The following is a 144,179-nucleotide window of genomic DNA, read 5'->3' as shown; positions in this document are numbered from 1 at the left end:
CATGGGGGGATGGTGTCCCTTCATGGGGGGATGGTGTCGTATCTCCTAGAAACACAAAGACACGGATACAATCCTTGAACAAAAGCTATTTGATAAAGGCACACAGAAAGTAGTTGGGAAACATTGAAGGTAGTAGTTACAGTGGACTGGGTAAGCAGTCTTCCCCAGTCCTCCACAACAAACATCCTCAATGTCAGCTGCTACATAACCCCAATGTCAAAATATATATATTACAGCCCTTATATTTCCCAGGACACATTGAACACACAAACACATGTAGAATACTTACTTCCCATTTGAGGAGAGCCCAGGTCCTCATCAGTGTCTGACCAATTGGCCTCTTCTTGGGCAACAGTGTCTTCCTGGCCTGGATCCAGGCGACTTGGCCCTGCCTGAGGCTCCTCTCTTGCTGAAGTTACATCAACCACAAAAGAAAACAAAACAAACAATCATTCCTCCAAGTTCGACCTAATACACAACACAACAGCACATCCACATTACTTACAGTGGGCCTGAGAAGTCTGAGGCTCCAGATCCTCATCACTGGTTTCTAAAAAAATAAACAAAAAAATAAACAACAAAAATAATACATTATATATTATTTATGGACACAAATAGGCAGTAACCTCTCATCATGCTAGCACCATACTCAATGCCCCTACAATTCAGAACATAGAAGTGCACTTACACCAATGAGATGCATTGAGCATGTTTTAAAACAGGAGGGCACCATGCAAATTAAGCGGTCGCCTAAGGCCTCGCACCTACAGGGGCCTTGCGGCCAGTGGCGGAGCACCAACATTTCGAAGGGCGCAGTCAGGGAAATCGCCCAAGTAAAAGATTGCTTTCAATCCTCGGATCTAAAATTTGCAGCAGTGTGCTGCAGTCCCTTCACTGCATCTGCCAGGTGTCTGTTGTCCGCTGACACTTACTCCTCCTTCTCTGACTGGGGATTGGCCGTCTGATCATGTTATCCTAAGATGTTGAGGAATCGGTAGGTGTGTACCTGCACCAGTAGGAAGTTACTGCCTGGTCAACTCACTCTGCTATCATCGGTTGTTGCTCTGGGAGGAGAGCTCCGCCCTGGATCCAGAACATACAGGTAACCAGGCCCAGACTTGATATTTTGCAGGCTGCTCATAGATTTGTGGTGTCTACTATGCAAAGTGGTGAGTAGCCCCAGGGAAGTTGGAAGAGTCCGAAAATGGTTGGTGGAGGAGGAGGAGAAGAAGGCCCTGGGTGGCTGGGGGACAAGGAGAGGGCCCCTGGGTGTTTTCTAGAGGAGGAAAGACCCCCAATGAAGCCAGAGTCAGTTGCCAGGGAAGAGAGTGGAGCTGAGCAAGTCCTGCATATCTGACATGAAAGCCAAACATGGTGGAGATGGAGCCCTCTGCCCTACACAATGACAGCACCCGAGGTGGAAGGTGAGGGGTAGCGGGTCTTTGACATTATACAGCATATGGACTCTGTCCATTATTGTTAGTTTGGTTTGGAGTTGTCCTTTAGATGTTTAACTCTGTTGTTTTTGCCCCGAGCTGTGAGGGACTGAGGTATGACAGCCCACTATGCTGGGACTTATAGTGCCCTAGAATGTGGAGGACTGAGGAATCCTTAGTCCCTAACAGAGGGCACTACAAGTCTTAGCATAGCAGGCAGTAGTTCCTTAGTCCCCTACAGAGAGCAGTACAAGTCCAAGCAGGTAGCCTTCTGCGTTGGGACTTGTTGTGCCCTTGACTGTGGTGGACTGAGGAAGGGAAGTGTAAGGGGGTCTCTGTAAGCTCAGATGTATGGGGGAGCTTTGGTGACCACAGAGTTCCCTTTTACACCAGAGTCCCCAGCTTTCCCCCTCAAATAATGGTTCCCAGAACTCTCCTTACATCAGAGTCTTCACACTTCCCTCTTACAGTGTAGTAAGTCTGGAGACTCCGATTTAAAGGGGGCTCTGTGAAATGTGATTAGAGATTAGACATTTCTACAATGTACATTTTTCTACTTACGATCCACAATTTGTAGCAGCTCAAATGGCTCGCTGCCTCTGAAGGCATAGTTCAATGTGGCAGTCCTCCTCCTCCCCTTCTTCACCAAAAGTACAAGAGGGTGTCGCCCGTCCGCTTTTGCTAGAAGCAGAAGAGAAAAAATAAACATAAAAAAAAATCATGTACATAGTAGTATTAAAGGTTGTGAAGAGACACTTGATGGAGGTAGGAAAGGTAGGAGCGAGAGGGAGGGGGGGGGGGTTGTTGGTATTTGTGTTGTTGCATACCTAAACACATGTTCACCTACCCACAAAATTGCAATCTGGTCACATGTCATGTATATTTTTACTTACCGGAGATTTGCTCCACAGCCTTTTTCAGGAGCCTGGGTGAGCGCCTTTTGGCATCACTCCAGGCCCGCTGAAGATCCACCACTAGAGGCAGGAAGTTAAATCTCCGCAGCAGCCTCATCCGGAGACGACACATCATCTTGTACTTTTGGTGAAGATGCATGTTCACCTGATCATACCCCCAGAGGAGGAGGAGCTGTGGAAAGAGCAATGTATGTTTGAGTCCAAGTATGTCCAAAAAAGGACAGTCTTACAAAAACATGCTAGGTCGTCTTTGAGATTTTGTAGAACAAAGAATCCCATTTCTGGTGATACATAGACATCGATGTCCAAATCTACCTCCATGACATAGGTTGCCCCAACTGGTGATTTCCTCTACATGATCTAGACATTTTGACAATTGTCCTTTCATTACACACCCAGGGCCGCCATCAGGGGGGGACAGCCAATACACATGTAGGGGGCCTGAGTGCCTGTAGGGGCCCCGGACCCACCATCCATGAAGTGTGCAGGAGACAGTAGCGAGTTGACACATAAGGCAGGAGAAGCACCGAAGGATAAATGCATAGTAAGCACACTAAACTAGCTGGAAGGCCTGGGACTCAGGAGATGTTAGGAGGTAGGGACTTAAGAGCCTTTCAGCTACTCATTGGCTGAGGAGGTAACAGGAGGCAGGCTGATCCACTTCCTGCTGCCTCCTTAGCCAATGGGTACACAGGGTGCACTGTCCATCACTGCACAGCCTTGTGCTTCCTCTGCTGATGGGATAGAATTCCTCTGCCAAAATAACATGCAGCAGAGATGGAGATAAGAGAGATGTAAATTAAATATTTCCTAATGAAGCTGCTATATTTAGCTAGAATACATGTACAATTCATAGCCCTTGGCATGTTAATTACAGTCACTGTATTTACAACCTTATTGCTGTCCATTTAGCAGGGTGCAAGTAACTTTACACACATGTAGCATAAGTATCAACTTTTGTCACCATGTTAAAAGGACAGCAGTATGGGTAGCATTACAGTGACTGTTATTAGTCCAGGCTCACTAAACTAGCCAATGCTTGGAAAAGCAAGCCATGCAGATTGCTTTTCAGGTCCCTTTTAACATGAGCTGTCTGATTGGGTGTGTCTGTTCATTATGCTGTGCTGAATTACCCTGGATTCGCTATTCCTGCAAGAGGAGCACATGGGATGTGGGAGATGTGAATTTAATGTGTCAGAATTATCCACACAATCACACATAATCCTTTTTAAAGTTCCCCAGCAGAATTTGATGGCATAGTGGTGGACAGCAGTGCCATCAGTTTCCAGTTATATCTGTAAATTAACAAAGCAATGGGATCTGGGGGCGTATTTAACTTGCAATGGACACCCCCATTGAAACACATATAGCAGTGTGAGATGCGTGTGTTGGGAATGTGATCCATTAAGACAAGTGATTATACACTCATGTGTTTCGTTTAGAGGTGATTTGTTCAATGCAATCCTTTGAAGACATGACCAGTCCATATTTTTGGGAGCACTGATTCCATCTCAGGTGAACAAATTAGCTGCTGTGTGCAGATCCAGCTTATGATGGCGAGTCTCCGACAAGACAAAAGGTGCAGAGCTTGCAGTGTGTATGGATGTATTTAAGGCAATAATTTTTGGCATTATGTATTTAGGGAATATAATGTTTCTAATCTTGCATATATGAAAAGGGGCAATACATTTGTCTTTATCTAGACAGATTCCAAAGCGTCATAGCAATCTGTCACAGATAATTGTGTTTAATTTTGTGTAAAAGTATAAACTAATCAAATCTATCTATATACAGGCATACCCCACTTTAAGTACACAATGGGACCAGGGCATGTATGTAAACCGAAAATGTACTTAAAGTGAAGCAATCCCTTTTTTCTTTTCTCAATGCATGAAAATACACCAGCTCCATAGTAAATTTTGGCCACATTGACATGGCCTTGCTCCCAAACCATGTGGGAGCATGTTAAGGGGATCCAGGACTATGACATGATAGATTACCTAGGCAAGCTGGCCAGCCACAAAATGGATATGGTGTAGTCCTGGGTACCCTCTCGTTGCTCCCTAATTTTGTTATCCCTGTCACTTATGGTTTGTGAGCAGTGTCATGGCAAGCTGAACAAGCTGTGTCCTTACTCACGATTGTATATAAAGTGAGTGTACTTAAAGCAGGGTATGCCTATCTATATCTATATAGAAAGTTCAGCGATATGAACCTGTTCCCTATTATATACACTAATATATGGTATATAATATATTCTATATATGTATAAAATATATAGATTTTATATAATGTATACATATTGTATATAATGTATATATATTGTATATAATATATACATAGTATATATATTGTCTCTAATATATATTTTTTTGTGTGTGTGTGTATATATATTCACACATATATATACACACACACACACACACACATATATATATATATATACATACATACATACACACATAATATACAATATATATATATAAAATATATATACATTATATACATAGATTATATATATATATATATATATATATATATATATATATATATGTGTAGGGAACAGGTTCACATCTAGGAAGTTTCTATAACAGGAAGCTTCTAGATCACATCTAATAGGCAGAAAGTGCATGCGCAGATCAGCAGACCAAAAGTTAATTGCACACCCGCTAGATAAGCGACCCACCCAGCCCCCCAGCCACCATCCCCCATCTCGCACATTCACCCCCCCCTCCTTACCTTACACACAAATGCCACAATTTCGGCAGTAAAGAGTGCAGGAGCCATGATGCACAAACTTGCGAGAGGGCCTGGACAATTTCCAGAAACGTGTGCACTCACCAATAGTTTTGTTTCCGGTTGCATGTATAAATGTGAGAACGCGGTTTTGTATATTAGCGAATTCGCAAACAATAGTCACCTTACACAACCATTAAGCATATTTAACTTAAAACAAGAAATACAAATACATACATTTGTGGACACCAGAAAACTTTATTTAGACACATGAAGACATTTGAAAAAAAGATTTGAAACATGCTGTTTATTACACAAATACACAGCTCAAACATTTCACATAACATATTTTTGGCACAGTCTCCACAGTATCCCATTGAAGCCACAGATTTGGATTTTTAAAACAAAAACAACCTTTGTACAACATTTAGACCATATACATTGACAAAGAGCCCATAATCAACAGATGCATGTGCAGATTGACAGAACAATACACAATTATGTTAACAGCAATAAATACTTACAGAGAGTCAACACACAACACAGCCAAATCGCACCTCCATAAATAACAAAGGCCCCCAAATGTTAACCATAAAGCATGTGACACACAATATATTGGACCTCTTCCTAGGTCAAATCTTTCCTGCTGTCTGAGTGAGCTATATATAATCAAAGCAAACACACACCCAGAATGGTAACTCCCAGGCAAAAATTTAACTGTGTGTGTCCTGTGTGTTTTGGAGCATGCTCAGTTGCCAAAAAAAGGGAAATAGAAATGAGGAGGAGGAGAGAGACCTAAACAGCCCAAATACATGTATGTATGTATGTAGGTGTGTATATATGTGAATTGATAAAATTCTCTCTTCAAGTTTGCTAGTCATTATTTAGAATGTTTAGATACAGGAATACATACATATATATACAATTACATGAGAGAGCGAGAGAGAGAGAAATATATATTTAGGGAAACAATTGAAACACACCTTTTGGGATTTGGGAAGTGAGATTGTGAAGATTGAACAGATATGTAAGCCAACAATCTGACTCATCACTCATGAACATCCCTAATCTTGGCGTGGCAATTATATCAGGCGTTCTTATGGGCGTTTTTGCTGGCGTTTTCCCAGGCGTTTTGACATGCATTTTTTGGGCAGGCATTTTTATATGAAATCACCTAAAAAAGCCCCAAAAACAGACCACGAACACCTACATGTGAACGTAGCCCGTTTGGGGGCGTTTGAGGGGGATTTGTACAGCTCAAGGATCAACTCCCAAAACAGCCAAAAAATTCAATCCTATTCAGTTCAATGGCCCCTGTTCCCATGTGAGCATTTTGACGGCATGAGGAAAACACCCAAGCTCACTGAGAAATAGCACAATCATTAGGGAGTCTGCCTTTCTGCTGTAGGTTTGTAAGTTCAAATCCAGAAGGAGCCCTCTGTATGGGCAACACTTGGAGATCTCCAAATGTTCACATCATTCATTTTGTTCATGTTTGAAAAAGGCATGTGTATCAGCAAACTTTTAATCTAAAGACATGAACAAAATACAAAAGATGCCACATAAAGTCAATATGTAGCAATATTGTGAGCTAAAGCTATATTTGTTTGTTGGGCATACTTTGCTAATTAGCCAAGTATGGGGATATATATATATACCTTCAGTTAAATGTGTAGTCAAATGGTAACACTTGGCCATACCCATATGGAAGAAAAGGTAGAATTTGCAATATATTTAGAAAAATATTCTTTTGAATCACATAAAATATTGGCAAAATTGTGACATTTCTTTGATATGTGTGAAATGCTAATAATCTTTCTTTGAAATATGTTTTCCATCTATTTTTGTTCTATCTGACGACCAATTCCCCAATGTAATATTTTGTGGGTTTTTTCAGATAATGTGGAGGTTCTATATAAACACTGTAGATTTGACTGTTATGATTTCTGAGTTAGCAGGAAAGGTGTATGGAATGTGATGGTGTTTACTAAGGGATCCCTTGTTGGAAGTGTGCATGTTTTTCCAATTCCGCCGTTTTTTTCCATTTTCTATGCGCGAGACAGCGGATTTTCAATCGGTATTCAAAAAAAATATTGCCCAAAATCGCGCTGGCGGAATTTTTTGAGCCTATTTGGCGTTGCGCATGCGCACATTCGCGCGTTTGCAGCTCGGGGCTGGAGGAGCTTTTTAACCTTTCTACACTTTAGCAGATATCTCTCTTTCTAAGTCAGTTTTTGACATTTTTTAAAAGCTAGTCATCTCCAAATTGTTTTCCACACCTTCCACAGTGATTTGGGATTTTTGGGGGTACAGGGGAAAATTTGGCAAAACTTTAGTCGAGCTTTTAGCTGGCGTGTTTTTAAGTCGCGCTCTGACCTTGTTGCATCTTAATGAATCTCACACTAGGCGTTATTGTCCGCCCGCCATTCTCTGAATACCAATTCTGACGTACGAATTCGCCGGTTCGCAAAAAACCCGCCAAAACGCCAATTTGCTGTACTATGAATCAGGCCCCAAGTGTGCTTATAGAAAGTTAGGAGAGTTTGTGTAATAGGTGCAGATGTTATGGACCATTTTCTTTTTTTATGCATAAAGAACTAAGTGGTATATGGATTCAACTTTAAGTTACTTCACTTTCAAGGATTGTTAATTGCTGTGGTTTCAGACCCTATTCAGGTAATGTATATCTTGAGAGAGTCTATAATATGACAGTAAGTTGGCATGATAGACAACATACTAAGATTTAGATTTTTCTCCAAGGCTTAGGTCAGAAGGTTATCTTTGAGAAAATAGTTGAATTAAACTAAATTTCCCAAAGTTTTATACAGGCGAACAATGCCCCTTCTTATGATGACGAGATGGGGTAATTAGTAAGATGAGGCCCCATCTGACGTGATTTCAAGTGGAAAACAATTCCCAAAGGATAAAAGTTTTATGATAGTTGAGAAAGGGGGGAGAATTAAAAAGATCAGGGAGGGAGCAGGACACTCTGAGGAGGTTCTGACACACTGATGGGAGACATCTGAAGCTGGCGGCAGGCTATTCAAACGTGACATCTTAGGCAACAGACATTGAAGTTTTTGGTAAAGTATACATTTCTATTTTTCAATTCACTTGCCATATACATCTGACTGAACCATTAGATTACCTTTAAGATATGAACTTAGATCATTCTAACTGCAGTATGACCGGTCTATTTTCTAATCTTGGGAGATTATACACATATGTATAAATCTTCTTGAGGCTGATTTCAGCCCATAGTAAATGGTGCAGTTGTGATGTATTCTTAACCACTTTACATCTGCACGCGGTAATACTACTGCGGCAGAGTGGCACGATCCCGTCTGGTCACGTAGATCTACATCATGCGCGATCTCGGCTCCCAGAGCGCGCTCCCGCGCGCGCCACGGGTTCCGATTCCGATGGCATTCGGTAGGGAACCGATCAATCACCAGATACTGACCAATGATTTTTGGACAGTGTCTGGCGATCGGTCCCAACCAATGGCAATCTGTCCCCTGTCTGTGTAATGTAAACACAGGCAGGGGAAGTGATGTCACTGTCCCTCCGGGAGTCCTTTCGGTTCCAGGAGAAGACAGAGAGACATCAAAAACGTGAGTTCCACCAAGCAGCACACTGACACACCTCACATAGGCACATTTAACCCCTTGATCACCTCTGATCACCCCCTGATCACCCCCAAACCCCTCACAGTGAACACTATATACAGTGGTATACAGATATTTTACTGATCACTGTATAAGTGTCACTTGTGAGCGTAGTTTGCGCCTGCGTTAGGCCAAAATTGGGTTAGGGCACCCGCCACCTATCCCCTAATAAACTTTTAACCCCTTGATCAGCCCCAGTTAACCCCTTTACACCCTATTACTCTGTGCACTAAATACAGTATATAGGTAAATACTGATCACTGTATTTAGTGTCACTAGTGACCCTAATTTGCGCTTGCGCTAAGCCCAGATAGGGTTAGGGCACCCGCTACCTATCCCCTAATAAACTTTTAATCCCTTGATCTTCCCCAGTTAACCCCATTCACTCCCTATAACACAGTGCACTAATATATACAGTATATCAGATAACTACTGATCACTGTATTTAGTGTCACTTGTGACCCTAATTTGCGCTTGCGCTAGGCCCAAATAGGTTTAGGCCACCCGCCATCTATCCCCTATAAAGGTTTAACCCCTTCATCCCCCCCAGTTAACCCCTTCACTGCCCTGTCACAGTGTTCACTATATACAGTGATTACCGATCACTGTATTAGCGTCATGGGTGACACAACTTAGGCTAGCTAGTTAGCGTCAGGGTCCCACTACACCACCGTTACTTAGCGTCAGTTAGAGTCAAGCACACTAACACACACACACACCTCCATTACCAGTATAGTGTTTGAACAGATCAATATCTGATCTGATCAGAACTATACTGGCGTCCCCATAATTTAGTGTTCCCCAAACTCAGTGTTTGCACAATCAGCACTGATTCCTGCTAGCACCTGCGTTTAGCCCCCTTGCCCAGACCACCTTACCCAGGCAAGTGCAGTAATCAATAGATTACTGACACTTCCAAAAAACACAAATCACACAAAACCGCTGCATTAGCAGAGTCAGGCCTGATCTCTGCTAGCACTAGCAGTTTTTTTTTTGTAGCGACCAAATAGTCCTCGACAACCAGGTGCTTTTATTACCTAGTAGTCGCACTACTGTACCGGTAAATTTAGTTACTAAAATGACAAAACGTTGGTACAGTGGTGAAGAGGTCTACAATATACTGACCACGGCACGTGATAGCGATGGGGAAGCCTCACTGTCAGAATCAGGGTCAGTATATGAACCAGATGACAGCAGCGGCTCCCTGACAGATAGCTCCGACAGAGGGGTCCCTGCTAAGGTCAGGCGTACCCGACCCCATTCTGGAGTTGCTGACTTGCAAGAACTGGGAGTTTCTTATATGCAGCAGAGTGCCAGTACTAGTGCCGCTCACACTTCTCGTGATCTGGCAAGCACGAGCGGCCTAGTACACCCTGGACCTTCAATCAGCACTGCAGTATCACCTGGAGACGTGGCAATTCACCTAAGTGCAGTTGAAGCTGGTGCGGTGGCTAGCACGAGTAGTGGCCCGCAGCCACCGTGTATCCGAAGACAGGCCCGTAGAGCCCATAGTGTCCTCCCTGAAGCGCTGGCATATCCTAATTGGCAGCCTACAGATTCCACAGCGCCAGTACTTCCCCCATTCACCGCCCAACCCGGAATCCAAGTGGAAACAGCTGGTTTTAATCCCATAAACTTTTTTGAGCTGTTTTTCACTGAAGATCTTTTCAGATCTATTGTGGGCCAATCAAATTTGTACGCTCAACAATTCATCGCCGCCAACCCAAATTCACCCCTTGCCAGACCATTCGCCTGGAATCCTATTACGATTCAGGAGTTTAAAACCTTTCTGGGCCTTTCCTTCAACACGGGCATTACAAAAAAGAATGAATTGCGGTTATATTTGTCCACTGACCCAATTCATCAAACGTACGTGTTCTCTGCTGCTATGTCCAGGGCTCGATACGAACAAATATTTCGGTTCATGCATTTCAACGACAATGAACTCTGTCGTCCTCGGGGAGACCCTGCATATGATCGGCTCCACAAAATTCGCCCCCTCGTAGACCACTTCAATCAGCGGTTCGCAGCCTTGTTTACCCCCCAACAAAATGTCTGCGTTGACGAGTCCCTGATTAAGTTTACTGGCCGCCTTGCTATCAAACAGTACCTCCCCAGCAAGCGTGCCAGATACGGGGTCAAGTTGTATAAGCTGTGTGACAGGGCCACAGGCCTGGAATCCTATTATGATTCAGGAGTTTAAAACCTTTCTGGGCCTTTCCTTCAACACGGGCATTACAAAAAAGAATGAATTGCGGTTATATTGGTCCACTGACCCAATTCATCAAATGTACGTGTTCTCTGCTGCTATGTCCAGGGCTCGATATGAACAAGTATTTTTCAGTTCATGCATTTCAACGACAATGAACTCTGTCGTCCTCGGGGAGACCCTGCATATGATCGGCTCCACAAAATTCGCCCCCTCGTAGACCACTTCAATCAGCAGTTCGCAGCCTTGTTTACCCCCCAACAAAATGTCTGCGTTGACGAGTCCCTGATTAAGTTTACTGGCCGTCTTGCTATCAAACAGTACCTCCCCAGCAAGCGTGCCAGATACGGGGTCAAGCTGTATAAGCTGTGTGACAGGGCCACAGGCTATACAGTTAATTTCCGTGTCTACGAGGGAAAAGATAGCACTGTGGAGCCCCCGATTGCCCAGACTACATAGGGAGCAGCGGCAAGATAGTTTGGGACTTGGTGTCACCCTTATTCGGAAAGGGGTACCACTTGTACGTGGACAACTTCTATACAAGCGTGCCACTTTTTAGACACCTCTTTCAATTGCAAATTGGCGCTTGTGGCACCGTGCGATCTAATCGCCGGGGCTTCCCCTGACGGCTAGTGAATGTCCCACTGAGCTCGGGGGAGAGATCCTGCTTGAGGTGCGAGGAATTGCTTGCAGTGAAGTGGAGGGACAAATGAAACGTTTACGTGCTGTCCTCCATTCACCCAGGCACGGCAGTCCAAATTACTACGGTCTCCGGTGTTGTTGTTGAGAAGCCCCTCTGTGTCCACGAATATAACTGTAAAATGGGAGGGGTGGACTTCAACGACCAGATGATGGGACCGTACTTAATTGCCCGTAAGGCCAGACGCTGGTACAAAAAAGTGTCTGTATACCTATTTCAATTGGCTGTTTACAATGCTTTTGTCTTATACAAAGCGTCTGCCGGAACATTATCCTTCTTTCAATTCCAAGAAGAGATAATCAGAGCCCTTCTGTATCCAGCTGGTGCTCCTGTCCCAATTCCCCAACCAGATGCAGTGAGCCAGCTGCATGAGAGGCATTTTCCGCAATTCCTCCCGAGTACCCCTACCAAACGATACCCCCAAAAAAGATGCTGTGTCTGCAGCAAGCGCGGATTTAGGCGTGACACCCGGAATTATTGTCCCGACTGTCCTGACCGACCTGGTCTTTGCCACGGTGACTGTTTCCGTCGCTACCACACACTAGTGGATTATTAGCGTAGGGTACAGCACGGCACAGTTTAGGGCACATTTACACAGGGTCTCAAAAGATGTTCGATGGCTATCGTCATTTTGAGAGACCTGAACCTGGAACTCGACGTTTGAAGAAAAAAAAAAAATACATAAAAAAGCCCAAAATAGTTGTGGTCATTTTTTATGTTCTTCTACACTTCCTAATGTACTTTTGCTGTATGTTTTTCATTCTTTTGTGACCTGTTTCTCTTGCAGGTACTCGTCGGCTGCCATGGCATTGATTTTATATATTCTGACACAAACAGTGTTTGCGCTCAGCATATATGGATACCCTTGCTGGCAGCAGCTGTGGTGATTTTCTGATTTTAGCACTGCAGTTAAAATCCTATTTTGGTATACGTGGATAGTGTCGTGTATACCCATCATTAAATTCAGTGGGTGGTTGTTTGGGCGGTTAATGATGAGTAATACTACGCATTATTCTTGTGCTGATTTCTGATAGGTTCTCTTTTTTTCCATTCAGACCACAGGCTGCATGAAAAAAAAAAAAAAACGATATGCCAAACAAGGACCAGCAATGTACTGGTGCGTTGCTGGACTTTGAGTGGTTATACCAGGATGATGCCTGCAGATTTAGGCATCATCTTGGTATTGTTTTTTTACAGCCAGCGGTCGGCTTACATGTAAAAGCAATCCTATCAGATAATTGGCCGCTAGACCGCTTTTACATGCAGTGGGAGGGGACTCCCCCCCTCCTGCTGCCTTCCGCCGCCTCCAACGGTTTTTCTCAGGCTCTCCTGTCCCACCGGTTAACCCGAGAGTGCAGCAGGTGGTTCAATTATCTAACCATAGAGCTGATTGGAGATGAGAATGACTCCAATCATCTCTATGGGCTAAGATATCGGAAGCTACGAGAAATTCATGACTTCTGTTTCGCCAGAAATAAACAGCGCCATTGGGAAATTGGGAAAGCATTTTATCACACCAATTTTGGTGTGGTCAGATGCGTTAAGGTCAGAGGAGAGATCTAGAGTCAAAAAGACCCCAATTTCTTTTAAAAAGAGTACCTGTCACTACAGATTGCTATCATAGGGGAAATTTAAATTCACTGTGATAACAATAAAAATTATTAAAAAAAAAAAAAAAATGAAAGAAAAGGTGACAAAATAACATAAAAAAGCGAATTAAAAAAAAAAAATCAAGCCCCCCTGTCCACCCGTGCTTGCGCGCAAATGCGCACACAAGCGTTGGTCTAGTGACATATGTAAACCGCAATTGCACCATGCATGTGAGGTATCGCCACAAACGCCAGGTTGAGGGCAGTAATTCTTGCAGTAGACCTCCTCTGTAAGTCCAAAGTGGTAACCTGTAAAGACTTTTAAAGGCTTTTAAAACCGTACGTAGTTTGTTGCCGCTGCACCGGTGTGCGCAATTTTGAAAGCATGTCATGTTTGGTGTCTATGTACTCGGCATAAGATTATATTTTAAATTTTACCAAATAATTAGGAATTATATAGTGTATTTCTGCATTAAATATAAAAAAGTGTTTTTTTACGCAAAAATTGCGTTTGGAAAATGTGTGCGCAAATACGGTGTGACAAAAAAACTTGCAACATCCACCATTTTGTTCTGTAGGGCCTCTGCTTTAAAAAAATATTTAATGTTTGGGGGTTCAAAGTAATTTTCTTGTAAAAAAAAATATTTTTTCATGTAAACAAAAAGTCACAGAAAAGGCTTGGTTTTCCAGTGGTTAGAAGAGTGGGTGATGTGTTGCTAAGATTGAGCATAAAATGCCAGGACTGTTCAAACACCCCTCAAATGACCCATTTTTGGAAAGTAGACACCCAAAGCTATTTGCTGAGATACATATTGAGTCCATGGAGTATTTTACATTTTGCCCTAAGTTTCAGGAAAATGACAATTTGTTTTTTTATTGTTTTTTTTTACACAAAGTTGTCACTAAATAATACATTGCTCACGCATGCCATGGGTATATGTGAAATGACACCCCAAAATACATTCTGCTGCTTCTCCTGAGTACAGGGATACCCCATGCGTGAGACTTTTTGGCAGTCTAGCTGCATACAGGACCCCGAAAACCAATCCCCATCTTCAAGTTTTCTAATGGCGTAAATTGCTTATTTTACCTCTGCACTACCTGTCACAGTTTCAGAGGCCCTGACATTTCAAGATAGGACAAAAACCCCCCCAAACGACCCCATTTTGCAAAGTAGACACTCCAAGCTATTAGCTGAGAGGCATGATGAGTCCATGGAATAGTTTATATTTTGCCACAAGTTTCGGGAAAATTATAATTTTTTTTTTGTTTTTTTACACAAAGTTGTCAGTAAATGATATAATGCTCACAAATGTCATGGGTATATGTGAAATGACACCCCAAAATACATTCTGCTGCTTCTCCTGAGTGCAGGGATATCACATGTGTGAGACTTTTTGGCAGTCTAGCTGCGTACAGGACCCGGAAAACCAATCCGCACCTTCCGGCTTTCTAAGGGCGTAAATTGTTGATCTCACTCCTTACTACCTATCACACTTTTGAAGGCCATGAAATGCCAAGATGGCACAAAACCCCCCTAAATGACCCCATTTTGCAAAGTAGACACTCCAATCTATTTGCTGAGAGGCATGGTGAGTATTTTGCATCTCTCATTTTTTTGGGAAAATGAATAAAAAACAGGAAAATGCATTTTTTTCCCCTCTTTTTTCAATTTTCAAAACTTTGTGACAAAAAGTGAGATCTGCAAAACACTAAACATGCCTCTCTGCAAATAGCTTAGGGTGTCTACTTTCCGAAAATGGGTCATTTGGGGGGGGGGGGTTATGCTGTCTTGGCATTTCATGGCCTCCGAAACTGTGATAGGTAGTCAGGAGTAAAATCAACAATTTACGCCCTTGGAAAGCCTGAAAGTGGTGATTGGTTTTCGGGGTCCTGTACTCAGCTAGACTGCAATAAAGTCTCACACATGGGGTATCCCTGTACTCAGGAGAAGCAGCAGAATGTATTTTGGGGTGTCATTTCACATATACCCATGGCATGTGTGAGAAATATATCATTTAGTGACAACTTTGTGTAAAAAAACAACAAAAAAAAAAATAAAAATATATTTCCAGGAACTTGTGGTAAAATATTCCATGGACTCACCATGCCTCTCAGGAAATAGCTGGGGGTGTCTACTTCACAAAATGGGGTCATTTGGGGGGTTGTGCTATCTTGAAATATCAGGGCCTCCGAAACTGTGATGGGTAGTGAGGAGTAAAATCAAAGATTTACGCCATTAGAAAACCTAAAGATGGTGATTGATTTTCGGGGTCCCGTACACAGCTAGTCTCACACATGGGGTATCCCCATACTTAGGAGAAGCGGTAGAATGTATTTTGGGGTGTCATTCCACATATACCCATGTCATGTGTGAGAAATTTATCTTTTAGTGACAACTTTGTGTTAAAAAAAAAAAAAAATTGTAATTTTCCCAAAACTTGTGGCAAAATTTAAAATATTCCATGGACTCACCATGCCTCTCAGCAAACAGCTTGGGGTGTCTACTTTCCAAAAAGGGGTCATTTGGGGGGGGAGGTTTATGGTATCTTGACATTTCAGGGCCTCCTAAACCGTTATAGGTAGTGAGAAAATGCAATGAAAATGTACGCCCTTTGAAATTCTGATGGTGGTGATTGGTTTTCGAGGTTCCGTACACAGCTAGGCTCCCAAAAAGTCTCCCATATGTGGTATCCCTGTACTCAGGAGAAGCAGCAGAATATATTTTGGGGTGTAATTACACATATACCCATGGCATGTGTGAGCAATATACCATTTCAATGACAACTTTGTGTAAAAAAAAAAAAAAAAAAAATTTTTTTAGTCCTTTTTCAAACACCTGTGACAAAAAAATGAAATATTCAATGAGCTCAACATGCCTCTTAGGACATTCCTTAGGATGTCTACTTTCCAAAAAGTGGTAATTTGGGGGGGTTTTGTACTGCCCTGCCATTTTAGCACTTCATGAAATGAGGTAGGCAGTCAGAAATGAAAGCTTCCATCATAGACCGTATACTGGAGCTCAAGGACCATAGAATTGCCCATATTTACAAACCGCTTCAGCTTCAACTTGGCAACCCCAGGTCCAAGACCGATAAATCCTCGTGGGATAAAGACCTTTCATTCGAAGGATCAAAGCCATATATCCTGCAGGGCTTTAGAACTGTATGCTCTTATACTACTAACGAATTCTGGAGGGAGCAGCAACTCAGGATAATCCACAGAGCTTACTTTCCCTTCTCAACAATTACATCTGCCACCCCCCTCCGCTGTTGCCCCTGGTGTCATTTGCATAGACCTACTCTCTTCCACAGACTCTGGTCCTGTCCCATGATCGTCCGGTTTTGGACTTCAGTGGCGCACTTCATCTCTAGAATGACCGGTTATTTACCTCCCATGGACCCCTTCTCCTTCATATTTGGTCTGATAGATGACTCTCCAGTTCCTTCCTCTAAATGACTTCTCAAACCTCATTTACCGCTTGTTAAACGTCATAAGCCTTGGTTATCCACATGCTTGATGACTGCCAGGAGGGCCATCCTACGATCCTGGATACACTCAACCCCACCAACCCTTACGGCTGTTAAATTGGAATTAGAAGCTCTCTTCAAGCGGGAAAACCTGGATGTGTCTGTATTTAACGCTTCCCCCCATCGATTCCATGCTAAATGGGACCTTTACATTAAGTCTTGTGCTCCCCGGGGGATGCCTCTGAAGCCTTCTACATTACTACGCACATATCCTAGCGGGAACCCCCTGAACACATCCGCATTTGTGGACTGATACCCTTGATTAAGCATACTGTTACCTCTTGGATGCCTCATTGACCAATAGAGATACCTTACTGTGTTATTCAACCTGTTCTTTATCTGTTGCTCTAGCTCTTCCTCTCTCTACCTCCTCACTATGCCTATCTATGCCATCTGACCCTTCTAGATGGGAGGGGGGTCAATGGCACTTATGATATGACTAACCACTTCCCCCTGTGACGCTGGTCCCCCTTACTACATCTCTCTTTTTTTTTCTTTTCATCTTTCCCCAGTCTTACTCTCCTCTCATACCCCTCCCCATCCTCACCCTTCCCGGCCTCCCCTCCCCTATTCCCTTATTCCTTTTCAATCTCCCTTGTATCCCCTGCCTTCCTATACCAACCCCCCCCCCCCCCCTAGATTTCTAGGGCTTAACCCCTACAGTGTCTACTTTTATTTCTAACCTTCAGTTATAGGTTTCCGATAGACCTGTTGGGTCCTGTACCTGCTTTCTTGCATTGTTAAAGTTGTTTTGTTTTCATATGCTTATTGTACACTTTGAAAACCCAATAAAATATTGATTTAAAAAAAAAAAAAAAGAAATTAAAGCTGCGTAAATTTCAGTATTTACACCATATTTTGTATACGCTCTAACTTTTGCGCAAACCAATAAAAATACGCTCATTGAGATTTTTTTTTGTCAAAGACATGTAGCTAAATACATTTTGGCCAAAAATATGACATAAATTGAGTATATTGCATATTTTTGAAAAGACAAAGTTAAAAATGTCATTTTTTCTCAAAAATGTCGCTCTTTTTTTATTAATATCGCAAAAAATAAAAAGCGCAGAGGTGATCAAATACCACCAAAAGAAAGCTCTGTTTGTGGGAAAAAAAGGACGTAAATTTAGTTTGGGTACCACATTGCATGACCGCAGAATTGTCAGTTAAAGTCGCACAGTGCCGAAGCACAAAAAGTGGCCTGGACGTAAGACAGCAAAATCCTCTGGTGGTGAAGTGGTTAAACATATCCCTTAAGCTCCTCTCACTGCTAAGCACTTGATCACACCCACAATTTATGGCGATGTAGCATGCTGCAGGTCTTTTCACTCCTCCAGTATCCCTCATTCTGAAGTTCAAAAGTTGAGAGGTATGAGTGTCTGTCTAAACAATGTATGTCAAAGTAAAATATGAAGGAAAAAAGTTTTTTTATTTTTTAAATGCACGCCTAACAGGTTGGATACTGTTGTTGTTCTATTCGGCTATTGAATAAAAAAAAAACATTTGAATGAAAAACTGAAAAATATTTTTTTTTTCCCTAAATACTGAAAAATAATTATTTTCCCCTTACATTGGTGCTTTTTGAAGAGCACGTTAGAAAAGCAGTGTCTGTCTAAAGACTGTATGTCAAAGTAAAATATGAAGGAAAAATGTTTTTTTCTTTTTTAAATGCAGATTAAGCAGACACATATTCACTGAGCTTGCATTAAATGTGCAGCACCGCACGCCGCCCACCTAACAGACTGATAAAAGTTTTTTTTTTCTCCTTTCTCTTCCTCACTGGGCTCAGGTCAGGGCATAAAGATCATGCACTGCACCCCCGCACAATACAATCAATGTAGATCGCTGTCTGATTAAAGAAGATTCTTCCTATTCTTTCCCTCAAAGCAATCTCCAGCCTGACCCTACAATAATCTCCTATCTCTCCCTCAGCAGAAGTATCAGGAACCTCTCCCTAGTATAGTTATAGCAGAGTGATGCGCAGCGCTATGTGACTTCAGCTTATATAGAGGCTGGGTCACATGCTTCACTGGCCAATCACAGCTACGGCATTAGTAGGCTTAGTAGTACGCTTGCTGATTGGCTGCCTTGCACCTGTTGAAACCGCGCCATTAAAGCCGCGCCAAAACATCAAATAACATTACCGAACAACAGATAGTACCCGAACATACAGTGAAATGTTCGGGTCCGTGTCCAGGTATCGAATACCCAAAAGTCCGGTACGAACACAAACAATACAGTCCGGGTTCGCTCAACCCTATCAAAGAGTTACAGTATCATGAGGTTAACAAACACATCCAGAATCTTCTAAATGTAGCCCAGGCATCTGGCTTACAGTGACCCTTGGTTGTGAAAACTTTAAGTACAATTACGAGCCACTGGCATTTTTATAATTCATGAAAGATATTACTAAAGCCTTTAATCTACTGAAAATTCCCTAGAAATATAAAAATATCAAATTTCACAGTTTTTATTTTCAGCAGCACGCCTGAACTAATTTTAAATAATATAAAGACCTCATAAGTGCCTCCATCAGGTCTTTGTTCCTCAGGCTGTAGATCAGAGGATTCAGCAATGGGCTAATGAGGGCAGATATGACTGTAAACAGTTTGTTTAAACTGAACATATCGCTGGAAGTTGGAACCAAGTAAATAAAAATTAAGGAGCCATAAAAGATGAAGACCACGGTGAGGTGTGAGGTGCAGGTGGAGAAGGCTTTCATCTTTCCAGTTTTGCTACGAATTCTGAGAATGGTTCTAAAAATATAGACATAGGGAAGAAAGGTCAAAAGAAAAGCTCCTAATCCAACACTGGCACCTGCTAAGAATACGGCCACCATGTTCATGAAGGGGTCACTACATGTAATTTGATATAAGTGTGGGAGGTTGCAAAAGAAGTTGTGTATGGACGTTTCTCCACAGAAGGACAACCTGAGCAAAAATAAAGTATGAACCAAAGAGAGAGAACATCCTGCAACCCAGACCAGAGAGGCCATATGAGTACAGACCCTCCAAGACATAATTTGTGTGTAATGTAGAGCGTGGCAGATGGCAAGGTATCGGTCATAGGACATAGCCGAGAGCAAGAAAAGTTCTGAGCAAACAAAAGAGAGATAGAAAAAGACTTGGGCTATACAGGCAGGAATGGATATCAATTGTCTGTTTGTGACCAAGTCATAAAGCATCCTTGGTGCGGTCACTGATGAATAGGACATGTCCAGAAAGGCCAAGTTAGCAAGAAAAAAATACATTGGGTTGTGCAGATGGTAGTCAGTGAGGACCAAGAAAAAGATAAGAAGGTTTGAGATAACAGTCATCAGATAGATCAGAAGGAAGAGCACAAAAAGTCCATTCATGGTCAGTGGATGGTCTGATAGACCCACAAGAGTAAAGGAGGAAATCTCTGTCACGTTTCTCATATCAATCTAATTCAATCATCATTCTGAGGAATTATTAAAAGAAGAGCATGTGCGGGTGCCTAAATATTATTCACAGGTTTGCATGTAGGCCAGCTTATGATTTATTCTTATATAAGATGTTGGCAGTCCTGTAGGACAATCTGCTGCCTTGTAAAAACACGAAGTCTCATTAAAAATCTCCATAGAATAAATGTGTAACACCTTTGTGACTTGGGCGCCTTTTTGCTATAATTTGATACAGATAATAAAATCTGAACTGTAAATAAAATCCAAAGAAATTGTTTTAATCTGTTTGTCAACTATAGTATTTATTGGCTACGGGACAGAGTGATCTAAAATATTTAACATGAACAATGATTTTTCCTTTAGCTTCCATCATTTTGTAGTTGGATCTTGTAATGGTTGCCAACTGAAAACTTAATTGGATCACACAGTTTCTAATCAGTAAGGGAAGTTACAACTAGGGATTGACCGATTATCAGTAGAGTTGAGCGGACACCTGGATGTCCGTGTTCGGCGGGTTCGGCCGAACTTGAAAAAAAAGTCCGGGTCCGTGTCCCGGACTTTTTCCGAACTTTACCCGGACACCGAACCCCATTGAAGTCAATGGGGACCCGAACTTTCAGGCACTAAAATGGCTCTAAAACACCAATGGAAAGGGCTAGAGTGCTGCAAATGGCAGCAAAATGTAGTTAAGAGCATGGCAAGTGCTCTTAAAAAAATTCCCCTTTAAATTAATTTTTTAATAGCAGATTAGAACAGCAATCTGTAGTGAAATATAGCTGAACGCTGCACACAACAGACTGATAAAAATAGATTTTTTTCTCCCTCCTCCTCCTCAGTGGGCTCAAGTGAGGGCAAAAAGATTGTTCACTGCACCACCCCCCACACAGCAAAATCGATGTAGACTGTCCCTGCCTAATCTCCAGCCTGGCCCTAATATGCTCAATAAGATCGTTCACTGCACCACCCCCCACACAGCAAAATCGATGTAGACTGACCCTGCCTAATCTCCAGCCTGGCCCTAAAATGCTCTAATAACTTTCCCTGCCTGCACTCTGACCTGTCCCTGCATTCTTTTCGGACACAATTTTTCACAGAATCACTGTCTGTCCCTAATCAGCAGCCAGCACGTATGATGTGTGCTCTGTCCCTAAACTACAACAGAATGACGCGGCGCGCTGGGGCTCTCGAACTTATAAAGACATGGTCACATGCTTCAGATGGCCAATCACAGCTACTAATACATTAGTAGGCATGGCTGTGATGGCGCACACCAGTTAAACGCTTGTTAATTGGCTGTTGAAAGCCCGCCATTAAAAGCGTGCCATTACATACAAAACAGGAAATAAAATAACCGAACACGGATTTTAAACCCGAACATACAGTAAAGTTTTTGGGTCCGTGTTCGGGTAACAAAAATCCAATTATTCGGTACGAACACGAATAATACAGTCCGTGTTCGCTCAACACAAATTATCAGCAAAGCCGATATATCGCGGGCCGATCTGCATTTTCCCCGATATATCGGAATCAGCCACCAAGGTGACCGATATTGCCGATATTTCGGGAAAGTGCTTATACAGGAGTGATGCCTGCAGCTAGAGGCATCACCCCGGTACCAGCGTCCATAGCCGATGGTCGGCTGTCTTGTAATGACCATCGATGCGGGTGAGAAGCCGCTCGGCTGTCATTACAAGGAGCGGGAGGGGATGTCCTTCCCCCTCCCGCCACCTTCTGCGGCTCGCGCGGGTCTCCCAGCCTGCACAGCCGCCGAAGACCCGATCAAAGCCGCTCTGATTGGCTCTCCATGCAAAAACCCAGAAGTGATGTCATGCTATCACTTCTGGGTACAGCCCCAGATTTTAAAAAAATGACAGCATTCAAAACAGCCAAACTTGGCGTTTTAAATGCTTTTAAGTTGTTAAACTTTCAGTGCAAAATAGAAATACATTTTTATTATTACGGGTCAAGAATTGTGAACTTTGAGGCCTCCATTGACCTTGCTACATATTGAGTCAAAACTCTTTCAGTTTGAAACACACATTGCGTCCATTGTTTGAGATGGTTTTGTTTGCCTGAACTTTGAGATAAGAAGCTGTGTCATCTGCTCCCGAAAGGAAATTGTGTTGGTTAAACTTTGAATAAGAGAAACCAGAAAGATCGCAAAACTTTATGTTCAGGCCATGACTCACACAATGGGCGAAACTAAATTTCAGGATAACACCTGTGTTCAACCATACACAATGCAAGTAAACTATTGTTTCCACCCTGAGAAGACAAACAAAACTGTCTGGACAAAGACGAGAATCTGTCATTTATTTACCTAAACACAAACAGGGGGATAAAGTTGTTGAAATCTACACGGAGTCACATAAACATTGTCACTTAGATTGATGAGAACTGCAAATCTCAAAATGAATTTCAGAAAATCATAAATTGATATCTCTGCCCCGTCATATACAAAAGGTGTTATGGAACTATGATGTTATGACAACCTCCTACTGAGAAGTACATTATATTCTATCATATAGTAGTGTCAAATGGTCAGAAATTTCGCCCATATTTTATCATCCAGTCCAAATCATAAATGTACTGTTGTTAACATAGTAATCCCTTAAATGGATAATACTCTAATTGGAAACAAACCATGTATAGAAAAAGTTACATATACAAGCTGTAGTGTATCAATATATATAACTGTATATGTATCTATACAATTCTTACTGCTACTAATTGAAGTCTTGGGTTAAAAAGTAAAATCCAATATATATATTACATAAGATATATTAAATATTAGAATAGTGTTACCAAGATTAATCTTTATTCAGATACCTGGTGGATTAAATGGACGTCATAGATGAGAGCATGATTACATTTTATTTTTTTTTTTTATAATAGTCTTAAATGGAGAAATTTTTAATTAATTTTAATATACTGGTTAACCAAGAGGTGTCACCCTATGACATCACCAGTTAATGAATAAGATGTTCCAACCAATAGGAATAATGTTCCTCCCACTGGGTTTGGCTTATGATAATTTTTACTGCCCTTTTGTTCAACACAAAATAAAAAGAAACCAGAGATGTAATAGAGGACAACACAACACACATCATATCTTGTCCAATATACATCACACTTACAACATACACACTACTAACAGCCATGCACAGACTCATCTACACAGACGACTCCATTTCAATCTGCCATGTATCTGAACCTTTGAGGGACGCCAAAAGAAGCTCCTCCCTAATTGGCCACCATCTTGGAAATGCAGCCATCTTAAGGAACCTGGTAACTACTATTCTAAGCTAAGCGGCCATTTTAAATATGGTAATTATGCCTTGCTGTTATTTGATTATTATTCTATATTGTTTATGTACTTCCTTAAATGTTTTACATTGCATAATTAACAGTAACGAAAGTACAATCCCAGCCGTATAAACCATATGTAGATTTTTCTCTAAAGAGATGATTTGTTTTTATAACATTTTTACTAATATCAGATTAAGCGCATTATTTGCGATTTTATGTCTTCCGTTTTGCATGGCTTATTCTCACTTCATCTGCAGTGGAATGACTTTCGGCCATGTGATTCGCAGACAATTGTGGTCTGATTATATAGAATATTAAAATATGGTTTTTACTACATCTGGGAAAAACGTAATCTTGCTTTATTTTACTTTCATCGTTTAGCTAAATATCACATTGCATTTATCGTTTTAAGTTTGTATCTTATGTAAGGTTATCTCTTTGTGTCACTCAAGTATGATCATTTATGGTGAAATATGTCTTGCGAATAAATATTCTTATATATATATTCCCTACTGTAGACTGTTTCACTAAGATTGGTATATGCTTTTAAAAAGAAATTAACTGATAAAAAAAAAAGAACTCGGGAAAATTGCGTGGTATACTATGAGTGTCTGAACAAAATTGATTGGGTTTTGTTTTTAGTTATTAAATTATTTGCCGTAATCGGCTGGAGGCACTGCGTCATAATTTCATTGATAGTTCAGACACCGCCTTTTAGTAATAAATTAAAAATAGTCAAATTTTATACCAAAACGCACAACAAAGTGCAGAGGAGGGGTAAAAATATCGGTATCGGCGACATAAAACCAATATGGGTCGATCACTAGTTACAACCTTTAAGTTTGGTTGGGTAGAAATTGTTCAGGGTCACCACAGTTTGGAAGCGGTGCCCGAATAGGCAAAAAAGCAGAAACAAAAGGCATGGAAAGCTGTCATCCTAAAAACATGCAACACAAAAACAAACAGGGCACTGAGTTCAGATTTTCTAAGGGTTGCTGAAATTGCCACTGAGCACACTGGCTCCAGTTCACCACCACTCCACGAAACAGGGGCATCCTTCTGGAACAAGGAATGGACCCAAAGTTGAGAGTCCTTATACATAGTACAATCCAACGATAGTGCCAAACTCTCTTGGATGTTTGTTTGGTGCTCTTTTTGGATTATATGCATCCTAAAAACATTAACCTTTATTTACAAAGGGATACAAATTGGCCGGTGGCTGCACCGACAAGCCATAAAAACGGAGACACGTGCCAAAGCCAGCAAACTTGCTAAAATAGTATTGCAGCATTTAGGTTTTGGTGGGTATACATTTATCAGTAGTTCCACAGTTTGATGGCAGCAAAAAGAAGCCAAAATGAAAAGACAGAAGTCACAGTTTCTTCCTAAAAAAAAACTATATTTTCATCCTTTTTTAAATTTCCTGGGCGATTTCTGGTAAGAAAGGAAAGAAGGAAAAGTAGGATATGCCCGAACATGAGTATAAAGGTACTCAGCAGCACCATTACTTTTCACACTGGATTAGGCAGCAGACAATAATAAAAAGAAAGGATTTTGCTGGGTTTTTTTTTTTTTTGTAAAATGGAGCAGAAGTGTAACAAATTTAAATTTAGTTTCCGGAGAACTGCACTCTCAGGATGAGGACAACGGGAGGTAGAGGTGGCGGAGCCACCAAATGAGGTGGCCCTACAAGGTTCACTGGCATCCCCCTTGTTGCACCTATCCAAGCCTTCCAAAAAGTTCATGCAATTTTTTCAATAATTGGCTTTTTTTATCAAAAATGACAATTTTTAAGAACTTTTTTTGTGTGATTAATAGTCCCTGGGGCATGACCCAGAACCCTAGGCACTTTTTAGGGGTATTTATTGGGTTTTAGGGCTTTAAAATTGTGTTTTTTGATTACCGAAGTTCGGGTCCATTGATTTCAATGGGGTTCTGAAATCCGGGCCGAACTTTCGGGTAGTTCGGATGTTCTGGCCGAACCGAACTTTTCAAAAGTTCGATCATCCCTATTCTTCACCTGAAAAGGAATTGGATAGTTAGGATTATTATTTTTTTTTACTTACCTTGTAATTGTAGAAAGAAATACTCACCTTTCTTCCTCTTCCTTCCTCTGTGGCCGCGGCCCGCGCCGTCACTTCCGGTTTGCAATGATTCCTGGGAGCTGAACGTCATCGCTCCCAGGAATCAATGCGACCGGCCCCGCTCGTCACTTCCGGTGCGACGCCACATTCCCTGCTAAACAGCTTCTGGGCATGCCCAGAAGCTGTGTAGGAATGTTCGCGCCACACCGGAAGTGACGAGAGGGGCCGGTGCAGGCGCATTCTGGGAGAAGAAGACACGGAAGAGGACGCAGAAGAGGATCACGCTGGCTTCAGCTGCCCACAACAGAGATGGCAATGCTGTAGAAGAAATTTTATAAGTGAGTATTTCTTCTTGCAGGTAAGTGCGAACCGGGACAGATCAGAGGCTAGCCATTGTGGAATGTACTAGCCCTGACTGTCCCATATGAACATACGGGGTATGTTCATTGAAAAAATGTTTTTGTGCCTGGAACTCCACTTTAATTAAGCAGGGAGATCCTTGCACTGGAAGTCCTCAGGTGCAGCTTCCTCTCCAGCAAGGAGAATAGTGAGCAGCACAATATTGCCATCACCAAATCTCACCCCAAATCTGGTGAGACTAGCAGTCAGAGGCATCAGTGCCTTAAATGATCTCACACCACAGATATACAACTATACCCTTTCAGTAAGGATGATTTCTGCAGATAGAAATAGCATTTTGAGATTGATTTTGGAATGGAGAGTAGATAAACAGGGGGCCTAATGGTATGGCTATGGAGCACGTTCACACTTAGTTACACCCAGGAACTCTACAGTAGTGGCCAAAAGTTTTGAGAATGAAATATTCATTTTCACCAAGTCTGCTGCCTCAGTTTTTATGATGGTAATTTGCGTATACTCCATAATGTTATGAAGAGTGATCAGATGAATTGCAGTCAATTGCAAAGTCCCTCTTTGCCATGCAAATGAACCCAATCCCATAAAAAAAATTTCCACTGCATTTGTGAATGAGGCTTCAGGGTGCCCAAGAATGTCCAGCAAGCGCCAGGATCATCTCCTACAGTTGATTCAGCTGCAGGATCGGGGCACCACCAGTGCAGAACTTGCTCAGGAATGGCAGCAGATGGGTGTGAGTACATTGGCATGCACAGTGAGGAGTAGTCTTTTGGAGGATGACCTGGTGTCAAGAAGGACAGTAAAGAAGCCACTTCTCTCCAGGAAAAACATCAGGACAGACTGAGATTCTGCAAAAGGTCCAGGGATTGGACTGCTAAGGACTGGGGGTTAAGTCATTTTCTCTGATGAATCCCTTTTCTGAGCACTACCATCAGTCCTGTGTCCTGCATCCTGAGACCATTCATGTGTGGAGTTGCTTCTCAGCCAAGGGAGGCAGCTCACTCACAATTTTGCCTAAGAACATGAATAAAGAATGGTACAAAAACATCTTCCAAGAGCAACTTCTCCACCATCCAAGAACAGTTTGGTGAGGAACAATGCCTTTTCCAGCATGATGGAGCACCTTGCCATAAGGCAAAAGAGATAACTTTGGGAACAAAACAGCAACATTTTGGGTCCATGGTTAGGAAACTCCAGAGACCTTAATCCCACTGAGAACTTGTGGTCAATCTTTAAGAGGCGGGTGAACAAAAAAAAACCCCACACATTCTGAGAAACTCCAAGCATTGATTATGCAAGAATGGGCGGCCATCAGTCAGGATATGGCCCAGAAGTTGATGGACAGCATGCCAGGGTGAATTGCAGAGGTCTTGAGAAAGAAGGTACAACATTATGAAATGCTTGAAATCAGGGCCCCTTACAGCCTACCTGACAGGTCCTCCCTGGCTGTAAGTGCCTAATGACATTGATCAGTCCCTTTCTCTGCAGCCTCAGCTGCATAGATGAATGAATTTAAGTCTTCTTGCTAATTCACAAACTGAAGCAAAGTTTACTATGCTTCAGTGATAAATGGATACAAAAGTGATTGGTACAGATCAGTCACTGTGTTCATTCAGGAAAAGAAGGGGCCAATACATTATATACTGTACACCTACCTCCTGGAGAGTGTTCTTGATCTGGCCAACTGTTGTGAAGGGTGTTTTCTTAACCAGGGAAAGAATTATTCGGTCATCCACCACAGTTGTTTTCCGTGGTCTTCCAGGTCTTTTGGTGTTGTTGAGCTCACCGGTGTGTTCTTTCTTTTTAAGGATGTTCCAGTTGATTTGGCCACACCTAATGTTTTTGCTATCTCTCTGATGGGTTTGTTTTGTTTTTTTTTCAGCCTAATGATGGCTTGCTTCACTGATAGTGACAGCTCTTTGGATCTCATATTAAGAGTTGACAGCAACAGATTCCAAATGCAAATAGCACACTTGAAATGAACTCTGGACCTTTTATCTGCTCCTTGTAAATGGGATAATGAGGGAATAACACACACCTGGCCATGGAACAGCTGAGCAGCCAATTGTTCCACTACTTTTGGTCCCTTAAAAAGTGGGAGGCACATATACAAACTGTTGTAATTCCTACACCGTTCACCTGATTTGGATGTAAATACCCTCAAATTAAAGCTGAAATTCTTCAGTTAAATCACATCTTATTTGTTTCATTTGAAATCCATTGTGGTGGTGTATAGAGCCAAAAAGATTAGAATTGTGTCCATGTCCCAATATTTATGTACCTGACTGTATATTGCTCATTTCAAGCCCTCCTTTTTTTCTCCTGTTTTGTTATTTTTCTTCTTTTTTCCTTTGCCCCCTTTCCCCCCTCCCCACTCTTTCCTGTCCTTCTACCCACTTCTTTCACACTTTCATTCCATTACGACCATCCACCTTCTTGTCACTACGAATTATTTTATCCATAACCTGGTCCTTTATCAAAGGAGAAGCGTGGGATTAAAAAAAAAACAAACAATCATACTCACCTAGATGGATGCAGTTTCGATCCAATGCTGCATTTATCCCCTGCCACCTCTAAGACTGGGAACTGATCGATCAAAGACCTCTTATCGCTTAGATTTCGGTCTTCAGTGAGCAGAGGGCAAGTGACTGTCAATCATCAGCACTCTGCTCCACCCCTACAGACCTCATTGGAGCATCGGACTGTAAAGGGGGTGGGAGAAGCTGGCCTAAAGTGGGGATCCCACCAGAGTCTGGACCAGCTGAGTAATATCAGCTGGCAGCGGACTTTAGCCAGCTGTTGGCTGAATAAAGGTCACTGGAATCAGAACTAAGTGCAATCCTGTGACCCACAGGAGAAATAGGGTCAAAAAAGCTTTGGCCTTACTTCTACTTTAACCTGTTGCCGACCGCCCACCGCAGATTTACTGCGACAAGGTGGCTCGGCTGCGTGAACCAACATAACTGTACGTCGGTCACATGCAATGTTCTAATTCGGTTCAGAACTGATCAGTCATCAGGTCCAGGCCAACGATTTTTGGCCTGGACCCGGTGATCGCTTCTGACCAATTGCAGAACATCCTGTGCCTGTGTAATGTAAACAAAAGCAAAGATGCAATGTTCTCTCCTGGAGCCCTTTTCGGTTCCAACGTGAGAGGAGAGAACATCTACCATGAGTACACAAGCACTACACTGACACCAGTACACATAGGCACACATTTAACACCCTGATCACCCCCAGTTAACCCTTTCACTCCCTGTCACAGTGCTCACTATATACAGTATACAGACAATTTACTGATCACTATATGGGTGTCACTTGTGACTTCAGTTAGTGTGAGAGACAGTTAGTGGTAGAGGCAGTCCCAGATAGGTTTAGGGAACCCGCCATACATCCCCTAATAAAGATTTAACCCCTTTATCACCCCCAGTTACCCCTTCATTGCCCTGTCACAGTGTCGCTATTATAGTGTACAGATCTTTTTTCTGATCCCTGTATTAGTGTCACAGGTGACATCAGTTAGTTAGCGTCAATCCAGGACAGCGTCAGATTGTCCGCCGCATATTTAGTAATACATTTCAACCCTTTGATTGCCAGTGACACACACACACCAAACACCTCCATTACTACTTGGGCAACTTCCTATGACTATGTCAACTATGACAAAATGCGTCAGTAACGTCACAAGTGCCATCTAATTGTATTCCCTATACTGTTTCATACGGATGCTTGTAGGTGTACTTCTTTACTTTTAATAAACTTTTAAAGTTGTTTTAAATAGGGATGATCGAACTTTTGAAAAGTTCGGTTCGACCAGAACACCCGAACTTCCCGAAAGTTCGGTTCGGATTCCAGAACCCCATTGAAATCAATGGGACCCGAACTTCTGGAATCAAAAAACACAATTTTGAAGCCCTAAAACCCAATAAATGCCCCTAAAAAGTGCCTAGGGTTCTGGGTCATGCCCCATTAACTATTAATCACACAAAAAAAGTTCTTAAAAATTGTCGTTTTTGATAGAGAGCCAATTATTGAAAAAATAAAAAAAATAAAAAAGAGATTTCTTTGGATTTAGTGTCTGGGGGGTCTAAAAGGTGTGAAGTTTCAGCTCTCTAGCATGTCCAGAACCAGAATTATAGCATACCAAACCTTCAAAAATTACTTTTTTGCTTAACCGCACCTTTCTTTTGCTCCTAATCAACGGCACAGCCAATGTGTATGATGGGGACATAATGCAGTGCATTGGGAACAAGATTAGAGTTTTTTTTGGAAAAAGGTGCTGTCTCTTTAAACGTGCATATAATTAACGGGTGTATTTCCACAATGGGGCTATTATTACCAAATGTTTTCAAGAAGTCCAAAGATGTATGTAATTGCACTTTATTTCATGTAAAATGGTGTTTGGTGCACTTTAACTTGAATTCTCACAAGAAACAGACATATATGCACGGATACATTGAGGGTTAGGGGTAGGGGCCACAATGTAGTGCAGAGTGAACAAGATTAGAGATGTTTTGGATGAATACTGTTGTCTCTTGACTTTGAATAGAAGTAAAGGATGCTTAAAAATTGGGCCTTTGGTGGTGCGGACGATGTCTTGACACCATATCCCTATGAAAGTGCTGATAATGAAGGCAATAATTGCCTTTGTAAGGAAAAAAATTACAATGATATGCATCTGTGTGACAGGTGCGCAAAAATTGTTGTTTGGGTGTTGGCGGAGCCATACCACTGTAAGCCCAAAGAGCTGGTGTTGAAGAAGGCGTAAAAATTATGAAGGTGTGCACATGTGGAACAGGTGCGCAAACATGGTTGTTTTGGTGTTGGCGGAGCCTCCCCACCATAACCCCAAAGAGCTGGCTTTGAAGGAGGCCCAAAAATTGTAAAGGTGTGCACCTGTGGAACAGGTTCACAAACATGGTAGTTTTTGTTGTAACCAAAATGAGGTTCTGTGAATGTAAAGAGAATGAGAGGAGGGTTTGAGGGTGGCACCATGGTCCAGGCTTAAACTGAGGCTCAGCTGCCACATCACAACGATAGCCTAGTCTACATGGTCTGCATTAGGTGCATCAAAGCTTGATATCCACGACTGATTCATTTTAATGAATGTCAAACGGTCGACTGAGTCGGTGGAGAGTCTCGTTCGATGGTCTGTGACGAATCCTCCTGCTGCGCTGAATGCCCGTTCCGATAGGACACTGGAAGCAGGGCAGGCCAACAACTCCATGGCATACTGGGCCAGTTCTGGCCAGTGGTCTAATCTTAAGACCCAGTATGCCAGTGGATCAGCATCGTCACATGAAAAGCCCTCTGTGTCACTTTGTGCCCTCACGTAATCGTCCACCATGTGATGCAGACGCTGTCGATGCGATGTGGCAGCTGAGAGGCCTGGGCGGTGAGGACTAAAAAAAGACCGAAAGGCATCCGTCAACCGCACGCCTTCTCCAACGCTCCTCTCGTGACCACCAGTAGAATCCATGGTAGGTTGTCCCCGCCCCTGCACCCTACGGGAGTCGGGGAACGTGTTCACCAGAATCCTCTTGAGACTGTCCTCAAGGGATTTGATCCTGTGGACTCTCTGGGTGGATGGGAAAAGCTCAGAGACTTTAGACTTGTACCGGGGGTCAAGTAGGGTGGCCAACCAATAGTGGTTAGTCTCTTTAATGGCCTTGATTCTGGGGTCCTTTCGCAGGCTCTGAAGCATGATGTTTCCCATGCGTCGCAAATTAGCGAAGACCTGAGAAGCTGACTCCTCGGGGTCACTCATAACGACATTATCTTCAACGGGCTCCTCCTCCTCCCAGCAACGCACTACTCCAAAGTGTCCCGAGGGAGTCAAACTAGGCCTTGCAGATTGCCGCATGTCTTCCTCCTCCTGCAAAAGTTCCCGCAGAATCGTCCTCCTCCTCCTCCTCCTCTTCCACCCCTGGATCCTGCTCGGGCCTCTGGGAGCTAGGCATAATGGGGTCAGGATTCTCAGGATAAAGGGGGCCTTGAGAGGCAAGGAAGTCCTCCTCTTCCTCCTGCTGCTCTGCCTCCAGTGCCCTGTCCATAATGCCACGCAGAGTGTGCTCCAACAAAAACAGTACCGGTAGGGTGTCACTGATGCATGCGCTGTCCCGGCTGACCATCCTTGTGGCCTCCTCAAATGGCGAGAGGACAGCGCATGCATCCTTAATCAAAAACCACTGCCGTGGTGAAAAGAAGCCCAGGCGCGCAGAGCCAGTGCTGGTGCCGTACTCGCATAGGTATTCATTGAGGGCCCTCTGCTGTGTGTACAGGCGCTGCAGCATAGCCAAGGTGGAGTTCCAGCGGGTGGGCATGTCACAGATGAGGCGGTGTACCGGCAGGTGAAACTCGTGCTGCACTTCGGCCAAACGTGCAGTGGCACTGTACGACCGCCTGAAGTGACTGCACACCCTTCTTGCCATCCTTAGCACATCCTGCATTCCCGGGTACGAGTTCAAAAACCGCTGTACCGCGAGATTCAGGACATGCGCCAGGCATGGCACATGGGTTAACTTTCCCTGACGAAGGGCGGCCAGGAGGTTTGACCCATTATCAGTAACCACCATCCCTGGCTGCGGTGTCAACCACCTCTGGGCCTGTGCCTGCAGAGCCCCAAGAATCTGAGGGGCAGTGTGCTGCCTGTCCCCTAGACACACAAGCTGCAGCACTGCGTGACACCTTTTGGCCTGAGACATAGAATAGCCCTTTGAACGTTTACGTGGTACCTCATCATATTCAAAGGACCATTCTGCAGAGGAGGGCATGGAGGAGGTAGAGGAGGAGGAGCAGGAGGGGGTAGAAGTGATCGATCTACCCGGATCAGCGACACCACCAGCTGTTTGCAGACGTGGGGGCAACACTGGCTGCAGCACCGAGCCCTGGCTACAATCCCTTCCACTGGCAAGCAGTGTCACCCAGTGAGTAGTGACAGAAATGTACCGTCCCTGCCCATGTTTGCTTGACCAAGTGTCAGCCGTCAAGTGTATCTTACGGCTGACTGACTTGGCCAGGGACGACACTACATTGCCTTCCACATGTTGGTATAGGGATGGCAGGGCCTTACGGGAAAAGTAATGCCGACTTGGTACCTGCCACTGTGGAACTGCACATTTTGCGAAGTCACGGAAGGGAGCAGACTCTACCAGGTTAAATGGTAATAGTTGCAGAGCCAGTAGTTTAGCCAAACTACTGTTTAGATGCTGGGCATGTGGGTGGCGGGGAGTATACATTTTTTTTCGTTCCAGCATGTGTGGAATCCAAATTTGGCGTCTAGATGTTACAGCTGGTGGTGTGCTGGAGGTAGATGCGACACTGCCTGCTATATCTTCATCCCTGTCAGTGGAGGCTGACAACAGGTGACGAGTGACTATAGCAGGGCCAGGAACAGACTGATGTGCAGGTGGAGCAGGTGGAGCAGATGGAGCATGAGGAGGAGCGCGAGGAGAACTAGGAGGCCGACTGACCGATCTTTGGCCCTTTTGTGGGTTCTTTAAATGCTCCTGCCAACGGGCCGAGTGGTGGGTTATCAAATGCCTGTTTAGGCAGCTTGTACCCAGGTGGTTGACATTTTTGCCATGTTTTATACCCTTCTTACAAATCTTGCAGATCACAACTGTTTTGTCTGCATGGGATGTCTCAAAAAAGGCCCAGCAAGATGAGGTGTGTATAGAGGCCCGGGAGACAACAGGTGCGGCCTTAGATGGAGCGGGCTGTCTGCTCTCCCCTCTTGCTTGCTCTGCCTCCTCCTCAACCTCAGACCCAACATCTGACTCCATCAAAGACTGAGCATCAGGCCTGGCCTGGGAGACAACAGGTGCGGCCTTAGATGGAGCGGGCCGTCTGCTCTCCCCTCTTGCTTGCTCTGCCTCCTCCTCAACCTCAGACCCAACATCTGACTCCATCAAAGACTGAGCATCAGGCCTGGCCCGGGAGACAACAGGTGCGGCCTTAGATGGAGCGGGCCGTCTGCTCTCCCCTCTTGTTTGCTCTGCCTCCTCCTCAAACTCAGACCCAACATCTGACTCCATCAAAGACTGAGCATCAGGCTGGAGTAGATGGCCGACACTGTGGTCAAACAGCTCAGCTGACTCCTCTGTCATGTCTGAAGTTGGGTCTAAGGGAGGACGTGAGGTGGACATGGACTCATCTGTATTTGTTCTGCCAACTGCAGAAGACTGACCACTTTTCTCTGCCTGGGTCACTGTAGTTGCAGATGATGCCGATGATGAGGGTTTGGTCATATAGTCCACCACCTCCTGTACATACTGTGGACGTATAGCTTGGCCACTGCCGGAGAACAATCCAAATGGTGGCCTGGCTGAGGACTGACCACCACGTCCACCCCTGCCTCTAGACACCCTAGAAGCTGTGCCCCTTTCCGCAGCAGGGCCACGTATGCCTTTTCTTGGTCTACCAGGCATATTTGTCACTGATGCGTTGGCAACTGTGTGCGGTGAAAAACGCACACTGCTATGCGACCCACAGTTGTCGCTGGATACAGCACAGCAGATGCGTGTCACGCACAGTTGCAAAGGCTTTTTCACAGTGGACCTAACGCTTTGAACAACCGGCGTTAGGTTGTCACTGATGCGTTGTCAACTGTGTGCGGTCAAAAACGCACACTGCTATGCGACCCACAGTTGTCGCTGGATACAGCACAGCAGATGCGTGTCACGCACAGTTGCAAAGGCTTTTGCACAGTGGACCTAACGCTTTGAACAACAGGCGTTAGGTTGTCACTGATGCGTTGGCAACTGTGTGCGGTGAAAAACGCACACTGCTATGCGACCCACAGTTGTCGCTGGCTATAGCACAGCAGATGCGTGTCACGCACAGTTGCAAAGGCTTTTATACAGTGCACCTTATGCTTTGAACAACAGGCGTTAAGTTGTCACTGTATTTTGCTGCCTAGCAAGCACGTACACCTGCTGTGATACAGCAGCACTGTGCCACGTGCTCACTAAACAGAACCCTCACACTTTCCCTACAGAAACTCAATTATTAAATATAACTAATGTAGTACAAAGTTCCCTAACTACACTAGATATCCCTTTCCACTAAATAGAAAGCTCCATACAGCAGAAGACTGACACTGTCCCTTAAGTTTGTTTTTTTTTTTTTTTGTAACTATAAGAACCAGCACAATCGCTGTATCTAACTACACTGGCTGTAAGCTAAATACAATTCTGCTATATGGAGCTTTAGAACCACTCGATATGTAGGAAATGTAGTGTAGCAAAGCAGGAGTCAGAGAACTGCTTCAACTCTCTTCAACAGGCTCTGGATAACTGTGCTAGGGGTTAGGCGGGCCCATCTTATATAGTGTGGGGCGTATTCACTCCTGATTGGCCTCTGGTCCCCGTAGTCACTCCAATCACGTTCCTAGGAGACTCCTGCCCCCTCATTGGCTTTTGCAGACGTTTCTGGACCAATCACGGGCTTTTAAAGCCCAGTTCCTGTCCCAGTGCATTTTGGGCGGTTCTGGTGGCCGAATACCGAACTTTTGCCGCAAAAAGTTCGGTATTCGGCCGAATATCGAACATCCAATGTTCGGGTCGAACCGATGGTCGACCCGAACCGTTCGATCATCCCTAGTTTTAAACTATGTTTGTGTTGTCTGGCTTATCCCTATACAGGTACAGTACATCTGAATGGGAGTTCCTGGCATCCTTATTTAAGACTTCATGGCCACCCATTGGAACATCCGGTGATCCAGTCACATTTGGGGATATCTATGAACAATATCCAGTCTGTATGACCCATTTACTATATGGTAACTTGGGTCCATATCCTCCGGTGAGCGCATTCATTTTTATTCTGCTGGTGTAGGGATCTATCTACAATCTACTATCACCCTATGAATTTGGATGCTTCACCTTCACTTGGGACTCACTTTTATGAACTTTATTTATTTATTTAATTTAATTGCTTTCAACATACTTTACAACAGATAGCTCAGACGACGGAGGGGTCCCTGCTAAGGTCAGGCGTACCCGACCCCGTTCTTCTGTTGTTGAGGTGCAGCAATTGCAGGGTTCTCGTATGCAGCAGAATGTCAGTATTAGTGCCGCTCAGCCTTCTGGTGAACTGGCAAGCACTAGTGGCCTAGTACACCCTGGTCATAGTCAAACCAGCACTGTAGAGCCCATAGTGTCCTTCCTGATGCGCTTGCAAATCCAGATTGGGAGCCCATCACTACTGCAGCACCGGTATTTCCCCCATTCACTGGCCAACCCGGAAACCAGAAGAGCTCCAATCATCTCTATGGCCTAAGATACCGGAAGCTATGAGCATTTCATGACTTCGGTTTTGCCAGATATAAACAGCACCATTGGGAAATTGGGAAAGCATCTTATCACACCAATCTTGGTGTGGTCATCTGCTTTAAGGGCAGAGGAGAGATCTAGAGTCTACAAGACCCCAATTGTTTGAAAAAATAGTACCTGTCCCTCATAGGGGATTTTTTAATTCCCCATGATAACAAAAAAAAAGAAAAAATTAAAAGAAAGGTGTCAAATCAAGATAAAATAGCAAAATAAATAATAATAACAATAAAAAAAAAAATTTCAAGCACACTGTCCCCCCCGTGTTTGCGCGCAAATGCGAACGCAAGCATGGTATATGTAAACAGCAATTGCGCAATGCATGTGAGGTATCGCTGCGAACGTCAGATCAAGGGCAGTAATTCTTGCAGTAGACCTCCTCTGTAAATCTAAAGTGGTAATCTGTAAAGGCTTTTAAAAATGTACGTAGTTTGTTGCCGCTGCACGGGCGTGCACAATTTTAAAGCATGTCATGTTTGGTATCTATGTACTTGGCATAAGATCCTCTTTTATATTTTACCAAACAATTGGGCAATATATAGTGTATTTGTGCATTCAATTTAAAAAAAAAGTGTTTTTTTTTTCCACAAAAATGGCATTTGGAAAATCTCTGCGCAAATACAGTGTGACAAAAAAATTGCAACACCCACCATTTTGTTCTGTAAGGCCTCTGATTTTTTAATCATTTTTGTATATAAATGGTTTAAAAATGGTAAATATCATATAACATAACATAAAATAGGAAAAATGCCCTTCCGATTTGGGATCTGGTATGGATTTAAAGGAGAACACCACTCCAAAATGAACACAAAAAAAAAAAAAAAAAACAGCATGTGCCCCCCTCCCCCCAAAATCCATACCAGACCTTTATTAGAGCATGCAGCCCGGCAAGTCAGGAAACCTGAGCCATACCAGGCCACACGCCCTCAACATAGGGGGTGCTTTGCAACACCTCCACCCCTCCCCCTAAAGCACCTTATCCCCATGATGATTTGTTTAAAGCTGGCCTGCTCAGTTTATTTATTTATTTTGTTATTTTTACTATTTTTTTTATCCATATATTTATTTTTTATATTTATTTATTTATATTTATAAGCATCTTATCCCCATGTTGATTTGTTTTATAAATGGTAAATACCATATAACATATTTTTTTTTCCTGTTTTGGAAGAAGAAAAATGTCATTAAAATAGGGAAAATGCAGCTACACATTACACACTTTAGGGAAATGAGAGAGGAATAGTTATTATCATTTAAATACACAGTGGTGGTATCTAATAATTTGTCTATCGTCCAAGTAGTTGACAAATTAGGAATTATCATTTTATAAATATTGATGTTTTTAAAGATTAGTTATTAGTTTCCTTACAAAGACAAAGCAATCTTGGTTTTTCAGAAACTTCAAAATTGTTATTTTCCTTTGCTACCATCAGATAAGAAAGGTGAAATTAGTTAATCCAACATCTGGGGATGACTAGTTCAGCAGCTGAAAAAAAAAAAAAAAAATGTAAAAAAAACTCTTTCAATCCATTAAAAATTGAAATTATTTTTTTCTCTTAATTTACACAGCACCACATTGTGCATTTAAAATGTTTAATTACATTGTGTCTATTTCTTTTTCTTTTTTATGAATCTGTTTACAGCAATGTATATATATTCATGTGTAAAATGTTTATTTTACACATGAAAAAAACATTAACTTAAATTGACTGATAACTTAACAAAATTGTGATTTAATTATTTCCACTGAAAATAGCACCATATTTGGTATAAATATACAAAAATATAATCAAAAAAATCTCCACATTTGATCATTGATTGTGGAGATATTTTTGATAATATTTGTGTATATTTATTGCACCTTAACAGCACTTTTTTTCAATATTCTTTGCACTAACACGTTTGTGGTTGAAGGAAATTCTGGGGCATATACATTTTAATAATATTAATATTAATTTTATTGCACAATATTAATCGATTATCAGTAAAAAGTAAGACATTTTGGGGCATATTCATTTCATTACATAATATTACTTGATCGCCAGCAAAAAAGCATATATTATTGCACATTTCAAATTGACTGATGTTGGAACAATTGCACTTCAGTTCATTTTAGCACATATTTGCACTAGCACCTTTTTTTACATACTTCACATAGTTACATAGTTACATAGTTACATAGTTAGTGAGGTTGAAAAAAGACATCAGTCCATCCAGTTCAACCTATGATGTGTGTGTGTGTTTGCTTTTAACCGTACATTGTATACCCCTGTATGTTGTACATTGTATACCCCTGTATGTTGTATATTGTATACCCCTGTATGTTGTACATTGTATACCCCTGTATGTTGTACATTGTATACCCCTGTATGTTGTACATTGTATACCCCTGTATGTTGTACATTGTATACCCCTGTATGTTGTATATTGTATACCCCTGTATGTTGTACATTGTATACCCCTGTATGTTGTACATTGTATACCCCCTGTATGTTGTATATTGTATACCCCTGTATGTTGTACATTGTATACCCCTGTATGTTGTACATTGTATACCCCTGTATGTTGTACATTGTATACCCCTGTATGTTGTGGTCTCTAAGGTGCCCATCTAATAGTTTTTTGAAACTATCAATGCTCCCTGCTGATACTACTGCTTGTGGAAGAGAATTCCACATCCTTACCGCCCTTACAGTGAAGAACCCCTTACGCATTTTAAGGTTAAACCGCCTTTCCTCTAGTTTTAGTGAGTGGCCACGTGTCTTGTTGTATTTCCTTACTCTGAATAGTTTGTTCCTTATGCTAGGGTCGCCAGTACAGTATTTGTACATTGATATCATATCCCCCCTCAATCGTCTCTTCTCCAGAGAGAATAAGTTCAGTGCTTGTAGTCTTTCCTCATAGCTGATGTCCTCCATTCCCCTAATTATTTTTGTTGCCCTTCTCTGGACTCTTTCCAATTCCAGCACATCCTTCCTGAGGACCGGTGCCCAGAACTGGACAGCATACTCCAGATGTGGCCGGACCAGAGTCTTGTAGAGCGGGAGAATAATCTCTTTATTTCTGGAGTGAATCCCCTTTTTTATACATCCCAGTATTCTGTTGGCTTTGCTTGCAGCTGCTTGGCATTGCATGCCACTGCCAAGCCTGTTGTCTACCAGTACCCCCAAGTCTTTTTCCATCCTAGACTCCCCCACATGAGATTCATTTTTGAATAATTATTTCATCATTCACTATTAGAACTACATCTCTTAATATCAATAAGAGTTGTAATCTATTCAATGAATTTATCTATTTTTAGGATTATATATTCACAGATATTGCGCCTAATTTTAATTTTCACTTAACATCTTTTTCTATTGTATGTGTTCTGCCATCTTACTAATGTGGGGGGGGGGTGAGCTTGCCTGGAGTGGCCTTCTGGGATTATTTCATCTGTTTGTTTTACATTTTAAGTCTTGGGGTTGGCCCCCACACACAACCTTTGAGTTATTTTGTATTACTACTTTGTTGTTGGAGGACGTACGATGTTCGGACGGTCTGCCTTGGTTGCCCCTGCGGTTTATATCTGTGAAATTACAACAAAAAGAATAAAAAAAAATTAAAAAAAGATCTATTGGACAAAAACCATAAATGGACTTTCTCGGTACCCCATGAACCAGCACACCAATTTTATAAAAAATACAAATTGTATTACAAAAATCAAGTTAAAATCAACATACAATAAATTAAAATCAATAAGACAGCCCCTCAAACTATGGAGAATGATCCAATTAATATATGCATACATACAAGCCTAAATCCCAGAAACCTGGGGTACAATACAACTTTACGAGGGAACAGCCTCTCAAAATACAGTATTATTCTCTACCTGTTTTGTGATAATGGCATCTTCTTCAAGAGACATGAAGGGAGCGTGGAATTGTTCTTAATAGGCAAAAAATATTACTAATTGACAGATAAAACACAAATACTAAAATACATCCATTTTATATTAGTAATAACAAACACCAGGCTGAGCCATGGGGCTTACCTACTATAAGTTGGGGAGAACCCATGTGGTAACCAGGCCCCAGACACTAGGTAGACCCCCTCCACGGGGTGGACATGGAAATGGGGCAGTCACATAAGGCAAAGCACAAAAATCAACCTGTGCAAAAGCATGATGTATATAATTTGGTGGACCAATGTAGTCATGTAAGTGGTTTCTTTTTCCTATGTCTGTGGAAGGTGAGGGAAGCAAGTGTATATTATTGTACCAGTCCTGCCCATGCATGCAATCCCTGACCATCCCGTGTGCCATGCATGCAATCCCTGACCATCCCGTGTGCCATGTATGCAACCCCTGACCATCCTGTGTGCCATGTTTTCAACCCCTGACCATCCCGTGTGCCATGTATGCAACCCCTGACCATCCCATGTGCCATGTATGCAACCCATGACCATCCTGTGTGTGATGTATGCAACCCATGACCATCCCGTGTGCCATATATGCAACCCATGACCATCCCGTGGTGCCATGCATGCAACCCTTGACCATCCCGTGTGCCATGTATGCTATGTTTGACCATCCGGTGTGCCATGTATGTAACCCCTGACCATCTGTGTGCCATGTATGCAACCCCTGACCATCCCGTGTGCCATGTATGCAACCCTTGACCATCCCATGTGCCATGTATGCACTCCTTGAAAATCCCATGTGCCATGTATGCAATCCTTGACCATCCTGTGTGCCATGTATGCAACCCTTGACCGTCCCGTGTGCCATGTATGCAGTCTCTGACTGTCTCTTGTGCCATGTATGCAATCTCTGTGGACTGTAATGGAAGGGGGAGCTCTATGGACTCTTTTGTAAGGAGGGTGCTGTGGTGACCAGGGACTCCCTTACATGATAAGTTATATTAACCTGATCTTCATGTTTTTTGCCTTTTGTTATACCTTTTTGGCAACACTGCACCCTGGTAAAGTGCCCCCCACTATGTATCTTTGGTTCAGCTTTCCCATTAGCGGGTCCAGAACCAGCATAGTGGGTGCCACTGGCTAGAGGGAGTGGGAGAAGAGTGGACCTGGGGGGGCACCAAAATGCATCTTCGCCTGTGTAGTCAAAAATCCTTGCACCGGCCCTGCACCCAAATTACCTTTAGGTGATAAGAAGCCCTCCTAAGAGCCTCTATAAGGTCTTTGTTCCTCAGACTGTAGATCAGAGGATTCAGCAATGGGTTAATGATGGCAGATATGACTGAAAAAAAGTTTGTTTGAATTTAACATATTGCTGGAGGTAGGAACCAGTTAGGAAGCCATAAAAGACCACAGTGAGTTGTGGTGCGCAGATGGAGAAAGCTTTCATCTTTCCACTTTTTCCTAAGGATTCTACGGATTTGCTACGAATGGTACTGAGAATAGAGACATAGGGAAGAAAGATCAATCCAAGGCCACCACCTACTAAGAATATGACCACGGTGTTTATGAAGGGGTCAGTACATGTCATTTGGATCAAGTGTGGAAGGTTGCAAAAGAAGTTGTAGATGGAAGAAGGTCCACAGTTTGTTTGAGATGCACATATTGCTGGAAGTGGGAACCAAGTACAATGTAAATAAAAATGTAAAAAGCAGAAAAGATGAAGACCACTGTAATGTGAAGGTGGAGAGTTAATCAAACGAAAACTGCTTTTTTTCACATTTTTGTCTATTTGTCAGCTTTTAAATAAAAGTTGAGCTAGGTTTTTATGAAACTGTATGCCAGTTAAAATGTTTATATGTCCATAAAAAAAGAAAAATAAAATAGTAATTTTGAGGTTAGGTGATGCATACAGAATATACTAAATGTGGCCTGGGGCATCCAGGTTCCAATGACGCATAGTCGTGAATGGGTTAAGTACAACTGACATTTTTACATTTTATGAAAGGCATTACTAAGATCTTTAGTCAACTAAAAATTGGCTAAAAATACAAAAGTGCCACATTTTGCAATTTCTTTTTCAGCAGCACATCTGAATTACCTTTAAGCAGGGCTTTTTTTCAGCTGGAACTTGGTGGAACCAAGTTCCACCACCTTTGGCTCAGAGCCTCTGCTCCCTGATCACCGCCATCACGTGTAAACACTGGAGTCCGGCTTCTGTGTTTACAAGTGACAGCTTGTCTCCCAACGGCTTCCAGAGATCTGATCTCCTGAGTGGCTCCCACTGAGTGCAGGATGGGGACAAGGGAGATGCAGGTGCCCGGGGTGCAGTGTGGAGGCAACACTCCTACTGGATGATCTCCCTGCAAGCAAGAGTGGTGGAGTCACCCACAGTGTGCGGAGAGGTACTAGATAAGAAGAGGGGTGAAATTGAGATGTGGATGGGGGATGCAGAGGTAAGCAGCTGTGGAAGAAGGCTGAGCTCTGCACTATATGTGTAGCACACCCCTGAACTCTGCACTCTATGTGTAGCACACCCCTGAACTCTGCACTCTGTGTGTAGCGCACTTTCGAACTCTGCACATGGAGCACCCCTGAACTCTACACATTGCGTGTAGCGCACTCCCAAACTCTGCACATGGAGCACCCCTGAATTCTGCAATCTGTATAGTGCACTCCCGAACTCTGCACATGGAGCACCCCTGAACTCTGCATTTTCTGTGTAGCGCAATCCTGAACTATGCACATGGAGCACCCCTGAACACTGCACTCTGTGTGTAACCCCCACCAAACTCTGCACTCCTGGTATTATTATTATTATAATACAGGATTTATATAGCGCCAACAGTTTGCGCAGCGCTTTACAATGTGAAGGAAGACAATACAGTTCAAAACAGGAGGAACTAGAGGGCCCTGCTCGTTAGAGCTTACAATCTAGAAGGGAGGGTCAAGTGAAACAAAAGGCAATAACCGTGGGGGATGGGTTGATGGAGAAAAAGGAGGTACATTTGTTAGGGGTTGGTAGGATAGGCTTCTCTGAAAAGGAGGGTTTTCAGAGATCACCTAAAAGCTAATAGAGTGGGAGATAATTGGACAGATAAGGGTAAGGAGTTCCATAGGATTGGAGAGGCTCTGGAAATGTCCTGGAGGCGAGCATGGGAGGAGGTGATGAGAGAGCAGGAGGTTTTGAGAGGAACGAAGAGAGCGATTAGGTTGGTATTTTGAGATGAGGCTGGTGATGTAGCTGGGGGCTAGGCTGTGGATTGCTTTGTAAGATGTTGTAAGTATTTTGAATTTAATTCATTGAGTGAGCGGAAGCCAGTGGAGGGCTTGACAGAGAGGAGCAGCGGACACTGAGTGATTGGTAAGGTGGATGAGTCTGGCGGCAGCATTCATGATGGATTGAAGGGGGGATAACCTGTGTAGAGGTAATTGGAAAAATTAGATATGTGCGCTCCTAGGTCGCAGGATGTCTAGGCGCATCAAAGAAAAGGTAAAAAAGTGCCACATCCTAGTTAACAGAATTGAGAGTGGGGGAAAAAAAGATTGGACTTTATAGGCACCAATGTAAAATGATATGTTCTTTATTAGAAAAATTTTTTTTTTTTTACAAAAACACATACATAATAAACCACAAAAAGGGGGGGACATATAAAAAGAGCAACATGTCATATACATTAATAATTGCAGTATGGCGGCAGAGCCTACAAAAAGGGAGTACCAATCACATAGCCTTATCAGATATTGATTATTGTACAGTGTTCACAAGTGATACAAGGAAAACCTATATTCCTGAGGCGGCCCTGGAGAAGGGATGACCGTCTCCAAAGGGTCGTCTGTATGTAGTGGGCACAGATGTTAGGTTGAATCCCAGCTGCTCTACATGTTTCGCTTAACCTATTAAGCTTCTTCTGGAGCATATGGTAAGGACAAACATCTGAAAAAAGATATTACAGGTGAAAGAACTTTCTGATGAATCCTGCCATAAAGGCTGGGAAAGGTAATAACGAGGGGGATCGGTACGCTGCAGTTAGAAAAAGGAGCCAGGTAGAAACGTCCAAACTATCATAAGATATAAAGCTTGGAGTGGCATATAGAGCAAAATATTGGCTTGTTACTATGGGGAGTATGGTCCCATAGAGAAATCATGTGTGGCGACCAGGTGGGGAGAAAAAGCCCCAGCCTATAGACCCAAATCACAGACCAGTGAGACAGAAAGCTCACATGCCAAAGGACCAATAGTATGTTGAAGTAAAGGATCCTGATACTGCAGCGACCGTATGTGCACCCCCCCGGATGGAGATACCGCCATGGATTCAACCTAACATCTGTGCCCACTACATACAGACGACCCTTTGGAGACGGTCATCCCTTCTCCAGGGCCGCCTCAGGAATATAGGTTTTCCTTGTATCACTTGTGAACACTGTACAATAATCAATATCTGATAAGGCTATGTGATTGGTACTCCCTTTTTGTAGGCTCTGCCGCCATACTGCAATTATTAATGTATATGACATGTTGCTCTTTTTATATGTCCCCCCCTTTTTGTGGTTTATTATGTATGTGTTTTTGTAAAAAAAAAAAAATTTTTCTAATAAAGAACATATCATTTTACATTGGTGCCTATAAAGTCCAATCTTTTTTTCCCCCACTCTCAATTCTGTGTAGAGGTAAGCCAATGAGAAGGGAATTGCAGTAGTCGAGGCGCGAGATGACCAGGGATTGAACTAGGAGTTTTGTTGTGTCTTTGGTTAGAAAGGGGCATATTTTGGAGATGTTGCGGAGGCTGAGGCGGCAAGATTTGGACAGCGATTGGATGTGGGGTTTGAAGGAGAGTTCAGAGTCCAGGACAACACCTAAGACCTTGGCATGTGGGGATGGGCTGATAGTAATGCCATTGATATTGACGGAGAAATCAGGGGAAGGGGCACGCGGTGAAGGAAAAATTATAAGCTTGGTTTTGGAAAGATTGAGTTTGAGGAAGCGGTGAGACATCCAGATCGATCTGATAGTAAATTAGTGATACGTGAGGAGACTGAGGGAGAGAGCTGAGGAGTGGATAGATAGATTTGGGTATCGTCAGCGTAGAGATGGTATTGGAAGCCGTGGGAGGCTATCAACTGACCCAGAGAGGAGGTATAGATTGAAAATAGGAGGGGTCCAAGAACAGAACCTTGGGGGACCCCAATAGAGAAGGGAAGAGGAGAGGAGGAAGTAGAATTGTAGGTAACGCTAAAGGTGCGCTTAGATAAGTAGGAAGATAACCAGTGAAGAGTACAGTCACGGAGACCAAAGGCATGGAGTTTTTTGAGGAGGAGGGGATGGTCAGCCGTATCAAAGGCAGCAGAAAGGTCCAGAAGTAGGAGTACAGAATAGTGTCCATTGGTTTTGGCCATTAGCAGATTGTTCGTCAGCTTTAGGAGAGCAGTTTCAATGGAGTGTTGAGGCCGAAATCCAGACTGAAGGGGATCAAGGAGGCTATTCGCGGCAAGGTGGTCGCACAGTCGGTTGTAGACTAGACGTTCGAGGAGTTTGGATGAAAAGGGGAGCAAGGAAATAGGACGTAGGTTGTTCAGATCGGTTGGGTCCAGTGAGGGCTTTTTAAGTATGGGGCTGACTAGTGCATGTTTTAGAGAGTTGGGGAAGATGCCAGAAGAGAGGGAGAGATTGAAGATGTGGGTTAGAGAGCGTAGAATAGGGCCAGAAGGTGAACGTAGCATTTGCGAGGGAACAGGATCCAGAGGGCAGGTTGTTAAGTGGACGTTAGCAAGTAGTTTAGCAACCTCGTCTGTAGTGGCGGGGTTGAATGAGGGAAGTAATGATCGCACTTGTGGGCGTGAAGCATAAGGCATGGAGGAAGGTATCTGAACAGCAACGATCTCCTTACGAATTGTATCAATCTTCTGTTTGAAGTGGTAGGCAATCTCCTGGGCAGTGAGTGAGTTGGTGGGAGGGGGTAGTGGAGGACGGAGTAGAGAGTTAAAGGTAGCGAAGAGTTGCCGGGGGCGTGATGACAGGCTGTTAACGAGAGTGATAAAATAGGTCTGTTTGGCAGTGTGGAGACTGGAATTGTATTTTTGGAGGGCGGATTTATATTGGTTGAAATCCTTCTGAGACCGAGTCTTGCGCTATAGGCGCTAAAGAGCACGGCTATGCTTTTTCAGACTTCTAGTGTTATCGGTTTGCCAAGGTTGAAGGGGTCGGGGCCTGATTCGGTGTGTGGTGAGGTGGGCCAGTGTGTCCAGGGAGGCTAAGAGTGAAGCATTGTAGACAGAAGTGGCTAGGTTGGTGCAGGACAGGGGTGCAATTTTGTCATAGAGGTGGTCGGTAGCAGAGTAGAGAAGAGAAGGGTTGAGATGGCGTAGGTTTCTGCGGGTAACTGTACGGTTGCTGGGGGGAGAGGAGGTGGAGGAGAGGGAGAGAGTGAAACTAATAAGGTAGTGATCAGAGAGAGGGAAAGGATTGTTGGAAAGGTTGTGCGGGGTGCATAGGTGGGAGAAAACAAGGTCAAGGATATTGCCTTCAGAGTGAGTAGAAGCATGTATCCATTGCTTCAGGTCAAAGGAGGAGGTTAGATTGAGAAGTTTGGAAGTGGTAGGAGTGTTAGTATTAATGGGGATGTTGAAGTCGCCGAGAATGATTGTGGGGATTACGGAAGAGAGAAAGTAGGGTAGCCAGGCGGAGAAGTCATCAAGAAAGGTTGATACTGGTCCAGGTGGGCGGTAGATCACAGCTATCCTTAGAGAAACAGGGGAGAAAAGATGAATGCAGTGTACCTCAAATGAGGAGAGTGACAGCGAGGGAGGCGGCTGAAGTACCTGAAAGGAGCTATGTGGGGCTAGAAGGATCCCGACACCCCCTCCCTTGCGTCCGTTTGGTCTAGGGGAGTGAGTCCATAGAAGACCACCTTGGGATAGGGCAGCAGAAGACGCAGTGTCAGGTGGTATTTAATGCCCCTTTAAAACTGTTATTGAAATTTTACCATACCCACTAGTTGATGCAGTTTGGAAGGCATATGTGTTGGGGGGGGGGGGGGGTTTCAGGGGTCCTGGTTGAGTTCCTGTACCTATTTCCTGAGAAAAAAATCCCTGCCATAGTGATAATATAAGAATGTAAGCCAGTTAAAAGCCTTTTATGTTTATAAAAGCATTTAAAAAACATTTTAGTAGGTAAATTGGTCACAGAGTTATCATGAGGTAAACCAACACATCCAGAATCTTCTACATGTGGCCCAGGCATCTGACTTACACTGACACTTGGTTGTGAAAAGTTTAAGTACAATTACGAGCCACTGGCATTTTTACAATTCATGAAAAATGTCAAATTTCACAGTTTTTATTTTCAGCAGCACGCCTGAATTAAGTTTAAGTAATATAAAGATCTCATAAGTGCCTCCATCAGATCTTTGTTCCTCAGGCTGTAGATCAGAGGATTCAGCAATGGGTTAATGAGGGCAGATATGACTGTAAACAGTTTTTTTAAATTGAAGATATCGCTGGAGGTGGGAACCAAGTAAATAAAAATTAAGGAGCCATAAAAGATGAAGACCACGGTGAGGTGTGAGGTGCAGGTGGAGAAGGCTTTCCTCTTTCCAGTGTTGCTACGGATTCTGAGAACGGTCCTAAAAATATAGACATAGGGAAGAAAGGTCAAAAGAAAAGCTCCTAATCCAGCACTGGCACCTGCTAAGAATACGACCACCATGTTCATGAAGGGGTCACTACATGTAATTTGATATAAGTGTGGGAGGTTGCAAAAGAAGTTGTGTATGGACTTTTGTCCACCGAAGGACAACCTGAGCAAAAATAAAGTATGAATCAAAGAGAGAGAACATCCTGCAACCCAGGCCAGGGAGGCCATATTAGCACAGACCCTCCAAGACATAATTTGTGTGTAATGTAGAGCATGGCAAATGGCAAGGTATCGGTCATAGGACATAGTCGAGAGCAAGAAAAGTTCTGAGCAAACAAAAAAGAGATAGAAAAAGACTTGGGCTATACAGGCAGGAATGGATATTGATTGTTTGTTTGTGACCAAGTCATAAAGCATCCTTGGTGCGGTCACTGATGAATGGGACATGTCCAGAAAGGCCAAGTTAGCAAGAAAAAAATACATTGGGTTGTGCAGATGGTAGTCAGTGAGGACCAAGAAAAAAATAAGAAGGTTTGTGATAAGAGTCATCAGATAGATCAGAAGGAAGAACACAAAAAATGCATTCATGGTCAGTGGATGGTCTGATAGACCCACAAGAGTAAAGGAGGAAATCTCTGTCACATTTCTCATATCAATCTAATTCAATCATCATTCTGAGGAATTATTAAAAGAAGAGCATGTACGAGTGCCTACATATTATTCACAGGTTTGCATGTAGGCCAGCTAATGATTTATTCTTATATAAGATGTTGGCAGTCCTGCTGCCTTGTAAAAACACAAAGTCTCATTAAAGGTCTCCATAGAATAAATGTGTAACACCTTTGTGACTTGGGTGCCTTTTTGTTATAATTTGATACAGATAATAAAATCTGAACTGTAAATAAAATCCAAAGAAATTGTTTTAATCTGTTTGTCAACTATAGTATTTATTGGCTACGGGACAGAGTGATCTAAAATATTTAACATGAACAATGTTTTTTCCTTTAGGTTCCATGTAGTTGCATCTTGTAAGGGTTGCCAACTGAAAACGTAATTGGATCACACAGTTTCTAATCAGTAAGGGAAGTTACAACTAGGGATTGACCGATTATCGGCAAAGCCGTTATATCGAGGGCCGATCTGCACTTTCCCCGATATATCGGAATCTGCCACCAAGGTGACCGATATTACCAATATTTGAGGAAAGTGCTTGGCATCACCCCGGTACCGGCATCCATAGCTGATGGTCGGCTGTCTTGTAATGACCACCGATGCGGCTGAGAAGCCACTCGGCTGTCATTACAAGGAGCGGGAGGGGATGTCCTTCCCCCTCCCGTCACCTTCCGCGGCTTGCGCGGGTTTCCCAGCCTGCACGGCCGCCGAAGACCCGATCAAAGCCGCTCTGATCGGCTCTCCATGCAAAAACCTGGAAGTGATGTCATGCAATCACTTCCGGGTACTGGCGCCAGATTAAAAAAAATGACAGCATTAAGAACGGCCAAACTTGGCGTTTTAAATGCTTTTAAGTGCAGAGGAGGGGTTTGGGGTCCCTCCACAAGAGTACCTGTGAAAAAAATAAAAATATCGGTATCGGCGACGTAAAACCAATATGGGTCGATCACTAGTTACAACCTTTAGGTTTGGTTGGGTAGTAATTGTTCAGGGTCACTACAGTTTGGCAAAAAAGCAGAAACAAAAGGCACAGAAAGCTCTAATCCTAAAAACATGCAACACAAAAACAAACAGGGCACTGAGTTCAGATTTTCTAAGGGTTGCTGAAATTGCCACTGAGCACACTGGCTCCAGTTCATCACCAATCCACGTAACAGGGGCATCCTTCTGGAACAAGGAATGGACCCAAAGTTGAGAGTCCTTATACATAGTACAATCCAACGATAGTGCCAAACTCTCTTGGATGTTTGTTTGGTGCTCTTTTTGGATTATATGCGTCCTAAAAACATTAACCTTTATTTACAAAGGGATACAAATTGGCCGGTGGCTGCACCGACAAGCCATAAAAACGGAGACACGTGCCAAAGCCAGCAAACTTGCTAAAATAGTGTTGCAGCATTTAGGTTTTGGTGGGTATACATTTATCAGTAGCGCCACAGTTTGATGGCAGCAAAAATAAGCCAAAATGAAAAGACAGAAGTCACAGTTTCTTCCTAAAAGTGACTATAGAGTCATCCTTTTTTTAAAATTTCCTGGGGGATTTCTGGCAAGAAAGGGAAGAAGGAGAAGTAGGATATATGCCCGAAGGTAAGTATAAAGGTACTCAGCAGCACCATTACTTTTCACACGGGATTAGGCAGCAGACAACAATAAAAAGAAAGGATTTTGGTGTTTTTCGTAAAATGGAGCAGAAATTTAACAAATTTAAATTTAGTTTCCGGAAAACTGCACTCTCAGGATGAGGGCAATGGGAGGTAGAGGTGGCGGAGCCACCAAATGAGGTCCTACAAGGTTCCCTTTCCAAGCCACCAAAAAGTTAATGCAGTGTGCATTGAACAATATATATTGTCTCTTCCCATGTTCATTTGCAGCACTGCTGATGACAGTGTGATCTAGAGACCCATTTTGCTTGACTTTGTAAGATGGTGACTACCTTCTGAGAAAAATAAATAAATAATACATACAAAAACATTAATTTTATCTAAATATATAAAAAAAAGTAAGATAAAATAGAAATGATAAAATGAGCCATAGAGAAAAAATAATAATTGTGGCTGGGTATCTCCTATGGTGGAGTCTAGGAACTGGAACAACAAGAAGACATGGGAAGAGTTGGCCACATTTGCATTTATTGGGAGTGGTGGCAGAAGAAGCACAGATTCAGAGAATGAATTAAACAGGGAGATCCTTTCACTGGAAGTCCTCAGGTGCAGCTTCCTCTCCAGCAAGGAGAATAGTGAGCAGCACAGTATTGCCATCACCAAATCTCACCCCAAATCTGGTGAGACTAGCAGTTAGAGGCATCGGTGCCTTAAATGATCTCACACCACAAATATACAACTATAACCTTTTAGTAAGGATGATTTCTGCTGATAGAAATAGCATTTTGAGATTGAAATTGGAATGGAGAGTAGATACACAGGGGGGCCTAATGGTATGGCTATGGAGCACGTTCACGCTTAGTTACACCCAGGAACTCTACAGCAGTGGCCAAGAGTTTTGAGAATGAAATATTCATTTTCACAAAGTTTGCTGCCTCAGTTTTTATGATGGTAATTTGCGTATACTCCATAATGTAATGAAGAGTGATCAGATGAATTGCTTTTACTTGCAAAGTCCCTCTTTGCCATGAAAATGAACCTAATCCCATAAAAAATCATTTCCACTGCATTTGTGAATGAGTTATTAGGATGCCAAAGAATGTCCAGCAAGCGCCAGGATCATCTCCTACAGTTGATTCAGCTGCAGGATCGGGGCACCACCAGTGCAGAACTTGCTCAGGAATGGCAGCAGACGGGTGTGAGTACATTGGCACGCACAGTGAGGAGTAGTCTTTTGGAGGATGACCTGGTGTCAAGAAGGACAATAAAGAAGCCACTTCTCTCTCCAGGAAAAACATCAGGACAGACTGAGATTCTGCAAAAGGTCCAGGGATTGGACTGCTGAGGACTTTTTCTCTGATGAATCCCTTTTCTGAGCACTACCATCAGTCCTTTGTCATGCATCCTGAGACCATTCATGTGTAGGGTTGCTTCTCAGCCAAGGGAGGCGGCTCACTCACAATTTTGCCTAAGAACATGAATGAAGAATGGTACAAAAACATCTTCCGAGAGCAACTTCTCCGCCATCCAAGAACAGTTTGGTGAGGAACAATGCCTTTTCCAGCATGATGGAGCACCTTGCCATGAGGCAAAAGAGATAACTAAGTGGCTTGGGGAACAAAACAGCAACATTTTGGGTCCATGGCCAGGAAACTCCTGAGACCTTAATCCCACTGAGAACTCGTGGTCAATCTTTAAGAGGCAGGTGAACAAAAAAAAAAAAAAAACCCCACACATTCTGAGAAACTCCAAGCATTGATTATGCAAGAATGGTCGGCCATCAGTCAGGATGTGTCTCAGAATCCCAGAAGTTGATTGACAGCATGCCGGGGAGAATTGCAGAGGTCTTGATAAGGAAGTGACAACACTGCAAATATTGACTCTTTGCATAAACTTCATGTAATTGTCACTAAAAGACACTTATGAAATGCTTGTAATCAGGGCTGCTGTTTGAAATCACGGGGCCCCATACAGCCTACCTGACAGGTCCTCCCTGGCTGTAAGTGACGAATGACATAGATCAGTCCCTTTCTCTGCAGCCTCAGCTGCATAGATGAATGAATTGAAGGCTTCTTGCTCATTCACAAACTGAAGCAAAGTTTTCTATGCTTCAGTGATGAATGGATACAAAAGTGATTGGTACCGATCAGTCACTGTGTTCATTCAGGAAAGGAAGCGGCCAATAAATTATATATTTACTGCCTCTTCCCCCTGATCTCCATCCTGAATAATCCCCCTGTACGCCCGCAACAGCTGTCAGCAGGAGAGGAGAGGATGGAAGCTGGCAGTGCTGCAGGGGAAAGGGGCACACAGGGGGGCCCAGACAGCAGATTGAAGGGGTGCATATGCTAGAACCAGTCCCCCTGCTGTGAAGTTGGAGAAAGAAGAAGGAGGAGAGTCTGGCCGTGCTGCAGGGGGAGGCAGAAGAGGATTGATAATGGTTTGGTGGTGAATTGGCGCAAGAAGAGGTCTCAAAAAAAAAAAAAAAAAAAGTCTGGTCCTGGGGACCTGGGGGAGGGGGAGAAGGGAAACACCAGGGATGGGGGGACCCCCAAACAGTTCAGGGGGTAGCTGTCCACTGTAGCAGCTGCCGGCGGAAGAGACAGAAGAGATCTCTGGGGGGAGACAAGAGGGAAGACAGCGCAGCGCCTTCTAAGTGCAGCAAGACATTTATTGAAGTATGTGCAGCAGTATTACACTCACATTTAGTCGGTGAATAAGATGCAGTTAGTCAAGTAATGTTGATCATCAGGAGAATCACTGGAGCGGGTCCTGGTGGTGGAGGCAGTGGATCCCGGTGAGAGCGGCAGGGGGTTCCTCCGTGTGTACAGGGATGGCCTCGGTGGTGTCCGTGGGCTCCTCGTCAACTGGTGGAACGCTGGCACTCGTGGGTCCTGGGATCCTGAAGTCACTCCTGGCGGTGATGCGGGATGCTACGGCGACGCGTTATCGGAGCATGCGCTCCTTCCTCAGGCCGTGGATGCACCATGTTTGGACAGGGTATTTATGCAGTGATAAGGACGGTGGCTCAGGGGAGGCAAAAAGCATGGCTTGGAAGTCTGCAATAGGTGGAATATCGGTGTTTGGCCACTAGGTGGGGTGTGTGGGTACACAAACTGATGTGGTTAAATGCATGGGGAGGGGAATGACAGACCATGTGGGAAACTATAGTGTAATAGGACCGTAGTTGAAAACTGAGAAGGGGGGGGGTTTGTTTTGGGGTTTTTTTTTCCACTGGGAGGGATGGAGATGACAAGGGAGGGGGGGGTTTTGGGGGGATTATGTGTATAAGTGTCACGGATATGTGTTGCTGTATGTATGGCGCTATGGGATAAGAATAGGGTACATGGTTTGGGCACGGGGACATATTGGGGGGGGGGGAAGGACATGTAGGGTGTTGGGGGGGGGTGGAGGAGGAGAAGATGTGATGTAAAAAAAAAAAAAAACGCATGTACAATAACTGGGGATGGTTATGGTTGTAGCTGTTTTTTGGGGGGGGGTTTGTGGGGGTTTTTGTTTTCACGGGCAGTTTGATCCAGGGGGGGGGGATTGGAAGGGTGGTGTGTTGTCTTAACAAAAAAAAAAAAACGCACAAATCAATAAATAAATATCAAATCCGAACTTTTGCAACAGGCGATGGGGGGGGGGGGGGTATGGCTGGGGATGGTTTTGGTTGTGGTTGTTTGGGGGGGGAGGGAAGGGTTGTGGGGGTTTTTTGATTTCACGGGCGGTTTAATCCGGGGGGGGGTTGGGTTTAGTGGGGGGTGTGGAAAGAAGGTGGGTGGGGTGCATGGAGAAGCATTACAGTAAGGTGTTGGTTTCTATTTCCTCGTTAAGGCCTCCAGGCGCGAGGGTGTCAAGTGTGTAGATCCAGAACGTTTCTCTGCGACAAAGTCGCTTGTAACGTTCAGTTTGTGGGAATGAGTTGGGGATGGACTCGATGACCCAGACACGCAGACCTGTGGACGATTTCTCATGGTGTTCGGCAAAATGTCTGGGCACACTATGTTTGTCTTTTCCGGCCTCAACTAGGCGGCGGTGTTCGCCAAACCGCTTTCTTAGGGTCCGGATGGTTCTCCCTACATAGAACTGGCCACAAGGGCAGGTGAGGCAGTAGATCACGTATTCGGATGAGCAGTTGTGGAAGTGTTTGATGGTGTATGTTTTGCCTTTTACGTTGAATTCTTTTTGTCCATGTTGTATGTGCTTGCAGGTGAGGCAAAGGGCTTTGCGGCATTGATACATCCCAACAAGCGGGATGAGGCATAGGGTGGCTGTGGGGGTTTTTTGTTCTTGTTTTAGTTTGCTCGGTGCTACAAGAGTTTTGATGCTTCTGGCCTTTCGGTAGGATACCTTAGGCTTTGGGGGGATGGTGGATTTTAGGTGGGGATCTTCCAATAGGATGGGCCAGTGTTTGGTGAGGATCTGTTCCATTCTGCAAAATTTGACATGGAATTGGGTGGTGAAGCGTATGGGCTGTGTTGTGGGTGCATCTTTGGGGGTGGGGGCAGGGATGTTTGTGTACTGGGAGTAAGCTTCATTGATGAGGGGTTGGGGGTAACCTTTTTCAACAAATTTTTGGGTTAGCAGGCCGCTCTGTTCGGTGTAGTCATGTTCTTTGGTGCAATTTCTTCTGAGTCGGCAGAATTGGCTTTTGGGGATATTTGAGATCCATCTTGGGTGGTGGCAGCTTTGGAAGTGTAGGAAAGAATTGCCCGCAGTGGGCTTGGTGTAATTCTTGGCCAATATGTGTTTGTCTTGGTGGTATAATAGGAGGTCTAAAAAGGCGAGTTCTGTGGGGTCGCATACTGAGGTGAATGAGAGGTTGTAAGTGTTGTTATTGCAGCGGTTGACGAACAGTTGGAAGAGAGGCTCGGGGCCGTCCCAGATGACAATGATGTCATCTATGTATCGACCGTAGTAGATGATGTTGGCGGCGAACGGATTATTGTGCCAAATGTGGTTGGTTTCCCAATAACCCATGGTGAGGTTGGCATAGCTGGGGGCAAAATTAGCCCCCATAGCTGTGCCATTGACCTGGAGGAAAAACTCACCATTGAATTCAAAGTAGTTTTTTTGGAGGCAGAATTCTGTGGCTTTGCTGATGAAGTTGGCTTGTTGAGGGTTGATGGTGGGATCGTCCATGAGGAAGTGGGTAACGGCTCTGAGGCCTATGTCATGGGGGATGGAGGTATATAGAGAGTTGACATCAAGGGATGCCCACATGTAGGATGATTCCCAGGAGTAGTGGGAGAGTTGTTCAAGGAGGTACACTCCGTCTCTGATGTATGCTGGGAGGTTTTGGGCTAGGGGTTGGAGGAATTGGTCAACGTATTGGGAGAAGGGGCTGGTAAGGCTGTCCATGGCGGCTACTATGGGCCTGCCAGGGGGGTTGGTGGAATTTTTGTGAATCTTGGGAATGTGGTAAAAATATGGTGTGGCAAAAAAATCCTTATTGAAAAATGCCAGTTCATGTTTATTGATTATGCCGGCCTCGTGTGCCTGCATAGTCAGGGACCGAGCCTCAGCTTGAAATGGAATCAGGGGGTCTTGGTGGAGCTTATGGTAGGTAGAGGTATCAGAGAGGAGCCTGTGGGCTTCATCTAGGTAGTCAGTTTTGTTTTGTATTACTATACCTCCACCCTTGTCGGCCGTCTTAATGACAAGGTTGGGGTTTTGGGTGAGATGCTTGAGGGCTTGTTTTTCACCGGTGGAAAGGTTGGAATGTTTGGAATGGGTGGGGGTAGCCGGTTGACAAAGTTTGATGATGTCGGAGTAAACCACTTGGTAGAAGGTTTGAAGGTATGGGCCCTTGGAATGAACTGGGTTGAAGACAGATTTGGGCTTGAAGGAGGAATGTTTAACTGGGGGTGAGGAGGACGGGTGTTGTGTGAACAGGGTGAGGTCTTCATCGTCATCATCGATGTATAGTTCCTCCAGTATTTTGCGGCCCTCTGGGTCAATGTCCAGGGGGACTGTGGGGGACGGTGTTGGTGGGGGGAGCATGATGGAGGATTGTTTGGTGGATTGTATGTTATAGTAGCGTTTGAGTGTTAGGTTACGTATGAAATAGTTGAGGTCCTTGTATATGGTGAAGGGGTTGGGCAGGGTGGAGGGTGCAAAGTTCAGACCTCGGTTTAGGAGGGAGATTTCTGCGGTGGAGAGGGTATGTGATGATAAGTTGAAGATTTTGGCTGTTTTATTGTACATGCGTTTTTTTTTTTTACATCACATCTTCTCCTCCTCCACCCCCCCCCCCAACACCCTACATGTCCTTCCCCCCCCCCCCAATATGTCCCCGTGCCCAAACCATGTACCCTATTCTTATCCCATAGCGCCATACATACAGCAACACATATCCGTGACACTTATACACATAATCCCCCCAAAAACCCCCCCCTCCCTTGTCATCTCCATCCCTCCCAGTGGAAAAAAAACCCCAAAACAAACCCCCCCCCCTTCTCAGTTTTCAACTACGGTCCTATTACACTATAGTTTCCCACATGGTCTGTTATTCCCCTCCCCATGCATTTAACCACATCAGTTTGTGTACCCACACACCCCACCTAGTGGCCAAACACCGATATTCCACCTATTGCAGACTTCCAAGCCATGCTTTTTGCCTCCCCTGAGCCACCGTCCTTATCACTGCATAAATACCCTGTCCAAACATGGTGCATCCACGGCCTGAGGAAGGAGCGCATGCTCCGATAACGCGTCGCCGTAGCATCCCGCATCACCGCCAGGAGTGACTTCAGGATCCCAGGACCCACGAGTGCCAGCGTTCCACCAGTTGACGAGGAGCCCACGGACACCACCGAGGCCATCCCTGTACACACGGAGGAACCCCCTGCCGCTCTCACCGGGATCCACTGCCTCCACCACCAGGACCCGCTCCAGTGATTCTCCTGATGATCAACATTACTTGACTAACTGCATCTTATTCACCGACTAAATGTGAGTGTAATACTGCTGCACATACTTCAATAAATGTCTTGCTGCACTTAGAAGGCGCTGCGCTGTCTTCCCTCTAGAAGAGGATTGATGTCTGCAATAAGACATTACAGCCGGCTCTCCTGCTCATCAGGTGCCCGGGCCCCCCTTTTCAATTGATGGGGCCTTGGCCCAGTACAGGAGGGCTGGCTGTACTGTCTTAACCACGGCCCTGCTTGTAATCATACTTCAGTATACCATAGTAACGTCTGACAAAAAGTCTTACAAACACTGAAGCAGCAGACTTTGTGAAAATTCATATTTGTGTCATTCTCAAAACTTTTGGCCATGGCTGCGAATTTGCACAATGCAAAAAGAAGTTCTTATATTTTATCATATGTTCTGCACTCAGTTACATTTTGATAGAATTGACCTATAAATACAAAGATGAATTTCTAACATTTATTACAAAACATTTTGTGAAACGAATTATTGAAAGTCTGTGTAAAAAAATGTTTTGCAAAATACTAAAGTGAAACTCCAGTCAAAACATCAAATGTATGTTAAAAGCAGCTGGTATAAATGCCCGGTTCTGTCCTTATGTGAGCTTGAAGCAATTTTCTGTACTGCAGCAGCCAGAATAATAAAGGCTGAGCCAATAGTATGAGTCATTTAGAAGTAATGCTTCTTTTAAAAAATAAAGAAACTAGTTATGGACCAAACCATCACAGAACGGGGTCTCTATAAAAACAAATCCCACAAATCTAGACCAATAAATCATAAAAAAAACAACTTTATTGTACATGTGACACATAGACACTTATAAAATCAATCATAGACCCCAAACCACCTTGCACACCTATTTCACATTCTCATTCATCCTTGAACTTATAAAGAATTGTGTACATAGTTACATAGTTACATAGTTTGTGAGGTTGAAAAAAGACATCAGTCCATCCAGTTCAACCTATGATGTGTGTGTGTGTGTTTGCTGTTAACCTTACATTGTATACCCCTGTATGTTGTACACTGTATACCCCTGTATGTTGTACATTGTATACCCCCTGTATGTTGTACACTGTATACCCCTGTATGTTGTACATTGTATACCCCTGTATGTTGTACATTGTATACCCCCTGTATGTTGTACACTGTATACCCCTGTATGTTGTACATTGTATACCCCCTGTATGTTGTACATTGTATACCCCCTGTATGTTGTACATTGTATACCCCCTGTATGTTGTACATTGTATACCCCTGTATGTTGTACATTGTATACCCCTGTATGTTGTACATTGTATACCCCCCTGTATGTTGTACATTGTATACCCCCTGTATGTTGTACATTGTATACCCCCTGTATGTTGTACATTGTATACCCCTGTATGTTGTGGTCCTTAAGGTGCCCATCTAATCGTTTTTTTAAACTTTCGATGCTCCCTGCTGATACGACTGCTTGTGGAAGAGAATTCCACATCCTTACTGCTCTGACAGTGAAGAACCCCTTACGTATTTTAAGGTTAAACCGTTTTTCCTCTAGTTTTAGTGAGTGGCCACGTGTCTTATTGTGTTCCCTTTCTCTGAATAGTTTGTTCCTTATGCTAGGGTCGCCAGTACAGTATTTGTACATTGATATCATATCCCCCCTCAATCGTCTCTTCTCCAGAGAGAATAAGTTCAGTGCTTGTAGTCTTTCCTCATAGCCGATGTCCTCCATTTCCCTAATTATTTGTGTCGCCCTTCTCTGGACTCTCTCCAGTTCTAGCACAGCCTATGTGAGGATCGGTGCCCAGAACTGGTTGGCAAAGATGTACAGATGGATCCCGGATACTGTAATATTGGCCATGAGCAGAAGGGATGCAGAAAATCTGTTAATACGATCCTTCAGGAAAACCAGGAAAGATAAAATACAGTATGTTCCACTTGTATCAATAGCTGGAAAATAATATACAGTATAGATGCAAGAGTTCCCTCCAATAGAGAGTAATATCTGATGCATAATTAAGTGTGTATTCCAATTTCTAGGCAAAAAGATATGAGACCAGAACATATGTGGCTGGGTACAGAGTACTGTGCAGGAGTAACAAGCAGCAATTGATGAAAAGTCCATAGAACTTTTTTCCACAACGTGGTCTAGAGGAAGACTCCGAACACGAGACTGAAAATATACAGTATGTTCCAACCTCCCTCACACGCTGTACAGAGAGGATAGACTAGAAACATCTACAATACAGTCCATAAGACTAATTATCACATATAGTATGCTCTAGAGGAGATCTCAAGACTATGGCTGTGAATGTTGATACCAATCTCCATCACATGCTTAAACAAGCTTAAACCAACCTGTCATAAGGAGGTATATTGTACCAGAGCCACTCATATAATATAGAAAAAGTGTCCCAGTGTAAATGCACTACAAGCCACCTCATGCAGAAACTGTAGAAGATCTCTAAAGTTGGATCCTTCACTTCACACCATATACTTATTGCCACCAATGGTCCACCATTGTCAGCCCCAAGAAAGGGATAGGTAGGGAGCACATGGAATCCTCTGCCATCTTGACCAGTTTTGCTGGTGCCCTCAGCTGCATCAGAGGTGCATTTATACTGGGGCACTTTCCCTATACATCATGACCAACCACCTACATTTTTCATAATGCTACCGTCTCTGTGAGGACATTCTTCTTCCTTATTTGAATATAATCTCCCCAGGACTTATAATACTCCTTTCAATCCCTCCTTTTTTCCCCTGTTTTGTTCTTTTTCTTCTTCTTTCCTTTCTTTGTCCCCCCCCCCCCCCCCACCTCCCCTCTCTTCTTTGTCCTTCTACCCACTTCTTTCACACTTATTTGTCCATTAGTTCCATCCACCTTCTTGTCACTACTAATTATTTTATCCATGACCAGGTCCACTATCAAAGGAGAATCGTGGGATTCAAAAAAAAACAAACAATCATACTCACTTAGATGGATGCAGTTTCGATCAAATGCTGCATCTATCCCCTGCCACCTCTAAGACTGGGAACTGATCGATCAAAGACCTCTTATCACTTAGTTCTCAGTCTTCAGTGAGCAGAGGGCAAGTGACTGTCAATCATCAGCACTCTGCTCCACCTCTACAGACCTCACTGGAGAATCGGACTGTAAAGGGGGTGGAAGAAGCTGGCCCAGCCTCTCAGCAGAATGCTGACAGGCTGAGCCAGCTGCTGTTCAGGCATCTGGGTGGATCCCAACATTACAGTGGGGATCCCACCAGAGTCTGGGCCAGCTGAGTAATATCAGCCGGCAGCTGACTTTAGCCAGCTGTTGACTGAATAAAGGTCACTGGAATCAGAACTAAGTGCACTCCCGTGACCCACAGGAGAAATAGGGTCAAAAAAGCTGTGGCCTTACTTCTACTTTACCTGTTGCTGACCGCCCGCTGCAGATTTACTGCAGCAAGGTGGCTCGGCTGCACGAACCAACGTAACTGTACGTCGGTCGCGTGCAATGTTCTGATTTAGTTTAGAACTAGGGATGATCGAACTTTTGAAAAGTTTGGTTCGACCAGAACACCCGAAAAAGTTCAGGTCCGGATTCCAGAACCCCATTGAGATCAATGGGACCCGAACTTGAAGCCCTAAAACCCAATAAATGCCCCTAAAAAGTGCCTAGGGTTCTGGCACACAAAAAAAAGTTCTTAAAAATTGTCGTTTTTGATAGAGAGCCAATTATTGAAAAATTATTGAAAAAATTATTGAAAAAAAAAAAAAGAGATTTCTTTGGATTTAGTGTCTGGGGGGGGGGGGGGTCTAAAAATTGTACCTGTGAAGTTTCAGCTCTGTAGCATGTCCAGAATCAGAAAACAAAGATCGTTTGTATTAGAATTGCAGTAGAGCAGGCATATGGCTCCGCTATTTTCACACCTGGCCGTTTTTGTTTCAGGCGTTTATTGGGCTTTTTTGTGGACATCTTTGGAGGCAGGCATGACATCTGAACTTCTGTGTAGGGGTGCATAAAAGAAAGGAAAAGGAGGCGCAAACACCTAGTGCATTACCCGTGGTACTGTTAAAATAATTTAATAAAATGCTGAATGCATACTCACAAACATGAAGAATTAAAATCGTATTGCAAATTCCCGTCACCAATACGATTTGAATTCTTTTCCTTTCTATTATGCATCCGCTTGGAGTTCCCTGCCTGAAGAGAGCAGCACGCCAGTCTTCCCCTTCGGAGTGAGCGCTTGGCTGATATATTTGTTTCTGTGTAGGGGTATATATACACACACACACACTTATATGTATATATACACATACACACATATAGGTGTGAAAGTAGCGGAACCCTATGCCTGCGCTAATGAAATTATTTGCAGGCATAGGGCTCCACTCCTATCACACCTATATGTGTGTATGTGTATATATACATATATGTGTGTGTGTATATACAGTATACCGCTATACAGAAGTTCAGATGTTATGCCTGCCTCCAAAGACGCCTAAAAAATGCCCAAAAAACGCCTACAACAAAAACGGCCAGGTGTGAAAGTAGCGGAGCCCTATGCCTGCTCTACTGCAATTCTAATACAAACAATCTTTTCTCTATAGCGGTCACCCTGACATGGAAGGGTTTGGTCACCCTGCCATAGCAGTCAGTGTCAGTTCACCCTACACTACACTACAGTCACCCTGACACTTAACACTTTACCTACAGAAACTAGATTTTTGAATCTAACTATAGTGGAAAATAGTACCCTAACTACACTGCATATCCCTTTCCTCACACTAATAATTGCTAAATGACACTTTTGAAGCAGGAGTAACAGAACTGCTTCCACTCTCTTCCACAGCCCCTGTATTACAGTGCTAGAGATTTGGCGGGGCTATCTTATATACTGGGGGGCGTATTCACTACTGATTGGCCTCTGGACCCCCTAGTCACTCCAATTACATTCCTAGCATCCTCCTGCCCCCTCAATTGGCTTTTACTGATGGTTCTGGTCCAATCACGGGCTTTTAAAGCCCAGTTCCTGTCCCATTGCATCTTGGTTGGTTCTGGTTGCCGAATTCCAAACTTTTTCCGCAAAAAGTTTGGAATTCGGCCGAATTTCGAACAGTTAATGTTCGGGTCGAACCGATAGTCGACCCGAACCGTTCGATCATCCCTATTTAGAACCAATCAGTCATCGGGTCCAGGCCAATGATTTTTTGGACCTGGTGATCTCTTCTGACCAATTGAAGAATGTCCTGTGCTCATGTAATGTAAACACAGGCACAGGAAATGATGCAATCTTCTCTCCTGGAGTCCTTTTCGGTTCCAGTGTGAGAGGAGAGAACATCTACTGTGAGTACACAAGCACTACACTGACACCAGTACACATAGGCACACATTTAACCCCCTTATCACCCCCCCCCCAGTTAACCCCTTCATTTCCCTGTCACAGTGTACACTATATACAGTATACAGACAATTTACTGATCCCTGTATTAGTGTCACTTGTGACTTCAGTTAGTGTGAGAGGCAGTTAGTGGTAGTTAGTCACAGTCCCGGATAGGTTTAGGGTCCCCGCCATATATCTCCTAATAAATATTTAACCCCCTTATCACCCCAAGTTAACCCCTTCATTTCCCTGTCACAGTGCACACTATATACAGCATACAGACAATTTACTGATCACTGTATTACTGTCCCTTGTGATTTCAGTTAGTGTGAGAAGCAGTTAGTAGTTAGTGGCAGTCCCAGATAGGTTTGGGGTCCCTGCCATATATCCCCTAATAAAGATTTAACCCCCTTATCACCCCCAGTTAACCCCTTAATTTCCCTGTCACAGTGTCACTAGTAAAGTGTACAGATCTTTTTTTCTGATCACTGTATTAGTGTCACAGGTGATATCAGTTAGTTAGCGTCAATCCAGGACAGCTTCAGATTGCCCACCTTATATTTAGTAATACATTTCAACCCTTTGATTGCCAGTGACACACACATACACACACACACACACACACTAAACACCTCCATTACTAGTATAGTGTCTGAACGGATCAATATCTTTGATCTGATCGAAACTATACTAGCGTCCCCAATAGATTTGTTTAGTGTTCCCAAAATGCAGCGTTAGCAGGATCAGCCCCGACACCTGCCAGCACCTGCGTTTGCCCCACCGCCCATCCCCCAAGAAGTGCAGAATCAGCAGATTACTGTCATTTCTAATACACAGCACACTAAACTGCAGCGTTAGCTTAGCAGATTAGCAGAATCAGGCCTGATCTCTGCTAGCACTAGCAGTTACATATTTTTGGTAGCGGTTCAAACAGCCCTTGACAACCAGGTGCTTTCTTAACTGTGAGTCACGCTAGGTACCTATAAATTTATTGGCCAAAATGTCCAAACAGAGGTACACTAGTGAAGAGGCCTACAGGATGCTGAGCATGACCGATGAGAGCGATGGAAAAGCCTCACTGTAGAATGTCTCCAATCATCTCTATGGCCTAAGATCCTGGAAGCTACAAGCTTTTCATGACTTCGGTTTCGCCAGAAATAAACAGCGCCATTGGGAAAGCATCTTATCACAACAATCTTGCTGTGGTCAGATGCTTTAAAGGAAGAGGAAACATTTGGAGTCCAATAGACTCCAATTTTTTCAAAAAAGAGTACCTGTCACTACTGGTTTCTATCAACCATAACCATACAAATTCCCTGTTATAACAAAAAAAAAAGATAAAAAATGATAAAAAAAATTATTTAAAAAAATGAAAGGGAAGGTGTCAAAACAACATAAAAAAGCAAAATAAATAATAATAATAATAAATGCATCGGCCTGGTGTCATATGTAAACAGCAATTGCGCCATGCATGTGAGGTATCGCCGTGAATGTCAAATCAAGGGCAGTGATTCTTGCAGTAGACCTCCTCTGTAAATCTAAAGTGGTAACCTGTAAAGGCTTTTAAATGCTTTTAAAAATTTACGTAGCTTGTTGCCACTGCACGGGAGTGCGCAATTTTAAAGCATGCCATGTTTGGTATCTATGTACTCGGCAAAGGATCATCTTTTATATTTTACCAAACAATTGGGCAATATATGTGTATTTGTTCATTCTATTTAAATATAAAATATAAAATATTCCATACACTCAACATGCCTCTCAGCAAATAGCTTGGAGTGTGTACTTTCCAAAAATGGGGTCATTGGGGGGGGTTGTGCTATCTTGACATTTCAGGGCCTCCGAAATGGTGATAGGTAGAGTGCAAGTAAAATGAGCATTTTACGCCCTTAGAAAATCTGAAGGTGGTGATTGGTTTTCAGGGTCCCGTACACAGTGAGGCTCCAAAAAAGTCTCACACCTGGGGTATCCCTGTACTCAGGAGAAGCAGCAGAATGTATTTTGTGGTGTCATTTCACATATACCAATGGCATGTGTGAACAATATATCATTTAACCACTTGCCGACCGCCCACTGTAATATTACTGCGGCAGGGCGGCTTTGATGCGTCCAGTCACGTAGTACTACATGACTGGGTACATGTGGTTTCGGCAGCGCACGCGCGCCGCCAGAGCCGCGCTCCCACTGTGTTTAGACACAGAGGGAGGCAGGCTGGGGGAGGAGAAGTGGCGATCGCCGCCTTCCTCCCACGATCATCTGGGAAACGGAGAGAAGACCTGCCTGCTTATGTAAACAAAGCAGGCGGATCTTCTCTCAGACAGGCAGGGAGAGATCAGCAGTTTCAGCTAAGCCTGTCACAGAACCATCCCCCCACACAGTCAGTAAGCACAATTAGGCATTCACTAACCCCTTAGATCACCCCCAGTATTAACCCCTTCCCTGCCAGTGCAATTTATACAGTAACAGTGCATATTATTTAGCACTGCTTACTGTATTAATGTCACTGGTCCCCAAAAAAAGTGTCAAAAATGTCAGTTAGGGGTCCGATCTGTCCGCTGCAATGTCGCAGTCCCGCTAAAAATCGCAGGTCACTGCCATTACCAGTAAAAAATAAAACAATTAAAATAAATCTTTCCTGTAGTTAGTAGACGCAATAACTTTTGCGCAAACCAATCAAAATACGCTTATTGTGATTTTTTTAACAAAAATATGTAGCAGAAAACAAATTAGCCTAAAATGTTAAAAAAAAAAATATTTTTTATTTTTTGGGGAGAATGTTATATAGCAGAATGTGAAAAATATTGTTTTTTTTTTCAGAATTGTCGTTTTTTTCTTTTTATAGCGCAAAAAATAAAAATCGCACAGGTGATCAAATACCACCAAAATAAATCTCTATTTGTGGGAAAAAAAAGGACCTAAATTTTGTTTGGGTACAGCATCGCACTGATCACGCAATTGCCTGTTAAAATAACGCAGTGCCGAATCGCAAAATAGGACCTGGTCAGGAAGGGGGTAAAACCTTCCGGGGCTGAAGTGGTTAAATGACAACAAAAAAAATTGTCATTTTCCCAAAACTTGTGGCAAAATATAAAATATTCCATGGACTTAACATGCCTCTCAGAAAATAGCTTAGGGTGTCTACTTTCCAAAATGGGGTCATTTGGGGGGGGGGGGGGGTTGCTATCTTAGCATTTCATGGCCTCCAAAACTAGGAGAAAATAGGCCGTGAGGAGTGAAATCAACAATTTATGCCCTTAGAAAGTCTGAAGGTGGTGATTGGTTTTTGGGGTCCTGTACGTGGCTAGACTGCCAAAAAGTCTCACATATGTGGTTTACCCATACTCAGGAGAAGCAGCAGAATGTATTTTGGGGTGTAATTCCCCATACACCCATGGCATGCGTGTCTTTTTTCAAACACCTGTGACAAAAAAAATGAAATATTCAATGGGGGTCAAAATGCATATCAGGAAATTCCTTGGGATGTCTACTTTCCAAAAAGTTGTAATTTAGGGGGGGTTCTACTGCCCTGCCATTTTAGCACTTCAAGAAATGAGATAGGCAGTCAGAAAATAAAAGCTGCGTAAATTCCAGTATATACGTACATTGTCAGAATGTTTATACTGCTCTGATATAACAGTGTCTATTTATGTAAATAAGCAAAGATCTGTAAGTTAGGAGATTCTTCACTTATTTCCATAAATCAATAAAAATGCAAGATCGTTTTAAGTGACTCTAAACTGAAGATAAGGAGGATACAATTCTGTGCAAAAATATATAGTTATTAAATACTTCAGCGCAAAATAAAATGTCAAAAATAGAATTGGTGATAAACACAAAGTTTAGAATAAAATGCAAAAAAATATATCTCACAGGTAATATGAGAATAAAATCAAAGAATATTATCTCAGAATAATAAAATGACCATAACCAAAGACTTCTAGAAGATGAATAATAGTCTACCAGGAAGACATAAAAGATAGCAACCAATATGACAGATTTGACACGTGACTTTTCTCATCCAACAGATATTCATGATTCCAATATTTTAAATAAAGTTACATGGATATAAATTGTTATACCATGTATTGGGACTTATTAAAAGTCCAAAGATTTTTGGTAAAGTAAAATTCGATTTAGTCAATCTACTACAAAGAATATCATCATAATTGAACCATTTACTAAAGCCAAAATTAGCTTCAAATCCCAAGATATAAAGAATTAAACAAATCATACTGCAGTTAGAATGATTCAAATTCAAATCTTGATGCTAACAGATTAGATGTAAGAATGGATCAATTAGGATTATGTATAAGGCAATACAGAATTGATACTTTATCAAACTCTGGAGAGTTTGTTGAATGGGATGTCACATTGCCTGGCTTTCAGGATCAAATGTCACCCATCAGTGTCCCAGATCTTTCTTCCAAAAGCATCTTACTCCTCTTACGATCTCTTCGATTCTCCCCCCTCTCTCTAGCTGACTAAAACTTTATGTCCCCTGAAGTGTGGGCGGGGATCTCATTACCATATAATTTCTACGTCACTTAAAGGATCTAATTTCTAATAATTAATACCTGAACTCAAAATTAAGCAATCACCAGAGGGCAGTGTTGTATTACTATTAGATTCGGGAAATAGAATATAATTACATTATTTTCCCACAGATAACCCTTTGACCTTAGGCTGGTAAAGAGCTTTAAATTCTCAAAACTCTGTCAAATGCTTCAGACTTCATGGCGAGAATAGAGAATTTATGGCAACTATAAAAACTTACAAGACCTTACATAAATATACCTGAAAAATGAAGTAATTAGTTCAACTTAAGTAAAATTAGTACTTAGCAAGGATATGAAACAAAATATAATATACAAAGTATTCCTAAAATATATATATATATGTGTTATAACATTGTTGCTAATATTTTCTCACACATGATTATAATATTTCTTTAAAACTTATTTAAAATGAGCCTTAACAGAATATATTAAACTATTGTTCATTGTCACACACAGATAAGATTATAACACTAACATTATTAGCATCTGGTAGAGTCTTATCTAAAATAATGCCAGTGTTCTACTTATATATGACTTAAGAAAACAGAATTGTCTGTTGAAACTTTAAGACCCTCTGTAAGAGACATCTTGTTAAAAAGAACATTTGAACTTTCATTCACCTCTAACAAAATGGATGCCAAGCTGCTCAAAATTTCTATATAGAACTGAATATATATGGCCTTTATATAATTCCATTTTTCTTTTATTTATTCTCCCCAATAATCCTGACAACACCATAGTTAGCTAAAACTTTTGTGCAAACCAATAAATATATGCTTTGTGAGATTTTTTTAATCAAAGACATGTTGCTAAATACATTTTGGCCTAAATGTATGACAAAAACTGAGTTCATTGGATATTTTTTTAAAAGAAAAAGTAGAAAAGTAAATTTTTTCTCAAATTTTCGGTCTTTTTTTTGTTTATATTGCAAAAAATAAAAACCACAGAGGTGATCAAATACCACAAAAAGAAAGTGCTATTTTTTGGAAAAAAAGGACTTAAATTTCATTTGGGTACAGCCTTGCATGACTGTGCAATTACCAGTTAAAGTCACGCAGTGCTAAATTGCAAAAAATGGCCTGGTTATTAACCATTTTAGCCCCGGAGGATTTGGCTGCTCAATGACCAGGCCATCTTTTGCGATTCGGCACTGTGTGAATTTAACAGACAATTGCGCGGTCGTGCAACACTGTACCCAAACAATATTGACGTCCTTTTTTTCCCCACAAACAGAGCTTTCTTTTGGTGGTATTTGATCACCTGTGCCATTTTTATTTTTTGAACTATAAACAAAAAAAGAGCAACAATTTTGAAAAAATAACAATATTTTTCACATTTTTTTATATGAAATTCTCCAAAAAAAATGTAACCCTGTGGGTGATCAAAGGGTTAAATGTATGCCTAAGGGAGTGATTCTAACTATGGGGGGGTTGGGCTTGTGAGAAGACCATAGAGACATGCAATCATATATAGCAGGATCGCATGGTCTCTGTGATCATGTCAGGGAGAAGAACAGTCAGCTGTGTTTACATCAACCGTCCGTCCTTCTCTGTCAGGGGGGGGACTCACATTAAAAATAGCATCATATTTGGAAATTAATCAAAAAATGCTGGTGGTGTGGGGAGGAATTCTTCTAGAACCTGGCCAGAGATACACTATATTGCCAAAAGTATTCGGACGCCTACCTTCACACACACCTGAACTTTAATGGCATCCCAGTCTTAGTCCGTAGGGTTCAATATTGAGTTGGCTCCGCCCTTTGCAGCTATAACAGCTTCAACTCTTCTGGGAAGGACTGAGCCCATCTCTAGCGAAGATGAAGGACACCCCAGTGTTGCAGTAACCAATATGAAGTATAAATCTAAGAAAAAAAAATTATCTACTTCATACATTGTATATTTAGGATAAATTGGAATAAAATAAAGTCTGTGCAAAAGAAATAGTTTGGATTCTGAATGTGAGGAATACCTAGAGTGAAGACAGATAGATTAGATAAAAAACCATGGGTGGTGGCCCTACCTGACATACACTATATTACCAAAAGTATTGGAACACCTGCCTTTACACGCACATGAACTTTAATGGCATCCCAGTCTTAGTCCGTAGGGTTCACTATTAAGTTGGCCCACCCTTTGCAGCTATAACAGCTTCAACTCTTCTCTTGTCCACAAGGTTTAGAGTGTGTATGGGAATGTTTCACCATTCTTCCAGAAGCACATTTGTGAGGTCAGGCACTGATGTTTGACAAGAAGGCCTGGCTTGCAGTCTCCACTATAATTCATCCCAAACGTGTTCTCTCGGGTTGAGGTCAGGACTCTGTGCAGGCCAGTCAAGTTTCTCCACCCCAAACTCACTCATCCATGTCTTTATGGACCTTGCTTTGTGCACTGGTGCGTATTCATCCATATTCAAACTGTTCATTTGTGAGCATGAAATTGTCCAAAATGTCTTGGTATGCTGATGCCATAACTGGAACTAAGGGGCCAAGCCAAACCCCTGAAAAACAACCCCACACCATAATCCCCCCTTAACCAAATGATTTGGACCAGTGCAAGACCCCCATATGCCCCCCCCTCTTCCAAATCCATACCAGACCCTTATTAGAGCATGCAGCCCTACAGGCCAGGAAACCTGAGCCATAACAGGCCACACACACCCAACATGGAAGGGTGCTTTGGGGCAGCCCCCCCCCCCCCAAAGCGCCTTATCCCTGTGTTGATTTGTTTTATAAATGGCAAATACATAAAAACAATGGTAAATAAAAATAGTTGTTATATTAGTTTCCTTACGAAGACAAGACAATCTTGTTTTTTCCAGAAAAATCTAAATGTTTTTTTTTCCTTGGTCCCATCAGACTCGAGGGGTGAAATTGGTTAATTCCAATGTCTGAGGATGACTGGTTTAGCAGCTGCAATAGTAAAGTAAAGATTAATGTATCTCCAAATTTAGTTCTGGATTGGTTTAATTTTTTGGTGACTGAAAGTCCTTCTGAATGAAGCTTTAAGGTCTGTATTCCTCAGGCTGTAGATTAAAGGGTTAAGCAAAGGGTTAATGAGGGCATACATGACCGAAAACAGTTTATTCATACTAAACATATTGCTGGAGGAAGGAACCAAGTAAATAAAAATGATGGAGCCATAGAAGATGAAGACCACCATGAGGTGTGAGGTGCAGGTGGAGAAAGCTTTCATCTTTCCAGTTTTGCCACGAATGTGGAGAATCGTGTTGAAAATACGGACATATGGGAGGAATGTGAAAATAAGAGCTGATAATACCACTGCACTGCCCACTGTGAAAACAAGCAATATGTTTAATGTTGGGTCTGTACATGAAATCTGGAACAAGTGTGGAAGGTCACAGAAGAAGTTGTGGATGGAGTTTGGACCGCAGAAGGACAACCTGAGCAAACAAAGAGTATGAACCAAGGAATAAATAATCCCAAAGACCCAAATTACAACAGCTAAATGACTGCACACCCTCCAGGACATAATTTGTGTGTAATGTAGAGGTTTGCAGATGGCAATGTACCGGTCATAGGACATAGCCGAGAGCAGGAGGAGCTCAGAACAAGCAAAATAGAGAAAGAAAAAGATTTGGGCTGTACAGGCAGGGAGCGTTATTGACCGGTTTTTGGTGACCAAGTCAAAGAGCATCTTTGGTCCACTCACTGATGAATAAGACATGTCCAGAAAAGCCAAATTGCTGAGAAAAAAATACATTGGGTTGTGCAGATGGAAATCGGTGATGACCAAAAAGAAAATAATGAGATTTGTGATAAGAGTCATCAGATAGATCAAAAGAAAAAGTACAAAAAGTCCATTCATGGTTGGTGGATGGTCTGATAGACCTACAAGGATAAGAATGGTGATCTTTGTGAGATTCATCATTATAGTTATTCCTTCTCAGTGTAAATGGATCACCATGGAACAGCAATAAAATGATCAGTCTGAGGAATTATTAATAAGAAAACATGTAAGGTGTGCCCACAAATTATATTCTGGCTTCTTTGCAGACATTGGATTCACATAATAACTTATATAGATATAAAATGTTGGCATTCCCACAGGACAGTCTGCTGTGTTGTAAGAATACAAAGTTTTAAGTCTTGTTAAAAGTCTCTAAAGGCTTTTTTTTTTTATAAAGTAAGTTTACAGTTTATAAAATAGTTTCTGAATAAAACTTTACTGACATTCTATTATTTTTTTTAGTTCTGTTTTATTATTTGGTTTTAGGACAAAGTAATAAGCACAAAACACTTAAAAAATGAAAACAATAACTGCTTTTTTTTCGCTCGTATAACTTTGCAATAATAACAATAATAATGATAATAATGTAAAATATTACCAATAATATAACATGTTATTATTATTATTAATAATTAATAATAATAATAATAATAATAACAATAATAATATCAGAGGACAACTTGTTATAGAAATAAAATAAGTTGCAATACCAATACTAATAATATATATAAAAACAATGTAATATAATAATAATAATAATAATAATAATAATAATAATAATAATAATAATAATAACAACAATAGCAGAGGACAACTTTTTATAATAATATAAAAAGTAGTAATACCAATAATAATAATAATAATAATAATAATAAAAACAATGCAATATAATGATACTATTATTATTATTATTATTATTATTATTATTATTAATAATAATAATAATAATAATAATAATAATAATAATAATAATAATAATAATAATAATAATAATAATAACAATAATCATAATAATAATAATATTAATATCAGAGGACCACACAAAGTTGACTGTTCATCTGTGGGCAGTCTGTTAGGAGAATGCTAGGGCTCTGGAAGTTCTCAGGCTCCATCAGGATGGAAAAATGCTAAAATAATAAAATATTAATAATATAGTATAATACTATCTATATAAATTATTATTATTATTATTATTATTATTATTATTATTAATAATAATAATAATAATAATAATAATAATAATAATACAATCAGAGGACCACAACAAGTTGACTGTTGGTCTGTGGGCAGTCTGTTAGGAGAATGCTAGAATTTTGGAAGACCTCAGGCTCCACCAGGATAGATAAAGGCTAAAATAATAAGATAATAATAACAACAATAATAATAATAGTTATTATTATTGTTATTATTATTATTATTATTATTATTATTATTATTATTATTATTATTATTATTTTTATTAATATTATATCAGAGGACCACAAAAAGGTGACTGTTGGTCTGTGGGCCATCTGTTAGGAGAATGCTAGAGTCCTGGAAGATCTCAGGCTCCACCAGGATGTAGAAATGCTAAAAGAAAGTATTTAGATAGAACTTTTAGAGACTAGATTTCTGCTATGAGGACACTGACTATAATGACAAAAGCCCCGACTTGTACCTTGTAGTAAAACTGAAAGCAAAACTTTTTCCTGGTGCCTCCATGGCAGCATACCTGTGACAAGTTCCGCCTTGGGCTCCTCCCTCAGGATCTGTGAATATTATAAAAGAATGGATTAGTGTACTCTCAGCATTCTCCTTTTTTTCCTCATACCTCATGGTCAGTGAATGTTGGTTGAACATCCCTACATCTGCACTCAGCAGCTTTCATCTGGGTTAAGCCTCTCCCAGGTTCAGTCTCTATTCTTGGGCAGCTAAATGCGCTAATAACAAAGGGAATCCCTTCTGTGGGTCTTTTGGGACAGCAGTAGTCTCTCAACCAAGAGTTCCTATCTGCGTGCCAGCTTGGCGGGCCGGGCTGAGTCGGGTGGGCCGCATAGGTCCTAGTGCCTACTAGAGCCATCTTGAATAATGACAAATTTGGAGTTTTTTGCCCTTACTTGTTAAAATGATTCTGGGAGAGTAGTGTTTCCACAGGTGTCCCTCCCCTCTCCACTATTTATTCCCAGGAGCTTTTAGTATGGCATCCTGTTGCCATCCAAGGAGGTTGTCTTTACTGGGAGCTCCTGGAGGGGACCCTGTTTTCACTCACAGTAAAGGTAATTTATTTATTTTTTACTCAGGAATACCACTTCCTTGCTCCCGCTAAAAAACAGTCGCTGAGTTCCCTATCTTTACTAGCTGCTTTTTCTGTTTGCTGCCTAAGATGAGCTGTACATCACCCAAACAAGACCCTCACCAATAATTAAGGTAGGGACTGTCGTAGAAAAAAAAAAGGGGCACTTATGCAGGTTCATTTTTGTATTCAGCCCTGAACACCAGAATAAGTCCAAGGGGACATCAGGGTGACATGAAGAAGCATATGCAAGCCCCAACCAGGGCAGATCATCCAAAACAAGATACCATGCAGGAGGCAAAGGGTTCATCATTGAAAAGACATAGTTCTTCACGATCACTAAGTCTCAAATCCCTAAAATGCCAAGCATGTGAAGCCACCCACTTACCAGGTGAATTTTCCTGCAGAAGTTGTTTCAGATATTATGCAGCAGACAGAGAGTCCAAGGGTCAACAGGTAGCTGACATACTCAATAAGGTGGTCAAGGATTCCATAGTGGAACTAGCAGCAGCAATTCTGATGCAGCAAACAGCTCAACATCCTCTAGAGGAGTCAGCATTTCCTGGCCTATCCTCGGGGCAATCCTCTCACCCCGCAGCAAGTATTCCTCCTAGACATCTGGATGATAGCAGGCCAACTGAGGATTTTTTTTAGAAGAGCTAGACCCCTCGGGCTTCAACTTTTGCCTAGTTCAGGCTGTAAAGCTAGCTATCGGCTGGAATAGAGCTAACACTACACCTGGGAAGTCAAAGATTTACTTCCCATTTTTAAAGAAGTAGGTTTCCTTCTTTACTCTGATGGATGATATCAAAGACGGAATTGAGGAAGAAAACAGAAAAAAGATTTCTTCTCAATCGCCTAGGAATACTTTATCCACTGTCAGAACAAGAGTCCACAATACTAGAAGGTCCACCAGTGGAGGACGCAGCAGTAGTTCTAGCAAAGAATATCACCTCATCAATGGATGATTCAGCCTCATTTAAGGATCCTTTAGACAGACAACAGACCTTGATTTATAGGAGCTTACCAAATGGTGGGTAACGCCTGGAAGTAAGCAATCGCCTTAACATCAGTATCCAATGCCCTGCGGGCACAGACGGAAACATAGAAACAGCAATTCGACAAGATGTCTCTAATGAGGGAAGATATAATCAGGGCTTTGAATGAATTAAAGCTCTCAGCAGACTTCGCTGGTGAGGCAACAATGGATACAATTCGATACTCTGCAAAATCAATGTTACATGTTGTGGTGGCCAAACGGGCATTGTGGTTAGGACCATGGGCAGCTGACACAGCGTCTAAACAAAATTGGTGTAAAACATCATTTTTGATGGTAAAGCACTCTTTGGAGAAAGGTTGCAGAAATCCATTTCCTATGTCACAGGAGGAAAGTCAGACTTGATCCTTCAGAACATGAGAATTTGACGTACCTGGGGTTTCAGGGGCGCCTACTTGCACATACTCATACTGCAATCATTTCAGGAGTATCTGAGATTGGTGGTCCGCTAGGTCCATCTACAATTCCATAGTCTCCCCTTTGGACTCTACACTTCTCCCAGAGTCTTCACAAAGGTTCTGAACGCTATCCTGGCATCCTTATGAAAACTGGGTCTCAGTTTTCATCACTATCTGGACTATATTCTCCTTTTAGTGAAAAATCCAGTCAAGCTAGAGGAGGATGCTGTTGTCAACACTATCAGAATACAGTTGGACGGTAAATCATCAAAAGAGTCCCCTTTCTCCAGTCCAGCAGGTGATTTATCTAAGCGCATCATTCAGCACTGCAAATGGGACAATGTCCCTGCCAGCTCAGAAAACGACAGCAACCATTCAAAAAATAAAGAGAGTGAGGACACAGTCCAACCTAACAGCCTCAAACTGACTCAGCTTAATAGGGATTTAGTCTTCCTGTATCCCGATGGTCCCATGGGCATACTGGCACCTGAGGTACTTTTATCTATAATTCCTAAGGCAATGGAACAAACACTATCTATTCCAGTCCATACGTCTAACAAGTTTGATGCACAGGGGACTGCACTAGTGGAAAAAGAGGGAGATGCTCATAAAGCCACATCCATTGAGGCATGTCTTCAGGACCACAATTATCACAGACGCCAGTGCAATAGGCTAGGGGTCAAATTAAAACCAGATGTTGGTTCAAGGCAGATGGGCATTCAATGCAGCAGGCATTGTCTCAAATATTCTGGAAATTCAGGTGGATTATCTTGCATTGACAGCATTGTTCCTTCAGATAAAGGGCAAACCAGTTCTGATTCAGATAGACAACAGTGCCGCAGTGTCATACATACAACACCAAGGTGTAACCCACAGCAGTTCCTTGCTGAGGAAGGTGGAACCCATCATTATTTGGGCAGAGAAGAATCTGAAGGACCTAAGAGTATTCTATTTTCCAGGACACTTAAACACAGAACCCAAAGATTCTTGGATCTCAACGAATGGTCCCTATATACGAAGATATTCACTTGGATTGTGGACCAGTTGTGGCCTCCCCGAACCGGATTTCTTTGCTACAGCAAGCAATACCAAAGTGTGGAGGTTTATTTCACGTCTACCTCACCTTCGGGCAGAAGCAACAGATGTCCTGTAAAGTGCTTGTGCATACAATTTAATTTATGCCTTTCCCCCTCCTGGCCCCTTACCTCGAGAGTTCTCTCGAGATTGGCAATGGAAACAATAACAGTGATAACAGTCCTGCCATATTGGTTGAGAAACCCATGATTCCCTAGGGCAATATATTTTAGTGTCCAGCCTCCAGTAAAGGTTCACCTGATACCCCTTTTTTCTGTCTCAAAGACATCACACCCATCCGAATCCTCACAGATTGAACCTTCACATTTGGTTGTTGAGAGAAGGAGGTTTTAATCCTTGGGATGTTCTTCCAAAGTTGTTTTAACTCTGCTCAAAGCACAAACCTTCAATGAATAGTATATATGACAACGTTTAGAATAAGCTTAGATCTTTTGCTACCGGCAAAAACTTCAATACTGATGTGCCCTCTTCCTCCATACTCCTTGACTTTCTACAGGCAGGCCTTGTCTTAGGACTAGTATTAAGCAACTTAAAATTACAGGTGGTGGCAATCTCTGTGGCGACCAATAAGAGTTGGGATAGTGCAATTAATTTAGGCAGTCAAGAAGATATGCCCACCCATTAAAGAAATCTTCCCCACTTGGGATCTGTCTATTGTTCTGGAGCCCTTATCCAACCAGCCTTTTGCCCCATCTGAATCAGCATCCTTGAGAAATCTGACTTTAAAACTATTCTTCCTTTTGGTGGTGGCATTGGGCAAGAGGGTATCAGAGATTCAGGCTCTGGGATCAGATGACAATCATATTATTTTTGTACCCGGATAGAGTGGAACTTAGAATGGTACGTGGATTCATCCCTAAGTTCTCCTCTTCCTCTAATCTTTTCAGATCTAGATTCAGGCTCTCTTCATGAACACAATGTTACTAATGTACTAAGACACTATCTCCAAGCCACAACTCCCTTCAGACATTCATCTAAGCTATTCATAATTCCCTAAAAAACAAAAACTGAGAATAGAGGCATCCTCTAGGACAATAGCTTAATGGATAGTCAAATTAATTCAGAAATCATAGAGGGCTAGGGGTCTACAACCCACCTCTTCAATTAGGGTGCATTCCACCAAGTTGGTTTCTGCTTTTTGGGCAGCCAGAGCAAACGTATCCATCTTAACCATCTGCAGGGTAGCATCATGGTCATCCCAACATATGTTACTAAGACGTTACAGAGTAGACCCAGGAGCTCTCTCATCTATAAAATTTTGCAGTCATTGGCAAATAATTATATTTTTTTCAAATAAATGCTTTTTTATGCATGATCCCACCGATTTCAGCTAGTTATTTGTCACAGGTATACTGCCATGGAGGCAGCAGGACAACAGAAAATTGTATCATACTTACCGTAATTTCCTTTTCCTGGTGCCTATCCATGGCAGCATACAATCCCCCCTTGGTATGCTATATTACGTAGAATGTTGGTTGTGCACTAATTATTTTCTTTTATAAGATTCACTGGTTCTGAGGGAGGAGCCAAGACCAAGTAAGGGTGTCAGGGCACCAATGGCAGTAGAAGGACTCTAGGATCCAGCATCTGTCAAGACACCAACAGCAGAAGAAGGGCTCTAGGACCCAGCATTTCTACCAGCACTTCACATTGGCTGTCAGTGGTTGAAGTTGCTGATTGATCTTTAGCTTGTACCGTGTTCCTGTGATCCTTGTTCCTGAAAAAGTTCTCTGCTACTGACCCGGCTTGTCCTTGACTATTCTCCTGCCTGTCTCCTGACCTGACCCCTGCTTGTCCACGGATATTCTCTTCTGTTCTCCTGTGTCTGACCTCAGCTTCCCCTCTGACCTTGCCTGCTCTGTTATCCTCCTGGCTACGAAATCAGGCTTGAAATGACTTCCCATTGTCTCAGTGCTACTACAGACCTGCCACATCTCACAGGCGTTGTTATGTAACGGTATCAGCCAAATGATCAGACCAGTGGTGATGTGCAATTTCTACTTTACTTACTCCACCCGTGGTTGACTCTTAGGTCTAGCCCTCATTACGGGTGGAATTTCTTCTTCTTCAGCCTCTTCATCCACATCTCACTGTAGTTGTACTGAAGGGTACCGTGATAGGGCATTGGCCATGTGTTTGTCCTTTAGTGCTGCCAAGGTAAGAAGCAGATTTCTAACTTCTTTAGGTGGTCCCAGGTGTGTAGGATATCGTTTCAACAGCTCGGGCTTCAGCCCCTGGATGATATTCATGCCCAATATCACCTGCGGCTGTCCTTTTCTGGATACACGTGTAACCCACCACACCTTTTTGGCCAAGATCCTGTCCCCACAGTTTTACCTTCATCCAGGTAATCCCAACCACTTCTATAGGAAGTTCGTTGGCAGCTGTCAGTGAGGACCATGGGGTATCCCGACTCATTTTCTTCTTTGGGAAGTATCGCTGGAACAAAGGTTCTGGTAGAATAGTGACTTGGGAGCCAGTGTCGAAGAGACACTCAATCTCTTGGCCATCGAAGTACCCATGTACCACAGGGCAATCGACCCCCACGTCCTCCGTGTGTGACTGGGGAGTCATTTTGCTGGACCGCCCCACTGCTTGACTCCTAGCGGCGGGGCGCTCTGGGTTTAATGGCCCCCTTGGTATTTGATCAGGACAGTCCCTCAAGCAATGTCCCTTTTGTTGACAGCCCCAACATGGGGAGGGTGATCTCTCCCTTCTTGGTCGCCGGCGGGGCGGGGATCAGTTTCTCCATGAAGGGATGTTCTCCCTTGGCCCCCCTGGATTATCTCCCTCGCGCCTCAGCATGGCAAGTTCTGTCTGGAGCTGGGCAATTCCTTCTGTCAGCTTGTGGATGGCCACCTCCCATGGAGCTATTTGTTCAGTTTGTGGCAGTTTACATGGTTTATCCCCTGTGCTGGCCATGAGAACGTCCGCACTGGCACATCTGGGCTCTGAATACAGGATAGCTGCTTCTAAAATTTAGTGGAATTTTAAGTTTGGGTTACTTCTGTCCTTTTCTTGTAGCTTTTCCCTGACTTTGTCAGACAGAAGCCCATCCAAAAACTGATCCTTCAGCCACCCGTCTGTATCACTCCAGCCAGCAAGTGCTGCTCACCTCCTCTCATTGCGTCGGCTGCTATATCCTGCAGTTCCAGAGCGTACTGCGGAATGGATTCTCCTACTCTCTGCCTTCTACTGATAAATCGAGCCCTAAGATCCCCGAATGCAACCGGTTGGGTATACACTGCTTCCAAGCGGCTGATTATCTTGTCTAGGGAATCCTGGTCCTCTGCTGGAAGGTGCAAAATCAACTTCCTTGCTTCCCCTTCAAGGGCATTAATGGCCAGATCTGCCTGCTGTGTGGGTGGGACCCCATATGACCGGATCAAGCCCCGCAATCTCCTAATCCAGTCATCCAAGTCCTGATCTGGTCCTGTGTACTTAGGCAGTTGCTGTGGTAGCAATCCTGCCAGCAAAAGGGAAGCTATGGCAGACTGTTTGACACCCTCAGTGCTGCTTCCCTCACCACTGACTGACATGGCTGATCCTGTTCGTGACGCCAAGTGTTATGTAACGGTATCAGCCAAATGATCAGACCAGTGGTGATGTGCAATTTCTACTTTACTTAACAATGTGGAACGTAGATTACACAGGAGATCATGTGAACAGGGGCGTGCAGTACAAAACAGCAATATGAGGAAGGGAGAAACATTCCTAAAACATGTGAAAACAATAGAAACATAGAAACATAGAATGTGTCGGCAGATAAGAACCATTTGGCCCATCTAGTCTGCCCAATATATCTGAATCCTCTGAATAATCCCTGGCCCTATCTTATATGAAGGATAGCCTTATGCCTATCCCATGCATGCTTAAACTCCTTCACTGTATTTGCAGCTACCACTTCTGCAGGAAGGTTATTCCATGCATCCACTACTCTCTCAGTAAAGTAATACTTCCTCATATTACTTTTAAACCTTTGCCCCTCTAATTTAAAACTGTGTCCTCTTGTGGTAGTTTTTCTTCTTTTAAATATGCTCTCCTCCTTTACCGAGTTGATTCCCTTTATGTATTTAAAAGTTTCTATCATATCCCCTCTGTCTCTTCTTTCTTCCAAGCTATACATGTTAAGGTCCTTTAACCTTTCCTGGTAAGTTTTTTTCCTGCAATCCATGTACTAGTTTAGTAGCTCTTCTCTGAACTCTCTCTAGAGTATCTATATCCTTCTGGAGATATGGCCTCCAGTACTGCGCACAATACTCCAAGTGAGGTCTCACCAGTGTTCTGTACAGCGGCATAAGCACTTCTCTCTTTCTACTGCTTATACCTCTCCCTATACATCCAAGCATTCTGCTGGCATTTCGTGCTGCTCTATTACATTGTCTTCCCACCTTTAAGTCTTCTGAAATAATTACTCCTAAATCCCTTTCCTCAGATACTGAGGTCAGGACTGTGTCAAATATTCTATATTCTGCCCTTGGGTTTTTACGTCCCAGGTGCATTATCTTGCACTTATCCACATTAAATTTCAGTTGCCAGAGTTCTGACCATTCTTCTAGTTTTCCTAAATCCTTTTCCATTTGGCGTTTCCCTCCAGGAACATCAACCCTGTTACATATCTTTGTGTCATCAGCAAAAAGACAAACCTTACCATCGAGGCCTTTTGCAATATCACTTATGAAGATATTAAACAAAATTGGTCCCAGTACAGATCCCTGAGGTACCCCACTGGTAACATGACCTTGTTCTGAATGTTCTCCATTGACTACAACCCTCTGTTGTCTGTCACTCAGCCACTGCCTAATCCACTCAACAATATAGGAGTCCATGCTCAATGACTGCAGTTTATTGATAAGTCTTCTATGTGGGACAGTGTCAAAAGCCTTACTAAAATCTAGATATGCAATGTCTACTGCACCTCCACCGTCTATTATTTTAGTCACCCAGTCAAAAAAATCTATAAGATTTGTTTGACATGATCTCCCTGAAGTAAACCCATGTTGTTTTTCATCTTGCAATCCATGGGATTTAAGATGTTCCACAATCCTATCCTTTAATAGGGTTTCCATTAATTTGCCTACTATTGATGTCAGACTCACTGGTCTATAGTTGCTCGATTCCTCCCTACTACCTTTCTTGTGAATGGGCACGACATTTGCCAATTTCCAATCTTCCGGGACGACTCCTGTTACTAATGATTGGTTAAATAAATCTGTTAATGGTTTTGCCAGCTCACCACTAAGCTCTTTTAATAATTTTGGGTGTATCTCATCAGGACCCTGTGACTTATTTGTCTTCACTTTAGACAGCAATCTTAGAACGTCTTCCTCTGTAAAGACACATGCATCAAACGATTCATTAGTCATCCTTTCAAGTGGAGGTCCTTCTCCTTTTTCTTCTGTAAAAACTGAACAGAAGTATTCATTAAGGCAGTCGGCTAGCCCTTTATTCTCTTCTACATACCTTCCGTCCTTTGTTTTTAATTTAGTTATTCCTTGTTTTAATTTCCTTTTTTCATTTATATATCTGAAGAATGTCTTATCCCCCTTTTTCATAGACTGAGCTAGTTTTTCTTCTGCCTGCGCTTTAGAAGTTCTTATAACTTGCTTGGCCTCTTTCTGCCTAATCTTGTAGATTTCCTTATCTTCATTGCTCTGGGTTTTTTTATAATTACAAAATGCTAGCTTTTTATTTTTAATGATTTGGGCCACTTCTGCTGAGTACCACAGTGGTCTCTTCCTTTTTTTGCTTTTACTGACAAGTCTAATGCAATTTTCTGTTGCCTTCAATAATGCACCTTTTAAGTAGTCCCATTTCTCCTGGACTCCATGTAATCCGTTCCAGTCTGATAAGGACTCATTTATGACTAATTTCATTTTTGAAAAGTCTGTTTTTCTAAAATCTAAAACTTTTGTTTTTGTGTGGTGTGACTCTTTCACAGTTCTTATATTATACCACACTGACTGGTGATCACTGGATCCCAAGGTTTCGCCTACAATGACATCATATACCGAATCCCCATTTGTGAATACCAGATCCAAAATGGCCTCCCTCCGGGTTGGCTCCTCAACCACTTGTTGCAGAGACAACCCCAGTAGGGAATTTAGAATATCTGTACTCCTGGTAGAACTTGCTATTGTGGTTTTCCAGTTTATATCTGGAAGATTGAAATCTCCCATAATGATAACTTCTCCTTTCGTTGTCATTTTAGCTATTTCTTCAACTAGTAGATCATCTAGTTCTTTGACTTGACCAGGTGGTCTATATATCACACCTACACGAGTTACTGCATGATTAGCAAACTGCAACGTAACCCAAACTGACTCTATGTTGGCTTCACCAACTTGTATTAGGTTAGATTTAATGCTATCTTTCACATACAGGGCCACTCCTCCTCCTTTCTTGCCTTCTCTGTCTCTTCTGTATAAAGAGTACCCTGGTATGGTTATGTCCCAGTCATTTCTTTCATTAAACCATGTCTCCGTAACAGCCACAAAATCTACATTCTCAGATGCCATAATTGACCCAAGTTCATTGATTTTTTTACCTAAACTGCGAGCATTTGTAGACAGGACTCTGAGCTTATCATTTCTTAACCTCTGTGCTTCTGACCTGTTCTGGCATTGTTTTGGGGGGCAATTGGACTCTTGTAATTCCACTCTTTTGCCCCCCCTTCCTAGTTTAAATACTCTTTCGCAAATTCTTGGAGTTGTTCACTAAGTACATTTGTTCCTTTGAGAGAAAGATGCAAACCATCTTTTTTGTACAGTTCCTTTCTATTCCAAGTAGAGCTATCATGAGAAACAAAGCCAAATCCTTGCTCTTGACACCATTTACTAAGCCATATGTTGAACTCCTTTATGCGCCTCTGCCTATCATTCTGAACATTATGCACAGGCAGAACTTCAGAAAATGAAATGGTGGATGCAAAATCCTGTACGTCATTTCCAAGTGTGATAAAAGATTTTTTCACCTCTGACACTTCATTGCAAGCCAGGTCATTTGTCCCTAGATGGACAAGAACATCCACGTCCCCTTCCTGCTTTGCTTGCTTAACAATATTAATAATACGTCTTCTATCTCGTCTAGCAGTAGCACCAGGGAGACATCTCACAAAACCATTTTCTTTAAGCTCCACACTTCTTATGATTGAATCACCCAGCAACAGCTGCTTCCTTTGAGACTTCACTTTTTCTTTTTTGTCCTTGGCTGCAGTCTTGCATACATTAGACATCGGAGTCGATGGTTTCTCACCCTCTGTGCTTGAGTCCATATCCATGTTGTCCGTACATTCTGAGAGTGCTGCAAATGAATTTTGGAGAACCACCGACTGTGGGACATGTCTTCTATCCACCACTCTAAGTCTTCCAGAACCTACAGTAACCCATCTGCCATTTCTGGGGGTCCTCTGGGGCAGTGGCATTGCAGCAGTCCCAGCTGGAGTTTGTTTAACCGATAATTTAAATATCTCTGATTTCAAAAATGCAATTTCCTGCTGCAGTAAGGAGAATTGTCTACAGATCTGACAGCATCCGAATCTCCAAAGAGTGGAACATGATATAAATGCAAAACAATTCCTGCACTGAACCAAGTCTGCCATTTTAAAGAGGAGAGAAAAAAAAAAAAAATAAGAAAATTTGTAAATTTAAGTCAAACAAATCTTACTTTTTTTTTTTCTTTTTTCCACCTTCCAGCCTACCTCCTGACTATCTCCTGCAATATCTCATTCACTGTACTTAAAATGTTGTACTTGCAATGGAGTACTTGCAGCTAATGAATTAGACCAGCTAATTAGTATTTCTCTATATATACACACACTCCTTCACAGCCCCTCCCCCAGCAACAATTGTAGCACCTTAATGGGCTAGTCTCATTAGCAAATGCACAATAGCAGACACCTGACCAAATTCCTTTCCTCTTCTCAAGCAATGGTCAGCAAAAAGAAACACAGATGAGTTGGTTGCAAACTCCAAGCCAATCTCTTTCAGTATCTCTTCAGTCTCCTGCAATATCTCATTCACTGTACTTAAAATGTTGTACTTGCAATGGAGTACTTGCAGCTAATGAAAAATGACAATTCTATTGCAGTTCTAGTAATGGCCACTAGATGGCAGCAGAGTGTTCTGAGTTCAGTTTACAGATATGATAAAGATCTGAAGATTCTCACGTGTTCCCAGAGATTGATCGTTCATTCAGCAGACTGGGAGCTGAGGGGATTTCCTGCTGGCACAGACTTCACACAGGCACTGCTGATGCTGACTTCGGTCAGGAGGCTCTGGGGGCCATAGATAGGACCAACCCACTGCTTGGACAGCTTCTCCACATGGACTGTAACAGAGTCCTCTCCAGTGACTGGGGCTTGGATAGATGCTGCGTGCTCTTGTGCTCACTGCTTGTGGCCCACACACCAGACTGATCGATTGATGACCCAGCACCTGGGGACAGCTCACTTGCCCAGTCACTACTGTCCCATCAGGCAGGATCTCTCTGAGCACAGGAAGCTGGGAGGAGCTGGCATTTATACTCCCTGGGCGTGTCCAGGAACTCAGGGGATGCTGGGAGCCCAGAGGATTGTGGGGAATCAAGTTAAAGGGACTTGCACCTACATCTGGATAAAGGGGCACACCACTACAGTGTCACTTGTCTGCAGCTACTACTTAGCACATCAGAAACCCTTCTGAGTTCCTCTTGCAAACGACATCTCAGACGTCCTGTGCTACTTTGAGCCTGACTCCTCCTGTTCTCACTTTCAGGGGAGTCTGGAACTTAGTCAAAAGTGAAGCCCCCTCTCTCCATTGGCCTCCAGTACCAGGTATAGGAAAAAGGGAGGGTTATAAGCCTTGTCAGTATATTTTCCCATGTGTGTTGCATTAGGGAGATTTCCCTTCACTTCCTGTCCCTTAATGACAAAAAGAATTGGGAGGCAATCACTCCAAAGTGAGGCAAACCCTCAAAACCTCTGATATTCACTTGAATTAGTGTTCCCATTGGAAGATTTCCCCTCTTTTTCTGTTGTGGGATTTTCTATCACATTCACTTGGGGTGATAATTGTCACCAGCTTTGAGATTTGCATAGATTTACAGAAAAGCCCCATTTGTCTGTAATCTAGCAAACTTGGGAGCGCGGGCCCAACACCTAAGGCCTCGTTCAGATTTTTGCATGCAATCACACGTGTACTCCCTAAACTCGGAATTAGGCAGCGATGTACGGGTATGTCCCTTTGCCTACAGCGGCCGCTCATTCGCAGTACAATGGTGGGTGTTCGCTAAGAGGTTATTGGTACACAATATGAGATCCTCTATAATCCTTTGAGCTATTCCATTGATTTATGTGATAATCATCTACGAGTTTATGGGAGGACTGCTGCAGCTAGCTGGAGATTTTTTTTATTGATGAGCTAATATTATTAACCCCATTCCCACGGACGCCCACTGAATGCAAGTATGCAGCCTCAGCTTCAAGGGGTTGTACCGGGGTGATGCCTGCAGCTAGAGAAATCACCCCAGTACCGATGTTTAGAGCCGACGGCTTTCTTGTAATACCAACTGATGTGGCTAAGCAGCCGCTCAGTTGTTATTACAAAGAGTGGGAGGGGACGTTCCCCCCCCTCCTGCCGCCTTCTGTGGCCCACTGGGAGACCTGAGAAACCAGCCGACACATCTGCTTGCTGGCCAAAGACCCAAACAAAGCCAGATTTGGCTTTGACTGGGTCTCCAATGTGGTAACCCGAAAGCTATGTCATGACATCACTTCCGGTTACTGAAGCCTTAACCCCTTAGCGTGGATGGAACGCAAATATGCGGCCTCGGATTCAGGGGATTGTACCAGGGTGATGCCTGCAGCTAGAGGCATCACCCCGATACCGTTGTTTAGAGCCGATGGCTTTCTTGTAATACTAATTGATGTGGCTAAGCAGCCACTCAATTGTTATTACAAGGAGCGGGAGGGGATGTCCCCCCCCTCCTGCCGCCTTCCGTGGCTCGCCCAGGTCTCCCGTCCCAGTGGGAGACCTGAGCACCCAGCTTGCACAGCTGCTGGCTGGCCGAAGACCCAAACAAAGCCAGATTTCGCTGTGATCGGTTTTCCGATGTATAAACCTGGAAGCGATGTCATGACATCACTTCTGGGTATTGGAGCCTTAAAGGCGCCAGATATTTAAAAAAATTACAGCATTCAAAACATCCAAACTGGGCGTATTGAATGCTTTTAAGTGCAAAGGAGGGATTTGGGGTCTTTTTTGTTTTCTTTAGTTTTTTTTAAAGGGACGGTGTAAAAATAAAAAAATAAATAAAATAAAATAAATAAAAAAAAAACAAAAAAAAATGAAAGCACCCATCCCTACGTGCTCACGCGCAGAAGCGAATGCATATGTAAACGGTATTTAAACCACACATGTGAGGTATCGCCACGATCGTTAGAGCAAGAGCAATAATTCCAGCACAAGACCTCCTTTGTAACTCTAAACTGGTAACTGTTAACATTTTTTAAAGCGTCGGCTATGGAGATTTTTTGGTACTGTAGTTTGTCGCCATTCCACGAGTGAGCGCAATTTTAAAGCATGACATGTTAGGTATCTATTTACTCAGTGTAACATCGTCTTTCACATTATAGAAAAAAAATTGGGCTAACTTTACTTTTTTTTTTTTTTAATTCATGCAATTTTAATTCTTCTCTTCTTGCCTTGGAAAGACCGCTGCACAAATACCGTGTGACAAAAAATATTGCAACAATTGCCATTTTATTCTCTAGGGTCTCTGTTAAAAAATATATATATATATAATGTTTGGGGGTTTTAAGTAATTTGTTAGCAACAAATACTGATTTAACCTTGTAAGCAACAAATGTTAGAAAAAGGCTTAGGTGTAAAGGGGTTAACTAATAGTGAGGTCCATCTAAAGAAGTGGGAATCCACCTGATTGGATAATGGAGGTGTATGAAGTATACTGTAAAATCAATCTTTTTTTTCCCTGTTTTGGAAAAGGAAAAATGTCATTAAAATAGAGAAAATCCAGCTACACATTGCACACTTTAGGGAAATGACAGGTATTTTCATTTAAATACACAGTGGTGGTATTTAATAATTTGTCTACTGTCCAAGTAGTTGACTAATTTGGAATTATAATTGTATAAATATTGTGTTTTTTTTTTTTATTAGTTTCCTTACAGAGACAAAAAAAATCTAGATTTTTCCAGAAACGTCAAAATTATTATTTATTTTGGTACCATCAGATAGGAGAGGTAAAATTAGTTAATTCCAACATCTGAGGGTGACTAGTTAAGCATCTGCAATAAAAAAAAAATGTAAAAAAAGAATTAAAGGGGGAATAAGAAAGTTTTTTTTTTTCCTTAAGTGAGGTTTAATGTTTTTCCACATTAAGTTCTGGATTGGTTTACTTTTTTTTGGTTACTGAAAGTCCTCCAGAATGCTGCCTTAAGGTCTTTATTCCTCAGGCTGTAGATCAGAGGGTTAAGCAAGGGGTTAATAAGGGCATACATGACCGAAAACAGTTTGTTCACACCAAACATATTGCTGGAGGAAGGAACCAAGTAAATAAAAATGATGGAGCCGTAGAAGATGAAGACCACCATGAGGTGTGAGGTGCAGGTGGAGAATGCCTTTTGTTTTCCAGTATTGCTGCGGATCCTGTGAATGGTACTGAAAATATGAACGTAGGGAATAAACGTGGAAAGAAAGGCTCCTAAGGTGACAATGCCACCAGCTACGAACACGAGCACTGAGTTTATAGTGGGGTCAGTACATGAAATCTGGAACAGAAAAGATAAATTTGGAGTCTGTGTTTTAAACCTGGAATCTTGCCAACATCCCTGATAAATGTGGAACAATAAATAACCCCTGAGGATTGGGACTTTCAACGGCAAGAACCAGGACTTGAGTATGAAAATATATAAATTTTATTACACATATTACAAAAATGAAACATACAAAATCACAAATAAAATATATGATAAAAACATGGTCATAGATACGTCTTGGAACCAAGAGGGTCTGAGGTGTCTGGATCGGACTAGACGCGTTTCGGTCCAATTGCCTTTCTCGATAGTCCAGAAAACACCAGAGCTCAGACTAGGAGCATAAAAGGTAACAGTGAGTATGATGCATGTGGTAAGTATAGAGTTAGATTTCAAATGTATTAAACAATATTTAAACAATACATCACATAACTCATTATACACAGTGTTTGTTGTATTTAGATGTAAAAAGGGGGCGAAATTGCCTCTATAATTACATACCAGATATGTAAGACCTCCGTGGAATCCAGGACGTAAAACCAAATGGATGGGCCTTGGTGGATGAAAAAAAGCCTTCAGATATCTATGGCCGCAAGTAGTATGTGCCAATTTGGCTGGGTCTATGCAAGATAGGCCCAGAACAATTTATTTATATTATATGGGCTTCCAAAGGGAATTTGAATGGTTATAAGCCAAATACACAGTGGCTTGGCAAATGACAGTGAAAAAAGAGCTCCCCGATCAGAAATTCCCACGAGGATCTCCAAGGTGAGGTCAAAAACACACAGGTCATCTAGATGGTTATGGAAAAGAAAAAGTAGAAGGAAAATTATATGGAATGTATCCATAATAGAGACTCAAGTAGGAAATGGAAAAAGATGTTATTGATAGTAGCTACCTGTAAATTAGTAATAGAGTGGAGGTATCCCCCAATGGATATATGGTGCTGGGACGTATCCAGCACTAGATCCCTGTTGACATAAAACATGTCGAACATAAAAATTGTATGGAGTATAAAAATTAGCAGGTAGAAGGCAGAAGTAATGATAGAGAAAACCTCATTTCCCAACGTAGATCCTATGGTTTAAGAAAGGAGAGAGGAGGAAGAAAGCTTGGTGGTGAGGAGGAATATTAGAGCAATATATGGCAGGGGATAAAAGTCACCAAGTGAGGGAGAGATGGTACTAATGGAAGTCACAGAAGGTGCCCAGGTAAAGGAATAGATGGTAGGAGAAAGTCTATGGCGAGTGCAAATATCCCAAGAATAGTTCGTGATGTCCAGAGAAGTGGAGAGAGGATAACTTACCTGTACAGCCCTGTGTATTTGAATAATGGCGGCGCGCTCTGAATAGAGCGCGGTCCGCCATTAAGTACGCCGGCGCATGCGTCGGAGCCTGCATCTAAACTCCTCCCAAGACGTGTGTGGACCAATGGAGGTCCCCCGTGTCCGGAACGCACAAACGCCGCCCACACATGGTTGGCCGCGACGTGCGTTCCGGGCACGCCGACGCACAACATCCGGGCCCGAATCTCCGCCCATGGCGGGATCAGGTGACCGGTAGTGGGGCGAATAAACGCCCCTGTGTGCGCCGGGGGGAAGGTCTGTCGGGCGAGCATCACTGTAGGTAGTATGGAGCTGCGGCTGAGGGGGCGGAACCAAAGAGAGACATCAAAGCAAAACAAACTCTGTGTTTACATAGAGGAGCAGACACAAAAAATAGAATACAATTGATATCGGGTACTTTGGAGTAGCATTCTATTAAAGAAGAAGCAAAAACCGAAGCAAACAGGGTATATTTGATAGCCACACAGTGGTATTTATATACTGTAATATGTGAAAAAGAACAGGGCAAGCAATCCAGAAAAACTAAGGCAAAAGTATATATAAACAATGGAGTTCACAAATATTGGGACTGGGACAGGATGGAACCATATGGAATGACTAGATCAGTTAAGGAAACAGATCGATGTTTTGTCTGTCGTGCAAGATCCATATAGAGATGAATCTGTACAGTGTAGAGGAGTTTGTTCTGTATATATGAAAGAAAGGAAAGAAAAGTCATATCCAATATGTTGTGGATATACTATTATTAAAGATGGATATATTTAATAGTTTTAAAGTGGAGCAAATATTACATTTAAACATATTGCCCCATAGTGTCGTCACTAAATCATATCCTAAGGGGCTTGTATCATGGATCCCATCCTCCTGATGAAAAACCCTCAAAAAAGGGCTTAAAGCTAATGCTTTCATTGAGTCCTGGGGGGATGGTAGCCCTAAGGTTATGAATCCATCTAGATTCCCTTTGTAAAAGAGTCTTGTCCCAATCTCCTCCTCTGCTGCTGGGGTGCACCCGGTCAAGGATGACAAGAAAGCAACGTGGAAAAATGCCACTGTGTGTAGTTAGAACATGTCTCCCTAAAGGGAGATCAGGGTTGCGTTGACGCATACAAGTAATATGTCGTTGAGCTCGTTTATGAAATTCATTTTTCGTCTTCCCGACATAAAAGCACCCACAGCAGCAGAGGAGGAGATAGACTACTCCTATCGTTTGACAATTAGAAAAATGTAAGGGTCTGTATGGGGACCCATTGGGAAGAAGTATATTAGGGTCTGTGCAAATATATTGGCATATATTGCACCCTCCACATTTGAAAGTTCCTAAGCGTTTACAAGGATCTTGGCGAAATTCGCCTGTGTATTCACTTTTAACTAATTTATCCTTAAGTGAACGAGCTTTGCGATAAGTTATCGCCGGTTTGTCGGTGACAAAAGGATTGAGATGTGGATCACATGTAAGTAAATGCCAATATTTGTTGAGGACATTGTAAACTCTATCATGTTGTTTCGTGTATGAGGTTATAATACGTGCCTGGTGTTGGATCTGATTGCTATCACGTGAAGTTTTAATCGATTTTTTGAAAATGAGGTCTTGTCTTTGTTGCGATTTAGCCCTGCGATAGGCCTTCTTAAGACAAGTTTGTGTGTAGCCTCTGGTGGTCAATCTTGTTCTAAGTTTATCTGCTTCCAACTTGAAAATGGGATCTTCAGAGCAATTGCGCCTGAGTCGCAAATATTGCCCGTAAGGGATAGACCTTATTAATGGGGCTGGATGAGCACTGGTTGCGTAAAGTACTGTATTGGCAGCGGTAGGTTTTCTAAACAATGTGGTCGTGATATTGCCTAATCGATTTTTATTAATTGTGATGTCCAGGAAGTCAATGGACTCACTATTATAATTTAGGGTAAATGAAAGATTAAAGCTGTTCCTATTCATAGAATGAACACAGTCCAGGAGTAATTCCTCACTGCCTGTCCAGACAATGAGGACATCATCGATGTACCTGTGCCATGCCAATATGTGCTGGGTATATTCCAAATGTTGTTCCTCAGAGAGGAAAGAACGTTCCAATTCCCCCAGGTACAGATTGGCGTACGATGGGGCACAACATGTCCCCATCGCAACGCCCTGTACCTGGAGGAAATGGGAACCATCAAAGGAAAATACATTACGGGTGAGGATGTATTCAAGTGATTGTAGAATGAATTTTTGTGTGGCTGGGGAATCTGAATTAGATTGTGTGAGGGCATGTGCGACCGTGCGGATACCCTGCTGGTGGGGGATGGAGCTATACAATGCTTCAACATCTATGGCCACCAGCAGGGCATCCGCAGGGATCGACATGCCCTCCAACAGCTGCAGAAGATGTATAGTATCCTTTACGAAAGAAGGGAGAATTTGTACAAATGGATACAATTTGCTGTCCACATATCTACTTAGATTTTCAGATATGCTGCCCCTGCCCGAGACGATGGGTCGTCCCGGGGGGTCATTTTTGTTTTTGTGGACTTTGGGCAGACTATAGAACGTGGGAATAGTAGGAAATTTGATTCTAAGAAAATCCCAAGTGGTTTTGTCTATACAGCCTGTTAAATATCCATTGTCCACCATAGCGTAAAATTCTGCGAAATACTTATCAATAGTGACTCTGGATATTTTGTGGTACCAAGTTGAGTTATTGAGGATTTTCCAGCACATATTGGCATATTGTTGGTTGTGCATAATGACAATATTGCCCCCCTTATCGGAGGGCTTGATAGTCAATTGTAATTGTTTTGTGAGAGCAGTAAGGGCCTGGTTTTCTTCTATGCTAAGATTAGAGGCTCGAGTCTGAGGAGAAAGTTTGATTTTCTCAATATCTTGAGATACCAACATGACAAAAGCTGCCAAATTGGTATTGCTATTTAAAGCGGGAAATTTGTCCGACTTTTTTTGAAAACGGTTTGTTGCACCGAATTGAGGATGTTCGTTTAGTAATGAATCCAAATCGATCCTATCTATTAAGTCAAGTCCGTCTTGTTCCTCTAACAAGGCGATTAGTGTATCTAATGCTTCCGTTTCTAATTTTTTGGTTTTGGGTTGCAATAACTTGGGGTTATGTTTCTGGGCGTGTTGACTTTGTAAAAGAATTTTTCGAGCAAATAAATTTAAATCTTTTTTGAAAGTAAATTTGTCTATGTCAGTAGTAGGGCAGAAGGTGAGGCCTTTACGCAATAAAGATATTTGGGCTGGTGACAGAGTGTAATCTGAAAGGTTGATGATATCACTATCATCACTAGGGGATATAACGGTATGATGATTGGACATGATTGGATTTCATGAATGATCCTCAAATTCCGTGTTGTCTGCAGCCATAGCATGCGTAGTGTCTGTGATTGCTATGTGTTTAGTTTCTAATGTGTTCTTAACTGGTAAGTTAATGTGGGCTAGGCGTCGTGTATCTGGTGGGAGTGGAGGCCCTGAGGGGGTTGGGGGGCGTTTGCTCGCATTTGTGTTGTCATCTTGGGCAAAAGATCTTTTTGTTTTAACTTGTTTGCCCCTATTATGGGTAGGCAGTGAGGATGAGGACAATGAAGAATTTATAGATGAGTTTGAACCTAGGTTATGATCGGCTCTGGTTAAATCACGTCTTTTGGGACGGGGTTGTGAAATCTGGAACAAGTGTGGAAGGTCACAGAAGAAGTTGTGGATGGAATTCGGACCACAGAAGGACAACCTGAGCAAACAAAGAGTATGAACCAAGGAATAAATAAACGCAAAGACCCAAATTACAACAGCTAAATGACTGCACACCCTCCAGGACATAATTTGTGTGTAATGTAGAGGTTTGCAGATGGCGATGTACCGGTCATAGGACATAGCCGAGAGCAAGAGGAGCTCAGAACAAGCAAAATAGAGAAAGAAAAAGATTTGGGCTGTACAGGCAGGGAGCGTTATTGACCGAATTTTGGTGACCAAGTCAAAGAGCATCTTTGGTCCACTCACTGATGAATAAGACATGTCCAGAAATGCCAAATTGCTGAGAAAAAAATACATTGGGTTGTGAAGATGGTAATCGGTGATGACCAAAAAGAAAATAATGAGATTTGTGATAAGAGTCATCAGATAGATCAAAAGAAAAAGTACAAAAAGTCCATTCATGGTTGGTGGATGGTCTGATAGACCTACAAGGATAAGAATGGTGATCTGTGTGAGATTCATCATATTATTTATTCCTTCTCAGTGTAAATGGATCAACATGGAAAAGCAATAAAATGATCAGTCTGAGGAATTATTAATAAGAAAACATGTAAGGTGTGCCCACATATTATATTTAGGCTTCTATGCAGACATTGGATTCAGGTAATAACTTATATACATATAAAATGTTGGCATTCCCACAGGACAGTCTGCTGTGTTGTAAGAATACAACGTTTAAAACTTTGTTAAATGTCTCTGAGGCCCCGTTCACACTGGGGACCACAGAGGTTGCGGCGCACTGCTCGCACCGCGACCTCGGAGCGGCCGGCACGGACTTCATAACATTGAAGTCTATGCAGGTCGCTCCGGGTCGCCCCAAAGAAGCTCCGGACCCTTTTTCTAAGTCGGAGCGACTTGTGTCGCTCCTATTAGAACGGGTCCATAACTTCTGTATGGGAGGCGACCTACGGCGACCTGTCAGGCGACCAGGTCGCCTGACAGGTCACCCCAGTGTGAATGGGGGCTAAAGGTTAATTTGAAACACCATTGTCGCCTGAGAGTCTCTTTTTTTTCTTTCTTGTTCAAAATATTTTATTAGTTTTAGAGCAGATAACAAATAGATAAGGATATGGAAGTCATTTCCCAAATACATGAAAATTGCATAGCACAGGGTCCAAACAGGAACAAAACATATCTATAAAGTTTGAAGTATAGAACTATATTGCAAAGGTGGAGTTCAATCGGGGTTAAGGAAAGAGGGAGCAAGATCATGATCTCCTCCTTGTCACCCCAAAAGGGATCAAACTGTGGCCCAGAGGGAGATCATACGTTAAAAAAAAAAAAAAATCAACATACAAAATATAACGTGAGAATTATAGGGCATCAAGAAGAACTATTCTCCATTTGGAGCAATACGATAATAAGAAAAATGTAGGCATGGGGTGTCCTCTAAAGACACCATGAGATAGGACCCGAGTATTTGGAAAATAGATGACTGTGTTCTGAGTTCAGTTTACAGATATGATAAAGATCTGAAGATTCTCACGTGTTCCCAGAGATTGATCGTTCATTCAGCAGACTGGGAGCTGAGGGGATTTCCTGCTGGCACAGACTTCACACAGGCGCTGCTGATGCTGACTTCGGTCAGGAGGCTCTGGGGGCCGTAGATAGGACCAACCCACTGCTTGGACAGCTTCTCCACATGGACTGTAACAGAGTCCTCTCCAGTGACTGGGGCTTGGATAGATGCTGCGTGCTCTTGTGCTCACTGCTTGTGGCCCACACACCAGACTGATCGATTGATGACCCAGCACCTGGGGACAGCTCACTTGCCCAGTCACTGCTGTCCCATCAGGCAGGATCTCTCTGAGCACAGGAAGCTGGGAGGAGCTGGCATTTATACTCCCTGGGCGTGTCCAGGAACTCAGGGGATGCTGGGAGCCCAGAGGATTGTGGGGAATCGAGTTAAAGGGACTTGCACCTACATCTGGATAAAGGGGCACACCACTACAGTGTCACTTGTCTGCAGCTACTACTTAGCAAATCAGAAACCCTTCTGAATTCCTCTTGCAAACGACATCTCAGACGTCCTGTGCTACTTTGAGCCTGACTCCTCCTGTTCTCACTTTCAGGGGAGTCTGGAACTTAGTCAAAAGGGAAGCCCCTCTCTCCATTGGCCTCCAGTACCAGGTATAGGAAAAAGGGAGGGTTATAAGCCTTGTCAGTATATTTTCCCATGTGTGTTGCATTAGGGAGATTTCCCTTCACTTCCTGTCCCTTAATGACAAAAAGAATTGGGAGGCAATCACTCCAAAGTGAGGCAAACCCTCCAAACCTCTGATATTCACTTGAATTAGTGTTCCAATTGGAAGATTTCCCCTCTTTTTCTGTTGTGGGATTTTCTATCACATTCACTTGGGGTGATAATTGTCACCAGCTTTGAGATTTGCAAAGATTTACAGAAAAGCCCCATTTGTCTGTAATCTAGCAAACTTGGGAGCGCAGGCCCAACACCTAAGGCTTCGTTCAGATTTTTGCGTGCAATCACATGTGTACTCCCTAAACTCGGAATTAGGCAGCGATGTACGGGTATGTCCCTTTGCCTACAGCGGCCGCTCATTCGCAGTACAATGGTGGGTGTTCGCTAAGAGGTTATTGGTACACAATATGAGATCCTCTATAATCCTTTGAGCTATTCCATTGATTTATGTGATAATCATCTACGAGTTTATGGGAGGACTGCTGCAGCTAGCTGGAGAGAGGATCCCTGCTGGAGATTTTTTGTTTTGATGAGCTAATATTATTGACCTTAACCCCGTTCCCACGGATGCCCACTGAAAGCAAGTATGCAGCCTCGGCTTCAAGGGGTTGTACCGGGGTGATGCCTGCAGCTAGAGAAATCACCCCAGTACCGATGTTTAGAGCAAACGGCTTTCTTGTAATACCAACTGATGTGCCTAAGCAGCCGCTCAGTTGTTATTACAAGGAGTGGGAGGGGACGTTCCACCCCCCACCTCCTGCCGCCTTCTGTGTCTTGCCCAGGTCTCCCGTCCCACTGGGAGACCTGAGCAACCAGCCGAAACATCTGCTGGCTGGCCAAAGACCCAAACAAAGCCATATTTGGCTTTGACTGGGTCTTCAATGTGGTAACCCGGAAGCTATGTCATGACATAACTTCCGGTTACTGAAGCCTTAACCCCTTAGCGTGGATGGAATGCAAATATGCGGCCTCGGATTCAGGGAGTTGTACCAGGGTGATGCCTGCAGCTAGAGGCATCACCCCGATACTGTTGTTTAGAGCCGATGGCTTTCTTGTAATACCAGTTGATGTGGCTAAGCAGCCACTCAGTTGTTATTACAAGGAGTTGGAGAGGACATCCCCCCCCCCACCTCCTGCCGCCTCCCGTGGCTCGCCCAGGTCTCCCGTCCCACTGGGAGACCTGAGCAACCAGCCAACACATCTGCTGGCTGGCTGAAGACCCAAACTTTGGCTTTGGCTTTAATCAGGATTCCGATGTAAAAACCTGGAAGCGATGTCATGACATCACTTCCAGCTACTGGAGCCTTAAAGGAGCCAGATATTTTAAAAATTACAGCATTCAAAACAGCCAAACTTGGCGTATTGAATGCTTTTAAGTGCAAAGGAGGGATTTGGGGTCTTTTTTTGTGTTTTTTTTTTTTAAAGGGACAGTAAAAAAAAAATAAATAAAATAAAATAAATAAAAAAATAAAAAATTAAAGCACCCATCCCTCCGTGCTCACGCGCAAAAGCGAACGCATATGTAAACGGTATTTAAACCATACATGTGAGGTATCGCCGCGATCTTTAGAGAGAGAGCAATAATTCTATCCCTAGACCTCCTCTGTAACTCTAAACTGGTAACCATTAAAGATTTTTAAAACGTTGGCTATGGAGATTTTTTGGTACTGTAGTTTGTCGCCATTCCACGAGTAAGCGCAATTTTAAAGCATAACAAGTTAGGTATCAATTTGCTCAGCGCAACATCATCTTTCACATTATAGAAAAAAAATTGGGCTAACTTTACTGTTTTTTTTTTTTTTTAATTCATGAAAGTGTATTTCTTCCCAAATAATTGCCTTGGAAAGAACGCTGCACAAATACCCTGTGACAAAACATATTGCAACAATCGCCATTTTATTCTCTAGGGTCTCTGTTAAAAAAAAAAAAAACATATATATATATATATAATGTTTGGGGGTTCTAAGTAATTTTTTAGCAACAAATACTGATTTTAACTTGTAAGCAACAAATGTTAGAAAAGGCTTAGGTGTAAAGGGGTTAACTAATAGTGAGGTCCATCTAAAAAATCCCCTGATTGGATAATGGCGGTGTATGAAGTATACAGTATATATATATATACACAGAGTATCTCATAAAAGTAAGTACACCCCTCACATTTTTGTAAATATTTTATTCTATCTTTTCATGTGACAACACTGAAGAAATGAGACTTTGCTACAATGTAAAGTAGTGAGTGTACAGCTTGTATAACAGTGTAAATTTGCTGTCCCCTCAAAATAACTCAACACACAGCCATTAATGTCTAAACCGCTGGCAACAAAAGTGAGTACGTCCCTAAGTAAAAATGTACAAATTGGGCCCAATTAGCCATTTTCCCTCCCCGGTGTCATGTGACTCGTTAGTGTTACAAGGTCTCAGGTGTAAATGGGGAGCAGGTGTGTTAAATTTGGTGTTATCGCTCTCACTCTCTCATACTGGTCACTGGAAGTTCAACATGGCACCTCATGGCAAAGAACTCTCTGAGGATCTGAAAAAAAGAATTGTTGCTTTACATAAAGATGGCCTAGGCTATAGGAAGATTGCCAAGACCCTGAAACTGAGTTGCAGCACGGTGGCCAAGACCACACAGTGGTTTAACAGGACAGGTTCCACTCAGAACAGGCCCCGCCATAGTCGACCAAAGAAATTGAGTGCGCGTGCTCAGCGTCATATCCAGAGATTGTCTTTGGGAAATAGACGTATGAGTGCTGCCAGCATTGCTGCAGAGGTTGAAGAGGTGGGGGGTCAGTCTGTCAGTGCTCAGACCATACGCCGCACACTGCATCAAATTGGTCTGCATGGCTGTCATCCCAGAAGGAAGCCTCTTCTAAAGATGATGGACAACAAAGCCTGCAAACAGTTTGCTGAAGACAAGCAGACTAAGGACATGGATTACTGGATCCATCTCCTGTGGTCTGATGAGACCAAGATAAACTTATTTGGTTCAGATGGTGTCAGGCGTGTGTGGAGGCAACCAGGTGAGGAGTACAAAGACAAGTGTGTCTTCCCTACAGTCAAGCATGGTGGAGGGAGTGTCATGGTCTGGGGCTGCATGAGTCCTGCCGGCACTGGGGAGCTACAGTTCATTGAGTGGACCATGAATGCCAACATGAACTGTGACATACTGAAGCAGAGCATGATCCCCTCCCTTCGGAGACTGGGGGGCAGGGCAATATTCCAACATAACGACCCCAAACACCTCCAACATGCCCACTGCCTTGCTAAAGAAGCTGAGGGTAAAGGTGATGGACTGGCCAAGCATTTCTCCAAACCTAAACCCTATTGAGCATCTGTGGGGCATCTTCAAACAGAAGGTGGAGGAGCGCAAGGTCTCTAACATCCACCTGCTCTGTGATGTCATCATGGAGGAGGGGAAGAGGACCCCAGTGGCAACCTGTGAAGCTCTGGTGAACTCCATGCCCAAGAGGGTTAAGGCAGTGCTGAAAATAATGGTGGCCACACAAAATATTGACACTTTGGGCCCAAATTAGACATTTTCTCTTAGGCGTGTACTCACTTTTGTTGCCAGCGGTTTAGACACTGAAGAAATGACACTTTGCTACAATGTAAAGTAGTGAGTGTACAGCTTGTATAACAGTGTAAATTTGCTGTCCCCTCAAAATAACTCAACACACAGCCATTAATGTCTAAACCCCTGGCAACTAAAGTGAGTACAGCCCTAAGTGACAATGTCCAAATTGGGCCTCCCCGGTGTCATGTGACTTGTCCTCGTCCCCCCTAATAATACGTTTTTTTACATTATGGTTTAGCCACCCTGGTTTGGCCTTGGCTCTTCTAAATTTATTTCCCATGGGAATGCACTGTGAGATGCTTTTGTTTAATATGTTCCTAAAGCATTCCCATTTTTCCTCTGTGGTCAGTGTTCCTAGGGTTTGGTCCCAGTGTATTTTCTCTATCATTGAGCACAGTTTAGGAAAGTTTACCCTTCTGAAGTCTAGGGTTCTTATATTCCCCTCTTGCCTTGCTATCTTGTGATTTACGTTAAATGTGATCATCCTGTGATCGCTAGAACCCAAGTGGTCCTGGACTCCTACATCTGAGATTAGGTCTGGGTCATTAGTAATTAATAGATCCAACACTGCATTCTTTCTAGTAGGAGAATCCACCAACTGAGACATGTAGTTGTCCTTTTAGATATTCATGAAGAGACCGGCCTTTAGTGAGTGTGTAGTCCCCTCTTCCCAGTCAATGTCGGGATAATTGAAGTCCCCCAATATTATAACTGGCCCCAGCTTTGCCACATTTCCCAACAGTGATAGAAATTCCAGCCTTTGGTTGGGTGGCCTATAACATACCCCACTATTACTTTCCCCTTTACTTCTGCCCTATGGAGTTCTACCCACATGGATTCTAACTCCGTACTCATCCCTTTCATAATGTCATTCCTCTCTACCACCCTTACATTATTTTTGACATAGAGACATACCCCTCCCCCTCTTTTTCCTTCCCTGTCCTTCCGATACACAGAGTACCCTTGGATATTGGCCAGCGAGTCGTGTGAGGGGTCGAACCAAGTTTCTATTATTCCCACAAGGTCTATGTCCTCCTCATGTATTAACAGTTCCAACTCCTCCATTTTATTAGCTAGGCTCCTGGGATTTGGGTATACCTCTCTTAGTTTTGTAAAAGTGGACAGAGAATTGTACTTAAGTTTATTCCTGTTTCGTCTGAGGTTTGTCCGCACAGACCCCCCAGTGGTTGTCACTACAGTTCTACTGTCACTGCTGACCCCAATAATACCTTCTGTCCTTTTCTCCCTACCACCTTACTCTACCTCTGAGCGCTCCCCCCCCAACACCTAGTTTAAAAGTCCCTCCAACTTTGTGGCCATCTTTCTCCCCAATAGAGCTGTACCATCCCCATTAAGTTGCAGCCCGTCCTTACTAAAGAGCAGGTAGCCGACTGAGAAGTCAGCCCAATTCTCCAGGAACCTGAACCCCTCCTTCCTACACCAGTTCCTCAGCCACTTGTTCAATTCCCTAATCTCCTTCTGCCTCTCTGGTGTGGCTCGAGGCACAGGCAGTATTTCAGAGAAAACCACCTTGGAGGTCCTATTTCTCAATCTATTCCCTAAGTCCCTGAAATCATTTTTTTAGAATCCTCCACCTTCCTCTCACTTAGTCATTGGTGCCTACATGCACCGTGACTGCTGGGTCCTCCCCAGCCCCGCCCAATAATCTGTCCACCCGATCTGCGATGTGCCAAACTTGAGCGCCCGGTAAACAACATGCTGTTCGGCTACCACAATCATTTTGACAGATTGCCTTCTCTGTCCTCTTGATAATAAAGTCCCCTACTACAACAACCCGTCACTGCCCCCCTCCTTCCTTGAGCCGCCACTCCCCTGGCAGCTGGGGGAGGGCGCCTGCTCCAGCACTGCCACCCCTGAGCTGATATCCCCATCATCATGCAACTTGGCATATTTATTGGGTTGTACAAACTCAGGACTGGCCTCACTAGCGCTCTTCCCTCTTCCCCTCCTTCTAACTGTCACCCAACTGCCTACCTCCAGTGCCTGTGTCTCTAAATCTCCACCCTTCTCTATGCTGACCCCTGCCAGCACCTGCTGGGTAATGTCCAAGCTCCTTTCCAGGTTTTTGATGCTACGCAGTGTTGCCACCTTGCTTTCTACATCCAGGATCTGGGTAAGGTAAGAATGTGGTACAGCCAGATTACCACGGATGAGCTTTTATCCATCCATCTATACTTTTTAGCTACCTGCCTGATTAGGCTGGTTACTGGACAGTGATTTTAATCTTATTCTTTGCCTGTATCGTTATTTGATTGTCTTGACGTTTCTCTTTCACTTTTATATTTATCTACATTGCTGCTTAATTTATTTGATCAATTCATCTTGTTTTAGTCACTTTTTTCTTCACTTAATTTTGATTCAATATTATTCAAGATTTTTATCACCTGTTATTCATTTTTTGTCACTTTTGGTTCTATGATCCCTACTGTGTTTATTCACTGCTCTTGCTTGATGCAACATCTTTGAAATATTTACCATTTAACACCGTTGATTCATTTTATCATTTGGTATTTACCACAGACACTCTAACATATATTTCATTTAGAATAGCGCAACACCTTTTATTTATTTATCACTGACCTTTAGCTATGTTTCTAATCCATATAACCATTCACCAAAGGGAAAAAAAAACACCTACAAGGGCTACCAAATTCAAATAAGATATTTAATAGACATATAATCATAAAAAAAAACTGTAGGCAAGGGTGGGAAACCCCTCCTCACAAAAAACATCAGAGGGACCCCCCATTCAGCTCACTCGCCCCTCCCCTCACTTCCCAACTCTCCCACCGTACTCCAGTATTGAGCGGATCATCCAACACTGCTCAATGTCCCTCCCTGAACCCACTGAAGTGAAAAACGCATTCCCCCCCCCCTACTGATGGTAATTTGGTCAATGTGTGTCCGTATCTGTATGTAGCAACTTAATTGATAATTTATCAACTTGAATTGATGATCGTGAAAGTGTCCACCTGCTAATTATCTTGTGAGACTTTCTGAGTAAGTCGTAATATATGTTTCCAGCAGTTGTGATAAGTGTCAATGTTGACAATTGTAAATGAATAAGGCCACAATGTAGCAACGATATTGGCACAAATATGAATAGAAGAATTGTGGACTGACGTGTGTGACTGGTGAATTAGCATGAACAAGTATTGCCAGCTATGTTGAGGTCATATAGGAGATAAATATCCTCAACAAGACTAATTCAATGCAATTGCCTTATGTATGTCGGTCTATTAACTGATATGATCCCGAAAATAGTTTTTCTTCCCCAGGCTCATTTTGCCATGCAGTAAAAGTTGATGTCAACCTGACATTTTAGCAGCTGATAGCCTACAGTGCCTTGCAAAAGTATTCATTGATTTGACTTTTTACCTATTTTGTTACATTACAGCCTTAAGTTCAATGTTTTATTAATCTGAATTGTATGTGATGGATCAGAACACAATAGTCTAAGTTGGTGAAGTGAAATGAGAAAAATATATACATAAAACTAAATTTTAGAAATAGAAAACAGAATTGGCATGTGCGTATGTATTTACCCCCCTTTGTTATGAAGCCAATAAAAAACTCTGGTGCAACCAATAACCTTCATAAGCCACATAATTAGTGAAATGATGTCCACCTGTGTGCAATCTAAGTGTCACGTGATCTGTCATTACATGTACACACCTTTTTTGAAAGGCTAAAGAGGCTGCAACACCTTAGCAAGAGGCACCCCTAACCAAACACTGCCATGAAGAACAAGGAACCCTCCCAACAAGTAAGGGACAATGTTGTTGAGAAGTACAAGTTAGGGTTAGGTTATAAAAAAATATCCAAATCTTTGATGATCCCCAGGAACACCATCAAATCTATCATAACCAAATGGAAAGAACATGGCACAACAGTAAACCTGCCAAGAGACGGCCGCCCACCAAAACTCACGAACTGGGCAAGGCCAAGGAGGGCATTAATCAGAGAGGCAGCACAGAGACCTAAGGTAACACTGGAGGAGCTGCAGAGTTCCACAGCAGAGACTGGAGTATCTGTACATAGGACGACAATAAGCCGTACGCTCCATAGAGTTGGACTTTATGGCAGAGTGGCCAGAAGGGGAGATATTGCTCATGAGAGATCCAAAATGTATTGACCCTCTGCATCTGCATGTGTATGTGTATCTGTATAGGATATCCTGATAATAGGATGATTGCTGTAACTGTTTCCACATCCATGAGTCTGTGCGTCTATGTGAGATTAGATCGGAGAGACTGGCCTTATTTCCAAACATTGTGGTTAAGTGTCTCCTGCCCTGGTAGCTGACTAATTTGGAATTTTTAGTTATGAATTTTGCTGTTTTAAAAGATTACCTTCTTTGTAATCTTCCTTTTTCAGCCAATTCATAATTGTTATTTTCCTTTGGTCCCATCAGACAGGAGAGGTGAAATTTGTTAACTCTAACATCTTGGAATGACTGGTTTAGTAGCTGCAGTAGGGAAGTTTATAAGAAACCTTTTCTTAGATGAAAGTTAATTTGTATCAAAATCTAGTTCTGGATTGGTGGTTTATATTTTTATGTGATTGAAAGTCCTCCAGAATGCTGCCTTAAGGTCTTTATTCCTCAGGCTGTAGATCAGAGGGTTAAGCAAAGGGTTAATGAGGGCATACATGACCGAAAACAGTTTGTTCATACTAAACATGTTGCTGGAGGAGGGAACAAAGTAAATAAAAATTAAGGAGCCATAGAAGATGAAGACCACCATGAGGTGTGAGGTGCAGGTGGAGAAAGCTTTCATCTTTCCAGTTTTGCCAGGAATGTGGAGAATCATGCTGAAAATACGGACATATGGAAGGAATGTGAAAAGAAGGACAGATAATGAGACTGCACTGCCCACTGTGAAAGTAAGCAATATGTTTAATGTTGGGTCAGTACATGAAATCTGGAACAAGTGTGGAAGGTCACAGAAGAAGTTGTGGATGGAGTTTGGACCACAGAAGGACAACCTGAGCAAACAAAGAGTATGAACCAAGGAATAAATAAACCCAATGACCCAAATTACAACAGCTAAATGACTGCACACCCTCCAGGACATAATTTGTGTGTAATGTAGAGGTTTGCAGATGGCGATGTACCGGTCATGGGACATAGCCGAGAGCAGGAAGATCTCCGAGGAAGCAAAATAGAGAAAGAAAAAGATTTGGGCTGTACAGGCAGGGAGCGTTATTGACCGGTTTTTGGTGACCAAGTCAAAGAGCATCTTTGGTCCACTCACTGATGAATAAGACATGTCCAGAAAAGCCAAATTGCTGAGAAAAAAATACATTGGGTTGTGAAGATGGTAATCGGTGATGACCAAAAAGAAAATAATGAGATTTGTGATAAGAGTCATCAGATAGATCAAAAGAAAAAGTACAAAAAGTCCATTCATGGTTGGTGGATGGTCTGATAGACCCACAAGGATAAGAATGGTGATCTTTGTGAGATTCATCATATTATTCATTCCTTTTCAGTGTAAATGGATCAACATGGAAAAGCAATAAAATGATCAGTCTGAGGAATTATTAATAAGAAAACATGTAAGGTGTGCCCACACATTATATTCAGGCTTCTATGCAGACAATTGATTCACATAATAACTTATATAGATATAAAATGTTGGCATTCCCACAGGACAGTCTGCTGTGTTGTAAGAATACAACGTTTTAAGTCTTGTTAAAAGTCTCTAAAGGTTTAATTTGAAACACTGTTGTCGCTTGAGAGTCCCTTTTTTTTCTTTAAAAAATAAGTTTACAGTTCATAAATAGTTTCTGAATAAAACGTTACTAAAATTCTATTATTTTTTAGTTTGGCTTTATTTTTTGGTTTTAGGACAAAGTAATGAGCACAAAATACTTTTAAAAAGAAAACAATAACTGCCTTTGTTTTTGCTCTTATAACTTTATTATAATAATAAGAAAATAATAATAATAATGTAAAATAATACCAATATAAAATATGATTAATAAAATAATAATAATAAACAACCTAATAATAATATTAATAATATAATACATACTAATAATAGTAGTAATAATAATATCAGAGGACAACTTAAAAAATATAAAATAAGTTACCAATAATATAATGTTAATAATAATAATACTAATAATAATAATAATAATAATAATAATAATAATAATCATGGCTTTTCGGATATTGTTAATTACCATTAGGAATGTCAGCTAGAGAGGTTGATAGATTGGAATTAGTGATGAGCCGAACATACTCCTGTTCGGTTTGCACAGAACACCGCGAACATATGAAAAGTTCGCCAAAATCGAACTCGAACTTTCGAACTCCACTGAAGTCTATGGGAATTCGAACTTCTAAAATCAAAAGAACTAATTTTAAAGCCTTAAATGCAAGTTTTTTCCCCAAAAAGGGTATGGGGGCCTGGGTAATGCCCCAAAGAACATATATCAATGAAAAAAAATAAAAATAAAGCATTTTTAAAGGAGCAGTGATTTTAATGATATTTAACCACTTAAGCCCCGGAGGATTTGGCTGCTAAAGGACCAGACCCCTTTTTTCAACTTGGCACTTCGTGACTTTAACTGATAATTGCGCGGTCATGCAATGCTGTACCTAAACGAAATTTACGTCCTTTTTTTCCCACAAACAGAGCTTTCTTTTGGTGGCATTTGATCACCTCTGCGCTTTTTATTTTTTGCGATATTAATAAAAAAAGAGCGAAAATTTTGCAAAAAAATGACATTTTCAACTTTGTCTTTTAAAAAATATCCAATATACTCAATTTATGTCATTTTTTTTGGCCAAAATATATTTAGCTACATGTCTTTGACAAAAAAAAAAATCAATGAGCGTATTTTTATTGGTTTGCGCAAAAGTTATAGCGTCTACAAACTATGGTGTAAATAGTGAAATTTACGAAGCTTTAATTTCTGACTGCCTATCTCATTTCATGAAGTGCTAAAATGGCAGGGCAGTACAAAACCCCCCCAAACTACCACTTTTTGGAAAGTAGACATCCTAAGGAATGTTCTGAGAGGCATGTTGAGCTCATTGAATATTTTATTTTTTTGTCACAGGTGTTTGAAAAATTTTTTTTTACACAAAGTTGTCATTGAAATGATATATTGCTCACACATGCCATGGGTATATGTGTAATTACACCCCAAAATATATTCTGCTGCTTCTCCTGAGTACAGGGATACCACATATGTGAGACTTTTTGGGAGCGTAGCTGTGTACGGGAGCCGGAAAACAAATCACCACCATCAGAATTTCAAAGGGCGTACATTTTTCATTGCATTTTCTCACTACCTATAACGGTTTAGGAGGCCCTGAAATGTCAAGATACCACAAAACCCCCCCAAATGACCCCATTTTGGAAAGTAGACACCCCAAGCTGTTTGCTGAGAGGCATGGTGAGTCCATGGAATATTTTATATTTTGCCACAAGTTTCGGGAAAATTACAATTTTTTTTTTTAATTTTTTTTTTTTACACAACGTTGTCACTAAAAGATAAATTTCTCACACATGACATGGGTATATGTGGAATGACACCCCAAAATACATTCTGCCGCTTCTCCTGAGTATGGGGATGCCCCATGTGTGAGACTTTTTGGGAGCCTAGCTGTGTACAGGACCGCGAAAACCAATCAACACTCTCAGGTTTTCTAATGGCGTAAATTGTTCATGTCACCTCTGCACTACCTGTCGCAGTTTCGGAGGCCCTAAAATTCCAAGATAGCACAAAACCCCCCCCAAATGACCCCATTTTGGAAAGTAGACACCCCAAGCTATTTGCTGAGAGGCATGGTGAGTCCATGGAATATTTTATATTTTGCCACAAGTTCCGGGAAATATATATATATATATATATATATATTTTTTTTTTTTTACACAAAGCTGTCAGTAAATGATATATTGCTCACACATGCCATGGGTATATGTGAAATGACACCCCAAAATACATTCTGCTGCTTCTCCTGAGTACAGGGATACCCCATGTGTGAGACTTTTTTGCAGTCTAGCCGAGTACAGGACCCCGAAAACCAACCTCCACTTTCAGGCTTTCCAAAGGCGTAAATTGTTGATTTCACTCCTGACTACCTATCACAGTTTCGGAGGCCCTAAAATTCCAAGATAGCACAAACCCCCCCCCCCCCCCCAAATGACCCCATTTTGGAAAGTAGACACCCCAAGCTGTTTGCTGAGAGGCATGGTGAGTCCATGGAATATTTTATATTTTGCCACAAGTTCCGGGAAATATATATATATATATATATATTTTTTTTTTTTTACACAAAGCTGTCAGTAAATGATATATTGCTCACACATGCCATGGGTATATGTGAAATGACACCCCAAAATACATTCTGCTGCTTCTCCTGAGTACAGGGATACCCCATGTGTGAGACTTTTTTGCAGTCTAGCCGAGTACAGGACCCCGAAAACCAACCTCCACTTTCAGGCTTTCCAAAGGCGTAAATTGTTGATTTCACTCCTGACTACCTATCACAGTTTCGGAGGCCCTAAAATTCCAAGATAGCACAAAACCCCCCCCCCAAATGACCCCATTTTGGAAAGTAGACACCCCAAGCTGTTTGCTGAGAGGCATGGTGAGTCCATGGAATATTTTATATTTTGCCACAAGTTCCGGGAAATATATATATATATATATATATTTTTTTTTTTTTACACAAAGCTGTCAGTAAATGATATATTGCTCACACATGCCATGGGTATATGTGAAATGACACCCCAAAATACATTCTGCTGCTTCTCCTGAGTACAGGGATACCCCATGTGTGAGACTTTTTTGCAGTCTAGCCGAGTACAGGACCCCGAAAACCAACCTCCACTTTCAGGCTTTCCAAGGGCGTAAATTGTTGATTTCACTCCTGACTACCTTTCGGAGGCCCTAAAATTCCAAGATAGCACAAAACCCCCCCAAATGACCCCATTTTGGAAAGTAGACACCCTGAGCTATTTGCAGAGAGGCATGTTGAGTGTTTTTCAGATCTCACTTTTTGTCACAAAGTTTTGGAAATTGAAAAAAGAGGAAAAAAAATGCATTTTCCTGTTTTTTCTTCATTTTCCAAAAAAAATGAGAGCTGCAAAATACTCGCCATGCCTCTCAGCAAATAGATTGGAGTGTCTACTTTGCAAAATTGGGTCATTTGGGGGGGTTTTGTGCCATCTTGGCCTTTTATGGACTTCAAAAGTGTGATAGGTAGTAAGGAGTGAGATCAACAATTTACGCCCTTAGAAAGCCAGAAGGTGCAGATTGGTTTTCCGGGTCCTGTACGCGGCTAGACTGGCAAAAAGTCTCACACATGGGGTATCCCTGTACTCAGGAGAAGCAGCAGAATGTATTTTGGGGTGTCATTTCACATATACCCATGACATGCGTGAGCATTATATCATTTACTGACAACTTTGTGTTAAAAAAAAAAAAAAAAATTATTTTCCCGAAACTTGTGGCAAAATATAAACTATTCCATGGACTCACCATGCTTCTCAGCCAATAGCTTGGAGTGTCTACTTTGCAAAATGGGGTCATTTGGGGGGGTTTTGTGCTATCTTGAAATTTCAGGGCCTCTGAAACTGTGACGGGTAGTCAGGGGTAAAATCAGCAATTTACGCCATTAGAAAACCTGAAGATGTGGATTGGTTTTCGGGGGCGCGTACACAGCTAGGCTGCCAAAAAGTCTCACACATGGGGTATCCCTGTACTCAGGAGAAGCAGCAGAATGTATTTTGGGGTGTCATTTCACATATACACATGGCATGTGTGAGCAATATATCATTTAGTGACAACTTTCTGTAAAAAAACAACAAAAAAAAAAGAAATAATAATTTTCCCGACACTTGTAGCAAAATACAAAATATTCCATGGACTCACCATGCCTCTCAGCAAATAGCTTTGGGTGTCTACTTTTCAAAAAGGGGTCATTTGGGGGGTGTTTGAACTGTCCCGGCATTTTATGCTCAATCTTATCCACACATCACCCACTCTTCTAACCACTTGAAAACCAAGCCTTTTCTGTGCCTTTTTGTTTACATGAAAAAATATTTTTTTTTTACTATAAAATTACTTTGAACCCCCAAACATTATATATTTCTTTAAAGCAGAGGCCCTATAGAATAAAATGGTGGATGTTGCAAATTTTTTTGTCACACGGTATTTGCGCACAGATTTTCCAAACGCAATTTTTGCGAAAAAAATACATTTTTTTTTAAATTTATTGCACAAATACACTATATAATTCCAATTTTTTTGGTAAAATTTAAAAGATGATCTTATGCCGAGTTCATAGACACCTGACATGACATGCTTTAAAAATTGCGCACGCCTGCGCAGCGGCAACAACGTACGTACATTTTTAAAAACTTTAAAAGTCTCTACAGGTTACCACTTTAGACTTACAGAGGAGGTCTACTGCAAAAATTACTGCACTCGATCTGGCAATCGCGGCGATACCTCACATGCATGCTGAAATTGCGGTTTACATATGACACTAGACCAACGCTTGCGTGTGCCATTGCGCGCAAGCACGGGGGGAAAGGGGGGGGGCTCAATTTTTTTTTTTTTTTTTTTTTTTTGCTTTTTTATGCTATTTTGACACCTTTCCTTTAATTTTTTTTTAAATCATTTTTATTGTTATCACAGTGAATTTAGATATCCCCTATGATAGCAATCGGTAGTGACAGGTACTCTTTTTTAAAAAAATTGGGGTCTTTTATACTCTAGATCTCTCCTCTGACCTTAATGTATCTGACCACGCCAAAATTGGTGTGATAAAATACTTTCCCAATTTCCCAATGGCCCTGTTTATTTCTGGCGAAAAAGAAGTCATGAAATGCTCGTAGCCTCCGGCATCTTAGGCCATAGAGATGATTGGAGCCATTCTAATCTTCAATTAGCTCTATGGTTAGATAACTGAATCACCGGCTGCACTCTCGGGTTAACCGGTGGGACAGGAGAGCCCGAGAAAAACCACGGAAGGCTGCGGAAGGCGGCGGTGGGGGGGGGGGGAGGCCACTCCCACTGCATGTAAAAGCAGTCTAGCGGCCAATTACCTGCTAGGATTGCTTTTACATGTTAGCCGACCGCTGGCTGTAAAAAACGATACCAAGATGATGCCTAAATCTGCAGGCATCATCCTGGTACAACCACTCAAAGTCCAGCAACGTACCAGTACATTGCTGGTCCTTGTTTGGCATATAGGTTTTTTTTTTTCATGCAGCCTGTGGGCTGAACGGAAAAAAAGAGAACCTATCAGAAATCAGCACAGGAATAATGCGTAGTATTACTCATCATTAACCGCCCAAACAACCACCCACTGAATTTAATGATGGGTATACACGGCACTATCCACGTATACCAAAATAAGATTTTAACTGCAGTGCTGAAATCAGAAAATCACCACAGCTGCTATCAGCAAAGGTATCCATATATGCTGAGCGTAAACGCTGTTTGTGTCAGAATATATAAAATCAATGCGTGGTAGCCGACGAGTACCTGCAAGAGAAACAGGTCACAAAAGAATGAAAAAACAAACAAAGTACATTAAAAAAAGTACATTAGGAAGAGTAGGACAAATAAAATGACTGACACAACAAAAGTTTTTGGATTCTCATCATTAACCGCCCAAACAACCACCCACTGAATTTAATGATGGGTATACACGGCACTATCCACGTATACCAAAATAAGATTTTAACTGCAGTGCTGAAATCAGAAAATCACCACAGCTGCTATCAGCAAAGGTATCCATATATGCTGAGCGCAAACGCTGTTTGTGTAAGAATATATAAAATCAATGCGTGGTAGCCGACGAGTACCTGCAAGAGAAACAGGTCACAAAAGAATGAAAAAACAAACAAAGTACATTAAAAAAAAGTACATTAGAAAGAGTAGGACATATAAAATGACTGACACAACAAAAGTTTTTGGATTCTCATCATTAACCGCCCAAACAACCACCCACTGAATTTAATGATGGGTATACACGGCACTATCCACGTATACCAAAATAAGATTTTAACTGCAGTGCTGAAATCAGAAAATCACCACAGCTGCTATCAGCAAAGGTATCCATATATGCTGAGCGCAAACGCTGTTTGTGTCAGAATATATAAAATCAATGCGTGGTAGCCAACGAGTACCTGCAAGAGAAACAGGTCACAAAAGAATGAAAAAACAAACTAAGGACATTGAAAAAAGTATAGTAGGAAGGAGTAGAAGGACATATAAAATTACTGACACCACAACAGTTTTTGGATCCTTTTATTTTTCTTTCTAACTGTTCCTTTATTTCTTGATTTGGGAGGGAGTGCGATCTTCTGCGATCTTCTCTTCCAGCTTGGGTCTCTCAAAATGTCGATGGACATCCAACATCCTTCGAGACCCTGTGTTTGTGTGCCCTACACTGTGTCGTGCTGTACCCTACACTAATACTCCACTAGTGTATGGTAGCGCTCAAAACATTCCCCGATGCAGAGACCAGGTTGGTCAGGACATTTGGGACAATAATAACGGGTGTCACGCCTAAATCCGCGCCTGCTACAGACACGACATCGTCTTTGGGGTCGTATTTGGGTAGGGGTACTCGGGAGGGCATAAGGAAAATGCCTCTCATGCAGCCGGCTCACTGCATCTGGAAGGGGAAGTTGGGCAGGCATGCCTCCTGGGTACAGGTAGGCAAGGATGACCGCTTCCTGGAATTCCCGGAAGGGTCCAGTTCGTCCTGACGCCCTGTATAGGACAAAGGCGTTCAGCATAGCCAATTGGAAAAGGTAAACAGACACTTTTTTGTACCAGCGTCTGGCTTTACGGGCAACTAAATACGGCGCCAAAAGCTGGTCGTTAAGGTCCACCCCTCCCATGTTAAGGTTATATTCGTGGACACAGAGGGGTTTCTCCATAACGCCAGTTGCCGTAGGGATTTGGACTGTCGTGTCTGCGTGAAGGGAGGACAGAACATAAACATCCCGTGTATCCTTCCACTTCACCGCAAGCAATTTGTCCATTTTCAAGCAGGCTCTCGTCCCCCGACTAAGACGGGAATTTACAAGCCTTTGGGGGAAGCCCCGGCGATTAGGTCGCACGGTGCCACATGTGCCAATTTGTAAATCAAACAGGTGACTAAATAGTGGCACGCTTGTGTAAAAATTGTCCACGTACAAATGGTACCCCTTTCCGGATAAGGGTGACACCAAGTCCCAAACAATCTTACCGCTGCTCCCTATGTAGTCTGGGCAGTTCGGGGGCTCCACAGTGCTATCTTTTCCCTCATAGACACGGAAATTAACTGTATAGTCTGTGGCCCTGTCACAGAGCTTATACAACTTGACCCCGTATCTGGCACGCTTGCTGGGGAGGTACTGTTTGATAGCAAGACGGCCAGTAAATTTAATCAGGGACTCGTCAATGCAGACAACTTGTTCGGGGGTAAACAAGGCTGCAAACCGCTGATTGAAGTGGTCTATGAGGGGCCGAATTTTGTGGAGCCGATCGTATGCAGGGTCTCCCCGAGGACGACAGATTTCATTGTCGCTGAAATGCATAAATCGCAGAATTTGCTCGTATCTCCCCCTGGACATGGAGGCAGAGTACATGCGCATATGGTGAACTGGGCTAGTGGACCAATATAGCCGCAATTCACTTTGTTTAGTTATGCCCATGTGGAGGGAAAGGCCCAGAAAGATCTTAAATTCGGAAACCGTTATAGGATTCCAGCCGAATCGTCTGGCAAGGTGCGAATTTGGGTTGGCGGCGATAAATTGTTGAGCATATAAATTTGATTGATCCACAATAGATCTGAAAAGATCTTCCGTGAAGAACAGCTCAAAAAAGTTCAGGGGCGTAAAACCAGCTGTCTCCACGTGGATTCCAGGTTGGGCGGTGAATGGGGGAAGTACTGGCGCTGTAGTATCAGTGGGTTGCCAATTGGGATATGCCAGCGCATCAGGGAGGGCACTATGGGCTCTACGGGCCTGTCTTCGAATACGCGGTGGCTGCGGGCCACTACTTGTGCTAGCCACCGCACCAGCTTCAACTGCACTTAGGGGACTCGCCACGTCACCAGGTCTTACTGCAGTGCTGGTTGTACTAGGTCCAGGTTGTACTAGGCCGCTGGCGCTTGCCAGGTCGCCAGAAAAATGAGCGGCACTAGTAACCACACTCTGCTCCATACGAGCACCCTGCGATTCCTGCATTTCAACAACACCAGAATGGGGTCGGGTACGCCTGGGTCTAACAGGGACCCATCTGTCGTCGGAGCTGTCTGTCAGGGAGCCGCTGCTGTCATCTGGTTCGTATACTGACCCTGATTCTGCCGGTGAGGCTTCCCCATCGCTCTCACCTGACATGGTCATTATACTGTAAATAGCTTCATCACTGTACGAACGTTTAGACATTTTGGTAACTAAATTTACCCGTACAGTGATGCGACTTACAGGTAATAAAAGCACCTGGTTGTCGAAGACTATTTCAAGCGCTACCAAAAAAACTGCTAATGCTAGCAGGGATCAGGCCTGACTCTGCTAACACAGCGGTTTTGTGTCTTGTGTTTTTTGTAAGTGACAGTAATCTGTTGATTACTACACTTACCTGGGTGAAAGGGTTAAACGCAGGTGCTGGCCGGAATCAGTGCTGATCGTGCAAACACCGCGTTTTGGGAACCCTAAACTATGGGGGCGCTAGTATAGTTCTGATCAGATCAGATATTGATCTGTTCAAACACTATACTAGAAATGGAAGTGTATGTGCGTGCGTGCGTGTGTGGTAATCAAGGGGTTACTTCTAAACTATGCGCCGGGGATCTGGGGGGGGGTGGCGGGGACCCTAAACCTCCTTTGGGAAAGAAACTAGCTAGCTAGAGCAACCTCAAGTCACAATGACACTAATACAAAATACAGTAAAAACAGTATATTATGTGTGTATTAGTGCTAATGTGACAGAGGGTGTAGGGGTTAACGGGATGTGATCAGGGGGGGATCAGGGGTTTAAATCTTTATTGGAAGGGACTGGCGGGTATCCTAAGGATAAAAGGAACGGTGGCAAGCGCTAAACCTGGTCACAAGTCACACTTATACGGGTATATAGAAAATGCTATATACTGTATACAGTGTGCGTTGTGGCAGGGGGTGTAGGGGTGATCAGGGGGGGATCAGGGGATTAAATCTTTATTGGGTGGGTGGCGGGGACCCTAAACCTCCTTGGGACACAAACTTAGTCGCCTGCGCTAATTCTGATCACAATGACACTAATACAAAAATACAAAAACACAGTATATTACGTTTGTATTAGTGCTGATGTGACAGAGGGTGTAGGGGTTAACTAGCGGTGATCAGGGGGGGGTCAGGGGAGATCAGGGGCTCAAATCTTTATTAGGGGGGGGTGGCGGGTAATTCAAGTGGAAAAAGGGGGGTCGCAAGCGCTAGACCTGACCACAAATCACACTTATACGGGTATATAGCAAAATGCTATATACTGTATACGGTGTGTGTTATGGCAGGGGGTGTAGGGGTGATCAGGGGGGGGTCAGGGGCTTAAATCTTTATTGGGCGGGTGGCGGGGACCCTAAACCTTCTTGGGACACAAACTTAGTCGCCTGCGCTAATTCTGATCACAATGACACTAATACAAAAATACAATAACACCGTATATTGCGTTTGTATTAGTGCTGATGTGACAGAGGGTGTAGGGGTTAACGGCGGTGATCAGGGGGGGGTCAGGGGAGATCAGTGGGTTAAATCTTTATTAGGGGGGGTGGGGGGTAATTTGAGTGGAAAAGGGGGGGTCGCAAGTGCTACACCTGTTCACAAATCACACTTATACAGGTATATAGGTAAATGCTATATGCTGTATATAGTGTGTGTTGTGTCAGGTGCTGTAGGGGTTAATTGGGGGGGCGATCGGGGGTGAAATGTGCCTATCTAAGTGTGTATGTACGTGCTTGGTGCTGTACTTACAATTAGATGTGCTCTCCTCTCACGCTGGATCCAAAAAGACCGTTGGGAGGGGAGGGCACATCTCCTCTAAGCCTGTGTTTACATTTCACAGGCTTAGAGGGAGATCTGATTGGGCAGGACCGATCAACAGGTCCAGACCAAAAATGATTGGCCTGGACCTGATGACTGATCGGTTCTGACCCCAATCGAGTCATCGGCGGGACCGCGGGTGCGCGCGCGCGCACCAGAGCGGCGAAGGCTAGTGACGTACCGCTACGTCACTCTGCCTGGCCGGGGCTGACCGCCGCAGTATATAGTCGTGCGGCGGTCGGCAACCAGTTAAAGTAAAACAATAAAAATGAAAAATTCCTTTAAATATTGTGCCTGGGGGACCCCTGCAATGTGCATGTAAAGTTTTGGATCTGTAGCATGGATAGATCTTTCTACAGCAAAAAATACATTTATAACCGAAAGAATGTAATTTAAACTTGCTTTTAAACTAACCCTAACCCTAACTCTAACCCTAAGCCTAACCTTTAACTTTAGAGGGTTAGGATTAGAGTTGGGGTTAGGGTTAACCATGTGAAACATGTAGAACATCAGTTTGATTAGGGTTAGGGTTAGGGTTGAGGCTAACCCTAACCCCAACTCTAACCCTAACCCTAACTCTTACTCGAACCCTTACCCTAACCCTAACCCAAACCCTAACCCTTAACTTTAACCCTAACCCTTATGTTTAGGGTTAGCGATAGGGTTAAACCTAACCCTAACGCTAACCCTTAGAGTTACCCTAGCCCTAACACTAACTCTAACCCTAATTCTAACCCGAACCCTAACCCTAGCCCCAACTCTAACCCTAACCCTAACTCTTAGTCGATTCCTTACCCTAACTCTAACCTTAACTCTAACCCGAATCCTAACCCTCACCCTAACCCTAACACTTAGGGTTAGGGTTCGGGTCAGGGTTAGGTTTCGGGTTCAGGTTAGGGTTAGAGTTAGGGTTAACCCTAACCCTAACTCTAACCTTAACTCTAACCCTAACCCTAACCCTAATCAAACGAATGTTCTACACCCACTCCACCGACCATAGCAGACTGGCTTCAGTGCATCAATAAAATTACCGAAATAGAGGAGCGTGTAAATCTAGCCAGGGAGGAACCTGCTAAATTTAGGAAAATCTGGTCTTTTTGGAATAATTTTTTGACATCGGATGCATATTCCCAGTTGATGACTTAGCCCAGTGTACGGATGCTTCGTCACTTGTAGGTGGAGGAGGAAGGGGTCCCCATTTCACTTTCTCTTTTACCCCTGGCCCTTTCCTTACTTGTTCCTGGCCTTCCCTTTCCATTCCCTCCTAAATATTATCTTCCACTCTTCTTTCGTTACCCCTTTTTCTCTTTTATTTCCTCATATACACCCAAGTCCCCCACACCCTTTCCACCTTTTTTTTACTCATATTATATAACTTCCTATTAACTCTTACTTATTGTCAGTCATGAAGACACCAGCATACATACAAAACCCAACCACTTTCAAAGTGCACTCTCTGTCTGACCGAATATCGGCCTACTTGCAGCCCTTACCTTTTTCCTTGTGGTCCGTTGACCACAACCCCAAGGGAAATTGTGAGGCCCAGCATGTCAGGCAGACAAAATACTCTAATATTATTTATATAGAAAGCCTGTGGTAAAATTAAGGGTCTATAGTACCAGCATCCCTTTAGAATCGAAGAATGGATAGGGATACAACTGTTCAAAAACTCTGATACAGTACCTATATGCAATATATGTTTTCATTGTTTTTAAATTTTGTATTCAAATAAAAATTTGTATTTTACTCTTTGATTATTTGATTAATACAGTACAGAGAAAGTCCCCATTTCAGTTCTATCCCCCTCCCCCCATGACCGTACTGGGAGGTTGGTCTTGGGTCTAATATTATTTAGTCTATGGTTTGTCTGGAACTATACTCAAGATATACCAAACCACTTTCTGGGTTAGTAGCCTGTTTGGTTCTAGATACTCATCTGTTGCACATATACAGCTACTACTGTTAAAGAATAATCTGAGCTATGCGACTCTCTTTTGGATTGTATGACCTGTTTACCAATTTACTCCCAACTGGGAGTCTTACTATGTCCTGTTTATTAACCCACTTGTAACAACATTACCTGTGCATTTTGTCTTATTTGTCTTTTTCAAATAAAGCTCTTGGAACAAAAAACAAAACAAAAAAAAGGAAAAATCATCATCATAATAATATTAATAATATTAACCACTTTACCACCGGAGGATTTTACTGTCTTACGTCCAGGCCACTTTTTGCGATTCGGCGCTGTGCGACTTTAACTGACAATTGTGCGGTCGTGCAACGCCGTACCCAAACTAAATTTACGTCCTTTTTTCCCCACAAACAGAGCTTTCTTTTGGTGGTATTTGATCACCTGTGCGATTTTTACCTTTTGCGCTATAAACAAAAAAAGAGCGAAGATTTTGAAAAAATAACAATATTTTTAACATTTTTTTATATGAAATCCCCCCCCCCCCCCAAAAAATGTAAAAATCTAAATTTTTTTAAATTTTTGACCAATTTGTTTTCTGCTACCTATGTTTGGTAAAAAAAAATCACAATAAGCGCATTTTGATTGCGGGACTGCGACATTGTGGCGGACAGATCGGACCCTTGACTGACATTTTTTACACTTTTGGGGGTACCAGTGACATTACTACAGTAATCAGTACTATAAATATGCACTGTTACTGTAAAAATGATACTGGCAGGGAAGGGGTTAATTTTATGGAGAGGGAGGGGTTAATGTATGCCTGGTGCTTACTGACTTGTGTGGGGGGAGGTGACTATGCTGAACCCTGCAATCTGACCCTGCCTGTCACTTAGGAGATCCGCCCGCTCTGTTTACACAAGCGGGCGGATCTCCAAACTCGATTCCCCGACGATCGGGGAAGAGCAGCGGCGATCGCTGCCGCTCCTCCCCTGGCCCGACTCCCGCTGTGACTGAAAACAGCGGGAGCGCGCCTCCGGCGGAGCACGAGCGCCGCCTACAGGGGGAGGAGTCCAGCGACGTAGGTCTACGTCGCTGGATGGGATCGTGCCACATTGCCGCAGTAGTGTCAATGTGGGCGGTCGTAAAGTGGTTAACAACAATCACACATAACAACTGCAATGGAACCGCAACCCACACTGTACTTGTGGATTTCCGTCAGTATACGGCTTCCTCCCAGTCGTGAACATAGATATCAGATTTTCCAACCGCTGACCGGCCTATAGTTACCCGGGATATATATCGGCCCCTTTTTAAATATTGGTACCACGTTGGCTTTTTTCCAATCAGCTGGCACCATACCCGTCTGTAAACTATCCTTAAAGATCAAGAACAATGGTCTGGCAATCACCTGGCTGAGCTCTTTAAGAACCCTCGGGTGCAAGCCATCCAGTCCCGCTGATTTATTTATGTCAAGTAGTCTATCTTCAGTTAACAATGGGGGTGCTTCCTGTGGTGTATTATTTATTTTAACATTACAAGCTGGTTTAGTGTAAGGGTCCTTTCACACGGCCGCTCTGTCATCCGCTCCGTGTGCCCGCATATCATCCTATCCGTTTGCGGATGATATGCGGACATAATGTAAGTCTATGGCACTGCGGATGTCAGCGGATGACACAGCTGACATCCGATTTTCCTTCCTTTCCGTTTTTTACACGGAAGGAAAAATGGGGTTCTGTTCCATTCGAAAAAACGGAACAGAACTGAAAGAAAGGAAATCGGATGTCAGCGGATGGTATTCCACTGACATCCGCAGTGCCATATACTTACATTATGTCCGCAAATCATCCGCAAACGGATGGGATGATTTGCGGACACACGAAGCGGCCGTGTGAAAGGACCCTTATTCTTTTGTGAAAACTGAAGAGAAGCAATTATTTAGCACTTTCTCCTTCTCTCTGTCCTCTGTGGCCAGATTCCCTTCATCGTCTTTTAGATAGCTTTGACCTTCTAATTACAAAAAGGTCAAAATGAGCATCAACCCAAAAGCCCTGCAAGGATCCTCTCAAATGAATTCTCGAGAAGGTTAGGTAAACTACACGCATCATAAATGAAATTCCTCAATCATACGTCCATCCTGTGTTTTCATAAAGATATAAGCAGAGGACTCCACATAGTGTATACCAGTAAAAGAAATATATTTATTATAAGCAGAAAAAAAACCTCACATTTAACCTCTTGCCAATGCCAACTGCCTAACGACTATTTACGTCGGCAGTCAGCCCCTCACAGGCAAAGCGACGTAGGTCTACGTCGCTCGCCTGTGAGGCTCTGAGGAGCGAATGCCCGCCGCCGGATGCGCGCTTCCGCTCCAGCTCGGTCACGGACCCCCCCCCCCCCGCGCGTGTGCCCAGCGGATCCGATGTCCGCCGGTCACTCGCGATCGTTCGTTACACCGGGAGAAAGGCAGGCGGCTAATATAAACAAACCTGCCTGTCATTCTCCCCTAGGTTAGAATAGTGATTATACGGTTCTGCTATGTAGGACCGTTGAACACTGTTCTTACACACACAGCCACAACCAATCACAGTTAGAATCACGCCCCTAGGGACACACTTAACCCCTCCCTCGCAAAAAAAAATTAACCCCTTCTCTGCCAGTGTCATTTTTACAGTAACAGTGCATATTTATAGCACTGATTACTGTAGTAATGTCACTGGTAACCCCAAAAGTGTCAAAAATGTCAATCAAGGGTCCGATCTGTCCACCGCAATGTCGCAGTCCCGCAAAAAAAAAAATCGCAGATCGCAGCCATTACGCGTTAAAAAAAAAACAACAAAAATTACAAAAATCTTTCCCTTAGTTAGTAAACAAGATAACTTTTGCGCAAACCAATCAAAATACGCTTTTTGCAATTTTTTTTACAAAACATATGTAGCAGAAAACAAATTGGCCTAAAATGTTAAAAAAATTTGATTTTTACATTTTTTTGGGGGGGGAATTTCATATAAAAAAATGTGAAAAATATTGTTATTTTTGCAAAATTGTCGCTCTTTTTTTGTTTATAGCGCATGATCAAAAAATCGCACAGGTGATCAAATACCACCAAAAGAAAGCTCTGTTTATGGGAAAAAAAAGGACATCAAATTCGTTTAGGTACAGCGTCGCACGACCGCGCAATTGTCCGTTAAAGTCACACAGTGCCGAATCGCAAAAAAGGCCCTGGTCAGGAAGGGGGTAAAATCTTCCGGGGCTTAAGTGGTTAATGGGACCCCGCAGGCACGATATTTATAGGAATTTTTACATTTTTATTGTTTCACTTTAAGCATCATTAAAATCACTGCTCCTGCAAAAAAACTATTGTTTCACATTACAATTTTGCATTGGTCCCCCAAGACAGTATCCGGACCCCCATACACTTTTTTTTAGGCAATTACTTGCATTTAAGCCTTTAAAATGAGGGCTTTTGATGATTTAGGTTTGAGTCCCATAGACTTCAATGGAGTTTGAATGTTCGAACAAACTTTTCCCCCTTTCGCGGTGTTCTGGTGCAAACCGAACCGGGGGGTGAGGGTGGGTGGGGGGGGGGGTGTTCGGCTCATCATTAGAAGACACAATAGAAACATAAAAGACACTTTATGGTTTATGACATAAATATTTATTTAGAAGCAGTTTGAAGCACAGAGAGACTTTTATTACTTCATACATTTATTTTTATTAGTTATATGAATCGGCTCTAAGAAGCGCTGCACGGCTATTTACTGATTATTTCTATATTCACCCATGGGTGAGCACTATGACCATGATTTTTTTATATTTTATTTTGGAGGGGGGGGTTTGATCTGTGCCTTGCAGAAACAAAAGTACCCGCCATTAACATTGTGAAGATGTCCATATATGATAGCTGTCTAAATGAGATGCTGAGGAAAATATATATATATATATATATAATTTGTTATACATTCGCTGGCCACTTTATTAGGTACACTCGTTCAATTGCTTGGTAACACAAATTGCTAATCAGCCAATCACATGGCAGCAGCTCAATGCATTTAGGCATCTAGATGTGGTGAAGACGACTTGCTGAAGTTTCAAACCGAGCATCAGAATGGGGAAGAAAGGGGATGAAAGTGACTTTGAACGTGGCATGGTTGTTGGTGGCAGACGGGCCGGTCTGAGTATTTCTGGGATCTCTCGGGATTACAGAGAATGGTGGGAAAAGAGAAAATATCCAGTGAGCGGCAGTTGTGTGGAGGAAAATGCCTTGTTGAGGTCAGAGGAGAATGGGCCGACTGGTTCCAGATGATAGAAAGGCAACAGTAACTCAAATAACCACTCGTTACATCCAAGGTATGCAGAATACCATCTCTGAACCCACAACACATCAAACCTTAAAGCAGATGGGCTACAGCAGCAGAAGACCACACCAGGTGCCACTCCTGTCAGCTAAGAACAGGAAACTGAGGCTACAATTGGCACAGATCACCAACATTGGAAAAACATTGCCTGGTCTGATGAGTCTGGATTTCAGCTGCGACATTCAGATGGGGGAGGGTCACAATTTGGGGCATGGATCCATCCTGCCTACTATCACCGGTTCAGGCTGGTGGTGGTGTAATGGTGTGGGGGAGGAGGGGGGGAAATGGTTCAGGCTGGTGGTGGTGGTGTAATGGTGTGTGTGTGTGGGGGGGGGGTAACTGTTCAGGCTGGTGGTGGTGTAATGGTGTGGGGGAGGAGGGGAGGTAATGGTTCAGAATGGTTCAGGCTGGTGGTGGTGGTGTAATGGTGTGTAGGGGGGAGGGGTAATGGTTCAGGCTTGTGGTGGTGTAATGGTGTGTGTAGGGGGGTAACAGTTCAGGCTGGTGGTGGGGGTGTAATGGTGTGGGGGAAGGGGAGGTAATGGTTCCGGCTGCTGGTGGTGGAGTAATGTTGTGGGGGGGCTAACAGTTTAGTCTGTTGGTGGTGGTGGTGTAATGGTGTGGGGGGTAACGATTCAGGCTGGTGATTGTGGTGTAATTGTGTGGGGGTGGGGGGGCTAACAGTTCAGTCGTTTGGTGGTGGGGGTGTAATGGTGTGGGGGGGGGGTAATGGTTCAGGCTGGTGGTGGTGTAATGGTTCGGGGGAAGGGGGGGGATAAATGGTTCAGGCTGGTGGTGGTGGTGTAATGGTGTGGGGGAGGAGGGGGGTAATGGTTCAGGCTGGTGGTGGTGGTATAATGGTGTGGGGGAGTGTGGGGGGGTAATGGTTCAAGCTGGTGGTGGTGTAATGGTTCGGGGGAAGGGGGGGGATAAACGGTTCAGGCTGGTGGTGGTGGTGTAATGGTGTGGGGGAGGAGGGGGGTAATGGTTCAGGCTGGTGGTGGTGGTATAATGGTGTGGGGGAGTGTGGGGGGGTAATGGTTCAAGCTGGTGGTGGTGTAATGGTTCGGGGGAAGGGGGGGGATAAACGGTTCAGGCTGGTGGTGGTGGTATAATGGTGTGGGGGAGTGGGGGGGGGGGGTAATGGTTCAAGCTGGTGGTGGTGTAATGGTTCGGGGGAAGGGGGGATAAACGGTTCAGGCTGGTGGTGGTGGTGTAATGGTGTGGGGGAGGGGGGTAATGGTTCAGGCTGGTGGTGTAATGGTGTGGGGGAGGAGGGGGGTAATGGTTCAGGCTGGTGGTGTAATGGTTTGGGGGAAGGGGGGACGGAGTAACAGTTCAGGCTGGTGGTGGTGGTGCAATGGTGTGGGGGAGGAGGGGGTAATGGTTCAGGCTGGTGGTGGTGGTGTCATGGTGTGGGGGAGGAGGGGGTGTAATGGTTAAGGCTGGTGGTGCAATGGTGTGGGGGAGGAGGGGGGGGTAATGGTTCAGGCTGGTGGTGGTGATGTAATGGTGTGGGGGAGGAGGGGGTAATGGTTCAGGCTGGTGGTGGTGGTGTAATGGTGTGGGGGAGGAGGGGGTAATGGTTCAGGCTGGTGGTGGTGGTGTAATGGTGTGGGGGAGGAGGGGGTGTAACGGTTCAGGCCGGTGGTGGTGGTGTAATGGTGTGGGGGAGGAGGGGGGTAATGGTTCAGGCTGATGGTGGTGAGGTAATGGTGTGGGGGAGGAGGGGGTAATGGTTCAGGCTGGTGGTGGTGGTGTAATGGTGTGGGGGAGGAGGGGGTGTAACGGTTCAGGCTGGTGGTGGTGTTGTAATGGAGTGGGGGAGGAGGGGGGTAATGGTTCAGGCTGGTGGTGGTGATGTAATGGTGTGGGGGAGGAGGGGTAATGGTTCAGGCTGGTGGTGTAATGGTGTGGGGGAGGAGGGGGGTAATGGTTCAGGCTGGTGGTGGTGTTGTAATGGAGTGGGGGAGAAGGGGGGTAATGGTTCAGGCTGGTGGTGCAATGGTGTGGGGGAGGAGGGGGGGTAATGGTTCAGGCTGGTGGTGGTGTTGTAATGGTGTGGGGGAGGAGGGGGGGTAATGGTTCAGGCTGGTGGTGGTGTTGTAATGGTGTGGGGGAGGAGGGGGGGGTAATGGTTCAGGCTGGTGGTGGTGTTGTAATGGAGTGGGGGAGGAGGGGGGTAATGGTTCAGGCTGGTGGTGGTGGTGTAATGGAGTGGGGGAGGAGGGGGGTAATGGTTCAGGCTGGTGGTGGTGATGTAATGGTGTGGGGGAGGAGGGGTAATGGTTCAGGCTGGTGGTGTAATGGTGTGGGGGAGGAGGGGGGGTAATGGTTCAGGCTGGTGGTGGTGTTGTAATGGTGTGGGGGAGGAGGGGGGGGTAATGGTTCAGGCTGGTGGTGGTGTTGTAATGGAGTGGGGGAGGAGGGGGTAATGGTTCAGGCTGGTGGTGGTGTAATGGTGTGGGGGAGGAGGGGGGGGGTAATGGTTCAGGCTGGTGGTGGTGTTGTAATGGAGTGGGGGAGGAGGGGGGGTAATGGTTCAGGCAGGTGGTGGTGGTGTAAAAGTGTGGGGGAGGAGGGGGGGGGGGGTAATGGTTCAGGCAGGTGGTGGTGGTGTAATAGTGTGGGGGAGGAGGGGGGGGTAATGGTTCAGGCAGGTGGTGGTGGTGTAAAAGTGTGGGGGAGGAGGGGGGGGGTAATGGTTCAGGCAGGTGGTGGTGGTGTAAAAGTGTGGGGGAGGAGGGGGGGGTAATGGTTCAGGCAGGTGGTGGTGGTGTAAAAGTGTGGGGGAGGAGGGGGGGGGTAATGGTTCAGGCAGGTGGTGGTGGTGTAATAGTGTGGGGGAGGAGAGGGGGGTAATGGTTCAGGCAGGTGGTGGTGGTGTAATAGTGTGGGGGAGGAGGGGGGGGGGTAATGGTTCAGGCAGGTGGTGGTGGTGTAATAGTGTGGGGGAGGAGGGGGGGTAACGGTTCAGGCAGGTGGTGGTGGTGTAATAGTGTGGGGGAGGAGGGGGATAATGGTTCAGGCTGGTGGTGGTGGTGTAATAGTGTGGGGGAGGAGGGGGGGTAATGGTTCAGGCAGGTGGTGGTGGTGGTGTAATAGTGTGGGGGAGGAGGGGGGGGGTAATGGTTCAGGCAGGTGGTGGTGGTGTAAAAGTGTGGGGGAGGAGGGGGGGGTAATGGTTCAGGCAGGTGGTGGTGGTGTAATAGTGTGGGGGAGGAGGGGGGGGTAATGGTTCAGGCAGGTGGTGGTGGTGTAAAAGTGTGGGGGAGGAGGGGGGGGGTAATGGTTCAGGCAGGTGGTGGTGGTGTAATAGTGTGGGGGAGGAGGGGGGGGTAATGGTTCAGGCAGGTGGTGGTGGTGTAATAGTGTGGGGGAGGAGGGGGGGGTAATGGTTCAGGCAGGTGGTGGTGGTGTAATAGTGTGGGGGAGGAGGGGGGGTAATGGTTCAGGCTGATGGTGGCCACTAGAATCTGGAGAACTCTTGCATGGCAACTAATCAGCTTCCAGTGTTCATGTTTAACCACTCGCCGACCACCAGCCATACATATACTGCGTCAGGTCAGCTCTGTCCTGCCAAACAACGTACCTGTACATCGCTTCGTAGGACTGCAAAAGGGGCCGCCAGAGGCGCGCACTTCCATTTGCCACACAGGGAGGCTGATCTGTAGGTCCAGCGCCCGCAATCGCTCTCCGTGGAGACAGACCGCCGTTCTGTCAGCAATGTACACAGGGATCCTCCTACTTAGGAACACAGGTCTCTGTGTTCATTCCATAATCCCATCCCCCCACACAGTTAGAAAGCACCCCCAAGGGACACATTTAACCCTTTGATCGCCCCCCCCCTGGTGTTAACCCCTTCCCTGCCAGTGTCATTAGTACAGTGACAGTGCATATGTATAGCACTGATTACTGTAGTAATGTCACTGGTACCCCCAAAAGAGTCAAAAATGTCAGTCAGGGGTCCGATCTGTCCGCCCCAATGTCGCAGTCCCGCAAAAAAAATCGCAGATCGCCGCCATTGCTAGCAAAAAAAAATAATAAATAAAAATGACAGAAATCTTTCCCCTAGTTTGTAGACGCGATAACTTTTGCGCAAACCAATCAAAATACACTTATTGGGATTTTTTTTTTTAAACAAAAATATGTAGCAGAATACAAATTGGCCTAAAATAATGAAAAAATGTTCTTTTTAATTTTTTTTCTTTTCTTTTTATTTTTTTTTTGGGGGGGAATATTATTTAGCAGGAAGTGAAAAATATTGTTTTTTTTTTTTTTTTTTTTTTAGAATTGTCACCCATTTTTTGTTTATAGTACAAAAAAATAAAAATCGCACAGGTGATCAAATACCACCAAAAGAAAGCTCTGTTTGTGGGGAAAAAAATACATCAATTTTATCTGGGCACAGCGTCGCACGACAGCGCAATTGTAAGTTAAAACAACGCAGTGCCAAAACGCAAAAAAATGGCCTGGTCATTAAGGGGGAAAAATCCTTCCTGTCCAGAAGTAGTTAAAATTAAACTGGACAAGCTGAAGATAGAAACTGATTGGTTGCCATGCACAGCTGCGCCAGATCCTCTTTCCATTACCAGGTTTTGATAAATTTCTCTTATTGTCCCCTAATTGCTGCTCTCAATTTATGCAGCAACATATTGTGCATTTTAAATGATTACATTCTATTGTGTTTTTTTTTTTTTTATAAATGTGTTTAAAACAATGTATCCTTATTGCTATCCATGTGTAAAAAAAAAAAAAATTATTTTATACATGAAAAAATCTGTATTTAATTTAACTAAAAATTTAACGCAATTGTAATTTAAGTGTTTACATTGAAAATTGCACCATCATTCGGTTAAAATCAAATAATGCCGGGGTAAACAAAATGCCCATTAAAATCAGTTGAATTTTTCTTGGAGGAAAATAAATTATTCTGGAATTTGGTCAAAAATATCTGTCTTTAAAAAATTAAATGACTGTTTTTTTTTTTTAAATCAATTTTTACATTAAGTTTTCTATCTAAATGGTATATATATATATACTAAATGTATCTTTTACAGTTATGGAAGAGAACAGAAGTAGTTAGAGTAAGGAAGAAACATCGATACACATTACACACATAGGTGTGCGCAAATTAGGGTTTGCACCTCAAAGCTTAAACACGCATGCGTATATACACACACATTCTAATAAATAATTTTACCAACTCAATATAGGGCACTTTCACCCCCTTCCTTCAAATTTTTTTTTTTTTCACACAAATAGAGTTTTCTTTTGGTGGTATTTAATCACCACTGGGTTTTTTTTTTTTTTTTTGCGATATAAATGATAAAAGAAAAAAAGTAAAAAAAAAAAAAAAAACTTTTTTTTTTAGTTTCTATTATAAAATTATGAAAATAAATAAGTAAAAAATTATTCTGGAATTTGGCCAAAAATGTCTGTCTTTAAAAAAATGTAATGACTGTAGAAAGCCTGCTTGTTTTTTTTTTTTTTAAATCAATTTTTACTTTAAGTTTTCTATATAAATGGTATATATATATATATATATATATATATAGTAAATGTATCTTTTACAGTTATGGAAGAGAAAAGAAGTAGTTAGAGTAAGGGGTTAAACATCGATACACATTACACACATAGGTGTGCGCAGGCTTTTGAATTAGGGTTTGCACCTCAAAGCTTAAACACGCATGCGTATATACACACACATTCTAATAAATAATTTTACCAACTTAATATAGAGCACTTTCATCCCCTTCCTTCAAAATTTTTTTTTTTATAACACAAATAGAGCTTTCTTTTGGTGGTATTTAATCACCACTGGGTTTTCTTTTTTGTTTTTGTTTTTATTGCAATATAAGTGATAAAAGAAAAAAAGTAAAAATAAAAAAAAAAAAACATTTTTTTTAGTTTCTATTATAAAATTATGAAAATAAATAAGTAAAAAATTATTCTGGAATTAGGGCAAAAATATCTGTCTTTAAAAAATTAAAATGACTGTAGAAAGCCTGCTTGATTTTTTTTAAATCTATTTTTACGTTAAGTTTTCTATATAAATGGTATATATATATAGATATATATAAAAGCAAGAATTGACCAGCGCTATGGAGTGTGCAGTGAAGCGTGAAGGAGTAACAGGTGTAAGCGGCCAACAACCGAACCCCAAAAGGGGTCAAGAAATTAGTGGAGTGCAAAGAAAGGTTGTAAACGGCGCTACCTGGTGCAAATAAATATTTAGATAAAAATAGAGTGCAATCTCTTATAATCCATATTAAAATGAGGGGGTGTATCCCAAAAAAATTATTAAAGATATCTACACTGTGTGTCAAGTGATTATAAATAAATTACCTGGTATGTGATGGATAAAACCCAGAAAGTGCTAAAGTGCAACAAATAAATAGCATAGACAGTGTTTTTTATTTATTGTGATATACAAATAATAAAATCATCAACTGTGAGAAAAACAAATATTAGTGAGTATTTCTGGCAATGTTACTGTCAAGGGTGCAGCATGCCAGTGGAAACCATTTAAGTGAAGAAAGGTGAAGTCAGGGATTTAACCCTGGTGAAAAAAAAAAAAAAACCAACAAAAAGAAAACCAGCTGCAATCACCTGTGTGACCACTAGGTGTCGCGCTGTATATACAACCTGCCCTAAGCAAATGTTCAGGCAAGATGGATCCTCACAGGTCCCCTCTCCACAATCAGCCAAGCACCAAATGGCGAATATCCATATGGGGAGAAGAAGAAAGGGGGAGCCTCGTGAAGTATACAATCAAAAACTGCAGTGAAAAGAACGTAGCATCCACTCACTGTATGGAGCCGCGGTAGCTGCCTCGCATCAGTTGCAATCGCCGGGAAGCTTCCGCGTTCCACGGCGGTAGAGTCTCAAACCGGAAGTGACGCTGTGACGCAATGGACCCGCCCTACGCGTTTCGTCATCGACGTCTGCTGGAGCGGCCAGCAGACGTCGATGACGAAACGCGTAGGGCGGGTCCATTGCGTCACAGCGTCACTTCCGGTTTGAGACTCTACCGCCGTGGAACGCGGAAGCTTCCCGGCGATTGCAACTGATGCGAGGCAGCTACCGCGGCTCCATACAGTGAGTGGATGCTACGTTCTTTTCACTGCAGTTTTTGATTGTATACTTCACGAGGCTCCCCCTTTCTTCTTCTCCCCATATGGATATTCGCCATTTGGTGCTTGGCTGATTGTGGAGAGGGGACCTGTGAGGATCCATCTTGCCTGAACATTTGCTTAGGGCAGGTTGTATATACAGCGCGACACCTAGTGGTCACACAGGTGATTGCAGCTGGTTTTCTTTTTGTTGGTTTATTTTTCACCAGGGTTAAATCCCTGACTTCACCTTTCTTCACTTAAATGGTTTCCACTGGCATGCTGCACCCTTGACAGTAACATTGCCAGAAATACTCACTAATATTTGTTTTTCTCACAGTTGATGATTTTATTATTTGTATATCACAATAAATAAAAAACACTGTCTATGCTATTTATTTGTTGCACTTTAGCACTTTCTGGGTTTTATCCATCACATACCAGGTAATTTATTTATAATCACTTGACACACAGTGTAGATATCTTTAATAATTTTTTTGGGATACACCCCCTCATTTTAATATGGATTATAAGAGATTGCACTCTATTTTTATCTAAATATTTATTTGCACCAGGTAGCGCCGTTTACAACCTTTCTTTGCACTCCACTAATATAGATATATATATATATATATATATATATATATATATATATATATATATATATAATGTATCTTTTGCAGTTATGGAAGAGAATAGAAGCAGTTAGAGGAAGGGAGAAACATCGATACACATTACACACATAGGTGTGCGCAAACTTTTGAATTAGGGTTTGCACCTCAAAGCTTAAACACGCATGCGTATATACACACACATTCTAATAAATAATTTTACCAACTCAATATAGGGCACTTTCACCCCCTTCCTTCAATTTTTTTTTTTTTTTTCACACAAATAGAGTTTTCTTTTGGTGGTATTTAATCACCACTGGGTTTTTTTTTTGCGATATAAATGATAAAAGAAAAAAAGTAAAAAAAAAAAAAAAACTTTTTTTTAGTTTCTATTATAAAATTATGAAAATAAATAGGTAAAAAATTATTCTGGAATTTGTCCAAAAATATCTGTCTTTAAAAAAATAAAATGACTGTAGAAAGCCTGCTTGTTTTTTTTTTTTAAATCAATTTTTACGTTAAGTTTTCTATATAAATAGTATATATATATATATATATATATATATATATATATATATATATATATATATATAGTAAATGTATCTTTTACAGTTATGGAAGAGAATAGAAGCAGTTAGAGTAAGGGAGAAACATCGATACACATTACACACATAGGTGTGCGCAGGCTTTTGAATTAGGGTTTGCACCTCAAAGCTTAAACACGCATGTGTATAATAAATAATTTTACCAACTCAATATAGGGCACTTTCACCCCCTTCCTTTAAAATTTTTATTATTTTTTTTCACACAAATAGAGCTTTCTTTTGGTGGTATTTAATAACCAGTGTTTTTTTTTTTTTCTTTGCGATATAAGTGAAAAAATAAAAAAAGTAAAAAAAAAATAAAAAAAAAAACAACTTTTTTCAGATTCTATTATAAAATTATGAAAATAAGTAATTTTTTTTTTCATAAATTGGGGCCAAAATTTATACTGCTGCAAATCTTTGGTGAAAGTTATAGGAGTAAACATGCTATGGTGCCAATCATTGAAAACTGATCACACCTAATCACACCGGATGTACCGATAGCCTATCTCATTTCTTGAGGCCCTGAAGTGTCAGGACAGTACAAATACCCCCCAAATTACCCCTTTTTGGAAAGTAGACATTACAGGGTATTTAGTAAGAGGCATGGTGAGTTTTTTGAAGATGTAATTTTTTCCCACAATTCTTGGGAAAATTAAGAAATACATTTTTTTTTACACAAAACTGTCAGAATAGTTATTTCTCACACACAGTATATGCATACTTGCAATAACACCCCAAAATACATTCTGCTACTCCTCCTGAGTATGGCAATACCAAATGTGTGAGGCTTTTACACAGCCTGGCCACATACAGAGACCCAACATCCAAGGAGCACCTTCAGGCGTTCTGTCAGTATAAATTACACATCTAATTTCATTCCTACCTAGGAGCATAAATTACTTTGAAAGCCCATCAGCACCAGGACAATGGAAACGCCTACAAAATGACCCCATTTTGGAAAGCAAACACTCCAATGTATATTCTATGAGGCATTATTAGTCTTTTAAACATGTCATTTTTTTACAAACGTTTTTGGAAAATGTGGGGAAAAAATGAAAACCAATTTTTTTTTTACACAAAGTTGTCCATTTATAATAGTTTTTTAACACATAGCATGTACATAGCAAAAATTACACCCCCAAAATACATTCTGCTACTCCTCCTGTGTATGGCGATACCACATGTGTGACACTTTTACACAGCCTGGCCACATACAGAGACCCAACATCCAAGGAGCACCTTCAGGCGTTCTGTCAGTATAAATTACACATCTAATTTCATTCCTACCTAGGAGCATAAATTACTTTGAAAGCCCATCAGCACCAGGACAATGGAAACGCCTACAAAATGACCCCATTTTGGAAAGCAAACACTCCAATGTATATTCTATGAGGCATTATTAGTCTTTTAAACATGTCATTTTTTTACAAACGTTTTTGGAAAATGTGGGGAAAAAATGAAAACCAATTTTTTTTTTACACAAAGTTGTCCATTTATAATAGTTTTCTAACACATAGCATGTACATAGCAAAAATTACACCCCCAAAATACATTCTGCTACTCCTCCTGTGTATGGCGATACCACATGTGTGACACTTTTACACAGCCTGGCCACATACAGAGGCCCAACATCCAAGGAGTACCTTCAGGCGTTCTAGCAGTATAAATTACACATCTCATTTCATTACAACCTTTTTAAAGGCCCTGGAGCATCAGGACAATGAAAACGCCCACAAAATTATCCCATTTTGGAAAGCAAACGCCCCAACAAATAATCTAGGAGGCATGGGCTGCAGATAGGTACTCAGGTACTCTGATGAGCTGCAGATAGGTACTTGGGTACTCTGATGGGCTGGAGACTGGTACTCGGGTAATCTGATGGGCTGCAGATAGGTACGCGGGTACTCTGATATAGGTACTCAGGTACTCTAATTGGCTGGAGACAGGTACTCGGGTACTCTAATGCGCCGCAGATAGGTACTTGGGTACTCTGGGCTGGAGACAGGTACCCGGGTACTCTAATGGGCTGCAGAGAGGTACTCTGATGAGCTGGAGACAGGTATTTGGGTACTCTGATGGGCTGGAAACAGGTACTCGGGTACTCTGATGGGCTGCAGATAGGTACTCAGGTAATCCAAAGGGCTGGAGAGAGGTACTTAGGTACTCTGGTGACAGGTACTCTGATGGGCGGGTGACAGGTACTCGGGTACTCCGATGACAGGTACTTGGGTACTCTGATGGGCTGGTGACAGGTACTCAGGTACTCTAAAGGGCTGGAGAGAGGTACTTAGGTACTTTGGTGACAGGTACTCTGATGGGCGGATGACAGGTACTCGGGAACTCCGGTGACAGGTACTTTGGTACTCTGATGGGCTGGTGACAGGTACTCGAGTACGCTGATGACAGGTATTCAGGTCAGGTAATCTAATGTCAGATATTGGGTTACTCTGATGACAGGTACTTGCGTACTCCAATGACAGGCACTCGGGTATTTTGATGACAGGTAGTCGGGTACTCCGGTGACATGTACTCGGGTTCTCTGGTGACAGGTACTCTGATGGGTGGGTGACAGGTACTTGGGTACTCTGATGACAGGTACTCTGGTACTCTGATGAGCTGGTAACAGGTACTCAAGTACGCTGATGACAGGTATTCAGTTCAGGTACTCTAATGTCAGGTATTGGGTTACTCTGATGACAGGTACTTGCGTACTCCAATGACAGGCACTCGGGTACTCTGATGACAGGTAGTTGGGTACTCCGGTGACATGTACTCGGGTTCTCTGATGACAGGTACTCAGGGGCTCTGAGGCGTTGTGCCAGGTTCTCTGAAGGGCTGGTGACAGGTACTTTGATGAGCTGGTGACAGGTCCTCTTTATTAGTGGGCAATCTGTGTGTTTTACATTGTGCTGTAGCAGTAACTAGCCATTACTGCAATCTCCTCCTCACACAGGATTGGACACAGCCGGTCACATGGTAAAGAGCCATTTTTAAAAATGCTGTTTTTTATATATTCAAATCTGTAAAGAAAAGCGCACGCAACCTCGGGCAATAACGCTTTAATAAAGGACAACAACACAGTACATTGGAATTGCACTCACACTTTTCCTTTAAGACAATCGCTTTACAGCATTCCAACAGGAGCTACTCGCTCCTCCCGTCCCTCCAGATGGTGACTCTGCGGTCTCCTCATTCGCGGCTGCCGCCGCTGTTTCCCCGCTCTCCTTCACTTCCTGTGTTGCCTGGTCACCGGATGCCGGTTCTAGTGCGCCTGCGCACTATACCAACGTAATCTACGGCGCCTCAGGAGAGCCTCAGCCAAAGCCGGAGCCACAAGTTGTACGGAGCTGCGAGGTGGGAGATTCAAGACACGGGTGCACTGCCTCTGCTGTTACTACGGACAACGCGTTTCGGAGGCGGAGCCTCCTTCCTCAGGTCCCACCTTGCTTCCTGCTAACGCCCCTCCCTATATACCCGGGATACCATCGGCCCTAATTATTTAATTGTGTATTCTTAAAGGGGCCAGTAACCAATAATCCTTATCCACCTTGGCTGGGACGGGAGAAGCAAGGGGCTATCCACTTTTAAAAAACATATATTAAAAAACATACATTAAAGATACAGTTTAAGATACAATTTAAAATACAATTTAAAATTTAAAATACAATTTAATACCAGCGCAGATATTAACCAGAGCTATTATAGATACATGTTTGGATATCACATTCCCTACATAGCAATGGTTGTCTCCTGCTAAAAATACATAAACGTATCCTAAAACTAGCTCTCATCCATCTACCAGGATAATTTCATAAGTCAGGATAATACACATAATAAATATATAAAAAATATATAAAAATACTAGTCTCATTAGAATTCAGTATAATACACAGAAATTATCCTGGTAGATGGATGAGAGATAATGTGGAATTAATATGATCCGTCGACTATTGGTATTAGGAAATGCTGATGTAGCTTAGAGTCTTATATACATATATACTTTTAGGATACGTTTATGTATTTTTAGCAGGAGACAACCATTGCTATGTAGGGAATGTGATATCCAAACATGTATCTATAATAGCTCTGGTTAATATCTGCGCTGGTATTAAATTGTATTTTAAATTTTAAATTGTATTTTAAATTGTATCTTAAACTGTATCTTTAATGTATGTTTTTTAATATATGTTTTTTAAAAGTGGATAGCCCCTTGCTTCTCCCGTCCCAGCCAAGGTGGATAAGGATTATTGGTTACTGGCCCCTTTAAGAATACACAATTAAATAATTAGGGCCGATGGTATCCCGGGTATATAGGGAGGGGCGTTAGCAGGAAGCAAGGTGGGACCTGAGGAAGGAGGCTCCGCCTCCGAAACGCGTTGTCCGTAGTAACAGCAGAGGCAGTGCACCCGTGTCTTGAATCTCCCACCTCGCAGCTCCGTACAACTTGTGGCTCCGGCTTTGGCTGAGGCTCTCCTGAGGCGCCGTAGATTACGTTGGTATAGTGCGCAGGCGCACTAGAACCGGCATCCGGTGACCAGGCAACACAGGAAGTGAAGGAGAGCGGGGAAACAGCGGCGGCAGCCGCGAATGAGGAGACCGCAGAGTCACCATCTGGAGGGACGGGAGGAGCGAGTAGCTCCTGTTGGAATGCTGTAAAGCGATTGTCTTAAAGGAAAAGTGTGAGTGCAATTCCAATGTACTGTGTTGTTGTCCTTTATTAAAGCGTTATTGCCCGAGGTTGCGTGCGCTTTTCTTTACAGATTTGAATTGTTTTGATCCGCCCCCCCCCCCCCCCAGTGGAGTGAGAGAGGAGCAGCAGCAACCAGGACATTTCAGCTATAAAACATACAAACAAAGGAGGTGAATACATGGACAGCGCCATGGGCTGGTGAAGTACTCCTCTTTGTACTTGTTGTATATCAGCATGTGCAGGATCTGTCCTTCTTGATTGTTATTTTTATATATTTTTATTTTCCTTACATGTGATTGGGTATTCTTTGTAAAGTGAAGCTTCACCTCAATAACTAAGCTCTGGGGCAACTGCACTTGCAGTTTTCACAGTCTATTTGCCTTTAAAAAATCAACCCCTTACTGGTGGTATCTATTGATTTGTCTCCTGCCCTGGTAGTTGACTAATTAGGAATGTTCATTTTATAAATATCTCATTTTTAAAAAATTAGCTTCTTTCTAATCTTCCTTTTTCAGTAAATTTGATATTTTCTTTGGCCCTATCAGACAGGAGAGGTATATTTTGTCTGGTTTAGCAGCTGCAGTAGGGAATTTTATTTGAAAGCTTTTCTTGGGTGAAAGTTAATTTGTATCTAAATCTACTTCTTGGTTGGTTTATTTTTGAAGCAAACTAAATTCCTTCTGAATGCTGCCTTAATGTCTTTATTCCTCAGGCTGTAGATCAGAGGATTAAGCAAAGGGTTAATGAGGGCATACATGACCGAAAACAGTTTGTTCATACTAAACATGTTGCTGGAGGAAGGAACAAAGTAAATAAAGATTAAGGAGCAATAGAAGATGAAGACCACCATGAGGTGTGATGTGCAGGTGGAGAAAGCTTTTAGCTTTCCAGTTTTGCCCCGAATTTTGAGAATTGCGCTGAAAATACGAAGATATGGAAGAAATGTGAAAAGAAAAACCGCTAATGAGACGCTACTGCCCAATGCCAAAGTGAGCACTATGTTCAGTGAGGGGTCTGTACATGAAATCTGGAACAAGTGTGGAAGGTCACAGAAGAAGTTGTGGATGGAATTTGGACCACAGAAGGACAACCTGAGCAAACAAAGAGTATGAACCAAGGAATAAATGAATGCAAAGGTCCAAACTACAATGGCCAAATGACTGCACATCCTCCAGGACATAATTTGTGTGTAATGTAGAGGGTGACAGATGGCGATGTACCGGTCATAGGACATAGCCGAGAGCAAAAAGAGCTCTGAGGAAGCAAAATAAACAATGAAGAAGACTTGGGCTGTACAGGCAGGGAGGGTTATTGATCTCTTTTTGGTGACCAAGTCGAAGAGCATCCTTGGTCCACTCACTGATGAATAAGACATGTCCAGAAAAGCCAAATTGCTGAGAAAAAAATACATTGGGTTGTGCAGATGGTGGTCAGTGAGGACCAGAAAAAAAATGAGGAGATTTATGATAAGAGTCATCAGATAGATTAAAAGGAACAGCACAAAAAGTCCATTCATGGTTGGAGGATGGTCTGATAGACCTAAAAGAGTAAAGGTGGTAATCTTTGTGAAATTCATCTTATTATTTTTTTTATTCTCAGTGTAAATTTATCACCATAGAACAGTAAGAAAATTATCCGAGGAATTATTAATAGGAGAAAATATACAGTCCACCCACACATTATGCTCTGGTTTCAGTTCAGAGATACGATTCAGTTAAGAGCTTATATAGATAAAATGTTGGCTGTCCCACAGGACAGTCTCCTGTATTGTAAAAAAATACAAAGCTTTAGGTCTTGTTAAATGTCTCTTAAGATCTAATTTAAAAAACCATTGTCACTTGAGAGACCCCTTTTATTAAAAAAAAAAAGAAAGAAAACCAATATGATTACTAGTGATGGACGAACATCGGAGGGGGCGGTCCGCAAACGCCATCCGCAAACTTTCTCAAATGTTCGCGAACCGCAAGTTCGCGGCGGACCGCATCCACTTTAATGGCAGGCGAACATGAAAAACCTCCAGGTCATATTTGCAGCCACAAAATACTTACTAGCTGTGCACACATAGTCCCACAACATGGACACTGACATATCAGAAGTATTGCTATTGGAAAAGTTGCCATGAAATTATTATTTTGTTTTTCAGCCAAAAAATCATATTTTTTTTTTTTCAAAATCAGCTAGAACTGACAGTAGCCGGTAAATACATGTCAAATACATATTCACATGTCTACAAAATGGGTCCCCATCCGTTCCACAATTTAGCGGAACGTTTACAGACCCATTGCTTTTCAATTCCAGTCTGAAAAATTAAGCATTCACAGGATAAAGAAGTAAGTGTCGACCAGTACAGGCCCCAAAAATTAGCCAACAGGCGATCACCTGACAGCAAAGAACTTGGTATTCAGTGTCTGGAGGTACATTAGGCATTTACAGGATACAGAAGTAAGTATCGGCCAGTACAGGCTCCAAAAATTAGCCCACATGCATTCACCTAACAGCAAAGAACTTGGTTTTCTGTGGCTGGAGGTACATTAGGCATTGACAGGATACAGAAGTAAGTGTCAGCCAGCTAAGGCCCCAAAAATTAGCCAACAGGCGTTCACCTGACATCAAATAACTTGTTATTCTGTGGCTGGAGGTACATTAGGCATTCAAAGGATAAATAAGTGTCGGCCATTACAGGCCCCAAAAATTAGGCATTCAACGGACATAAAAGTCCTTTTATGCCGCTGTATTTACCTAAGACAGGGACCATGAATTGTTATGGGTGGTGGCGGATATTTGTGGGCTGTCATGAGGAACTTGAATAAAACATGGTCTACTGGTCACATGTGCTGAATTCCTCCGAGATACATGCCTCATTCATTTTTATAAATGTTAGGTAGTCAACACTGTCATGAGCTAGGCAAGTGTGCTTATCGGTCACGATCCCCCCTGATGCGCTGAACATCCTTTCGGACAGGACACTGGACGAGGGGCAAGCCAACAGTTCCACTGCAAATTCTACAAGCTCTGGCCAGAGGTCAAGCCTGCCCACCCAGTAGTCCAGGGGTTCATCACTCCTCAGAGCGTCCACATCGGGCGTTAATCCAATGTAGTTGGACTCTTGTCGGTCTAGGCATTCCCTAATGCTGGATCCGGAGTACAGCTGTGGATGGGTCGGCTGAAAGAATGATCTCATATCAGAAGTGACCAACACATCTTAAAACCGCCCTCTTCTTGCAGGCGCTGTTGGATTGCTACCCGCAACTGTTTCTCTGTGAGTGGAAATTGCTCTGCCAGCGCACGCAAAAGCAGAATGCAGCATTTCCCGAAGCAAGGCCTGGAAGTGCTGCATTCTGACCGCCCTCTGTGATGGTGGTAACATTTCCGCCATTTTTTGTTTGTACCTGGTGTCTAAGTACGTTGCCACCCAGTACAGGTCCTTGCCCTTTATGCTTTTTATACGGGGGTCCCTCTTCAAAGACTGGAGCATGAAGGCCCCCATTTGCACTAAATTGGAAGCGGTGTAGTGGCCTGGCTCCTGCTCATCATCCAGGATAATTTCGTCCTCGTTCTCCTCCCCCCATCCACGGACAACACCAGGGATCCCAGACAGGTTTAAAGCATGCTCTTCTTGCTCCTCCTCATCCCCCCCAGCACCATCCTCCTCCTCTGACTCCTCTTGAGACTCCTGTTGTAGCCCCCCCTGGGAATTCATCCAGCATTGCGACTTCCTCATCTTCCTGCTCCTGCTCCTCGACGGCTTGATCAATGACACGACGCAATGCACGCTCCAGAAAGAAGGCGTAAGGTACGATGTCACTGATGGCGCCCTGGCCATGACTGACCAGTTTGGTGATTTCATCGAATGGCCGCAGAAGTCTGCATGCATCACGCATGAGCAGCCACTGGCGTGATGAAAAAAACCCAAGCTCCCCAGAACCTGTCCTGCCACAGAGTTCGTACAGGTAATTATTAACTGCACGTTTCTGCTGGAGCAGCCTATCAAGCATATACAAGGTTGAGTTTCATTGCGTCGGGCAGTCACAAATAAGACGCCTGACGGGCAGGTTGTGTCACCGCTGAATGTCAGCAAGGCGAGCCATGGCTGTGTAAGATCTTCTGAAATGGCCCGAGATTTTCCTGGCCTGCCACAAGATGTCCTGGACCCCAGGGTATTTGACAATGAATCGCTGCATGACCAAGTTCAGGACGTGTGTGGGTAGGTGTGTACCGCGCTCAGGAAAAATTGAATAAATATTAACTAAATTAATGGTGAACTTAAATGCAGCTGTTCAAAATGGTAATGACCAAATCTGTTAAAGTGCAGTGCAAATACAGCGCAAAGATAAGTGAAATAACTAATGACAATATTTAAAATTTCTAGAATGCAGCTGTTCATAAATAGTGGTAACCCAAAATTCATAAATACGAGAAAAATATATCACAGCGCAAACAATAGTGTATGATAGTAAAGTGATTACGTTCTACTCAAAAAACTCATAAAGTGCACCGTGCAATTATGTGCAAAAAATGGGGTGTAGAAACCATGTAAACATATACTATATATAAATATAATTAAAATATATAAATATAAAGTGCCAGTCCAGATGTAATAGTTGTTTAAGATCTCAGTAGATGATAAGATGTACACAGTCCCAAAAAATGTCTCACAAAGGTGCTGGAGTGCCAGGAAGAAAGTGCACAAAACATGCAATCTTTTGTGGTGCAGTGAGCCAGTGCCGGACCTCCCCCTTTGGGTGTTCACTTACCGGACAATGGTGACCCCTATGCTGTATAGCAATAGAGATCGACAAGGCTTATGTCCTAGTAAGGAACCGGCTATTACAACTCCTCCAAGGCGAATGTATCTCCACAGATGTAAATGCCCCGATACATGTATTGGAGAAAAGGATGCTCATATAGTGTAAATCCGATAAAAGGTTTTTTATTGTGCAAATATTGAAAATAAACTCACATTTCGTTGCTAAGTTAAAGGCATATAGGTTAAAATTCTCGTCCTTCCTGGTAGCAGGTGCCGCTAGAACGCCCCGTTGAACGCTCACGGGGCGTTCTAGCGGCACCTGCTACCAGGAAGGACGAGAATTTTAACCTATATGCCTTTAATTTAGCAACGAAATGTGAGTTTATTTTCAATATTTGCACAATAAAAAACCTTTTATCGGATTTACACTATATGAGCATCCTTTTCTCCAATACATGTATCGGGGCATTTACATCTGTGGAGATACATTCGCCTTGGAGGAGTTGTAATAGCCGGTTCCTTACTAGGACATAAGCCTTGTCGATCTCTATTGCTATACAGCATAGGGGTCACCATTGTCCGGTAAGTGAACACCCAAAGGGGGAGGTCCGGCACTGGCTCACTGCACCACAAAAGATTGCATGTTTTGTGCACTTTCTTCCTGGCACTCCAGCACCTTTGTGAGACATTTTTTGGGACTGTGTACATCTTATCATCTACTGAGATCTTAAACAACTATTACATCTGGACTGGCACTTTATATTTATATATTTTAATTATATTTATATATAGTATATGTTTACATGGTTTCTACACCCCATTTTTTGCACATAATTGCACGGTGCACTTTATGAGTTTTTTGAGTAGAACGTAATCACTTTACTATCATACACTATTGTTTGCGCTGTGATATATTTTTCTCGTATTTATGAATTTTGGGTTACCACTATTTATGAACAGCTGCATTCTAGAAATTTTAAATATTGTCATTAGTTATTTCACAAGTTCAGGACGTGTGCCATGCATGGCATGTGTGTAATTTTGCCCTGTTTCAGAGCGCTCAGCAGATTGGCACTTTACCAACTGTCAAATTCAGCGGTGTCAGCCACTGATCTGCCTGTGAACGCAAAGCTGAAAGGAGTGCAGGACCAGTGTGGCTCTTGGCTTCCAGGCACAACAGACGCAGCACAGCATGGCAACGTCTCACCTGGCATGTCAAAAAGGTTCTGGGGATCTTGGGCGGTGCAGCGGAAGAGACGGTTGCAGCGGAAAAGGAGGAGTCAGCCGAGGAGGAGAGGGAGGGAGGAGGAAGAGAAGAAAAGGCAGGCCTGCATGCAATCCATGGTGGTAAAACCAAATCTACACGGGTGTCACGGGTTACATGCTTGACGGCCGTCAGAAGGTTCACCCAGTGGACAGTAAAAGTGATATACCTTCCCTGCCCGTGTTTGCTAGACCATGTTGCTGAGGACCGCGACCTGGTGTTAGCTTGCAGCGCAGTCTATCCCCACCATCAGGGGCTCTAGTGAAGACCAGCTAGCACTTAGTTTCCGCACCTCAGGTGAACCCGTGTCCTCATCAGAGTACTACCAACCCGGATTGTCTGACCACGCCTCTGCCAGACTTCCTGCATCTACTACCTGCCTGTGGTCCTTGCCACTGGGCTCCACTCCTACCTCCGGCCAGCAGTCCTCTGACTCAGATGAGCCTGTAGGATTGTTACACTGTGTTTGCTAGACCATGTGTCTGTGGTCAGATGTATCTTGGCACCGACACTGTGTGCCAGAGATACATTCACTTGCCGCTAAACATGGCCATATAGCTCTGGGATGCCCGTCTGCGAGAAATATTTCCTGCCTGGGACCTTCCATTGTGGTGTTCCAATGGGCACAAATTTCCAAAAGGCCTCCGAGTCCACCAGTTTATATGGCAGTAGTTGGCAGGCTATCAGTCCCGACAAGCCAGCGGTCAACCATTGGGCAAGAGGGATATCCGGCATCATCATTATTTTATGCTCCAACATTTGGGCCACAGAAGCCTGCCTTTTTCCAGAAAAACTTGAGGACAGCATGATGGAAGGTGGAGTGGTGGACAATTGTCAGGAGAGAGGAGAAGGAGAAGAGGCTGGACGGTGAGAGCCTGGAGTGTGGCTTTGTGGGTTCTGATGGCGTTGCTCCCACTGGGCTCGATGATGGGAGTCCAGGTGCCTTCTTAAGGCGGTCGCCCCTAGGTGAGTGTTGGGCTTACCGCGACTTATGCGTTGACTGCAAAGGCTGCAGATGGCAACACAGCAGCGAACAGGTTAAAAAAAGCCCACACTGCGGAGCCATGTGCCGGCATCCTGGGAGCACCAGATGTGACTGTACATGGTTGATGGCTTGCTCCTGATACATTTGCAGTCTGCTTTGTCCCTCCTATGCAATGTAAGTTATGCCTGCTTCTCCTCTCTATCTGCTGGTCCATCTCTCCCTCTGAACTCCCCTCCTCTTCTTGTGGGCACCCACTTAACGTCATCAACGTCACCTTCCCCACCACTAACATTTGAGATATCGGAGTAGGCAGCAACAGCGGGGACCAACCTCCTTGGTCTGATCTGGGTACTGTCGTCAGACTGCTGAGTGGCGGCTTTTGCTACCTCCTTTTCCTGATCCGAAGCCAAGAATGGCTGCACATCGCAAATGTCTTGTGATGGATTGGAAAATAATTCCAGTGACTCAAGCGGAGGGTATGTGGTGGTGGTGGTGGTGTCTTTGGGGGTGAACACAGCAGAGAGTGAATAGGGTGCAGATAGAGAGGATGAGGAGGGTGCAGAAGAGGAAGGCTGAGTGAGCCACTCAACCAAATCTGGTGCGTCATTTGACGTAATCGAACGCACCTTCTGAAAATTCACACTTTGGCTCCGGCCTACTGCTCCTGCCCTACCCCTACCACCCATGCGGAAGGGCTTGCCTCTTCCTCTGTCTATCATTTTTTAAATTACCCTGTGACAAAAGTCTCTAGAGAAGCGCAGTATATGTGGAAGAAGGTATATAACACCCCGCTTCAATCTGTAATATTGGGGGGGCCACTGGTCTATCACACCAGTTATACAAAAAATTGGCCAGTAACTGTTGTCACTGCATGTAGCACAGTTAACGCAGCAAAAGAGGCAACATTTTTGCAGTACCCAAATACACTGTTATAAAAGTATATTGTTAGCTAACACCCCACTTCAATCTGTCGTTTAGGGGGGCCACTGGTCTATCACACCAGTTATAATAATAATAATAATACTTTCTTAAAAGTGCTTTGTCACTGTTTGTAGTATTGCTGCAGAAATGCTCACCACACCACTCACAATGCTGCACAGTGCACAATACAAATCCACTATAATATGCTTTCTATATTAGAAAGTATATTATAAGTGTATTACACCCCTATATAGTGCACTGCACACCAAATAATAGTACACCTATACCAAATACCAGTCTTTGAAAGGACTTTTGTGCCATCTGTGTCACTGAAAATCTGTCCCTGCTCCCCACAGCAAACCTCTCCCTACACTGACAAAAAGCAGAATGTAAAATGGCCGCCAGGTCAGGTCTATTTATAGGGTAGGGGGTATGTCCATGTGCTGAAATGTCTCAATTGGCTGTCCCGTTCCACCTGATGGCTGTGTCATGGGTCAAAGTTCTCCCCAATGTAAACTAATATGGCCGCCGCGAACAACGCCATGTGTTCGCAATATCGGCGGACTGTGAACAAGCAAAGTTCAACGCGAACCGACTGCCGGGCGAACCGCAAGGCCATCCCTAATGATCTCCATGTATAGAACATAAGGCAGGATATGATCTCTATGTATAAATACATAAGGGGGGATATGATCTCTATGTATAAATACATAAGGGGGGATATGATCTCCATGTATAAATACATAAGGGGGGATATGATCTCCATGTATAAATACATAAGGGGGGATATGATCACCATGTATAAATACATAAGGGGGGATATGATCACCATGTATAAATACATAAGGGGGGGATATGATCTCCATGTATAAATACATAAGGGGGGGGGGTATGATCACCATGCATAAATACATAAGGGGGGATATGATCTCCATGTATAAATACATAAGGGGAGGATATGATCTCCATGTATAAATACATAAAGGGGGATATGTTTACCATGTATAAATACATAAAGGGGGATATGATCTCCATGTATAAATACATAAGGGGGGATATGATCACCATGTATAAATACATAAGGGGTCCATATGATGAATTTGGTGTTGAGTTATTCACTTTAAGGACATCACAGAGGACGAGGTGGAAAAGAGGAAAAGAGATTTTTTCTCCTATATGGAAAGGTTTCTTCACAGTAATAGCTGTGAAAATGTGGAATAGACACCCTCCAGAGGTGGTTCTGGCTAGCTCACTAGATTGCTTTAAAAAAGTCCTGGATTCTTTCCTAGGTGTACATAATATAAATGGGTACTCACATTTAAAGGTAAAGTTGATCCAGGGAATATCCAATTGTCTCTCGGGGGATGAGGAAGGAATTTTTCCCCTTGCTGTAGCAAATTGGATCATGCTTTGCTGGGGTTTTTGTGCCTTCCTCTGGATCTGTGAGTATAGGGTTGTGTGTATGGGATTGTGCGGTTGTTTGTTTCCCTTTTATTGTTTGAACTAGATGGATTTGTGCTATGTAATTATGTATAGTGGATGTGTACTAAAGTGGAACTACACAAAGAGAAATGTAAAAGTTTGACTGGCTATTAGACCAACAGATAAAGGAGGGGGAATAGTGGTCTTGAAAAAGGAACACTGTAAGGTGGAGATGAATAGACTCTTAGAAGATAGCAAAACACCTAATTTTAGGGGAGGAACCTACAATAAATTTTAAAAAAGACATGAAGTAAAAGCTACCCTTTGATAAAGTCCATAGGACGCAACTCATCAGGGAGGCAGAGCCAATGATGTCACCACATGTGAGGAGGAGATACAGGGGTGCTGCAGCCATTGGATAGCATTCACTTCTAATGTATCTGTATATTATTAGCTGAATTTGATGGTCAGAATGTAAGTGTGGTTTTAACTTTTTTTACACGACCGCCTCTCAGCCCTTTAAGAGTTCCAAAAGCCAGGAGGCGGAGGAGGACATTGAGGTCATGTGACCTCTGTGATTGGCTGTCACAGCACTCTCATGATCAGAAAATTCCCCGATAGCAAGTATGCATCGGGAGCTTACCCATCCCCGTCAGCTACCATGCTGGGAGTCTGCTTACAGGGAAGCATATGAGCGTATGGTCGGCGCCAAGGGGTCAATTTATATAATCTAATAAATGAATGGTACACACTATGAGATCCTCTTTATTCTTATGAGCTATTCCACAGATTTATGTGATAATCATCCACTACTTTATGTGAAGACCACTTGATCCAGCTGAAGAGAGGGCTGAGATTCCCTGTTGGGAGATGTATGTTGATGAGCTACTTTATAATTGACCTTCATTAATAGTGAGGTCCATCTAAAGAGGTGGGAATGCTCCTGATTGGGCCATGGAGGTGTATGAAGTATATGTTCTTGGGATGATGGATTTTTTTACACTGGTCCACAAGGCCAGGAGTTTTTCTTGGAGCATGAAATTGCATGGTTACAGAGTGGAGCACTTTGATTGGTTTGGCTATTACAAGGATCTGTTTGAGCGCAATAGAAAACACAAAATACACTTTATGCTTTATGAAATAGATATTTATTTGGAAGCAGTTTGAAGCACAGAGACACTACTATGACCTCATAAATTATTTACATTTAATAGGTATATGAATTAGCAATGTAAGACGTGCTTCACTGCTATTTACTGATTATTCCTTTATTCACCCGTGGGTGCTTACTATAGCCATGATTTGGGGGGGGGGGGGATTTGAGCTGTGCTTGCAGCAACATGAGTAACTAGTGTGATGGTACTCACCATCACTGGG

General features: G+C 42.8%; 5 protein-coding genes across 5 annotated transcripts in view; all 5 read right to left on the bottom strand.

Moving 5' to 3' along the window:
* LOC309562301 (olfactory receptor 1G1-like) overlaps window positions 1-20,200 on the bottom strand; it is a gene marked incomplete at both ends in the record, with an annotated part of 40,828 nt that extends 20,628 nt beyond the window's left edge. The window contains one exon of the mRNA XM_082266439.1: window positions 20,031-20,200. Coding sequence (XP_082122565.1) covers window positions 20,031-20,200 — 170 coding nt within the window. The remainder of the gene's footprint in view (window positions 1-20,030) is intronic.
* A 27,344-nt stretch (window positions 20,201-47,544) lies between these two features.
* LOC309561692 (olfactory receptor 2A12-like) lies at window positions 47,545-70,841 on the bottom strand (the record flags this gene model as incomplete). The annotated part of the gene is made up of 2 exons (XM_082265680.1): window positions 47,545-48,408; window positions 70,767-70,841. The coding sequence occupies 2 exons, from the start codon at window positions 70,839-70,841 to the stop codon at window positions 47,545-47,547; spliced, it is 939 nt and encodes a 312-aa protein (XP_082121806.1).
* A 16,058-nt stretch (window positions 70,842-86,899) lies between these two features.
* LOC309561691 (olfactory receptor 5B12-like) lies at window positions 86,900-92,823 on the bottom strand (the record flags this gene model as incomplete). Its single annotated transcript, XM_082265679.1, has 2 exons — window positions 86,900-87,292; window positions 92,272-92,823. 2 exons carry the CDS (start codon window positions 92,821-92,823, stop codon window positions 86,900-86,902), a joined length of 945 nt encoding a protein of 314 aa, XP_082121805.1.
* Window positions 92,824-102,700: 9,877 nt separating this feature from the next.
* Window positions 102,701-103,627, bottom strand: LOC309561690 (olfactory receptor 1E16-like; the record flags this gene model as incomplete). The annotated part of the gene is made up of 1 exon (XM_082265678.1): window positions 102,701-103,627. The coding sequence occupies one exon, from the start codon at window positions 103,625-103,627 to the stop codon at window positions 102,701-102,703; it is 927 nt and encodes a 308-aa protein (XP_082121804.1).
* Window positions 103,628-134,100: 30,473 nt separating this feature from the next.
* On the bottom strand, window positions 134,101-135,024 carry LOC309561689 (olfactory receptor 5V1-like; the record flags this gene model as incomplete). The annotated part of the gene is made up of 1 exon (XM_082265677.1): window positions 134,101-135,024. Exon 1 carries the CDS (start codon window positions 134,977-134,979, stop codon window positions 134,101-134,103), a length of 879 nt encoding a protein of 292 aa, XP_082121803.1. The 5' UTR covers window positions 134,980-135,024.
* Window positions 135,025-144,179: the final 9,155 nt, after the last annotated feature.

The sequence above is a fragment of the Pelophylax lessonae genome, assembly GCF_965119305.1.
Source record: "Pelophylax lessonae genome assembly, chromosome: 8".
Classification (NCBI taxonomy): Eukaryota; Metazoa; Chordata; class Amphibia; order Anura; family Ranidae; genus Pelophylax; species Pelophylax lessonae.
Note: the sequence above shows the minus strand (reverse complement) of the source record. Positions and strands in the feature narration are given on the sequence as shown.